This window comes from Limanda limanda, chromosome 18 (genome assembly GCF_963576545.1).
Source record: "Limanda limanda chromosome 18, fLimLim1.1, whole genome shotgun sequence".
NCBI classification, from domain to species: domain Eukaryota; kingdom Metazoa; phylum Chordata; class Actinopteri; order Pleuronectiformes; family Pleuronectidae; genus Limanda; species Limanda limanda.
In genome coordinates, this window is record NC_083653.1 from 14,618,941 (window position 1) to 14,752,850 (window position 133,910).

Genomic DNA, 133,910 nt, shown 5'->3' on the forward strand with positions numbered 1-133,910 from the left:
GGGGTCAAATGCGCAACAAAGCCCTTCAACGGCAGCGAAAAGTCACCGCGCCATGCAGTTATAAGAAGCTTGATGACGTCTCCTGTCACATCCTAATTAGAGCGATATTGCACGAGCCCTCTTCATCATCTTCCTCTTCTTTAATCCATGCATGCACGAGCCCCTGGAGCTAATATTATATCACATACCCTCAAAACGCAAAGAGGGGCGTTCACAGAAGTGTCCACATGTGCCGTACACACGACTGATGACAGGGAATGCAACAGATGAGTGGATCTGATCAGAAGGATTTTGTTGCACTGGATCCCAAAGAAAATCCATATCAAAAGAATAGTACTGATGATATGTTTTCATGATTAATTATATTCTCTTAAAAGGGTCACTCATTTATTTTTTTTCAGGCCTCTGTGCTGAGCGGATTCTTTTTGTGTGTGTAACGTGTCTTTCAGCTCCTGTTTGCCGCTGGACTCTGAACAGCCAGAGCTCATTTTCACATTTCTCTCTCCGTGTGTGAATTGGCCCGAGTGGTGGAGCCCGTCAATAAAAAATGTTGGATTATCTTCTTTATGAGACGGGATTAACATAGCTCTCCCCCTCCGACGTTCACATTCCCCCCCAGTCGTGGCAAGGAATCCACGGACCTGTGACGTGGCAGTGAAGTGGCGGTGGTGCAAGTCAAGTAATTGTTTTAATGGAAAGCACAAATGGCACTTTTAATGTGGGTCAAGATGGTTTGTGCTGCTTTGAAATCTAATATGAGGGTAACTCTTCCTTCTGTTATGGCTTTGTTGACATGTTTTTTGTGTGTGAAACAGAAACACAGAAGATGTGGATTGATTTTACGCACGAGTTGGATCAGGTTCAAGTGGTCTTTATTGTTGTTTAGTGTGTTTGTGGCCTCCTCACCGCTGCGGCCTTATTGACAAAATGTGTCCTCGTCATAATTTATCATCTTTGAAAGGGCGAACACGGCAGGAGACATGGGAAAAAAATGATCTAATTCACAGCTGGGTTCGTGGAGCGTGTTTTGACGCACAAAGCAAAATTGCATACAGGTACAAGGAATCACAATTTATTTAATAAAAAAAACTAACACAAGGGGGAAGTTAATAATTCATAAACACATTAGGGACATGTATGAGCACACGCACTGATTGTCTCTTATAACTAGTCTTAAACATATTTCTCATAAATTAAATAGTGCATCCAGGTTCATGTCAGAGCTGCCCTCACACACTCTCTCTACAACACACACACACACACACACACACACTCTCTCTCTCTCTCTCTCTCTCTTTCTCTCTACAACACACACACTCATGCACATCGCTTTGATCAAAGGGGCCCTTCAGCGTGCCAACGAAATAAAAAGACAAGAGAGGGGAGTCTTTAAGGAGCTTAGAAGAAAACCTGACCTAGTCCTCAAACTCAGCCAATTTAGGCTTGGATCTTTTTTTTTTTTGCTCTCTTGATCTTTTTTTTCTCTTTTGGTCAACACATTTGTTCCGTGTCCTTGATCAAAGTTGGGGAGAAGTCAGTCTGAATGTTCAATAAGTTAAACCCAACAAGTGAGACTGGCAGCCCTGCTCGAGGTAGAAGTTAGGGCCTTTGCTGCTTCCCAAACTTGGGGCTTTGTTACATGTGAATTCTGCAGTTTATGGAAAAAATGTCCCTTTACTTTCTTCCTCTCACAACACTTGAAACTTCCACGCTGCCTGGTCTTTGTAATCCAAACAGTCCGTGTTGAAATTGAGCTTCCACGATGAAGCTGTCTGGTCCTTATAGTCCAGGCAGTCCGCGGGGCCGCTGAAGCCGAGGCCCGCCGCTCCGTACGCCGACGAGGAGAGGGAGGAGGCCGGGCTCAGGTGGCTGGACGCGCCGTTGCTGCCCATGGGGCTCATGGCGGCGCCCGAGAGCTGGTGGTGCATCGGCGACAGGTAGGAGCCGCACTCCATGCCGGTGAAGTAGGACGAGGAGCCCGTGTAGCCCTGGTTGTAGCCCGACGCCTGCGAGTAGGCCATGGGGTAGGAGCGCTGCATGCAGGAGGAGGAGGTGGAGAGCGGGTCGGAGAGCGGGGAGATGGAGGCCGGGCTCCAGATGGACACCGGCGCCGCGCTGCTGCTCACAGCCGGGAGAGAGGTGCTGGAGGGCGGCGTGAACTGGCCGCTGGCTCCGCTCTCGGAGCTGGGCTCTCGGAGCGGGGAGCACTTCTTCTTCACCGGCCTGGTCACTGTTTTATTCTGCACTCCACTCTGGGTCTGCTGGGCCTGCTGGCGGTGCTTGGCCCGTCGGTTCTTGAACCACACCTAAAAACAAAAAGAATTAGAATTAGTTAAATCCAGTTTTAGAAACACATATTTATTTTGTTACTGTTTCCAGAATTTAAGGTTAACTCAACTGACCCTGTAATGTCACTGTAAATAGATAATCTAACAATTAAAGCGATCAGATACTCAAATCAAATATTACATTTTAGGCCTACATCTGAGACCAGTATGTTTTTTTTAGTTTTTACAAATTACTATTATTATTTATAGTCTTAAAAGTAAATTGCCGGTAGTCTTGCAGATTCAATTCAATTGCTTTATGGTTTATGATCTGTAAACTATATAGGGAGGGAAATTTGGCATTGGTGAATATGGGCTCTAACTGTTATATTGATTGATGAAAATACAAAAGTGGGTTTCTCATAAAGGGAGCTAATCAAATAACAGCTGATCAATCAATTACATTAAATGAACAAAAGTCTTGAAGAGGACACTGCAGTTGTGGGTTGTGTGTGTGTGTGTGTGTGTGTGTGTGTGTGTGTGTGTGTGTGTGTGTGTGTGTGTGTGTGTGTGTGTGTGTGTGTGTGTGTGTACGTGTGATCTGTGTGTGTGTTCTGTGTATACGTGTGTTCTGTGTGTATTTGATTCTCACCTGCACTCTGGACTCGGGCAGGTTGATCTTTAAGGCCACCTCCTCCCTCATGAAGATGTCCGGGTACCGGGTCTTGCCGAACAGGTTCTCCAGCACGTCGAGCTGGGCCCGGGTGAAGGTCGTCCTCTCCCGCCTCTGTTTTCTAGGGGCGCCTGGGAAAGAAAACGAAAAAGTGGAAATCAGTTATTTTAGAATTACGGGAAAAGAAATCACACATAAAGCGCAGCGAATTTCGAGTAGACAAACTATTGTAACTGAAGCAAAAACAATTGTCTCAAATATAAAATATCTGACCCAATTTGAATAATTAAGACTTTAAAAGTTCGAACGAGGTATTTTCTGATAAAAAACAATGGAAGTAGCATATCCATTTATGATTCCGTTAAAATAGTGGGTCGATCGTCAATTTAATAACCCACATACATGATGCAGAATACATTTCTTTCAGCCTCTTACCGTGGTATCCCACAGATGGATGCAGCAGGTCCACTCCTGAGGCGGATAAGCTCAGTCCGTTCACCGTGTACGGCGGCTGCTTCAGATAGGACATCATGCTGGCGGCCGGTCGGTGAGCAGGCTCCGGGGAGAAGAAATTTAGGAAAAACGTGTTTTAATCCTCGCGAGTCACCGGTTGTGATGTTTCGCGACCTGAAGTCGGGACACAAAACAAGATGAGGTTTTGAAAAAAAACTCGTTGAATCGTCTCTTGCTCGGAGGACGTTGGGATTTCTCTCTGGTGTCCGCCGCGGTTTTACGCACAGCCTTTTACGCACAGCGCTGGGTTCGCAAAGAAGTGGGCGTCCTCGGGCTCTGCGGGCTCTTAAAGCCGAGTGGAGACCCCCAGCTGTCCCCTGCTGGACTCACGATGCTGTCTGGCTGACAAGCGTTTACGCCATCACCCCCCACCCTCCCCCCAGCCCCCCCACCCCTCCAAACACACACTAACTGCTACTATAACCCCGCCCATCCCTGTTACCCCCCTCCTCAAACACACCCCTCTCTCTCTCTCCTCTGGTTGCTGCTGCCACCAAAACAAAACATTGTCGTTAAAAAATGCGCACACTCGCTGGGGCCCCAACCGGGCCCTCAATTAACATATACCCACAGGTTAGGCGAAGCTAAATAGACAGCTGATTGGGGGGCCATTTGCAGAAACAAAGCCCACTGTTGACGGATAAGTAATGCTGATAACAAAAGACTGCAGGGAGCAAACAAAGGAGGCAATACTGCAAACTGAGCGCTCATTCAAACACAGCCGAGAATCTTCATTTCTATATCTGCAGGCCCCATTGTTGGCTTCCACTAAAACCCATGTACATTCAAATGTAACCACATTAAAATAAGAAGGACAACTTTAGCAAATAATTAGAAACATGGAGATGTTCTCTCCCCCTCCCCAAAAAAAGTCAAGGCGATAGCACTGACGTATTATGACACTCCTCAGGGCGATTCCCCGTCCTTCACTAATGAATTGCTCCCGATAATTAGATTTGGAAGGTGAGACTATCGAAAAGTGTTGATTAGAGAGGAGCACTTAATCTTAATCTAAACAAACAGGGAGATGGCCCACTACATTTGTCTCCAGCACTTGGAAATGCAACAACAACGATTAAATAAAGTTTAACAGGGGAAAAGAAACGTTACGTTTCACTCTCATATTTTGCCAAAAATACCAATTTGATTTTATTGGTAAAGCCACTGTTTTATATAAAATAGCGGAATTCATGTCTTATTTAAAATAACAGAGGAACAATTCAAACTTTTACGGAGACAAAAACACCAGAGGAAACAAAAAACAATTACTTAGGAAAACATAGCTATATTCAATTCCTGTAGAAATATCACATGAGGATCTCATCAGTAAACTTAACCGTAAAAAAACACTTATTTTCTTAGATTTAAAAAAAGTGTTCTATAAATAAAGTTGTAATTATTTTAAATGATGGGGATTCATTTATGAGACAAAAGTGTGATTGTTTATATAACATAAATTTCTTCTAGTTTATATGTTAAAGGTATTGGTAAATCACACGCAGAATAGTTACTAAGTTAATTTAATTTAATTTTCTAAAAGTTAGGCACACACATGCATGACAAAGATAACTATTTAATATTATAGACAATAAGAAAATCTACATAGGCCCTAATATCTTTCAGATTATATTTTAATAATATATATATATATATTTTTATCAACAGCTAATTAGTCTCCATGTTTTTGTCTGTGGCCTCTGCCAACGTTTGGTGACGCCTACCTGTAGAATAAAGTTCCCAGGACCCCAGGGTGCTGCTTTTTAATGATGATGATTATTATAAGGAGCCAATAACGGACACTGCTCCACTCAATCTGTCACTCTTCTCCTCCTCGGGCCACCGCTTGCTCCACATCCGTTCAATAATAAATACCCTTCTGCCTCCTCGGTAATTATTATTATTGGCTACATGAGATTTTTTTTCTTTCCTTTTTTTTCCCTGTAAGAAATTAACGAGATAATCCGGACGGCACGCGCTGGCCTGATTACAGGACGCCAGCCTCGACTCCGCATTCAGGCCTCCTTAATTTTCTGCGTCAGGAAAATAAAACAAAGACTGGCATTGTATATATGAGACCAGCTGACTGCCAGACAACCGGGACCCCCACCCCACTATAAAACCCCCCCAGCCCCAACACAGCATAACCAGCACTTCAACTCACTTTCCCAAACTGACACAGTAAGGATGCGCTTATTATTATTATTATTTTTATTATTATTATTTTTATTATTATTATAAAATAATAATAATAATAATTATTATTATTATTATTATTGTGAACGTTTTATTTCATTACCTATTATTTTATTTTAACATCATTTTTTATACATATTTTTCAAATGTAGAAAACAATTTTGCAAATCACAGCACAGGCAAAATGGAATAAAAAATGATATATCTAAAAATATATATGGAAGAATTCTAAGGTCATTTCAAAGGCTTATTCTATTCCACTAATATACAATTTGGATATTTGACTTATTGACACTGAATGATTTAGTTCTTTAACTTGGCTTCCCCCCTCCCCACCTCTAACATGCTGTGCATCCAGAGTCAAACAGCCCAGCAGTTACAGTGTATATTCAGGCTATAGACCACCTATTATGTGAAGTTATCCACTGTCCTGCCATTACTCGCTTGACTGCACCCCCCCCAGCCCAGAGGTCCCCGGCCCACAGAGGCAAGGAGGCAGAAAAGTTGGCTTTTTAAACACGCCTCCCCAATTATCTCCCTGTAGGCTTCTGTCTGTCTGTCTGTCTGCCCCTCACCAGCAATTAGATGACAAACTGTTTCCCAAAATACACTTTGCAGAATGTGAACCGCGAAAGAGAAACAAGTCACTTACTTCAGTTGTTTGAAAAGGCCTTTATTTCCCCAACGCCTCTCTCCGGTGTAGCAGAGGGTTTTTTATGAAGCTGCTGAGATTATATTCTCCTCCGGGTGGGAGCTTGTTGGCTGTGGATAATACTAAGAGATGCTGGGTATTTATGTGGAGAGAGAGAGAGTGGAATTGAGGGAGGGAAGGAAGAAAGGAGGGAGGGAGGGAGATGATTTATAGCATGCAGTGTAAAGGAGAGAAGACGTGATGATGTGCAGATGTGTGAGAGGAGGCAGCAGCTGGAGGAGAGAGGCCTGGTGGTGCAGAATCGGCACCACAGCACCATTGATTATGGATTATAGCACACAATGTATCATTTAACCATGAAGTAAATGTGTAAGATATCATTCACAGCAGTAATAATGAATGCACACATTTCATATTATTTTATTCTCAGCAGCAGGTACAGATGTGTATGATAATCAAAGCATTTTTATATATTTTCCTTTCATTTCACATATTATTTCAGGATATTTTACTTTCCACAGTCGCCAATGTGTGAACTGTTCGGTTTCTCTATAATCTTTTAATTATAAAGTTACTTTGAGATAATGTATATTTGGCACCATACAAATAAAGTTGAATTTAATTAAATTGAATTTATTTATTTATTCAGTCATTCATTCATTTAATTTTTATGAAGTACACTAATAGGCCCTGGTTTATATTCTGATTTAAACATTACATAGAGACTCAGAGGATGTTAAGCTGCAGGATATACACAGTTGGTTTTCTTAGATTAAGCTGAGCAAGCAAAAATGGAAGTACTGTTTTGAAGCAGTAACTTCTCTGGGGTCTGTCACGCTTTGATTCTGTGTAACCCTGTAAAGCAGATTTAAGAAGAAAAAAACGACCCACCCCCCTCCATTGTGGACCCCCCGCCAGCACCAACACCACAATTATATGTGGAGTTGATCAAAATGTCTGAGTTACACCACTACACAAAAAAGAGTATTTACTTTCATGTAGATTTACCTCTGGCCCTGTTTCACACAACCTCAATCTGTGTCCACTTCCATTTTGGGATTAAATAAAATGTCTGTGCTGGATTAGCAATGGAGCTAATTCCGCTCGTGCTCTTTCCTCTGAACTGCAGAGCCGGAGTCTAATCCCAATTCAAAGTGGATTTCTCTCTTATTTCCAAATCGGTTTCATACCATTTAGTCAAATCTCCGTCCTCGGCAGTGATCGCTGAGAGGAGGAGGTTGATGCTGCAGAACAAGCAGCAGGTTAGAGAACTAATTAGGAGCCTACATGATGAACAGACTGTGAGGCTGCGTGGGTCGTTAGACAAGCCTGAAATCAATACTGACTATGGCAAATCATTTACTGTATTTATGTGGACACTTCATTGTGTATTATGACATGCTGTGTTTTGCCTTTATCAATCAGGTAAGGAGCTACTTTTTCCTTTGGGTTGTTAGTGGACTAAAAGAGTTTTGAAAGCAAGAATAAAAAATGAATAAAAATAAAAAAACTTCCTGTATTTTTACTGGACTATTCCCATTTTTCCCCTCGGTGATCGTACAAAAACAAACAGCCCAACAGAGCTTAAGTATCTGGTGGCCTTGTCGTCCCACAGCAATGTTCCTGGCTCACGCTGAGGCCTTTCATCTGCGTCTCTGATATATAATTCATCAGAAAATATCTAATAGCCCTGGGGAGCGTTTTCAGCTAAACGGGGCGGCGGTTGTAAAGAAGGTGAAGTCGCTTGTTAATGTCTGTGGCAATATGCCCTCCCCCTGTCTCCGGGCCAATTGACGAAGTCACGGTTTCTCCCGCTGTTTGAGCGAGAGGAACTGAAGACTGGGAATCGTGGGACTGTAAATGCGGCTCTCTCACAGTGTGGTGGATTATACTGGAGGAGCGTGTGATGTGCTGCCTCCTCTAGATCCTTCTGTTTACTTCTTACAGGACTGGCTCATGTGAAAATAAGACTGGTTCATGTGGTCACACACAACATGGAGGGTAAGAATAAGCTCGGTCTATTGGGTATTGTCCTAAAAATGTAACTGTCTACCTATCTATCTACCTATCTAACTAGTCATCCATCCACCAACTCACTCTATCGATCTATCGATCTATCTATCTATCGATCTATCTATCTATCTATCTATCTATCTATCTATCTATCTATCTATCTATCTATCTATCTATCTATCTATCTATCTATCTATCTATCTATCTATCTATCTATCTATCTATCTATCTATCTATCTATCTATCTATCTATCTATCTATCTATCTATCTATCTATCTATCTATCTATCTATCTATCTATCTATCTATCTATCTATCTATCTATCTATCTATCTATCTATCTATCTATCTATCTATCTATCTATCTATCTATCTATCTATCTATCTATCTATCTATCTATCTATCTATCTATCTATCTATCTATCTATCTATCTATCTATCTATCTATCTATCTATCTATCTATCTATCTATCTATCTATCTATCTATCTATCTAGCTATCTATCTATCTATCTATCTATCTATCTATCTATCTATCTATCTATCTATCTATCTATCTTTTTGATAGATGTGCGACCCTTTGTGCCATGTGTCGGAAACAAAGCAATTACTGTATATTTCTCTTTCTCTTTTATCATATCATTATTTCACCTAAAATTACATTTTCGACAATTTTATTGCAAGTATCGTACACTAGTGAAACTGGGATTTGTCCTTTGTTTGACCCAACCTCACAATTATGTATGTGGAAAAAATCTCAAATAGAAAATCAATAACAGCAACCAAAAAAAACTGGGAATCCTCATTAAATTGGTGTTTTCTAATTTCTGAAAGGCTTTGTATCAATTAAAAAAAATCAAACCATTATGTTTTTCTCAGTTTTCCCTGATCCTCAATTCTGTTAACTTCATCTGTTCACTTCAAGGTCAAATCAATGACTTGGCCCACTCAACCAACCCCATCTGTTACACACACACACACACGCAAGGAGCTGTATTGGACACATGATTGTGTTTATACCATCTGCACTGTAAAACCTCACATTGATAGATTTATTGATAGACACAGAGCAAGAAGCAATACATGTATTGATGATGCTATAAGACACCAGCGTGAGCGTCAGTGGATAATAAACTACTGGGTAATTACCAGAAGAGTCTGTGAGCAGGTGTTTCATGAGGAAAACAACGGACGCAAAGTTAGCAGGTTTTTTAAGACACCTTATTTCATTTAAGTGATACATTCTATTAAGGAGACCTATTGTATAAGTGGCTTTAAAAACATACATCACATAAACTGGTTGTAACAGCATAGTTCATAAGCTACAACAGCGTTTTGGACTGAAATCAGAAATTCTTATTGTTCCAGTCGAAAAACCCTCATTCAAGATCCCACTCACATCATCATCTTCAAACTGAATCCTAGTATATTCTGTTGCTTGCTTAATAATTTTAGACCAACATTATAAGTTGAGCAGCCTTTAACTCACCATCATAAAGAAAACCAAGTTACCATCATGTAAGTATCTGGAGTAACTAAATTTAAAAGGGAGCTGTAGTTATATTATTAATATTTGTCTCAAATCACAGAATTTTCTATTTCTTGTGGAAAGTGCTCTTCTTGATGCCGCTTTGTTATAGGAATGTGAAACGTTAATGCCCAGGCGTAGTCCTCATTTTTCCAGAAAGACCAAATAAAGAGATTCTACGGAGTGACAGCAGATGTGTCATACGACTCACGTTGGCTATTTCTCATCGGAGCCAAACCCTGTGTCAAACATCCCCATGTTAAAGCAAAAGTTTAAAGTGGATTTACTTTGCCCTCAGAAATAAATCCAACGATTGCACTGATTCCATTTAAATAACTGGATTAGGTTTTTTGAAATGTTGATTTGACATCTGTTCTGCTGAGCGACACGATTCGTTGGCACTCTCCTTGCGATATTGAGTTCATGTGGCTGAAGTGCACACAGGTGGATAAAGGTGGACAGGGATTGGGCCGACAGAAATCAGAAGAGGCTTATGTCTATTTTACCAGGGAGACGCCATTACCCTGCCTTGCCCAATGGCACAACAAACCACACACAATTTAAATCCTGTTTTTATTACTGTTACTGTTTTTATTCTGATCTTTTCCCTGAGCAAGCTTCTTTTCCTATGTTTCTCAGTTTCCACATGATTTTGAGTTAAGAGTTTGAGTTTTATGACAAATAGACACAACATTTTGTCTTTGATAGTGTCAGTGATATATGTTTTATGATGCACCTGCACTATCATTATAACCATTGGACCCCCTTAGCGCCCACCAGCGTGGCCTACATCATATCATATTCATGCCCTTCATTGAGATACACCCACCACTTGTGGTTGTGCCCGAGGCAGAGTTGAATGTCTTGTCCCTGCTGGTACCTCGTTAACCTCCCATGGCCTGCGGCTAGTGTTAGCCAAACTGAGAAGCCTCATACCTGGGTATTGGTCAGCAGGGACCGGCCCCAGGAGCCCAGGACCCCCTGCCAGGCAAGGGGAGGGAGGCAGGCGGGACAGAGGAGGGCCAAACAAAAACACAACCTGGCATCCCCACGGCAAACAGCCCACCTACTGTCAGCCAGCATCTGGGCCACAGCAACACAGCTCCCTCTATTCACATTCTGATGACGGCAAATAGCATGCAGCACACACACAAAGACACACACTGCTGCAAGTGGCCGGATTTATTCAGGATCCTTAAACACAGATTCACTCCCTGCAAACCTGCAAAGCCTTTTTAAAAACTGATCTGTTTATCAGCTTAAAACGTATCTTTAAAATCACTGAGTTTATATATAAGGTCTATTAGTGTAACATCTCCATGTTTTGAGACGAATTTGACAAAAGATATCTGCATTGATGTTACTTTTTTGAGGTTAATACTTTGAATAAACTGTTGACCATTATACTTTGAAGAGAATGAAGAATTACTTTCGGAAATTGCGAGAGAGAAAGAATGACGGAAAGAGGCCGGGGAGAGATTGACAGAGAGAGAAAGAGAGAGACACAGGGAGGAGGAGTGCAAAGTTAATCCAGACTGAATCGATGGGCCCGGCTACAGGAGTGACACTGAAAACAGTTTTTCTTTTCTTTCTTTTCTTTGCAAATTTGCTCTCCCCTCTCTCCCTCTCTCTTTGCTTCCTCCCGTGCCTCTCGCTATTTTCCTGCCTTCTTATCCTTTTTAATTAGAGGGGCTATTCTGCTGCACAGAGGACCTTAATCCCCAACTGACCAACAATGCAAAAAGCCAGCCTTTGAACAGCCGGCCCGCACCCTTTCTTGGCCCTCAAACCTCCCCTCCACCGCCACAGCCACCAATCATGGGGCCGCTTGAACCCTCCACAGCTCGCTCCTTTGGCTCTCCAGCTCGCTCACTCTTTCTATTTATTTCCAACATCTTGGACAAAGTGCTCGAGGAGCCGCCGAAAGAGCATTTCAATATCAGCCGTGCTTCTCAAAAAGCTTTGCTTAGGTACTAGGACAAAGTTGAGGTCAAAATGGCAGGTGACTCTAAGTGAATCCAAAATATTAAAATGACTCTAGAACATTGGAAGTATATTAAAAGGAGTCAGTTAAAGCCTTATTTGTCACTTCTATGATACACTCATATCATAAATTGGACCGAAATGCCTTGCTCAATGTGAAGGTCACATTTAAAAACAGTTGAAAGCACTATTGGATTATCAAGGATTTATTGGTAACAGAATCAAATTTGAGTTCATATAATTATACAGTAAGGCTTACAAAGCATACTTCATTTTCAATGAGTCACAACTGTCTTATTGGAGAGAATATATTTTGTTTAAGAAGCCATTCTAGGCACAAGGGTCTGTTTGAGTGCGAGCGCAGGGTTTTGAGTAAAAAAAATAGGACAAAATCTGAATGAGAAATCAAGAAGTCCTGTCCTCAAAGAGAAAGACCATATGCTTGAGTAAAGAAATTAAAAATAAGCACACACTCTCATCCTGAGATATTTTGTTCTTTTATGTCACGTTTGTGTCCGTCGCATGTTGGGAACATTATCAACACTTTATTTGGGGGACTGGTAGGACAACTAGATGTTTGCATTCTCAAATACAGCTCTTCTAGAAAAATGTCAGAGAAATGACTTCAGTGCATATCTGAGAGCAGGTTAGAAAGAGAAGAGGCTGCAAATTCCTCCGCTGGGCCTCATTTCCATATGTATACTTATCTCATGATGGAGTCTATTAGGGGGAAGCCTTGTTGTCTTGTTAAATGATTATGTGCAGCCATTATTTGTAGGTTAGCTGGAGATAGAGATAATGAGTCCGAGTCAGGGAGGTGAACATAATGAGGGTTTGGCTGAATAACTCATCACAGATAAAAACACAATACCTGAGTAATAGTTCATGACCAATCACATGCACCAGCCTGCAGAAGGGTTTTTATTCTTACGTATTAAATCAAGTTGACAGCTGGAGTCTATTTTCTAAGTAATATAAATAAATAACTGAAATAACTTGGCTCACAATAATGTCATTTCTACTAATAACAATATGCCATCTAAGCCTGAAAGTATCTGAACTAATTTTCCTGTAATTCTGCTCAAGCGAATTTTCCATCAACATTTTGCCGACGTAGCAGCCTGACAAACTGTCACCGCGGCACAATAACAGTTCTCACACTTTCAACCCCGCTTCGCCTGCGACGGGCTGAAAAAACTAAATTTCCTTTCACCGCCGCCGTGGACCCCGGTCTCCTATTTTTATGCCCGGCGTGCTGGCTTCGACGCTGCCTCGTACAGAAAGGGAGCGAAGAACTGCGGGCCAGCCAAGCCTCCTGCCTGGCTAATCACAGGCCCAATATTTCCATAGCAGGCAATTAGCATGTCGCTTTTATGTGCGAAAATGGGTGAGGCGAGCGAAAGGAGTGAGTCGGGGAGAGAGGCACAGTAGAAACGGAGAGAGAATAAAAGAGCAATTAAGATGTTGGGTGAGCGGAGGACAGAGACAGGCGGTCTGCTGCCGTGTGATTTGAGGCTTGCAGGCCCAGTAATTAGCCCTTCATTGTGAGATAATGGACTTGGCTGGTCTTCCTGGTTCCCTGAGCTGCCCAGCCCGACTCGACCCACGGAGGGTCAAAGGGCACAATGTGCAGTTTGGCTCCTATGTGCACGTGTGTGTGTGCATGTGTGTGTGAGAGTTAAAGAGAGAGAGAGAGAGAGAGAGAGTTGTAAATGTTGAGCAAACTTGCAGCATCTAGTATTAAAGTGCAATTCAGTAAAATTAAAAGATGCTCTCTGCATTCAGGTAAATTGATAATCTGTGTAAATCTGCAAAGTTTCTCCCCGTGCTTTAGCCTTTTGGAAGACGAGCGCACCAGTGAAAGCGCCGGCCGGCTTTGCGGCGTCGGAGTCATCTCTCTCCCGGCCTATCGCTCCTTTTCTCCCACCATCTTTAGAGGAGCAGTAATCTGTGAACCCTGAATCATAAGCTTGGGGTAAATCTATGTAATACGGGTAATTCGATGAAGCAGTATTTTCCTGGTGAGAGGCAAAATCCTGTTGACTATTCAAGGATTGAATCATCCAACAGTAATGCCATTAGACCAGTGCCACGGATTCCTTGGAAAATGTTGTTTAATTGCCAGTAACCAGCCATTGTCTGGTGACGGGTAAACACTAGCTGGAGAGGGAGGGGGTGGCAAGCGAGGAAGCGTGTGAAAAAGATGGCCCCTTCGGCCTTAGCCAATCGCCATTGAGAGACGGATTTGCTCGATGAAGCCCACGCTGCAAAGTGGCGGAGGCACTGGCTTAGCTAAAGTCTTCAGGAGAATAAATGCAGAGTAACTCTTTCCTTTTAATACAGGATTTGCTCAACAATGCGATTTAGGGGGGTGTCTATTCACGACAGACATTTTCTTTTTGAGTGGCGAGGTTTTGAAGGATCAAGCCTTGTTGCTCACGTTTATTAGCGCGGGGACTCCGCAGCTCAGGGATTGTTGGTTGTTGTAATCGTGGAGTTTATCCATGTTTGTGTTTTGGCTTTGTGTGTGCACCCTGACACTAAGTCCCATTCTGTTCCTTATGCATAGACATTTTTTTAAGAACAATGTCCCGACCTACACGCAGCCATTTGCCATAAGCCACACTTACGCCTGTTCTCCGACAATAAAAAAAATCATACTTACGATCCAAATCAAAATGAACTGATATAAAGCTTCGCGAAAAGTGTTCTCTACTTTTACTAGCTAATCCAATTCTGGCTGTATGAGGACTTTTTTCAATGAGAATTTGACCATCTTGAGGGGCATTGTGGTTCCTCCCGGCGGCCCCCTGCTCTCAGGCCCGTCCCGGACGATGCAGATTGGAAGTGAGAGGTGTGGCGGCCGAGGCTCGCCTCTATTGTGAGCCGGTGCCTGGGAGACGAGCAGCGCTGGCAGACCAGACACTGATTGGGTTTGACACTGCGTCCAGGAGGCGAGAAGAGAGCTTTTCTTTTGCTCTTTTTTTCCCTTCTTCTATAAGTAAAAGAGAGCCCTTTTTGTATGAAAGACCCCTCCTCTCCTCTCTCTTCTCACTCCCCCTGGTTCTGTTGTGCTGCTCGCCCTCATCCTCCGTTCTGTTTTTCACTTTTCTTTTCACGTGCCCATATTGACTCCCTCATTTTTTCTTATTCTCAGATTAAAACCGGTGGACTTCTCTTTCTTTTGTCTTCCTCAGTCATTGTCGCTCTCACTTAGAAATCGACCGGTAAATTTGCTCCTCCACATTACGCCATCAAAAGTTTACTTTTGTCCCCTATCGCTAAAAGCAACTCTGGTTGTTATAGTGATTGTAAGTGCAAACACAGAGTGCAACTAAATCCATCTCCCTCACTAAGCCTGACACTCTGCCACATACTGAGCCCAGTATTACGTGCTTAGGGGACACTTTGCCCCATACATACTTAATCACCATGCCTCAGGCAACGATCACATACTGCTCAACTGCAGCTTTTACACATGATTTAGTTTTCAATTAACTAAGCTTGTGATACTTCTTATTCACAGAGTGCCGGAGACATACAATGCAGCTGGTGTTTGTGCCTCACAACATCATTTCAAAGGGACATATAGTTAGCTTAGCATACAGACTCCAAATAATTGGCGAACTTTGTTGTGTTCAAAGGTAACAAATCATCCTAATGAAACCTGTAAGGCTCAATCACTTGAGAATTGTTAGAAAATGCTTTTTTTCAGTGTGGTTGAGAGTTAGATGAGAAGATGAAAACCTTTGTGAAGTCTGGATAGTAAATTTAAAGCTACAGACAACAGTCTGAGTCAGTTGCTCCAGAACTTTTCCTCCCAGCCCACGAGTAAAATATAAAATCTGTAGCACCCTAAAAACTGAACCCCCCCCCAAAATAATACAAATATAAAAGATGAGCCAAGTGAAAGATTGCTATGAAGATGTCAACTTGCGAAGACAAAGAGATTCAAAAGCTTTTGGTGATAAGGGCCGATGCCGGTGTAAACAAAAACAAGCGACCTCTGCAGTAGAATTTATACTGGTCCTGTCTCCTGCATGCTCTACTCAGATGGCATCTCTCACCTGAATGTTCTGGATATCTAGTTGTGAAAACGTCTGACTTGAACAATCTCCTGCTGCATGTTGCAGGTAATGCATGCTGCATTACCTGGGAAACAACCTCCTACCCGGTTCAATGTAGATGTCACTAAATTCCACCACCAACAAGCCTCTTGTTCATTTCATATCAGCACGAGCGAAGTGGCAAATAAAACATTTGCTTACTGCGGCAAAGAAAATCACAGCACAGCTTTATGTGAAGTTGTCCAGCCATATTCACTTCACATTCACATGTTTGTTCGGGACCTAAGCTCCTCAGTTGTTGTTGGGTAAAAGAAACATATTTGGTTGTAGGTCACACAACCTGTTTAAAACTAGAAAGTCGTAACGAATAAACTGACCAAATATAGCATGTTAATTCACAAGGAGCCATGCTTCCTTTCCTCATGCTAAGCTACGCTAACTTTTCCTGGCTAGTTATGCGAGTGTTGATTTCGTAATCTAACTCAAGAGAGCGAAGAAGCTTACTCCAAATCTATTCCCTTCATGAAAAACTACAAATAGAAACTGCGTCAATCAGCAGTTTCATCCCCAGAGGATTATGGGTAAGAGAGCTTAAACGTCGCCACGCAACTTTCTGTACGAGCAGTGAAATAGAGGAATGTGGGAAGGTGGAGTTTTTGTTGGAAATCTTTGGCGCCGATCACCAAAGGAGAGCGCCACCCTCTCGATCCGCTTAATAGAGGCGCTAATGACGATCCCCATTAGTGGAATGTATGCTTTTATCGCTGTGCCCTTAGATGACTGTAGCGTTTCATTAGACATGTCTGCCTCATATCTCACTTTGCACCCAGAGGAAACTGTGAAGGGATTAATTTTATGATGGACCCCCTGCCTCCTCCTGCCTCCTTCCTCCTCCTACTCCCTCCCTCCCTCCCTCCATCCGTGCTTCCCTCCCTCTACACTCCGCTACCAGCCAGAGGGACCCGGGAGGAATAGTGTCTTTGTCGTCCTGCCGTTTTTTTTTTTTTCGGAGTTGAGGAACAAGAGGAGTTTAATCCTCATTGTCCAGGAGACTGCAGAGGGTGGTGGGGCTGGGTGGGTGAGGGGGGGGTCCTTCGGCTGTAAAATGATCCAACTGGCCCCAGCTAATCCCCTCCTAACCCCCCCTCTACTCTCGGGCCTGACCCCCTCCCGGCCTTAATTCACGCCCGGGCCACTACCACAGTATCACACTTTATAAGACACAGATCTGTAAAGAGATAGGGCTGAATGTGCACTTTAAAAACACACAAACTGAAAAGGACGGTGTGGGATTGTCAAGAGTTTTTCCTCTGTCACACACACATGCAGGAGAAAACCGTCATTCATAGATATGCAGTGAGTGGTTTAAGTGGGGTGCGTTTAAGTGGGATTTAACTTAATCACCTACACACGAGCCTAATCAACGGAGGAACCCATCTTCTACTCTGCATAGGGATCCTCCACAACACAGGAGGTGTCTAATCAACTGAGATGAACACACACACGCACACCATTTTTTTAACGGGTGTATTGTGATTTATGCATGCGTGTGACTACATGTGTGTGTGTGTGTGTGTGTGTGTGTATGTTGAAGTGACAGAAAAACAAGAAACAGCCTCACAATCATTAGCGAGTAGCCTTCATGACGTGAGTGTGTGTCCATGCAAAACCGTGTGTGTGTGTGTGTGTTTGTGCGTGTGTGCAGGCCTATATATGTGTGTATGAAAGATGTGGGTTGACAAATATGAAAACAAATAAACAGCCTGGTGTTATTGTTGTTCTCATTAGCTGTAGGATTAGGAAGGACAGGGCCGGACATCTATTTGACGTTAAGTCTTTCTCTAACAAGACGGATGCTCGAGAAATCTTCTTTGAATTTTCCTACCTTGCTCGCACCCCTCCTCCCTTCCCTCCCTCCTTCTTGATCTCTCTCCCTCTCTCCCATTCTGTCTTTATTTCTGCTCTGTCTCTCTCTCTCCCCTCCTCTCTTTCTTTTTCTCCTGCACACCTCCCTGAGTGACAGCTCAATACCCGGCTCTCCCAGGCTTATCTAGCCTCAGCAGATGGTTGACTTGGATCACTGTTCATACGCCACGATCTGGGCCGGTGATAAAGACTGTTACAGAGGGAATATACGCTATCTCTCCGTTGCGCGCTCTTTCTTCCTTTTTTACTTCCCGTCCTCTCATCTTTCATTGATCTACCCTGTCGTTTTCTCCCCCTCCATTTGTGTCTTTTCAACTCTTTTCAGTCTGTCCATCTCTACCTGGACCTCGCCGCTCGTCTCCTTGTCACGTCCTCCACCTTTCTCAGCAGTGCTCTTTGTCCCATACCACCCACTCCCCCCCCTCAAACCTCCCGTCCGTTTCTCCTCATCTCCCTCCATCCCTCTATCCTCTGTGCATTGAATCTGGTGCTGCGTGATTGTCTCTGCATCCCTGCTGGGCTGGCGCCTGTCTAAAGGGCCCCAGGACCCTCGCGCACCAAGGGAGTTCCAGCCATGCCAGAGATGCCCCTCTCTCCTCTCCTCTTCTCTCCTGTCCTCTCCTGTCCTCTCCTGTCCTCTCCTCTCCTCTCCTCTCCTCTCCTCTCCTCTCCTCTCCTCTCCTCTCCTCTCCTCTCCTCTCCTCTCCTCTCCTCTCCTCTCCTCTCCCATCCCCTCATCTCATCTAATCTACCGCTCCTCTCACAATTTATCTGATCTCTCTTCATCTCCACAGGATAGAAGAAAAGGTCAAATCGGATCTTTTCTGCTCCTTTTCTGGTTTCCTGGAATCAAAGCTTCCCATTAGACAGTTACACATGTTGCCTGCATTTAATATTTTACATACAGCTATAAAAGACGTCACTTACATATGTTTTACAACTCTGATTAACAATAAGTTTTCCTTGATTCACACCTACTGTTTTCATGTGTTTCATTTACACGATCACTGCATTTAAACAACTGATGTACCCTTGACAGACTTGAAATGTCCATTTTATGTTCACTTCACTTGTGCAGAGTGGTCATTTGAAGTCGTCCGCCAAACAACAAAGCCGAGAGAGAGGGTATAGCTGCCCCTCGTAGATGAAGAAATGGGGGAACTGGGTGCTGCGGGAGCGATATGAATGAGAACGTACAACACAGCACCTTGTGAGGCAGCGTGGAAAAACACTGCACACACACACCAAACATTAGATTAGCTCTGTTTAATGTGCGCTATTGTTAGATGGGAGAGGATGGTGAATTTGACAAGTGGAAAATATGAGGGAAAAAAATCATATATAATCTGATTCTACAAAAGTATTTCTGTCTGTTTGTGGAATGTATATCTTGAAAACTTTTCATCTTATTAACTTCACACTTGGTATTTGTATTGTCGATGTTCCAGGGAAGTGCAGTGTTTGAGTTTGGTGCGATTTGGAAACGCTATATGTTCAATGTTAATAGGAATTGAATACACAGGCGACCAGCTCTCTGTTGCAGTCTGTGGGGACTGTGCAGTGTAACTTCGGTCTGCGGGTCTAGATGAACATGATTTTTTCTACGTCTTTGGACAAACTACAGAAGTGGTCAGCAGCTAGGTCAAATCAAGGGTCAAAAGCGCAGCCAGATTTTGATTAAAATAAATGTCATAATATCAGACTGACACAGAGATCCACTGGTACTGCTCTGCATCGTGGCAACCACATTCATAGAATCACTGTCTCCTCAACAATTTCTATACAAGGTAAAAAAACATGTCCGTTGAGTTGCTGCATATCAAGCTGAATTTTAGCTTTTATTTTGAAAAGTTGTGATCTTGCGTCTGAAGATTGTGTATACACACACCTCTAAAATAGCCTGAATGCAATGTATAAAAAGCATGACAGTAAAATAATCAAACTTCTCAATGAGCCCCACATTTGAACAATATTAAAGCCAATTCAGATTTTATGAAAAATATTGACTTTAAAATCTTCACTGTAGATAAACCACATAGGATAAACACATATTATTCTAACTTCAATCAACGGCACAACTACCAGCACACAAACAATAATAAGTGACAGCATATTGTAGAACTGGAGGACTCACTAATGACAAGAAAATAGTTCTGAAGTAGCTCTGGAGCATAAACACAGGACAAGAGAACAGCTCATTCCAAACCGGCCGGTTTAGAAACCGACTCAAGTAAGAACAATGATGCCAGCAAGGGTGTATAAGGAGCCTCCATGTGGTGGAAACCTCCTCCGCTGGGATTTAATGCTCTCTCTCTCTCTCTCTCTCTCTCTCTCTCTCTCTCTCTCTCTCTCTCTCTCTCTCTCTCTCTCTCTCTCTCTCTCTCTCTCTCTCTCTCTCTTTCTCCAGACAATTTGCAGCCGTCTTAATCTGAACGGTGGAATCTGGCAACCACTCCGGAGCACCTGCATCCGTCCAGCCTGACCCGCTTTTGTTCTGGTCCGACCCCCTAACTTTAGCCCCTAATTAACCCAACAGAAACTAATTAAATGCAGCTCTAGTGGACCAGACGCCAGACTAAAAAAAAAAAAGGAGAAGAAGGAGAAGAAGAGGGAGAAGAGGAGGGATACAGAGAAGTGAGCAGAGTGATGGGGAGCAATCTAATGTGACAGGCAGAAAGAAGGGGGTACAAAATAAAAAAAAAATAGCAATCAAAGCTAGGCCTGCAGCTCCTGAGACAGAGAGATTCACACGAGGAGGGTTTGTGGATCTCAGTGTCAGCCTACATCCATACTACGTTTATATTTAACACCACATCAGCTCTGCTACGGATACGCATGCCTTCCACACTACTCTTACTGAAGAAGTTTGGAAACACGGCTTGACCGTTGTAGATTTGAAAATCCAGGGCCACATTTATGTCTGGACAGAAACTAAGACATAGGGAAACTATGACTTTGACATTAGCCACGACTGCAAGTGTAGAACGCGGCATGAAGAAGCACTTACAACAGAAATTCTGGATTTTATAATGATACAACTGGACGGAGACACTCTTTAATTAGAGCAATTCCTGTTTACACTGGTCAGGGGTATGTGAGTGCTCACGTGATCTGCGTTTTCATGCTTGTTGGTGTAGACATGGATCAAAACTAATGCTGACCAAAAACTCTTGTAGACAGCGATTGTTTTTGTTAAAAAGTGTGGATACAGCCTCCGCCTGGGTTGTCCCCAGCTTTGCTTTCTCTCTCCATGCTGACCCTATGCTTCTCTGCCATTCTCTTTATCAAGGTATTTTTGGGGTTGCTCCTCAGAAACGAGTATGGCTGCCAACTGCTGTAATCACAAGCACACCAGGTCACATGACGCAACTGACACCCTGGAGATATTTGGAAAAGGGTTCATAGAGACAGGATGGGAAGAGCCATGGAGAAATGAGAGGCAGAGTCGAATGAAAGGAAAAGGAGGAGGGGAGAAATTAAAGGATGATGAGATGGCGGGCGGGTGGGGGGGGGGTATAGAGAAAAGGTACAGGACGGGATTGTGCGAGAGGAGATATGTGAATATGGGTTCAACCCAGCCAAGTGTCTCTGGCAAGACACTGCTGCTCCTCGTCCCAGGCAGGCACGGCTCGCTAAGTGATAGAGGAAAGTAATTAAGAGAAGGCTGCTCAAGTAGATAGGCCTGTAAAGGAGATTTGAGGAGGGGGAACTGATTGTGCATGTCTGATTCCCGCTCTTCAGAGAGTTCTCAGCCCCAAGGCTTAGCTTTCAAAGAGCGTTCTTTCTCCCCCGTCTATCTCTGCGTCTCCCGCGCTGTGACACGGCCTATATTTACAAACAACATATACATATATACATCTACAGGAAACTCACATGAGCCCATGCTAGCTGAAGGTAGGATAGAAAAGAGAAAACAAGAGGTGTCAGTTGCTTATACTATCTATCTATCTTTCCATCTATCCATCTTTCTATCTATCTGACCTTGTATACCATGTGAACCCTGAGTTCACCAAACAATGTTCCATCTCTGAGTGCATGGAGCTCCCTGAGGATGAAATAGATCAACACTGCCACCTAGGATGAAGTACACCACCCTGCAGATAAACTTTGAAATGAAGTGTAACTTAAGATTTAGACATCACGTCCCACTAATAAGTTTATTGTCTTTCTTTTTGCAAATATCAATTGTTTACAGTCATTATCACTGATGATATGATCATTTCTCAAGGGGCACAGGTTTCCCATGTCTCTTTTTTTCCTCTATTGTGAATTGGATTGGATTGAAAAATCCACACTTCTTTTTGGAGCATCAGCAAAGGAAACCCATCTGTAGTTGGAAACAGTACATGAAGAATAATGTAACTCTGGAAAGTAGTGCTAAGTCTGTGGTGTGGATATTCTTCAATGTAAACCTGCACTTACTTTACACGATAAAGCAGTGGACTGATAAGAAAAGGAAACTAATCTACTGGTGACATCTACTGGAGAAACTGAAGTAAAGAGGAAAAAAAGTCAACTTTCCATATAGATTCTAAAACTGGCGCCCTCTGTTGGTAAAGAAAACCTCACAGGTCTTGAGTTAGAGTAAAGTTCAAAAAGTATAGCAGCACAAACGCTAGATTCAAAATCAATATGCAGTTATAAATTGTTTAAAATTATATTTAAAATTAAGTCAAGTATGGTGGCATCTAAAGTCATCTTTCGACAGAGCTGTAATTCATCATGTGTCTATCTTTGCCAGAATTAAATGATTTTAGCCAGACGAAATCGTGAAACATTTTAAAACAAACAAACAAACACGTCACACTTCAATGTAAAAATCGTTGTTGCATGTATTTTTATTTAATTTCTTCATAATCTTGATTTATAAATCATGTAAACCTGTTACAAGGAAAATACATATAATAAAAAATCTAAAATAAACAAATAAATAGGAAAAACCATCATCTGTCATACGTTAGACCACTGTCGTAAAACGTCTCGCGCTGCTGTTGCAATGGCGTTTGCTGCGACAGCGTTTTGCGGCAGCAGGGAACCCGAGGAGAAAGCAGCGACTGCCGTCGCCAGCGGAAACGTTGTCTCCTCCAAGCCCACAGGATTTATGCAATATTCGGCGATCTAACTTGTGTGTGTTTGGTTGATCCCTTCGCCCTGTGGATGAGATCGTGTTCGACGTTTTCCAAGCGTGAATCCGCACCTTAATGCGGTGGGATGGCCACAGTGCCGACCGGGCCTAGCAACGCACTGCCTGCATCCCCGGCTGAAATTCCTCCTTTCCCCGGGGCTGGGAGCGCGGAGCCGGCGGGGGGAGACGGAGCACCGGTCTGCCACGGGGAGGGCTGCTTACCCGCCGGTACAGGGACGACGTCAGGGCCGGTAAGCGAAGGGAAAGGGTCTTTGAAGGCGAAGCAGAAAAACATGCTAGCTCGAGCTAGCCCGGCGCCGCTGCACCTTAAAATGCAAGCCCGAGAGCAGCAGCAGGTGAACGGCCTGGCGAGCCCCTCCGAGGAGGCGAACAGCCACCAGCACCCGGGGACCCGACCTGACAACCCGAGGCCGGCCATGGACACCTGTGACAGCAGCAGCAGCAGCGGCAGCAGTGAGGAGGCTCCGGCCGCCAGACACAATAGTGAGCACTGCCAACACGAAGGCCACAGCCCCTGCTCCAAAAACGGCAGCCTCTCTCCCCTGGTTAACAATAGCGTGAACGGGATACCGGGCTTCTCCAGAGCCGACGAGACCCACGGTCACCTCGGGGACGAAGGGAAGGAGGAGTTCGACCACACGGAGCCGCCGAGGCCGCCGGACGCTGCGAGGCCCGGCGGGCAGGAGGGCACCGCCGACCCGGAGCAGCAGCAGCAGCCGCCGGCCGCTGAGCTGGCCCGGCTCGACCTAAACCGGTCCCCCGGCCGAGTAAAAGAGGACGGCCACGGCATCCGATACGTCCGCTACGAGTCCGAGCTGCAGATGCCGTGGATCATGAGACTGATCACCAAGGACTTGTCTGAGCCTTATTCTATATACACGTACAGGTACTTCATCCACAACTGGCCGCAGCTCTGCTTTCTGGTGAGTGCCGCTGGAACCTGAAGATCATGTGTGTGTTCACTGTCTCTCCTCGTTCCCCGAGTCCCGAACCAGGGCGATGCCGTCCTGTCCCTCGACCTGCAGCGACATGGCTCTCCTGCAGCTGGGTGTGACCACATGCTCGTAGCTTCCCATCACCTGTCACCTCTCAGTGTGTAGCAAACCGACGCCTCCTATTCAAACACACGTGTACAAGTCCCACTGACAGCACATTGCTTTGTGTAGCCATAGTGTTTGTGTTGACAAGGTGCTAACACCACATTTCTGCCACAAATCCTTCATAAACTTGTGGTTTTCAGTCTGAGTGAATAGTATCAGTGTTCATCACCGATGTGAGGGTCTTCTGTCCAGTCGTCTGTGAACAGGAAAATAAGCACAGACAGTGTTTTATAATCCTTATGTTTCACTTTTGTTAGTTTTGCTGAAGGAGGCATTTCCTCTTGTGTCCACAGGGTCCACTCACTAAGGGATTTATTATTTTTTACAAACACCGTCAACACTTTCCTTGTTTATCCTCTGAGCCTCAAGGTCGTAAACTTCCCAGTTCCAGTTTGTCTAGTACACAGCATGTGACACAAGAGGAAGTGCTATGAAATTAAGGTCAGAGTTCAGCTCACAGAGCCGGCAAGTTGACGTGAACTGTAGAGGAATATGCGCTAGGCGTTCAGCAACCTCAACTGTAGACATTCTGGAGACTAGTGTTGTCATGATTCCAATCATTAACTGATAACAGGATCTCAATTCCAACGTCGGAAGATTCCTCAGTAAAATCCTTAAAGATCAGGGGACGTATTGGAAGACAAGACATGGAAAAGAGAGAACCTCATATTTAAATCTACTCTTTACTAAATAGAAAACTAGAAAGTCTATTTACTAGAGCACAGACATCTGTCAAGGAGTCACCTGTGTCCAGTCTACTTTAAATGTGCAGGCTAATAATCCTGGTTTGAGCTTTATCAACATAAAGTTCCAGTCTCTCTGTCAACTTCATTTTTAGCAATAAATTACCACATTAAAATCATACATTTTAGTTTTAAAAGTATGGTATGCAGTTGTCTAATCTATCCTCTATACTTGAGTCAATTTGATTTCTTTGACACCACTTTCTAAAAAGAATAATTGACTAAACTCACCTGCATTACTTAACAGTACCAGCACTATGAGGAAATGGATCAGTTACAAACTCCTGGCCGCCTGATCTTTAGCATCTGAAGATTAAATTAAATCACTCGCATGACTCACAGTGTATTTCAGGCCATGAGTATGATGTCATTCTGTTACCTCACATTCCCTGACCTGTCTCTGTGTCTGTAGACGAGATGTTTTTTCCAAGTTGGTTCCTTTGCTCTTTTACAGATGGACCTTGGTACTGTCCACGCACGTGCACTGTCTCTCAGCGCTGTAATCAAAATAATTCCACATTTTCCGTTTTAGGTATTAGCAGCCATGCCTCTCCTCTTAATGATAGCATAAAGCTAAGAATGGTTGGCACGCCCACCATGTCTGCAGTGAGAGGAAGCAGAGAGCTAAACACCCCCGTCGCACAGTGAAGCAATTCATAGGAAATACAGTTGTTATTCAAACAAGGCATTCTTAAAGTAATGGAATAGAGCTTTTTACCATGTTTAACCAGGATATTGCAATAGCGTTCTGGTGTGGGTATACTGAGTAACATCACAGAAGACCTGAGTGTGTGTGTGATTGTGTGTTTGTCTCGCAGGCCATGGTGGAACAGGAGTGTGTCGGAGCCATCGTATGTAAGCTCGACATGCACAAGAAGATGTTCCGCCGTGGCTACATCGCCATGCTGGCCGTGGATTCAAAACACAGAAGGAAAAGCATTGGTGAGTCTGTCAGTTCATAATACAGAGTATGACTGTGTCATATGATATACAGTACAATTTATGAAAGGCATAATATCAAATAGCTATTGTTTGTTTCATTATGTTGCAAACATAGTCTTTCTGGTTATTTCTTGCATTTGAATGATGCTTTCGTTCGTCCACACGGCACATGTGCAGCCAGAAAGATTGGATAAAGGCAACACAAGCAAACATTGGAGAAATTGAAAGCAACACATGGTAACTTGAACAGGAGAAGGACCCTCTTTTGGGGCACATACTCAAAATAAGGACTGTATTTGTAAATTATGTGTCATACCACTATCCACCATAGACTCAAACACCTCTACCCTCTTTTTTACCATCTATGCACGACTCAGGACAGACAGTAGAGACAGTTTGTAGTTGAGACAAACAAAAGTTCAGTTGAGGGTTCAACACAAACCTCAGACTCCGATGTTGCATGAGGCTTTTGCCTGCAGCACAACATACGGCAAATAATCACCAAGATGGAAGCAGATAACAGCTGCTGTTTCAACTTAAATCTGCACTGACATGGCCCCAAATTAACATAGTCGTGAGTTTTCATGAGTTGGTGCTAAGAGTCGAGCAAAGAGACACAATGTCTTGTTGAAAACACTTGAAGTTGAGTTGCAAAGAATATATATCAAGAGAGACGAGCCAAAGCAGAAGAAGACTTTGAATGTTGCGTCATTATGTGGACAAGAGGTTGCACAAGGATATGAGAATTTGGACATGTCACGTTCTTCTATTGCAGAACAAGTTGTGCGAAAGAATCGTTCTTTTTTTTTTGACAACCGAATCTCTTTATACAAATATGCCATTTAAATAATATATACACCGTGGGAGGATGTCTAACACTATACTTTAAACTTAAGTGCCATTTCTTTGCCCTTGATCTTAGACCATCAGTCGTCAGGTTAGAGAAAGTGCTATTCATGCTGAAGTCTGTGTTTTGTTGAATTGAATGATGACTCGGATTCCTCTGTTTCAGGCACTAATCTGGTGAAGAAGGCCATCTATGCCATGGTGGAGGGCGACTGTGACGAGGTAATCTACATACACTTATACTGACTGAAGGAAAGCCATTATAATTCATATGTCATACATTTATAACACATATTTTAATGGTAAATGGTCTGTATTTTTATATCTGATGGACCACTCAAGTCACATTCACACACACACTCTCATACAGTGCTATTAAATGCAGCACTTCCATACACTGCTGGCACAGCCGTTGGAGGCAATTTGGGGTTCGTTATCTTGCTCAAGGACACTTTGGAATGCGGACTGGAGCTGGGGAATCTAACCACATCTGCATCTGTGCAAAGAACCTCCCGCTGCGTTGTGCTTGTGTGAAAAGCAAACTGCGGGTAAACCCACGTAGCCAATTCTCTGGGTTTTACCTGCAGCTCATGTGGGAAAATGTTTCTACAAACCAAATACTTCTCAAATACTTAAATCCATGAACTAATACTTGTGCCATTTGGTGCTTTAAGGTTAAGGTAGCTTTATTTGTATCCGTAGGTAGATTTGTTTTGCAGCAATAAAAAAGAAAAGGAGTCCATCTTTGTTGTTATTTTAAGGTTTGTGTTTGCCCAACTCCAGTGATACAAAATATATTTTCCTCACAGTCAACCTCAAACTCAAATCATTGAGCCCCAGGTCATTGTTTATAGCATTGTTAGTTATCCATAGTACTTCAGGTTTTCTACTGAGTTTGATTTACCAACTGCTTTCAACTGATAATCAACCTTCCTTGAGTACAGCAACAAAGAAAGCCTGTTAAACTCTATCTTCTTGTTACTGCATTCCTAGGTAATAACATTTCTTAGACTGGAGTTCACTGTTCAGCTATCTCAAGCATTTTATCATGTTCTTTTATTGTACACATAGTCACAGGCGCTGTGTTTAGATTTAACTGTGGAATTTGTAGTTCCTCATAAATTTGACTTGAGGATTTACTGGTAACACTGGTATATGAATGCAATACTGCATAGCCTACATAAACAACAGCTGTGATTGTACTGAGATGAAATTGGTGTATATTGATCATATGACATATTTACAGTAATATTAACATTTTAAAGACTCAAACATGTTAACCAGGGTTCTGTGGAGACTGTAACAGTCTAAAATTAAAAAGCCTTAAATTGAAATATCATGTACATGGTATTTAATACGTTTAAGTAGGTCCAAATTATGTTCCTGTTAAATAAATGTGTCAATACAGACAAAACCAAAATGGAACTTATGACTGTTCTACAAACACTCTGGTCATAGGTCTTACATTTCAATAATTAGTCTGAAAAAGTCTTGAATTTAACTTGTTGAAACCTCGTGTTAAGGTGCGAAACCAACCTCTTCTGTGTGTCCCCAGGTGGTATTGGAGACGGAGATCACCAACAAATCAGCCCTGAAGCTGTACGAGAACTTGGGTTTTGTCAGAGACAAGCGGCTGTTCAGATACTACCTGAATGGAGTGGATGCGCTGCGGCTCAAACTGTGGCTTCGCTAAAGGAAAGATGAGGGGACGGGGATGGAGGGACAGGACAGCAGGTGCTGTTCACCCCCTAAATGGTCTGCCCTGGTCATTTCACTCTTTATATACACAGACACACACAGTTCATACGCAGACATACACACATACACCTGTGCACGACCCTGAGGCACATCCTCGTTTTGTCCTTGACTTCTGAACAACTGTCGTTTAGGCAGAAACGGACTGAAATCCCACCTGATGTTTTCATGAAGGGGCCCCTGATACTTTCTATGACGAGGAAGGGGCAAGTGAGGGCGGTCTCTGGGATGACCTTGAGTAGGGGGACTTCGTGACCTTTTGACCTTCAAGCTCGAACGCCACAGCGCTCAGAACAGGGAGGGGGGTGTGAGGCAGCTCAGGTGAGGACGCAAAGGGGGACGCAGCGCCGCACCAACCACTTCTTCGGAACACAGGACAAGACTTAAAAGGAAACATCACCACGTGAAACCAGGACGCAGGGCGCTACAACAGACTGGGAAGAAAATAATTGTTGAGTTTCTTTTTGTATTTCTTTTTTTTTAACCTTGTAAGTTTGACGGGGGATGGAAAAAGCTATAGTATGACTGCGTGTTTGTATTTTGTCATGTTTTTGGGCGCGTGGGTGGGGCAGGGGGATTGGGAGCAGGTTATTGGCTTTTTTGTCTGCGTGCGTGTTTGTGTGCATGTGTACGTGGCGTGGTTGGTTTTTCTCGCTGTGAGCAAAAGAACACGTTTGTGCGACCGTGTGAGCGCATGTTGGGTTGGAGTTGTGCATTACCATTGTGCGTTCTTGTTTCCCATCCCGTCTCCATCGCCCGCCTCCCGGACTGAACACCTGTAAAGATATGCATGCATTTATTTTAACGTGGGCGCGGGACTGAGTGTGGAGAGTGTGTGTTGATTAAACCCAGTCTGAGGCCCACCCCCCCCTCATACCCCTTCCTCTGTTTGGTGTAGGCATGTCGGTGCAGAGCAGTTGATCGAAAAACCAATCACTCCATTAGCACCTCAAACTTTCGCCTCTTTCGCTTCATCATCCTTCCCCAAAGTCTCTCCTCTTCAAACCGTGACGGAGTGTGTGGGTGACGAGGCCTATTTTTTAATCCTCCTATTTTTGCAGATCAGAACTTGTTTTCTCCAAATGCACTGCCAGCTGCTGCAAAATTCCCAAAAAGGAGAAAAGTTTGTCTTTTCAAGGACATTTCTTGCCAAAAATGGTGCAGTCAAACTCTCCCCAGCCGTCTCAGTTTACTCCTTTATAATAATCGTCCGTTTCTCCTCATTGCAAGTGCCACTCGATCCATCAGAACTCTCAGCCCCGGCTCCGGTGGTCCGCCGGCTAAGAGGCGACACGCACAGCGGCGTCGGCCCCCCCGCCTCTCGTCTGCCCTAAGCACCAGACGGGAGGCAAAGTGTTACATATGCTGGATTGCTGTTTGAGTATGCTGTGTGTGCGTGTGTGTTTATCTCTTGATTTAAAGAAAAAAAAAAGAAACTAGACAAGTATTCTTAGCAGATTCTATTTTATTCTTTTGTTTCGCTTTCAGTTTATTTAGATATACTTCTATACACCTGTATAACCTCACGCTGCTGTAAGCGGCTGAGACCACAGTGCACTTCCCAGGTGCCCTAACTCGATGCACAACCAACCTCGCTAACATTTGAAGATCTCCCGCCCGGAACCTGTCCTACATGCACCCGGACGTTTCAATCAACACCAATTATGACAAAGAAACGTTGCTTCTGCCGCTTGTCGTTATTTCTTATTTTATCTTTCCTTCAAATTAAAAATGAACAAAGGTCAGATGCACTTCTTTGGAAATTGCTGCAGCGTGTGTTTGTGTGTCTGTATGAATGTGTCCTGTTCTTTTAACAACGGCGTGGATCTGTTCTGATAGACTTTTATTTCTCGACTTTCAGAGGCACAGGAAAATCAGAGCCTTTACGGTGCTGTGTTTTGTTCCAAACCTAATGAGGACACTTGTTTGTAACAGGAAGGAACAAAAGCACTTGTTTTCTTCCTGTCCAGGATTTGCGTTTTCATACTAGGAAAGCAGGCGACAGCGTGGTTCATAGTTAAGGGGAGAATAAACCTCAAATCATCCTTGTTTTGCTTTGCCTTCTTTTTTCTTTTTTTTTTTTCAAATTTAAATTGCTAAACAACTTGCACCACAGGTTGGTATTGCAATTTCAATTTACAATCAGCATTTTAAAATTATGCAATTGGCCATCTGTGTGCTTTTATCCCTGCCTGCTTTATTCAGAGTAGAAAGCACTCGGAGACACTGCCATGTACCACAACAGAAAAAGTCAGGAATACTATCGGCTACAAATATTGAACAAACAAATCTCCAGCTTTAGATGTTTTAATGATTTAAAGACAGATTAGCTTGTCTCTATTAATGACACTACAAGACCATGTTCGTGTCTCGGGTTTATTTCCCCCCTTTTCAGATGAGAGAATTAATCCCAGGAGCCCAGGACTGAAAGGGAGAGTAGATGGTTACAGAGTTGCCACCCACGTAACAGCCTGTGTATCCAAGTTTGTGTGTGTGCATTTGGAACAATGGATCAGATGACCTATTTTCTTTTCTTTTTTTCCAGATTTGTATACGAGTGTTGTTCTATTCATCGTATTGAGAGCATGTTTTTTTTGTGTGTGTGAATCACCTGTTTGGGAAAAGGGGACAATTTGGTTCGATTTTTCAGAGTTTTATTTTTAATTTCTGTGCTACTTAGCCCATCCAGAGATGTAACTAGAACGATGAGCATACGAGAATGACACTTATCACCTTTGCTGCTCATCTTACTCCCATTTTAGTGATCTCCCTATTTAAACTCCTCCTGATTTAATTCTGGAGGTTTAAATATTATCGTCCCTGTCAACAGTTGTGTCCCCATTCTTCTCTGTTCTTTTACTGTTCGGGCCTTGTCTTCTATTACTCTGACTACTCATGGAGGAACAGGCTGGATAACACGTGCATCCATCCTGTTCTTACAGAACCAGCTGTCAGCATGAAGAGGTGTTTTAGATATTGAAGGAAAGGGTCTTGTTTTATCCTGTGAAACTCTGGCAGTTCCATTAGGTATATGGGCATTACAGCCTGCTACAATGAGCCAAAGGGCTCTGTTTCAGTCAACGCAGGGCTTCGTCATCAAGGTTTACCCAACTCTCTCTGACTGACTCGCCTGCATTTGGAATCGGTTTTGACTTGACATGCCAGTTAGTGTTCACAAATGTCAGAGGTCCTCCCTCCCCCTAAAGATTCCAGACTGCATCTGGAATCTAATGTTCTATCCAGGTTGCTTATTCAAACAATGCCAACCCCACCTCTGTCCGCACCCAAGGCAACATCTGCCGTTCTACATTTATTAGATTAAATTCCCCCAGAATCCAGGTTGGTAGTCAGATAGTAACAGTTGTATTGGAAGTAGTCCTGCACCACAGAATGCTATGGTCCCAGCAACCGACCAACCAACCGACCACAGGGGCTTCCTGCAGTGTTTTCAGGGCGGCCAGCACCGCCTACACCGCCATCCACCACCAAGTGTGCAAAGGGGGAGAGCAAAAGGTTTTTTTGCATGTCAGATTTCTGTTTCCCCCTGTTCCTCTTCCCTGTCCCTTCTCTTGATTTTGACCTGGAAATGTCCAATAGCTTTTATTTAATGTGGAAAAAGAACACAGAAATAAATTATTTGATTTTTTTAAATGCTGTAAACTGGGTTATCTCGTCTCATCTTTTTCTTCCCCCAGTTCAGATCCTGTGAGATTACAAGATGTATCATGAAACAGATTCTGAATCAGACATCTAAAACATTGGGTTTATTTGATCACATCATGTTTCATATCCACAGAGACCAAAATGTGTCACTGTTTTACATCACACTTAGCCTAAACAGTATTATTGCATATAAACAGGCAGTTAAACATTAAGCATAGCACATGGGTCATGAAGTTACAGAAAATATACTTTCATTGACCAGAAGATAAGAAGTTGTGTTGATGCCATTTTCTAGATCATTTCTAAAGTTAACCATTCCTCAGATTTTCTCCAGAAAGTAAGAAATCAAAACTTTCTCTGAAAAGATCCCATCTCAGCAACGTGACAGTAAATCAAATTGTCAGTTATCTGCTCTTTTCTTGATCAAATAAAAAAACAAACCCTTTACTAGTTTAACAAAAAAATGTCAACTTCGGCCTCAGTGTCTCCAATATTTGTGCTTCTCCAGACAACAGAAATGGATGTTGTGCACATAGAAGATAACGCACACACAAGAATGAGTTCTTATCTGTTTCATTAGTTATACGAATCTGTTCTTTCCTATATACTTTATCGAATGATGGTATTTTGTAGGCGTGACTCTCAATGTAACTTTTTTGAACCAATGACAATGAACAATTAAAACATTTCCACAAAGTTTACATTTAAATAATGCGCGAATGCAAATGAATTGGATGTGAAGATTTCTAAAATCCTAATCTAAGAAATAGATCTTCATTTTCAGATACACACTTATTTGTTTTCTTGCAAAGAGTTAAATTATAAGACTGTTACCACTGTCGTATGGAAATATGATGCTAATGGTGGAAGCCAGGAGGCATTTAGCCTATCTTAGCAAAAAATCTCTAAACAGCTAGCCTGCCTTTATCCTGTTGAAAACAGCAGTCAGGAGATGCTTAGCTTCGCTTGTTTTAGCTTAGCATCAAACCTGGAAACCATGAGAACAGTTGGCCTGGGTCGTTTTATTTTTTGCCAATAAAAAATAATTCTTCAAAAACCCTGTTTTTGTGGACATCATGTTTGTTTAGCATTGAGCAGTTGAGGTAACCACAGAAAACCTCAAAGTCACTGCTCCCAGCTACGAGATCGTTCGCACATAATCTCCATAAAGTGCCTAATTTTCATTTCTACACTTTATTTTTGGTTCACATTTAATGAATAAGACATATGTGTGTTGGTGAGCTGTGGGGGTGCTGTAGGCCCATTTGGACAGAGCCTGCCAACTGGCTTAATGCGAAATTAGCTAGCTGTGTCCGTCCACTAATCCAGCTATTTTTTCTTTTCCCAAAAATGCTAACGTGTATCTAAAAATGAACCTTTATTTACACCAACATGACAAATATTATTACATTGTGTAATGTCACCCTTCTACAGCCCTTTTACTACTTGACAGAAAAACCTGCTGGTTCTCCACTCCACGAAACCTCGGTTAAACAAGCAACACTTAAATCCCACAGATACCCTGCGAATACATTTTGTTTTCACATCTGTATTATTATTTCTTTTTTTTAAGTCAAAGTGCACCACACCAGCCCTGCCGAGCGACTAGAGTCAACGTCAACTGACAACTTTCAAAAAAGTGCTCACATTGGTACTTTTAGGACGGGTGGGGGGTTTACAAAGCCAACCATTGTGCAGCCCGTGCAAAATGTGCCCTGTACTCAGTCACACTCTGTGGATCAGATGAGTCATAGCCGAACGGCCCGGGGTGATTAGAGATGCAGTAGTCATAGCGATGGTGATGTTCGCCGAGCCTCTGTTACAGGAGAGTCGGGCAGTGGTCGCCGACAAAAAGGAGCCCCCCCAAATAAAGTCAGATCAGAATTCGTCTTCGGAGCTGTCGGCCAGCAGCATGGTCTGGTCCTGACGACTAGTGCCGGGCTCTGTGGGTTGCTGGGGAGGAAAAATAAACGTAATGCTAAATCAAAAGCATCTTAGGAACACAATAATTCACAAAGGAATTCTGTCAGTGGCGGGTGGAACATAAAAAGGTATATTTGTGTTAAATAAAAGTAGGGTATTGACCTCTGGCTGCCTGACCTTCCTCCTCTGGTGTTTGAAGCTGTTCCTCCTCTTGCGGTGAATCATCCTGATGCTGTAGAGGGCGCCGACGATTAGCAGGGCCCCTGTGATGCCGATGCCCACCGGGGCCAACATCCCGGACACATAACCCGCCTGCCGACATTGAGAACACAGGTCAAGCACAGGTCAAAAATGTAGTAGAGATGTAAACATAGGCTATCTTATCCAGATAAAGCAATTAAATTCTCTTTATACAGATTGGTGATCAATTTGCTGGAGGAAGAAAAACGACTTATGATGCCTTCATTGGTTAAGATTGACATAATTCAATATTTTTGTAATTGTCGACAAATCCCAGGAAAATAATGAGTTACTTTGCCTCTCAATAACTAACAACCTAACTATTTGTACCCAAAAAAGACTAAATGGTTATTTTGATATGGACCATGTTCAGCCGCAGATTGACACATTTTATTTCCTAGTGAGTATTGCAGCGGGATGGCTTATGTTGGATTGACTCAAAAATAAAGACAGAATATGTCACTCATTTTAACAGTGCGTCTTAATACAACAGAGGAATATTGTATATCAGTTAAATGTTGCTTTCAAACCCATCATGTGATAAATGGACAGGAAGTGAAATAGAGAATATTGCCATATTTATTCTTAATGTCTTAATAAGGGAAATTCTAATTTTTAATCGGCAGGTCCTTTTTAAGGACAGGAGGGGGCAGTCTTACCTTTTCTCTGATCAGCTCTACCCAACTTCGCACTTGGAGAAAAGAAAAGCCACAGATTTAGCAGGACAACATAGGCAAATAATATTTTCTCCTAATTTGCAGATAATTGCAGGAGATATTTCTGGCTATGTGTAGTCTGGTAGTTTAGTACCAAGCAACTCTATGAGATAAGGTTTATAAATCATGTTGTCCTACTCAGCCCCTGGTTGCGTTGAACCCAGACAGGAGGCGGAGGGATGAGGCTGTAGGGAGGCTGCGTTGGAAATATTTTTGGCTTATCTGTCAGGTCCTCCTCGCTCTCCACCGATTCCTCAGAGTTGTCGTCCTCCTCGTCATCATCTGTCTCCTCTGTGGGGGAACAAATTCATCTACTCAGCAGCCAAGAACAAAGGGTCACATTTGGGGGCAGGAAAAAAAAAATACATTTTAAAAAATGGGAATTTTTGTATTAAATGGTTTCTCACCCTCAGACTCCTCCATCTCCTCTAACCCTGATCTAGATTTGTGCACAGGCTGATGGGCTGCCATGGTAACCGTTGTCATAGCGTGCGGGAAGGATGAAAGGGAGGGGCCAGTGGTGGGCAAATACCCTTCAAGGTTTGACGTCCTCACAGCAACTGCATGTCCCACATCACACAGAGAGACGGCAATAATAGTGGATGCTTGTAGACATTTTAACATTTTGCACTGTGTAAAGGGTTGAATCTAAGCGCAGGGTGCCTAATTAGACTTTTGACAAATGTAGAAATTGATTTGTTATATTTCAGCGATTCAGACATGCCTTTACAAGTGTGCATCTACATCCTACACAGTGTATATTTAATTTAAACAAACAATGCTTAAGATATCTTTTGCGGATGAAAGCATGTGTAAAAATAAACGTCAATGTAATAGATTAAAATGATAAACTGTACACAAAGATTGAAGACATGAAAGCTCCTAAACGTGAAGCCAAAGCATCGCAATTGTGGATGGCTAAAGAAAAAAGTCATAAAATCCTGCCTCCTCCATGTTAGTGGAAGTAGTATTTGCAAAGCTAAAAAGTCAAAACATCAAAATAACCCTATGCAAATGAACAAATTATAAAATGTGTGAAGAGAATGTGGAAGTCTGCCTTATTGAGGTTTTCTATTAAACCGTTGACTATCAAAAGAAACTGAAACAAAATGTTCACTGCAATAAGTTTTTGCGTATCTACACATTCAGTTTTGTGCCCAAAGAAGGAATAATGATATCAGAATAAATCATGATCTGCTTTGGCAGCATTACACCTCTTTGAATACTGAATTTTAAATTTGTATTTTAGTATAGATTACTTCATTAAGCTCTGACCTATACTACATTTAGCTCTGGAGTAATGTTCGAGTATTCTAGATCTATATGAAACAGACTAAATCATGTTTTTATATAGCATCATGTTGTGATCCGACCTTATTTCTTCATTCCTATCAACCATATCCCCTCCTCACCTCTCTCAGATCCATCCTCCGGCTCACTTGCAGCTCGCTGCTGTGAAACAGACGGAACCGAGGGGCCGATCGGTTCCTGGAGCTCGGCGCCGGATGTCTGCCACGCTGACGTCCAGTCTGGCATCAGCAGGGGTGGGGCATGCGAGGGGCCGTCCATGTCTGCCTCCACTGTGACCAGCTGGTCCAGGTCCACCTCTGACAAAGGCATTCCTCCGGTCGCCATGGCAGTGGGAGGCTGAGCGCTGCCAGGCACTGGTGTGACCACTGCTGCTGCCGCTGCCCCCTCTGGTGTAACATCTTCAAACGGCTCAAAGATGAGAGGGAGAGCCTCTGATGACATGGTGCCCTCCGTGGCTTCATCCTGAGTCAGTGGCACCTCAGTGTCCGCTGCAATTAGAGGCAGAATGAAGGTCATGCTATACAGCAGGATGATTTAATTTCGAAAGGGCAGGTTTGTTCAGACCTTCTGGTAAACATCAGTGAAATGGATTCAGATGGAACTCAGCGAGCAAACTAGGGCATATGAATAATGACAGGTTGTGGGTCTTGCAGTTTTCTGTACACCGTGCTGTGCTGACAGCTGGAATGAAAAATGTATCGCAGAGCAGCTACTATATTCAGCCCCATTAGTAATTATGACAGAATGCTGCTTTTTGAAACCGCTACCTATTTAGACGTGCCGTTTCCTCATTAAAGGCACTTGTACCCTCTGAGAGCTGAGTTCACAGTGCAGCTAAGACACAATGAATGGTGGATTTGAAAATGGTTCTCTTTCGATAAGAGGCTACACCACACAGGGGGCTGTCACACGAGAAAGTGGCACGGCATATCTTTCAGGCATTTCCTCCAAACCGAGACATTTCTTAAGTCGGCTGAAAATTGCTTTTAAAGACTGAAATCCTTTTACATAATGCTGTTTGGGAATTTAGTTTTTTTTTTGCGCAGCTTCTTTTCCGAAGGAAGATTCATCAAACGCACAATCCCCATACGGACGGCAGGAACACATATTGGCTCAGACAGACTCCTTTAATCCATTTCCCTCTCCTGCCTCACTGAATAAAAACACTCTGGCTCCTTTACAATAGGCTGCTAGGAGAATGAAGGGTGGGAAGGAAAGAGAGAAGGTTTGAAGGGGTGATATGTACATATGCATATATAGGTAGATAGAGAGAGGTTGAATCCTCTGAGGACTTGCATAACACTGCCACCAACGTTTGATGCCACTTGTGTGTGTCCTTTTCTTCCTGTTTTTCAGACTAGAGTCAGGAATAGAAAGTAATTAGACTGCCACAGGTCCAAGCTGGGGTTCAAAGTGGAGCGTGGAAAAAGCGTGCGCCTTTCCTCGCCAGTCATCAAAAGAAATCTCCGCCACTAGACATGTCGTTTTCATTCCCACTGCACTTTTTTTAATGAAGCTTCCTGAAACCCTGCAAAACCCCACAGGCCCGGAAAAAACAACTTGTTGTGGAGGGGAAGTCTTACAGGGTGACACTGCCTGCTGAGCATTCATCTTAGCGACGCAACTTTAAAGGCCCTCTGTGGCAGCTCATGTGGAATTAATGACCAATATGGGATTAGAGAAAGTTGTATCCCGATGCATATGTCCATGTCCTACTTTTATCAAATATGCAGTTAACTTGAACGGTCTGTGAGATTTAGGTGAAAGGGATCTTTGGCAGAAATAAAATATAAAATAAATAATCCTAGTGATGTTTTCATCAGTGTGTTTCATCTAAATTGTACAAATTATTGTTGTTTTTTTACCCCAGATATGGCACTTTATATTTATATACTTTATATTTACACTCTACGGACCCGCCATGTTTCCAACCTGGAGAAACGAAACATCTTCTGAGTTTTTACAACTGAAGGCTACCACAGTTTTTTTTTTTTAATGATTTGAAGGAGAGGGTAAGTTGAGGGATGTTCAGCTGCAACATGCAAGTTCACCACTAAATTCTACAACCTGAACCTTACCTCCAACAGGTCTTGCTGCCTCGGTCCACAGGCTTTCCGGTCCGTCCTCTCTGGGCATCAGGTTTGGTACGATCTCAGGTAACAAGGGTTCTGGGAGTGAGGATGTTGTGGCTCCATCATGGCCCCAACCCGTCAAAGATGTGGAGATCAGGACCAAAGGAGGGATGGCACTGTGGGAGTTCAGCTTCTGGACCTGTGTTGACGGGTATGGAGGTTCTGTAAAGGAGGGCGAGCTCGTCTCTGGGTCTTTTTCCTGGCGAGAGTCATCTCCATCAGGGAGTCTTGTTCTGTCCTCCCCATCTTGGTTGTTTTGTTGGTTGTATGAAGACTCCAGCTGAGGTGGCGCTGTAGAGGAAGCCAGAATTCCACCTGAACTTAATCTTGAAGAACTCATGTCTTCTAATAGCTGCTTTTTCCCACTTGTAGAAGGTGATTTCTTGTCATCAATGACAGACAGGTTGTCGTCGGTGCTCTCTGACTCCCCTGGCAGAACTGACGCTACCTGTCTCTCACCGTCCTCCATTTCAGATGAGCTCACATCCTTTTTTACCCTGCTCTTTTGGCTCCATGCCTCTCCACCAGCCTTCCTCGGCCCAGATCTTCCATCGAGGCTGTCCCCGTTTTCTGTCTGCGTCACCGGCGCTATCCCCTCAGGTCGTCCATTCGGGTCAGCCCCTCCTCCTGCACCTACATTCAGTACCAGGCCAGTCACGTACTCTCTGTCCAAGGGTTTGGACTTTACAACCACACCCAGCACGGGTGTTGACCTGACAGTTCTTACTGACTGACACTCCCCATCACAGTGGTTGTCCTGCGTGGGAGTGAAACTGGGGAGGTGGACAGGTGTTCCACAGACACAAAGGCAGATCCCAGCCAGGAGGAGGCGACGGAGCATCCCAGACATCAGCATCTCTGTCTCGTCTCAGCACCTGCAGAGAGCGGACCCAAAAAATAAAGACAAATTCTAACAAGTGGAACTGAGGTGTGATCAGTCCCCTGCCTGCAACTTCTACGCTTTGTCAGCCACGTGGACAGAGAGAGAGGGAGACAAAGAAGAGGTGGAGGTGCCCGGAGAGGAAGATATAGGTGACATGGCACATTACAGATGTGTGCAGCTAGAGATTAAAGGACTGGCATTAGAACTTCATATAGAGAGCAGGATTGGCATTGCTTTGGTGCTGCGGCTGCATCTTTTTTAAATAATTTGGATGAAATTCCTTTTAATCTCAGACTCTTGTGTTCATTTGGCATAAGGAGAAAATACATGCACATACACACATCGAGAGGTAGAGTGACAAAAGAGTGTGAATCTGACACAGCAATCCTCTGCACATTATCACCCATGAATAGCACCAGGCTGCCTATCCTCCGCGATGCTGCACAGATGGAACCATGATGTTACACGTGTTTACATTGCACACATCTGCATCTCCCTCACAACCGAGAACCGACCGATTTGCATTCATGATGATATATACATGTCCACAAATAGCACATTTAATCAGATTAGGGGGGAATCTGATTCTGCGGGGGGCATTTGTTTCTCCACGTGATCTAACACCGATAACCACCTGATAATCGATCGCTGCTGTGTGAGGATGAGGAGGACCGACGCGTGTGGTGTTGACAGGGTGACACCCTGAGTCAGACAAGCGTCTGAGAAGTCATGTTGCAGACGCGTGATGATGCTCAGTCCAACAATGTCATACACTTTACTCCATGCGCAAACCCCCGAAACCGCCATGCAACCATCACAGCTCGCACACCCAATCAATCACATGCAATATAATACCAAATTACATAATCGCAATCGCTAACAGCATATGGATTGTAAACACATTCATATTGCGGTGTTGATCCGATCTGACTGCATGCACCTGAACCAATCACAGCCGTATGGCACCCACCTAAATCCCATCGTGCCCATGTAGGCACTGAGAGAGATATTTACTTGGGAACAATGGGAGTCGTATATGGATAAAAATAAATGCCTTTACCTTCCAGAGTTGGTGTCGGATCGCTGAGCCTGCAGGGCGCACATGAGCCTCACATGCACCGATAGCGGAGAGGAGAGGAGAGGAGAGGAGAGGAGAGGAGAGGAGAGGAGAGGAGAGGAGAGGAGAGGAGAGGAGAGGAGAGGAGAGGAGAGGAGAGGAGAGGAGAGGAGAGGAGAGGAGAGGAGAGGAGAGGAGAGGAGAGGAGAGGAGAGGAGAGGAGGCTGGAGGAGGACGAGGAGAGCAGGCTGGAGGAGGATGAGGAGAGGAGAGGAGGCTGGAGGAGGATGAGGAGGATGAGGCTGGTTGTTGTGCAGCTCAGCGTCACTGACTGGAAGTCTCCGGCTTCTTCTCTGCGTTATTGTGTCCGCCTGCTTCTTCTCCAGCGCTGCCTTTAAATGCCTCAAATCTGCAGGATTTACTCAAACCGATGACTTCACCTTCTGGTCTATCAGCAATGCCCTTCACCGCATCACTTTCTAATCAGCAGTTCATTTTTCATCTGCTTTAGTCTTTTCTTCATTGTTGTTTTGCTGTCATTCCCAAAAGGTCACTTCAGGCTCCTCATATTGAATAAGAGTATAGGGAGACCATGCAGTTTACGAGTATATATAAATCACCAAGAAAATATTCTTGACTGAGACTTAAGCTGATATTATATTTAATATTTGTTTTTAAATTAACAAATTACCTAATGTGATTTTCCCACTACAGTTGTAATATTCACATTAGACTTATTACATTTATAAAAAAAATAAGACTTTGCTTTGGCTTTTCTGCATGAATTGTTGGCAATTTTTGACTATGTAAAAGTGGTCAATTTTCTACATAATATTCAAGGTGCATAATGGTTCACTATTTATTTAAATTAACAAGCAAGTGTTGTTTTTGACGAAATAGATTTTTGATTCATGCACGTGCAATTGAAGTGTATCTCTCTGTCTTTCTGTCAATAGAGAATCCAAACTGCAATGGAGTGAACTTTAATAAGTGGAGTCAAGAGAGATGTATTCAAGTTCAGCAGGATGTAAAAGAGCTCTGTGTTAGAAAACATGTTCTTACCATTATTAATTGTGAACTATAGAGCTTTTACGGTCCTTTTTTTTGTTAATAGGTTATATCATGGTTCAAACAAACAGTTTTGTGGATTTGTTCTCAAGTGATTATTTGATCTGTAAAGTTATTATTTTATTTCAAAGTAGCCCGGTATAAAAGCAAGTGCACAAGGCAGTGAATAATCAATCAGTAACAATCACAACTATTTCTATGTATTTATTTGAAGTTTTAAATGTGCAACTACATGATCTGAAGTGTATGCCATCCCCAGACTGTTCCAAAAAATGTTTTGAAGTTGATGATGAGGTCATGGTCTGATGTAATATGATTGTCCAGACAATGATATGATGATGTGGCTTGTATTTGCTTCAGAGAAACCGAACTCTTGACTGGTTTAATACATTCAACAAGGACCTTCCACAGACAGCATGGCTAAACATCAGTATAGTTTGATTTTAGTTGACTGAAAAAGTTCCAGTGACCCCATGTGGAAGGACAATGAGGTTACACCAGGTTAGACCATCAGCACTCATGGGTTATACCACTGTGTCAGATGGAAGGTCATTCTTCCAAATGTGTCCCCAGTAATTATGACAGACAACAATTGAAACATCCTTAAAAAAAAAACTCCTGTATCAGACTTACTGTAAGAACAAATTTCTCATTATTTGTAAGTGTCACAGAATAGTTAATTTACCTGATAAAATGAATGGGTAACCCAGTTGGCATTTTATTTTAATAAAATTATATAATTGACTGTCAGATAGATTGTATAGTAATTGGGTGGATTATTTCTATTTATTTTTATTAAATCAGTTTTATATTTTCGCTGTTGGGATTTGTTTTTTGATCAGGCGCTCATACGTGACGTCATTGCATTTCTGAAGACCCAACCCAACCCATCAGGAAGACAACAGTTTTTTGTTGGGATGCAGGTTTGAGGCTGTCGGTGTTGATTTGCAACTCAAGTCCTTTTTGCCCGGAGGCGAACCTAATAATAAAATGCCATTATTTGATGGTCTGGGCAGCGGAGGAGAGAAGACTGCGATCGTCATCGATTTAGGAGCAGCGTACACAAAGTGAGTGACAGTCGTTAGCACGCCTTGTTAGCGCTTTGCACAAATTGCTAACCCAGCTCTGTGTTTCATCTCTCAACCACCCGTAGTTTCTTATACACAAGATAAAGCTCATTAACACATGATGCTAAATGGTTTATACCTGTGTTAAATACTTCAGCGGTGTTAGCTAGTGAGCCACATAGCTAGTGCTAACTGGGACATTGAGCTAGTGTTAGCTGCTGTCAAGTTAGAGCTGAGAGGAAATCTAGAAAATACAAACAACTGTACTCAACGTCAGAAGCATCACGAGCAGCTGCAGCTTCTGAACATCCTGCATGTTCGTATTCCACCAGTTTTCTGGGAATAATGTTTTTTATAGCTGATCTTTTTCAGGTCACATGCATTGATACTATAGGTTTTTTATATTGTTGGTTAAAATCAAATACACAAGATGGAGCTGGACCAGTGGAACGTCAACTCTTGGGTTTAGCTTTGCGGCCACATTCCTGCTGTTAGTCCGCTGTGAGATGAAACTCTTCCCCCCACCATGACTTCTGGTGAAGTGACCTAAAGTAGATGGAGCTAATGTTAGCACATGTTAATCTGATCATTGCCTGAGACTATAAGTCACTTTACTCGTCCTCGTACCTCACAGATCTCCCCTCTTTTGGGGGATTTACATTGAGCACATGACATTTACCAAAACTGCTATAATGATAATCTCATTTTCCTTTCTCCCCACAGTTAAAATGGTTTCAGTGACGTGTTTAAATGCTGTTTTAACACAAGTTTAGTCAAAGAGGGTTAAAAGTTAGAAAGGTTGAGAAAGTGGCCGGAGGCAAATCACATGAAGATCAAGAGGAAAGTTCTCTATAAAGAATAAAGTCTTTGTTTGCAGTTGCTTTCCCAGAACATTTGACACAGAGCTGCTCTCTTCTTTTATTTATAATAGAGAGACGACTGTACTGACAGATTTTTTATTTTCTCATTAAATTATCAAGTGGCACCTTTAGCCTCTATTACTCCAATAAAAATCATTCCATTCTTCACAAAAACAAGATGCAATGTTGGTGTGCATCATGTTTAGAATTGTTTGGTTTGCAAGACATTCAGTAGCAATGTTAATCTTGTAGTATGTGTTGGAGCGTTAATCTAACTAGTATATGTTAGTGAACGTTCACAAATGTTATCCTATCAAATAACAGCTGTATTTCTTTGCAGATGTGGCTTCGCAGGGGAAACGGGGCCAAGGTTCATAATTCCGAGCGAGATCCGGAAACCAGGACAGCAGCAGGTGAGACACAGCTGTGAGTTACTGAGTGTGAGCGTTTGGAGGGAAACGGGAAAACATGTTAATATGTTGTGTGTTTTTCTCTCTCTCAGGCTGTCAAGGTGGTTCAGTACAACATCAACACAGAAGAGCTTTATGTCATACTCAAAGAGTTTATCCACATACTGTACTTCAGGTGAGACTCCTGCATTAGTCCATCATCATGAGCAATTTACTAAGATATGTGTACAGCAACTAAGCAAATAAACATGCTTAGTAGTCAAATACTGTTCTCAATACAGTAATGCATTTGTACAATATTGTAGTTTCTGGCCCTATAAAGGTTGAACTTTTGTGACATTCCTCATACACAACATGCAACTTTCCTTAAAATCAGTGTTTGCCATCTTGTCCGTCTCAACCAGACACCTGCTGGTGAACCCTCGCGACAGAAGAGTGGTCATCATCGAGTCCATCCTCTGCCCTTCTCACTTCAGAGAGACTCTCACCAAGGTTTTCTTCAAACAGTTTGAGGTACAGCATCAAACACATCAGTCTTTCATGAAATAGACAGATCTTGTTTGGACAAGGTGTTAATGTGCCATATATTCTGTATTATTTTTGTGACAAACTTATTTTCATCCAGGGAATTTTCTTTTAATAACTTTCAATAAACTCTTATTTTAAACTGAAAACCACTTGTTGGCAGTTTATAAAACTGTTTTAAAATTATGACCATTACATTTCATTAGGTGATATAAAATATAATTTAGATGTAAAGTCATATTCAAATGTGCCTTATACATTTCAACACATAAATCACATATCGGTATTTATTTAATTTGTCTATACAGAGTTTAAAAGTTGTAAAGAACAGAAACAGACAAATCAAGCAAAAGTTGTTCCAACACTCTTTCAACTCGAAGGTTTATTAGTGTGTTAGATTTAAAGGCACCTAGTGGTGAAGTCGTATATTGCAACCATCGGAATACCCCTCACCTTGCCCTTAAAAGTGTGTAGAAGAACCCAAAGTGACCTTGAGGTAACAGTTCTCTATAGAGTCAGTGTTTGGTTTGTCTTTTCTGGGCTTCTGTAGAAAAAGGATGCAACATGGCAGACTCTGTAAAAGAGAACCTGCCACTACTCAGAGGGAATGAAAACAATGATTCCTAGTTTCGGGTGATTATACACTAATGAAAAGTATTATTCTCAATTCCTGTCGATAGATCCTCCTAAATCCTACACACTTAGCCTTTGTTATCCTTATCCTGTTCCTAATGACAAGAGGAAACTTGAGTATGTAGTGAATATGGTTTTACTGTGTTTCAGGTGCCCTCTGTGCTGTTTGCCCCAAGTCACCTTATGGCCATCATGACTTTGGGCATCAACTCTGGCCTGGTGATGGACTGTGGCCACACAGAGACACTGGTGCTGCCTGTATCCTTTTAATCTGTGACTTACTGACTTAAAGAAATACCCCAAACAGAAATAACCACAACAGTTACCAGGAGGTACATGATACATGTAGATTTATATTATTATCATCATGTCTGATAAGGTCTGATGAATCTCGAGAGATCTTTTTGCATTTCTCTCAGCTGTTTGTGCAGCTATCTTCTTATATTCAACTTTTTTATATATACTATTTCTGAATTTGTAGACTCAAAACAACATGTAATATACTGTTTTGGAATATTTACTTTGGGGTTGACGTCTTACCTTAACTGTGAAATCAGGTGTATGAGTGCACTCCCATTCTGCCAGCCTGGGAGGCTCTGCCTTTGGGAGGGAAAGCCATTCATAAGTAAGTAGCTGGAAGTGATTGAAGAGGAGAGACTGACTTTGCATGTTGCTGTTTTACTTTTTACACACTTGTAGAAACAATCACTCTCGGGTGTGATGAATGAAGATGTTATGTAGCTCTTTGTGCTTCTTTCCTGTCTTAACCCCAACTGTCTGTCTTGTAGAGAATTAGACGGCCTTCTCGTGGAACAGTGCACGGTAGACACAGACACCGCCACTGGGCAGAGTGTACCAGCCATCATCGGTAATTAGAGAGAAACACCACACACCATCTGTCTCTGTCTTTTCAACGGACAAACATGTAGCTCTGATGTGGACAGCTCATTAGTTGGACTAGTTACAATTAAAACACAATATAATGACTTTGACCCATTATGCATCATTGACTAATCATAAGAGGAACTTGTTTCTGTGTGACATCAAGAGAAAATTATTTTCTCCATTTGTGAATTATATATATACCTCAAGCCTCTTTAGAGTCGTCCGGCCACATTTTGTATTGATACTGAATCATAGTGTTGAGCTGTGAGATCCACAGCTGGAGCACAGTGAGAGAAGCTACTCATACATGCATCAGTAATTAACCTGCAGCAGGTTGACTTTTGAAATTAAGTTCAGTTGGACTGAGATCTCTGTTATTAACTTAAATCTGGAAATATGTTTCATAAAATCCAACCGTGCAGGATTTTGAAGTTGTCCAAGACAACAAAAACAAAAATAACTCAAGATAAAACTTATTTTGCAAGGAGTATCATAGCTTCTATGACCTGGATTTGTTTTACACAAAGCAATCCGACTCGATTCTACTTTATTGCTGCAGTGTGAACTCATTCTTTCTCTAAACGCTGATTCAGCCTCATGATATAAATCTAACTCTGAAGTGAAATGGGGGGGAAACGGGAAATTACTTATTTGAAAACAAGTTGACAGAAGAACCTTGTCTCTTTTCTTTTCTTTTCCCCAGGGACCATCCCGGAGGAGACTGTGGAGGATATCAAAGGTTGGTTTTGTTTTTGTCTTTATGAGCGACCCCTCTCATTTTACTGCTGTGAGGGATCACAATGTTTTTTTATTCCCAACAATGTCCGCATTTTTAAAAAAACAACCAAAATATGTCTGACTGTTCTGCTCTTTCTTCAACATTCCACCGCTGGATTATTATAAGGAGGGTCAACAAATAAACTGACCACATCGATCACTCATGGTCGTTCTCTTTAATAACAGCAGACAGGCTTTACTCTGTTCTCAGGAAACTGGGGCAGGCTCCAGCTCGTTATGGTTTCACAAGAATAGTTAAATGTTTAGTCTCATTCAGTGTCTATCGGCAAGAAGATTCCCTGCACGTAACTGTGGTTGAATTGTTTAAATACTTTTAGCTGTTTATTGAAGAATGACCAGTGGATTGGGAGAAGGAGCAAATTTTTTGTTTTTATTTCGATTTAATTTATTAATTTCTTTCATTTAGGACTTGTGTCCAGTTTGTATCTTTACAACCTTTTAATATATGTTCAGTCATTAACATGGCCTATAGTCATTGGTATTAAATCATAATTAACTTGTTATCGTTACTCACTGCTTCTGTTTCCTTATCCTATAGTGAGAACATGTTTTGTCAGTGACCTGCAGAGAGGACTCAATATCCAAGAAGCCAAATTTAACTTGGATGGAACAACAGAGGTGAATGACATGTTTTTACCAGGATCCCTCAGTGGGCTGGTCTTTATTTGTATTCGGGAACTCATTGGTGTAATTTTCTGAAAAACTCTTCTTTCTGTTGAATGTAGCGTCCAGCTCCTCCTCCAGATGTTGAATATCCACTGGATGGGGAGAAAATCCTGCACATTAAAGGGTCAATCAGGTAGTTTGTCAGAATATGTGCTTTAAATCTGCTGTTCTTGTAAAAATGTTTACATCTTATTTCTATATTTTAGTCTGGGATATGTATGAATTTCTTTTAATTTCTCATTAGGTTTATGTCCCTTCAGTGTATGCGTGTATGCGATATTTTTTTTGTCTATGCTGAACATCTCCGTCAGAGGTTCTCATGAACTCTTCTCTTCTTTTTTTAGGGACTCTGTGATGGAGATCTTGTTTGAACAGGACAACGAGGAGAAGAGTGTGGCCTCGTTGATACTTGACGCTCTGGTCAAGGTAGAGAAAATGATTCATTCTGTATGTTATTGATATGCGTAACAGTAGGATGTTATATTTGTCCTTATCCTCTCAACTACTTCAACTTTTAAAACAATTTGCTAGTGCCCTGTGTGTGTACAAATTCATGTTCGCTAGTTTAACAGAGAAGAGGAGATAACATTGCTTTGCCAAGCACATGATTCAGTACTGTTGCACTTAGTCTCTAAATTAATCAAGGGTTTGTTTCTGGCATCATGTGCAATACACCAATCATAGTGCCATGTCCCATTCCCTTTAGTATCTGCAGCTTTAAAATAACAAGTGAATACTGCACCATTGACTTTGATCGACCACCACCACTCTGTAAGACCAGCAGGACCTGGGACCACTGCCCTGGTATGCAACTATGACCTTCTCCCCCCCTCTATCAGAGCTGTACCCTGAAAGTTGAAGATTTTTATCATCCATGGCAGACCCCTCAGTTTAAAGGAGAATTCGTATTGAACAGCCAAATCTGACAAAATGTTGGTCTAATACAGCCTTCCTCTTTATAATATGCACCCATAGAGTTTTGCCCGCAGTTTGACTTAGTGCAGTTGCTATGGCGACACTCGGCTGTGGCCATTCCCTGAATCTGGGAGCTTCTTTTTTTGTCTCTCTCTCCGTGTGGGGATGAAGTCAGCCCAGGACAGCAGCCTAATTAATCTCTAACCGTTCAGCAGCAGCCGACATCTCACAGTCTGGAACAGCAGTATGTGCACGACTCTGCTCAGGATGTACAGAAACACGGCTCAGCAGCTCCCCCGAGGCTTCGGGCGAGCTCAACACACAGAGGGCAGCACTGCAGTAACGCTATCCACTGCAACTCTCATCCATCACATGAGGTTTTAGTCTGCACCTGTCCTGATACCCACAGAGTGTAGTTCTCCCGCCCCATCTTTTGTCCTACACCACCGATATGGCAGAGTGAAGTGGTTTGTGATTGTCTTAACGCTTTTCTTTACTCATATGTAATAATGGTGTCAAATTAATGAATACAATAAATAATCCATCTTCTCTTTTCACCGACACACAAGGGATCTAGAAGAAAAGACACATTCTTCATTGCAATTCCCACCTTAAAATAAAAAGGGATTCTTGCAAGTGATTTTATTTGGGTTTGTTTTTTCTTTAGTGCCCCATCGACACCCGTAAAGTGCTCTCTGAGAACCTGGTGGTGATCGGAGGCACGGCCATGCTGCCGGGCTTCCTGCACCGTCTGCTGGCAGAAATACGCCTCCTGGTGGAGAAGCCCAAGTACAGCAACGTGCTGGCCAGCAAGAGTTTCCGAATACACGCTCCGCCCGCTAAGCCCAACTGCACCGCCTGGCTCGGAGGTCAGAAATGAGACTTTATTGTTACCTCTGCTAAATTATTTCTTGGATCTTGGGGACTGATATTTGCCATTGTGTGTGTAATAATGTCATAAGTTTTTGCTTGTGACTTCTCTTTAATCATTTATAAATTCTCTGCTCAACAGGTGCGATCTTCGGGGCCCTTCAGGACGTCCTGGGGAGCAGGTCGGTGTCACGTGACTACTACAACCAAACAGGTCGCATCCCAGATTGGTGCTGCCTGAGCTCCCCTCCACCCGAGTCTCTGTATGAAGCTGGAAAGACTCCTCCTCCACTAATGAAGAGAGCCTTCTCCACAGAGAAGTAGAACATTCTGAAAAATAACCAATAATGTACTCTCTTTCTGCCTATTAGATCTTTAAATGTAACATCTCAACAAATATCTTGTGAGTTTGTTAAATACACAATCGACTCCAAATGTTTGTCATGTCCAGTAGTCACACCTACGTTTCTGTGTGCAGTGATTGTGGACTGTTTGATGGGCAGACGAGCAGAACCCAATGGGGTTTAGGTGATTACAAGAAGTATTAGAGTTTTAAAGTTTCAAACTGTCCTTGTGCTGCATGCAGCCATGTCTAATGTTGAAGTCTCATTGAGCAAGGAGGTGAAGATGTATGTATTTACTCATAATCACACTCAAGTTTGTTCTGGTTTTTGTTGAATCATATTCAACAGAAATGTTTTAAAACCCTACAACCAGGGCAGGTTTGAGTTTTCCATCTGTTTGAAGTTGTCACTAAACACGAGAGAAACATTCCAGTGTCATGTCATCAAATGTGAAGATCTCACTCTGAAGATAATACCCCTTGATTTATTTATTTTCACTTGGCAATGTAAAGTCATTTAATCACGTTAAAGGCCCTGCACACACATAGACAGCAGCTACTCATGGTTATCAGCAACTTAGGGGAGGTTTAAAGTGTAGATTGTCCTGCTCCAGCATCAGAACAAACCAGAGGCTCAGTCCAGAGAAACAGGTCTATTCCACCAAAATAATCAGAAGCACTTGTGTGTGTGTGTTGATCATTGTTGTGTACAAACCCTTAAACACCTTTCAAACAATGTCATGTTGCTCTGTAACCCTCAAATTCAACGAATAAATATTCAGAATTTAATCAGATGTGCATTTCACTGATTTTTATCCAGAAATATTTCTTAGAGAAACAGCCAGAACAGCATCAGCGGTTTATGTTGAGAGGCTCCCAGCATTGTCTTGAATGTAAATACAGTTACAACAAATGAGTGCACATACAGTGTCTCACTTTCCAGACTGTGTAGTCAGATGCTCTGGTGTAAACTTGCATTATGACCACTTTCAGTAAAATTAGCTATTCCCTCTACACAGCTGCAGGTTAGGTTAACAGTGACCAAACTAAATAAAACATTTGCTTCCATCACAATGAAGACTGTTGTTCTTTTTTCAGCCCACTCCCTGTGTGCTCTGTGTATGTGTGCGGCTGTGTGCGGCCATCCCAGAATGGACTTGCATCTGTTTGGCCCTTTGGGTCACATCCATCTCTGAGCCCGGCTACTGTGGGCTTGGGAACCAGTAGCAATACCCACAATGCATCTGCAGCACAATACTGACAAAAAACTGTCTGGGAAAATAGCCATAAACATTGAATGGAGGAGAAACAAAGTCCTAATAGTAAAAGGGTTGTGTATGTGCTTGTCTTATCCGTTCAGTCAGATGGTCTTAATATCTTTAAACATTCAGATTTTGTGATGAACTGTGCTCAGTTGATGGTTCAAGGACAAAGGTTAATATGGTAGAAAAATAACCTTGTTTCCCTTTCTTTTTTTTCATCTATGGAGTCTCTTTCAACTCCAGAGTTTAGAACTGAAAATTCACTTTCTGCGTCATGAACGCTAAGATTAACTTTACAGAGTGCGGACCTCCTTAACTTTGGATACAGGGACACTTTGTTTGAGTTATCACAGATTTATTCAGACTGTTGCTCTATCATATAATTAAAGACAGCCATGGCCTCGCCTCTATCTTAGGAAGTAGAGCTGCACAGCCCCACCTGCTTCCTCCGCTCCTGCTGAGGGAGACCCCCATCCTCCCCCGATGGGGACTGGGACTGAGGCGACGGTGTGGTTCCCAGACCAAGAGAGCTGCAGCTGTCCGTCTGACCTCTGATTGTCAGACTGGGACTCGGAGCAGGAAGGGGACTCCCCTGGAATCGGGTGAGTCCCCGTCTGTGAGGAGCGTTCAACAACTGGAAAGAAAAAGCTTGCACATCCAAATCTGTCGGAGATCATACACAAGATTGTATAAACCAACTATCTTGCATTAGATCAAATTAAAACTTGTAGATCAAAGTTTGCAAGGTTCACAGTTATGTTCAACACATCTCCTTGTTTGTATTTGTTGTGTTTTGGACTGTACTTGTAACATCAGGAATATTGCCGGATGCTGATAATCAACCTGAATACAGCGAGAGGTTACTCTGTTAAGAGGGAAGGCATCACCCATCTTGGTTTTCTCCTCCGTGGCGGTGGATCACCAGAACCCAATTATCCCGTAAATAACACTGGCTGTGAAAATACATTTGAGCCCTCCTAATAAATGGAAGGGAACCCATGGTTTGTGTGGCATCAGAAGAGGAGAACTGTGGCGTGGATGCACCTATAGGTCATTCTAGAAAGAGCACAATCAAGAATCAGCGTTAAATCAAAAGTATCTGCACACCCAACAAGCCAGCCATTGTGTACCAGCTACATCTATCAATACACGTGTTTGCAGCCCTCACACCAGACACACAGTCAGCAGTGAGCTTGTGATTGTGGTTGTGCACAAACACCACAAAACTCTGCAGAGACTTTCCTCTTCTTCTAGCAGCCTCTTTAATAATAACCTCAGGTCTGCTGCTGCTACTGTTCCAGATCTAAACACGCAGAGCTCAGAGGACCAGAGCTGTGAATAAACACGGGAGAAAAGCCAAACTGCTTCAACTAGCCACCACATCCAGAGAGAAAGCAGAGCAGCTGTGTGATGGGAGCTAGTGCAGAGATCCAGGGAGGCTGGGCAGCACCAGTCAGTGTTTCTGTGTCATCATCAGGACTAAAGATCACAAACACTTAGCAGATCTTACCAGCATGTTTGTAAGTTTTTGTTCCATAACAGCACAATGTGTTTTTTCTTGACCATTTGCAGGCTGTAAAATTTAAGATTATTTTGGGAAGTATTTTTCCAGCTATTCCTGGAATATATTGATAGTACAGAATGTCATATTATATGGTTGTTGTTGGTCGACTATTGATGATTATTCCTATATATTAGTATGTCTGACTATCCAGAAATAATTTTGTATATGACAGACAAACAGAATTAGACAACTTCATGTCCATTTTGAATAAAATTGTATTTACTGACTCAAAACTGTTCAATCCACCACAGCAGGCATCAACTCATCTTTTTCTTCCAAGGGCTATAATAGAATGTGCTTTTACTGGTGGAAACAATTGAACTTAATTAAAAAATCAGGTTTAAACTGTTGGCCAGATACTAACAGACTGCTGGTAAACTGATTATGATTATGATGCAATATGTCATCACTTAGTTTAGACATGAAACTACAGTAAGGCTAAACTGTGTGTGCGAGCTGTTTCATCCCAGCACGGCTCTTGCGCACAGCATATCCAATCTCTCTCTCTCTCTCTCTCTCTGTCTCTCTCTCTCACTCTCTCTCTCTCTCTCTCCCTCTCTCCCTCTCTCCCTCTCTCTCTCTCGCTCTCTCTCTCTCTGTCTCTCTCTCTGTCTCTCTCTCCTCTTTTTCCCACTCTTTCACTTCTTTCCGACTGACCAGAGCTTACAGGAGGTGACTTCTCCATCCAGCCAGGATGATGCAGTTTATTTCCCCCGGAGTCCCACATCTTGTTCTGGTTCTCCTGGTTCAGCTGACGGTACATGCACAGGTAATTCAACAAACACCAGCACATAGCCTGCCCCTTACTTGTATTTGAGTGTTTGAGGAAACACATTTTTCCATTTAACGTTTAAATATTTACATCTATTTTGAAATTGTATTTATTTGTTAATATGTTTGTCTGTTTTCAAAATTAATAGATGTCTCTTCTTTTCTACAAATGTGACTCCTATTAGTTTGTTCACGTGAAGCAGAGAGTCACGTCAGTGCTTGTCTCTGTCTCTGATTGGCTGCGCTCCACCCTATGCATTCCATCTGAATTCAGTTGTTTGACAATCTGCATGTTTACAGTGATGCATGTGATTGATCCAGATACAGAAATGTACAAGCGAACTGTATGTTCAGCCTTCTAACCTCAAACATCATGTAGGTCACTTCAACTATTATAAAGCAACAAAGCATGTGAGGCAGTTACAGTCTATAAGTAAATAACAGAGACCTAGGGCACAGACTTCATGTTGACCAGCTCGGCGTGAGTTTTGTATTTCACAAAGTGATCATTTCAGATGATTGATTTCCTCCCTCACACGAGACAGCGGTGTTGGTTTGGAGACTGTGTGGCTCCAGGTTTTGTTTCCTTAGATGTGAGGAGGGGGTAAAAGTCCACATCTGGTTCTCTGGTTCGTGCACAGGTGCTTCCTCTGACTGTATAACTGGATCCGACCCTGGGCGAGACAGAGGCAGTCAGGTCGTATCACTCAGCGGGAAGCCGTCTGCTCAGTGACCACGCATTGTGGTGTGTGGAGGCACACACTGTAAAGGTGGTTCTAATATGCATGAGTGTGGAAGAACGTTAGATGTTTCTCATGCACGGTGCATTCCAGAAGGCCTCTTATAGATCCAAACTGTTTTTATATGGAGATATGAGTCACAGCAACAGATCATGGATTGAAATCTGTACTTGTTCTTTACAGCAAAGCACAAAGACTGGGAATATATAAGCATGACAGCTCAAATGTCACCACGCTCTGAACTCGGATCCTGGTTTGAGTCCAGCTTGCCGTGCCCCCTGCAGTCACTCTTTAATAAAAGTTATACATTTCACAAAAAATTAAAATCCAAGATGATCAGATACACATATGTGATATGATGTATCCAACATTTGGAAGAGAATGACAAAGGAAACTTAAGGTAGGAAAAATATCTATCTCATGTCTTTCATTCCCTTTGGAAGCTTCCTGTAAGCTACAACAACGGAGGAACAAAAGAAAAATGAGAGAAGAGACATCAGTTTTCCACAATCATTTTTATCAAACCAATAATCAGTCATAGACACAGATATGTTATTGTTATGGAGCTGATCATATCCAGCATCACAGCATATCAACATCCCATTGTATTGTTTATACATGCTCCTATTGTTGGATGATGCATCACATTGAAAGACTCTGGGCTTGTGTTGTATTTGGCTGAACTACAGTAGAGCTACATGGAAATAAACATGACTATCCCACATTTAAACCTGTGATCCAACCTATGACTGAAGCATTGAATCAGAAAACTAAGTCTCAGATTTTCATGTAAGTTACAACATAGGAGGAACAAGAGAATAATAATAGAAGAGACAACAATTCTCAGGATTTGTTCACTTGAGCAGACCAATGATCAGTTTGAACACAATGTTATGGAGCTTGTAATGTCCAACATGAAGGCCTTTCCTCATCACACCACTGTCGATGTGTGTCTGCCTGTTTTATGCTCATGAAGTATGGTTGAACTCACAAAAATAAAGAATCCCAGAATAAAGACATTTTGTCCAACCTAGGAATTAGAAAGTTTCCACCACAGTTTCTAGGCTGAGAGGAAGACTTGAGAGAGTTGAGGAGTCAAAAAGAGATAGAAGAAAAAGAGCGAGAGAGAGAGAGAGAGAGAGAGGGGGTTTAAAAAAAGGCGTTTAAAAAAACGGGAACGTTGCGAGTTTGGAGGCTTGGTTGTGAGAATCTAACAAAGTTCATTCTGTGTCACGACTTACTTCAGAGCTGCCTTTGTGTTAAACTTTGTTTATTGTGTGTAAAACTCCCACGAGACGAGGCAGCAGCTATTGTTTGCTGTTATTCTTTGCATTCTTTGAGGGTTTTTATTTTCTTCTTGTAATACTGACACTTCCAGTGTTGAGAAACCAATGTGCTTTCTGTGGTTGGCTGTCTCATTTTACTGCATTTCTCTTTTTTGTGCTGATTTGCAAACAGCAGCTCAGAGCTAACATCCCTCACACCATGCTGCACCACTGCTTTCACTGGATCATGTGATGGGTGTGCAGTATCTTTTCTCTACCACAAGATGGCACTCTGCAACTGTTGTTGTAACCACTCACTGTGTCAGTATCTGGCAGGTTCTTTATCACTGCAGCCTCATCTGGCGTTGATTGTATTGCTTTGACTAAATTAAAAAAATATCAATGTAATTTAGCAGATTTAAAAAAAAAAAAAGGTATTATTTTTTCCATGTATTTTTGCAATTTACATGGAATTAATACCGGTTGTTTAATCTTAATTTTCTACATATTTTTGCGGATGTCAATTTAGATTGTATCTATTTATCTGTGTATTTTCCAAATTTGAGGGAAAACTCTTTTTGCGTAATTTTGCGGATTTAAATCTATTTTAATATATATTTTATGCAGATTTAAGATAATTTTGGAGTCATTTTCTATACATCTTTTGGACATTTCAAATCGTTTTATTTTTCCATGTATTTTTGCAGATTCCACCTTTGCCAGACGATAAGGCCCCCAAAGGTAAATGTTCTGAACAGACTTTTCCTACCTGTTGCAAATGATGGAAAGGCTTAACACTCATCTGGCCCTCCAGGGATGATGTTCGAGGAGGTGATGGCGAAGAGCATGTGTCACCCCATGGAGCAGCTGGTGGATGTGGAGCAGGAGTTCCCTGGAGTCGTTGGCTACATCTACATGCCTGCTTGTGTGTCACTATGGCGATGCTCTGGTTGCTGTCGGGACGAATACCTGGAGTGTCATCCCACCCTCGAACGCAACATCACTGTGCAGGTGGAGAAAGATCTCGAAACACATAAAGGGAGATCTTCCTGTTTGCATTAAATATGTGGTCCTTAGTTGAGTTTTTCCTTTCCTATGGTTCTCAGATGATAAGAATTGCTCCTTTGATATCCCGCAACCGTGTGGAGCTGACATTTGTGGAGCATCAGAAATGTGACTGCAGGTAAGTTAGCAATCGCAGAAGAGTGGGGATGCAACACTTTTTGCATTTATCTTAGTTAATGAACAACCAACATTTTCTATATTCAACAAACATCTGCCAACTGGAAACTGAACCCAACCTTTTGAACAGCTGCAACACACATCTGGGTTATTAAACTTTTTAGAAAACTAATTAGAAATACACTATTTGACTTTTGTTATTGGTCTCAATAAGCACCGTAAACTAAAGAAATACATTTTTGGTTATGGCTGCAATGATAGTATTGTATTATTTGTTAACTCATTAATACTGAGTTTATGTGTAGCATAGGCCTACCTTGAGTCAAGTGCAGAATATGAGTGTACCCAGTATAAGTGACATCACTCTATCTTGTTTGTCCCCTGTTGTAACTGTCCCCAGTCTCCCAATTATTTTACAAAACATCACATGCAAATTGAGATCTATATGACTCAGTTGTTTCTGTTTTTTCTTCTTGTTTTTAGAGCCCGTCAGACACTTCTAAACTATACAAGGTCAGTGGATGAACATTTTATTTGTCAGACGTGAACACATGATTATCCTCATTGCAATTGGCTCTTCCACCACAGCAGCAGCCAGGAGTCCTTCAGGAGCAAACCTCGGCGGCGGAAACCCAAGAAGACAGAGACCGGCTGTGGCAAGTAAGAGATGGATTGCTCCCCTGTGGCGCTCACACACAGTTTCATAATGTTTGGACATTTATGGTAACATTTATCACTGCCCTCACCCCCCCTCACTCTGTCAGGCGACCAATGACAGATGAGATTAAACAATATAACAATATGTTGTCTGCTGTGCTTCTGTCTGAGGCCACAGAGCGTTTGTTGCACAGTAATCCAAGGCTGCTGAGAGTTCACACCAAGGACTGAATGTGTTACAATTCAGTCTTAGAATAAATATATCCACATAATCAGAAAAAAAGACTAAAACGAGGAAGAGCTTTAAAGACAAGTGATTCAAATAAATCTCATGAATCGGCTTATGTGTGTTTATGTCAAACTCTTGACTGTATCAGGCAGACAAGCCAAGAACAGTCTTGCATACACTGTATATATTATCAAATTTAAATTAAATCTATTCACTGGAGTGACTTTAACAACAGCAGTGCTCTGCTTTGGACTCAAAATTCAATCTGACCAAACTACAACTGCAGCTACATCTACAGCAAAAACTTTCTTTACTTTTTTCGCTCAAACTGTTCTGTCTTCATTCTGCAGACAGAACCAAGACTTATATGTGCAGTGAGTTTGGTATTTGGAAAAGGTCAAAAGCGGCATTTGTCAGAGGTAATCTCTCTGTGGTAATATCTTTCCTTTCTTTTTACCACTCAAATTGTTGTGTAACCAATATTGAATTATTGTGTGGTGAAGATAATCTTGAAAAAGACGTGACGCCCAAAATAAATACTGATAAGGCCACACATGAATCTCAGTTTACTTGTCAGTGAGTAAGTAAGTACCACTTAGTCTGTGAAAACAGTTTTTGAATGTCTCCTGGGGTTTTAAGGGGAAGCTGTGTAAACTCTGAAAATAACCCTGTTGATATGACTACAACAGAAAAATCTGTGCTACAAACTTGAGGTGTGGGAGTTGAAGGGTTTTGATATAACTGCTCCGTTAAATCTTAGACTGTGTAAAAAGATGAAGGACATGTCTCCACTTCCTTACACAAACAAAACCAGAAAATCCTGGACAAGAAAGCTGCCGTCTTGCGCACATATGAACAAACTTCACTGTGATAAATACAACATAAAATAGCAGAAACCATTTTTGAGAGAATTATATTTCACTTGTACTTGTCAATGTCTCATCTGCTAACATAGAGGAGGGTTTATGACCCATACTGCAGCCAGCCATTAGGTGGAAACTGGAACGCCTCAGCCTCACCTTTAGGGAGCAGTCATGTCAATCATCTTTATATACAGTCTCTGAGGTAAACATCATAAACAATGCTCTCCAATTGCATTATGCGATTTGCAGGTCATAAAACCTCATTCACTGCAGTCTGTTGAATCATTTCTTATCATTCTGCATTGAAGCTGTGTCATCCGAAATCCAAAGGTTGACTTTTCTCAACTCGATCTTACATCATCACTCATATTCCCATACGGATGTTGAAATGGTTTTTGGTCAATGTCATCATCCCTCCTGTTAGTAGGGCAGATAACAGCAATTTTTCACTGAAATTGTGCAAAATGTGATACAAGCACCAAATTTGGCATGGTGGTTCCCTAGGGTCTACTTAACAAATCTGCCTGACGTGCCATTCAAAAATCCAAGATGGCGGCCATTTTTCAAGATGAACGCCAAATGCGTCTGCTGAAAATGGTTTTGCTCATAGAAATGCATGTACTTGATGGATTTCAATGATCTTGGTGTCGATTTTTATGTTTTCTTGCATGCTGATTCAAATTTTTCTACTTTCAAAAAACACAAGTGAATAACTTCACACTTTTTGGCTATTTAGATCAGTCTTTTTCTACATTTTCACTTGCCTGAGGAGCTTCCACAATTCCAGTTCTGGGATCTGGTTTTGGACATGGAACTGGTCGTGCTCCTGTTGATACGCTCCTTCAGGGAAGGAAACTTCGACCTGTACCGTGAAGCACTCTCAGAACTGATCCCCTACTTCTTCGCGAATAACAATGTAAATTATGCTCGGTGGCTTCCAGTTCATTTCAGAGACATGATGTCTCTTGAGAAGCAGCATCAAGACGTAGCCAGAGAGTTTCACAAAGGAAAATTTGTTGTCCACAAGTCCAGAAGAGACTTCTCTGCCATGGCCATTGACCAAGCCCATGAACAGAACAACGCCGCCATCAAGGGTGATGGAGGAGCCATTGGACTAACAGAGGACCCAGGGGCACTTCGGAGATGGATGGTGGCTGGACCTGAAGTGAGTCATCTAGTATGTGCATATGAGGCTATTTCTGGTGTGAAAGACGCAACCATCAGCACCAAACACCATGAACAGACCTTAAGTGCCCAGACATCTTTCATTGAGAAGGTGAAGGCACTGTTCAGATTGATAAAAGAGATGGGCAACCCTTTCCAAGAAGAGTCTGCTGATTTGCTGGTGCTGGACACAAAGAACATTGCAGATCCAGCACTAGCTGAACTAGTTGGTAGTCATCACGAGAGAGGCAAGGAGAAGTTCCAGTCATTTATGGAGGCCTTGGAGAATGAAGAAGAATGCACATTCTATCAGCCAATCAAGAAGAACAAGGCTTCTTTCTTCAAGCACGAGCAGGCAGCCAGCAGCTCCAAGGAGAAAGGGTTTAAAGATGACTGTCACTTGTTCTCCCGGCTCTTCATCTCCTGCCAAAACAGACAGTATGACTTGCAAGAATTCTTCAAGTATGAGAACCAGTCAGCACCTGCATCTCTCAGTGACAATGGCAGGCTTCGTATGTGCCAGAAGTCACAGCTAACTGAAATTCTTCAGGCACTGGTGACGTTGCCTGACAGCAAACCAGAGGGAGACACCATCATCATTGATGGATCAGCGCTCATCAATTCCCTGCCTCCACGCAGCCCAAAGACTTTCGATGACTATGCAAAAGAAGACATCCTTCCAAGAGTGGAATCCTTTGGCACCAAATTCAAGCGAGTCGATGTAATCTTTGATGTTTACAAGAAGTCTAGTCTGAAATCTGAAACCAGGTCAAAAATAGGTCAGGGGATCAGAAGAAGAGTGACTGGTACCAGCAGGACCCCAACAAACAGGAGATACTTTCTGCGGGATGACAACAACAAAACTGAGCTCTTCCACTTTCTCGCAGAGAAAATATGTCAGGCTGGAACCACAAGTATGGTCATCGTGACAAAAGGAGAAGATGTCATCAGCAACAAAAACAGATCCCTCGATGCTTTGGCCCCATGCTGTCATGAAGAAGCTGATACCCGTATATTTGTACATGGAAGAGATGCAACTGCAGAGGGTAGCAAGTCACTTGTCATCAAAGCCAATGACACTGACGTGCTCATCATAGCAGTGTCTAAGCTTCCATCCCTGCAGAGGCATTGGTCTTCAAAAAATGTGGATTGCCTTTGGGCAGGTAGCCAATGCTCGATGGATACCAGTCCATGAGGTAGTTTCTGCAATAGGACCTGAGAAAGCCAGTGGGATCCTGTATTTTCATGCATTCACGGGCTGTGACACGGTCTCGTCTTTCCATGGGAAGGGAAAGAAATCGGCATGGCTGACATGGGAAGTCTGTGATGAGGTTTCTGAAACCTTTACAAAACTCAGCAACTGTCCAACAGAGGTTTCTGAAGATGACCTGCAGAAGCTGGAGAACTTTGTTGTCGTCATGTATGACAGATCAAGTTCAGCCACCGGTGTTGACGAGGCAAGGCTGAATCTCTTTGCCCGTAAGCAGAGGTCCTATGATGCGATCCCACCAACCAGTGCAGCCCTCATGGAACACGCAAAACGAGCTGCTTACCAGGCTGGTATCATATGGGGTCAAGCAACAGTTACCAATCCAGAAGTCGTCAGTCCTGCCGACTGGGGATGGAATCGGAAGGGAGACATATGGCAGATCTGTTGGACAACGCTTCCACCTATTGCAGCCAGCTGTCAGGAACTGACTCAGTGTTCCTGGAAGAAAGGCTGCAACCGGAGATGCAAATGCTTTCGTTCAGGGCTCACCTGCACTGCACTCTGCAGCTGTGTATGTCAGCTGTAGTGATACATATACAGCAGTGAAAGTTGGTGCCAGTGTGTGGACCACTGTAATAGTTTGCTTTGGAAGGACGATTTTTACAGTATTAAGGGTTTTTATTATTATTTTCGATCTTGTTTCCGTCCAGAATAACATGATTCCAAATACTAAATATCTTAATGAAAAATGTGTATATTTAATGTTTATATTGTGTAAATAAAGTATTAGGAGTATTATTTGATGTGTTATGTTGTTATTTTATATAAAGTGTTCATTTTCTACCATTTACAGTATAAGAATGATAGTGAAAGTAAAACAATTAGATTCAGCATGCAAGAAAACATAGAAATTGACACCAAGATCATTCAAATCCAACAAGTAGATGCATATCTTTGAGCAAAACCATTTTCGGCAGACGCATTCGGCGTCCATCTTGAAAAATGGCCGCCATCTTGGATTTTTGAATGGCACGTCAGGTAGATTTGTTAAGTAGACCCTTGGGAACCACCATGCCAAATTTGGTGCTTGTATCACATTTTGCACAAATTTTCTATTATCTGCCCCACTATGTCCACAATGGCCGCAAAAAGACCTTTCTTCATTTCCCCTGTGTGGCAACACAAAGCTGACATTTTAAAGATTAACACATTTTTGGAAAAACTCAATTTTACGGTGAGAAAAACTGTTTTTATCTGGACAAAGGACAGACAGAATAAAATATGTTTGCAAATATAATCGGCTTAGTGTGGACAGACGCTGATGCAATTCCAGTCTAAGTGATAAGGGACGTGTTGGACAAAAAAATACATTTCAATGCCTCAGCTTGAAAAATCTATTTAATAATAACTGTATCTGTAAAGCACTTTTCGATACAAGTAACAAAATGATCTACAACAATAAAATATTATAAAACACATATAGAATTCACAAACAAGCAGAGTAAAGAAATAATAATAATAAAGATGCAAATAATAAAAGTCATGGCCATCATGCGATAAAAGCTTTTTTTTGATAGTATAATAATATGAAAAGGTAGCCCTATTCTTAAGAAATCTCTCCTTTGTGTTGTGATCCCTTCACCACAACTCAGCACAGAAACACCGTCTCTGGGTTACACAATGCATCTTTGCACAGACGATGCATTTTGTTTCCCATAACTTTGTAACCACACCATGAAAATACCTATTTGCAGGCACTGTGTAATTAAATAGTCTTTAAATGTGAGCATGTAAGTATTGCTTTGAGACAGATGTGAAAAATAAGGTCCTATTCTTTAACCATTCATTAAGGAACCCTATTATCAACTCAGTCATTGAAGCACATAATCTTTTCCGCCTTGGGGAACAAGGAACAATGGGTTATTTGAAGGAGATGTGATCTATCTGACGACAACTAGGTCAACTGTTTGGAGTGGCCGGTGACGATCCGGTTTCCCCGTGTCCTGTTGCGGAGTCATTCTGGGTAAAGGTTGTTTTAGGTTAACGTCTGTTAAAAGTGTGTTGTCATTGAAGAGCCTGTTTGGCCATGTAGTTCTGGAAGCTGTCTGGTTAAACAGCCGCACCGTGCCTCGCCTCGACTCCTGCTCCTAACACATAGTTTGTGCTACACCCTTATTATCTCATTACCCCTCCACCGTGTGTTTAGCAGTCAACGGACCACACAGTTTTTAATTTCTAGTCAAAATTCAATGAGAGGAGTACTCAACAAAAGCTTAAGTGGAGTTTATCTTCCTACATGTAACCTGAGGCTGATACAGGCTCTTTAGAAGTTGTTGTGATGGCGGCCTTGTGGTGTTGGTGTCTACATTTCACCGTTGATAGGGAGTAGTCAGACAGTATACACAGAACTGTGGATGGTGCGGCGATGCACCATTGCACTGTGACCATTTAACTACAACAGACTTCCTCTTGTGATGACTTGAGATCGAATATGTAAGCTTTTATTTGGGGTTATCAAGAGGCCATTTAGCTTTTTCACTGAGAAATACTACTTCACACACATGCTCTTTCCTTGAGTGACCCCTGACCCCCACAGGCCCCTGAGCCTGTGGCCTGTTGACCTTTACTGTAATGCATTCGTAGGGGTCAAAACGCTCACTTGGTACTGCTGAGACCGCTTTTTTTGTAGCACATGGGTCTCTTCAATGCCAAATGCATGTTGGAACTGTGTGTAATATTACATGTAGAGAACTATTGTATCCAGAATGGGGGGAAATGAGTGAAGTGTTTTTTTATCAATGGCCACAACCCTTGAATGGGCCACAATGATCAAGCTACAGGAAACTGTAGCTCAAGGAAAAACATTGTTATAAAATTAAAATTATTCAAATGCTCTGCTGCTGAATGACTGCTTGTTTATTCTTGACTTTCCAGGTGCCAGTTTCCTCAGAACACCTGATTCACACCTCTGTCAAAAGTTTCATTGGGAGGGCGAACTTTGACGTGGCGATCTGAAGCACTTCTGTGAATTGAATCTTAACACCTGTCTTTACAACATGACTTTGTTTTCTACTTTTTGATTAAAAACAGTATATCTACACTCATTTGACTCTGACTGCTGTTTTTACACGGACCAAAATCAATATTTGATGTTTAGAATGTGGCTGCTTTTGTTTGAGCTTTTAAAAAGAGAGATAAGGGGACAGACAGATAATCTGTGCAGAGATAATGGGTGGAATGCTTCAAGCTTATCAATCACTTGGCCGAACGATGACGGTCTCCAGCCACCTTGAGTTTTCACTGATTAACCGTCACATCAATGTGTCAGACCCTCCTCATGACTTCTGCAGTGACTCATGTAGTTATATTCGACGTAAAATCTATTCTTTTCTGATGCTAATCTCAAGGCATATGTGTATATGTGGCGGCCTATTTTTGTAGAAGTGTGTTTTGATCAATGAATCCACTCTTAACAGGGATCGTGATAAGACTGAGAAAATGGAACACACTTCAAACACATAAGCAGTTTCTGTGTTATCTTCATTTGCATTTTCGGACCATTAGGGTCTGTAACATGTGGGGCCACATTGAGTATGAGGTCGCTCTTTCTGGCAGGGCTGTGTAGTCAACACATTGTCAACAGAGCACAAGGAGTAACTGCTACCCATTGATCGGTATTGCACCCACAGCCTTGTGAGGTGATAGAGATGAGTTGAGACTCCAGAGAAAACCCTGGAAATATGGTATTTTGAAATGATCAGGCTTCAAGGGATAATTCACCTCAAAATGAAAATCCACTCATTGTCTATTCACCACTAGGACGGTGGAGAGGTGGGTGAAGTGTTTGATTTCTCAAAACACTTTTTTCAGGGGTAAACAGCATTGCAGCCAAATCAATACAATTGGAGTAACTGGTGCCCACTTCTTGAAATGTAAAAAAAACAACGGAAAAAGCATATAATGCCTCCTTACTGCTCCTGTGCTACGTTTTAAGAAGTGGTCGCCAGTTTTCAATTGTATTGGATCCTTTTCACCTCACAACTTTATTATTGACGTTAAAGGTTCAGTGTGTGGAATTTAGTGACAGCTAGTGGTGAAGTTGCATGTTGCAGCCGAATATCCCTCACCCCCCTTCCCAAAATGAAAGAGAACCTGTGGTAGCCTTCATTTGTGGGAGAGGCGGTGGACTAGTGGCAGAAAAGCTCTCTGGTTAGTCTCTGGTTCGACTCCACGGAGAAACAACAAAAGGACGAACCTCGATTGATCTGTCCAAAAATCCAAGAGGATTCTCCCTACCCTGTCTAGTGCCCCTGAGCAAGGCACCTTACTCCCCCAACATCTGCTCCCCAGGCGCCGTACATGGCTGCTCACTGCTCTGTGTGTCCTGCACCAGATGGGTTAAAAGCAGAGGTTAAATTTCCCTCCTTGCATGAGTGTGCTTGTGCATGCCTGTGCATGTGTTTGGGACAAAATAAATGTATCTTAATCTTAATTTGTCAAAAAAACTCAAAATGTCCCACTTGAACTACTGTCAATCAATAAGTAAACATAAAGGGCCCATTTTAGGGTAAGGAAAACAACAACTACGACAATTTAGATGAGACACGCTTGGGAAAACATCACTGGGATTATTTCATATTCAAATCCTTTCACCTCAATTTTACACACTGGACCTTTATAATCCTGAACCGTCAGCAGTCACGGTGCATTTAACGACCGCATGTGATCGCGTTCTCTCCCCTCTCTGGGCTTGTGTTCACTTCCCGCCTCCTCCTCACCTCAACCTACACGTGAGCACGCTGTGTCCTGAGGTTGGCCGCGGGGCCGAGCGGGCTGTTATGTAACCCGGATCATCGCGTTCGAACCCTGTCGTCACAGGGATCCCCGGCGGTGTGTGTCCGTGGTGTGTGTCCGTGGTGCGTGTTGTGTGTTGTGTACTCGCTGCTGCGTGTACACGATGTCCTCGAGCTGCCGCACATTCCGGCGGCGGTCACGTTTTTCAGCTGCTCCTCCCGCCGGCCAATCACAGGCCCGGAAATCCGGTGGGCGGAGCGGCCCAGCTGCGTGACGTGCGCTCCTACTCCAGACTAAGCCACGCCCCTGACTTCCAAATACGGCGGCCGGCTGTGAGGAGCACGCTGCCCGAGAACATCGCTTCCACCTCGGCACAGGAGCTGCAGGTGAAGTCGGCGGAGGACCCGGAGGACCCGGAGGACCCGGAGGGGCTCGGAAGCTTCTGGAACGTGTCGACGCCATCGAGAGGACGACCACACCGCGACCACCGGCGACTGAAGCCGCCAGACAGGGGAGGGGCGGCGGCGTGACTCGTGTATAGGACCGGGGAACACAGAGTTCCAGCTCCACAGGAACACGCGTAGGGAAGCTAACTCCCCCCCCCCCCTTCGGTTATTGAGCACGGCGTCGTTGGAACAGCGCTCACTTCAATGTAGGTGTTTTCCTTTCAATGTTTACGATGTGTCTACTGCTGGTTCTGTTCCCTCTTTGTGACGTTACTTTGCATTCGAACGCTGCTAACCAAAGTGCTAATGCTAACTACACGTCCATATCGTTTGCATTGTTTTTTTTAGTTTGAATTAGCTATGTCACAATGTAGCCTTCCCAGAATATTACCCAAAGTGTAGCAGAGCAAAAAGTACATGATACATTTTTTGCTCACTTCCTAACACAATGCAAAGCGTCAATATCCGGGTTTGCTACAGCCTTTGTTGTCAGTGTCATAAATACTAATATCGTACAAAAGTAGTGCAGCTTCTAATATATTTCGTTTGTTTAAAAATGATGCAAAATATTCAGCTGGTTGATATTAGCAGGATTAGCTTGTCCACTAAGTTAAACCGGAACTTGTGCTGTAAAGTCAGATATGAAGCCCACAGGCGCACCAGGAGGGGCGTGTGTCTTCTGTAGGTAAATAAGGTTGGAAGGTATTCACAGATTCGAACTTCCCGGTTCAATAAGTCATAAGTGAAACGTTTTTTAAAAACACAAACAACGCAGTGAAGTAGACAACGGGCTTCAAGCCGATTTCCATCAAGACGAGCCGAGCTGGAGACACAACATTGGTCTCTATGTTCAGCTGTGAGGCGAGTCTGGAGGCACCATGTACAAAGTGCAACCCCCAAAAAGGCCCAAAACTCTTATACTGTGTAGTTTCACCAAAATCACATCACACATCAATGTTCTCCTGCTGGTTACGCTAGAGCGGGCTAGGTAAAGGTGTGGATTGCATTTAACTGAGCTTGACAAGACATAGAAAGAGAGACTATATGACACCTGTGTTGCACTCCCACCACTGGCTTCCTGTTTGTTACAGGATCAATTTAAAATGTATTTTTAAATCTCTTAATGGACTGGATCCAGATTACGTGGCCACTGAGCTGCTCCTGGATTTGCCTAAAACTAGGCTCATAACCAAAGTAGATCGAGCCTTTGTAGTAGCTGCCCTAAATTTGTGTAACAGTTTACCACTCCAGATTAGATCTGCCCCATTGACATTGATACATTAAGATAGACATGTGCTTCCCAGACCTGACTTAATAAGTCAGTCAACGGCTTTCAGTGTTTATTTATCAGTAAAGAGCCCATATTTTGTAACCGAGATGAAACATCTGTCTCATTAATCTTCCTTTATTCCCAAATTTAGCCTTTGATTGGCTGGTGTGGTTTCTGTGAGACCTTTCCGAGCCAAGGAGGTAGTCGGAACAACAACAACAACAACAACAACAAAGGAGATGAGCACCAAGAGGAAGGCAGAGAGTCACTCTAGGGCAGCGAGACCACGGGTCATGAAGTCAGGAGGCTCCGGTGCTGATTCGGAGAGGGACTCTGGATTCTCAGGTGTGAACTTTCTCTTGCCACATTGTTATGTGCTGACATTTCAAGGTGTAACTCAAATAAACCCCAGTTAATTAACTTCCCTGTCTATAGATGCGAGCTCAGAGCATATGAGCACTATGGACACCACCGACTCTGAGGATTCGCCCCGCCCTGTTGTGCTGCAGGGACCACAGGCGCCTGGCTCTCGGGTGGCTGTGGTAGGAGGCTCCTACTCCAACCTCTCTCGCATGATCATCATGAACAATGTCCTCCTGAAACCGGTACAAAACAAAACATCAATCTTAAAAGATAAATCCTGAGTTTAATGTTGTGTGTGGAGGAGTTAGCTTTGTTGCTGCTCAGAGTTTTCAATCTTTCACCATCTGGCTGTTTACAGCAGCAAAGTTTTGGTTATGGTGCCTTTGACGTGGCGACACAATCCACCCACAGCTGCCAGGAATGTGTTACTGAAAAATACAAGATTCAAGACAACTAGATGAACAACACAGATATAAAAGGACATAGGGCTCAATTAGATCCAGATTTTATTACAATAATGAAATCAGAAAGGCAAAATGACACTAGTTTGCAAAAGTGAATTGTCTAGACAGCTAGATGAAAGCAAAACTTTATTTGGTTATTAAGTAATGCAGTTTAGTGTTAATTTGTCGTATATGTTGGATTCAATTGTGGTTCTGGAGCTGTTACTTAGATTATCAACAGGAAATGGTTGGAATTCTTGTTAATGGATAAAGTAAAAGTTTATAATTGCTGGTTTTGGAAAGTGATTGGTGTTTTGAAAGCTCTAAATTTAGATTGTGTTGCCTTTACAGCCTGAGAGCAACCCTCCTGCTCTGAAGTCTTGGGGCTTTAGTCCCGCTGTGGAGGTGGTTCAGCCCGTGGTCCAGCAACCTCAAGTCGTGTTCCTCCAGCCTGTGGTTTCTCGTCAAGCTTCCCCTGCCTCCAAAGAAACCACCTCCAGACACAAACGCCCTAAGAAGTATCTTCCAATCCTGAAATCCTACCCCAAGATTGCTCCACATCCCGGAGACAAATCCTCTTCCTCAGGGAGAGGAACTGCGTCCTTGTCTTCACCTTCCTCCTCTTCTTCTTATTCCTCTTCCTCCTCAACGGATTCAAAGAGAGGTAACAGTCTGACCTCCAACCACTGTGAACACAGTCAAATAGAAAAACATCCAAGAAGTGTTTGTGGTAGTGTTAGCAGCTCTGGCTCGATCATTGCCAGTCTTCCTGGTGCCCGCAGCACCGCGTCTTCCCGTCTCCAGAACCGACTTTATTTCCCTACATCAGAATCCAGCGCCAGCAGTAGTCCTGCCAGGGAGAGGCCTTCCTCAGCCATCAGCCAATCAGAGTGTACCACCTCCCTTTCGATCACTCAGACCACAGATTCCAAAAAACAGACACTACCTTTTCCACAGATGGGCGCCCAGGAGAACATTATACTGGAAGAAAGTGACCTAAGTGACAATGATGCTGATACAAAGAGGAAGCGCTTCTGCAACACCTACAACATTCTGAGCAAATCTGGCCTGCTCGACATTGCTCTACGAACCAAGGAGCTCCTCAGGCAGAGCCGACACACCCAGAACGACCTAGACCGGCTGAAAGAACACACAGACCTCTTCTTCCAGGCCCTGCGGAGCGGTGACACTAGCATCTGTATTAAGCTGCAGGCCAGCCTTCAGGAGGAGGACCGAGAGCCAGAGGGGGAGAGAGCTGCTCAGACCAGCTTAAAGGCAGATTAAACCTGGGTTAGTGCAAGACAGTGAACCTTTAGTCTGGGATGGGGAATGGAAGGCCATGGTTGGGGGGGTGTCACAGCGTTGTAGAGACAGATGGACTGAAAGTAATGTGCTCCACAATATATACCCACCCCAGATTCTCTCACACAGACAGTGTGCTGTGGCCTACATTTTGGCTGCTGCCTGCCCAAGGGCTCTGACACACCGAGCTGACCTCACACAATTGATGCAGATGAAGACTCTTTGTGGCCACGTAGCTTCTGATAAAAGTACCACTCAAATTCATTGCAAGAGTATCTATACGAATGATAATGTGTAGCTTTTAAAAGTTGCCTGCATATTTGGCTTTGCTGTGCCTGATGGTGTCAGTCTAATGTGTTAGGCTTGTAGAAAGAGAAAAGATGTAAACAAATGTTTGCATAAGAATTGTGTGGTCAGTCTCTATCAACCCACCCACTGGGGCTTATTCGATAGCATAAAACTGTGGGTGATGATCAGCCGCTCCCATAAAGCTTGGTCACCAAGTGTCGACTGGATGTGTCAGGGATCGAAGGAAAGAACCACAGCACACAACTCTTCCACTGAAACCGCTGCACAGAACTATTTGTCTCATTGGCAATCAAGACCCAAAACGAGAGGATTGGATCTAACGTATGAAGGGAAGAACAAAGAGAAAACCTTTGCTATATGTCAAAAGCACAACAGAGGCTCAAAATCAGACAGTTTGATTGATTAAAACACCGGGACATAGAGTGCACAAGTCAAGAACAAATTCAGATTTTTGCATCATTCATGCTTTCCTTTATACAAAAGATAACTTGGTGTAGCAGTTAACAATTATGCACAAACTCTGATTACGATAGGCCTAAGGGATGATTGTGTTCAGGCCTTTTTCCAGCCAGCATCTTCTAACATGTGCCTAACGGGTCTTTCAGTTGTGGTTGTGTTTTAAAAACTTGATGTGAAAGATTTATTACGTTCGGCCGACAGTTTCAAATTCAGCATTCCCATCATGTTTGCTGTGATACGAGGCAAAGTGGCTGCCAGTAAAGCTCCTAACAGCCTTTTAAATTCTTCCCCGGCGACATCCTGTTATCTTCCTGTAGCGCAACCATTGACTTGTGTAATATTTGTTTTATATATGTATATACGCATGGTTGTAATTTAATGTGAAATCATCGTGAGTCCACTCAGACAATCATCAAGTGTCTTGATGAAGAGCAGTTGCCGTGCATTAAACTTCGGGCCTCTTGCATCCACTGTTTTGATTTTCTATTCAACAAAAAGTCCAACAGTTAGACTGTCTAAATCAGGAACAGTTTTGTGTTTATTGTTGCATATTTGTACGTTTCTAGTTATGGCCTTAATATCCAAATCCTGTGTCTTTCACAGACCTTTGAATTTGCACTAAAATGATGGAGGACCATTCTCCTGGTTAGAATTAAATGGCAGCTATGGGAAATAATTATTTGCAAACAAGATTGCAGACATTTTATTTTTCAAGTGCATTGTGAGTCATCATAAGCACATTACCAGTAAATACATACTGCTCCTACAGTAAAGTCGTACATTAGATTTTACTATGAGATTTTACCATTACTAGCAGATTTCTCAATATTAAACATTGTTTAGAAAATGTCTGTCAATTAAAATATGAAATATTTGTGACGATAATGTGCTTGTTGTGCTTATGTTGACTTGAAATGACTCACAGGGGAATTGTTCGATGAAACTTCTGCCATTTTAAACCATGTCCATCTGAACATCAGTATAGTTGTGAGGGTTGTGTATTCTGTGACAAACCAAATCTCAGAAACATGGCCTCTTGTTAATTTAATGTGTTTTTTTGTTTGTTTTGTTTTTGTAGTTATTAAAGCGCACAAGAAATTACAGCCTTTATTTTGTTACCCGACTGACACAACAAGAGTTAATGTTTTATTCAGTCGTTCTTGCTGATTAAATCGTTGACCAGACACAGAGGCAGATAATGTGTTGTCTTTTTTCCACAGCCAACACTAAATTAATCAGCATGTTTTGGTTTTCAGATGCTCCCAGACCAGATTTAGTTTTCGTGTTTTCCGGGGTCACTGTCCTGCTGGAAACTCGCTCTGTGTGAAACACCCTGGCGTCTCTCTGATAGTTTGAGGTTTCACTGAAGGCGTTTGAGGTCGTCTTACATACTCCACCCATTAGTCTCCTCAGTGCACCAGCTCCACTGTCGACAACACAGCCCCAGATGCATTGTGTTTCTTCTTTTTAGGTTGAACGACACCGTATCTTCTCACGTCACTGCAGCCACATAATTAACCACTCTAAGGTTTTTCTGGGATCATTTAATCTCTAGGAAACCAAAGTAGAGCTTTTAGTTGGAGTTTCATCCAGAGTTTTTTTCTTATCCTTTTCATAGTCTGTCCTCAGTTCACAGTGCTGTAAAACAATATTGCTTATCGGTTATAGCCATGTTTTTCTTTTGTGAATCTAGGATTACATCTGACTGAACCAACTAAAATAGCAGTTTTTGTTTTCGCCTGACCTTGTAGCCACTGCTCCAAATATTATGTACTGGAGTAAGGTACAGAGTAGTCTGAGTTATTAGGATCTTTAGGCTCCGAACATTTATTAATGTTATCCAATTCTCTTTTCTGAAATGAACAACTCTGAGTGAAGCACTACTGGGTGGCTGACTGGCTGTTTGCGCAGACATAGCTGTGTTTCCTGTTGCTGGGTAATAAAAAACAAGATGTTGAGGCCGGTCATAAGGACGTTGTTAACGTTTCTACTCTACTAATTAAAAATAACAATGAAAGTAATGAACAGTTTCAATCAAGGGTAGATTCATAAGACCTACAGGATATTCATGAAGGCACCCCAATATGTTTAATCACCAGAAAAACAGGTGTGAGAAATAATTGATTGCTGGCACTATGTTATTTATTTTGCCTTGGTTAAAATCAAATGTTTGAGCTTTTCTTGAGAACTTACCAGTGCAAATATTTTCTTTATTTCTTGGACCAATAACAAAACACACATTTACCTACAATTAATTTTACCTCATGCTGCTTAGCTCCTCGTCAATCAGGTGCATTATTCTTAGGGCTGATATTGTACCTTTGTGAAACGCTTCGCTGTAGAGTCTAAATCTTGGAAACGGTGTGTCGGCCTTCTGCTGAAATTAAATCTTGCCGTTGTGACCCTGGTTCGCTGCCAATGGAAAAAATTATGGTACTAAATCATTCAAAAGGTCGATTGGATTTTGGCTGAAGAAAGCGTAACAATGCTGATCATGCTCATCTTTTTGAAGAACTTCTCTTGTCTGCTGCAGCCATCAGCGTTCATCACAATGTATTTATTTATTAGAAGTAGATGTAATCATTTCTCTGTAATCTGTAAAGTTAGAGTTTGTTTACATGGATGACCCCATTATACACTCTACATGCTGTGTCATAGACTGGTGTCTCTGTTTTGATAATCATGTTATTTTCTGTCTCGATGTCCAGAACGATTATTAGAAGAGGAGTAAAGACTAGTTTTGCTTTTGTAGTTTGACTCTTGTTATCTTGTAACTCTTGATTTTTCTGAGTTTTGTTCATCATTATATAGGCCATTTTGTTTCCTCTGTGCTTTTCAGTCTGCCTTCTTTTCATTTTATAGATGCTAAAAATGTTTGTGAAAATGATTCTGCTTTTTTAAAATGTTTCAGTAGAGCAGCAGCAGCCGCCGTGGAAAATCTTAGCTCAACTTATTTCTATGTTGTTCACCAAAGGAACGGTGTTGGGAAACGGTGATGGATTCTTCTAATGGAATTAAACATTGCAGACTGAATGTGGTGCGGCTGGCTGGGAAACTTTTTTTTGTCTATTCTAAAAGTGTAAATGCGGAACGTTGTTCAAGTCCTCACAGGATTTGGAAAACATCTGTTTCATGTCTCTTTTTACTTCTTTTTTTCATGTCATTTACTTAAAACCTCTGAAGACACAAGACTTGTAATAATGACCCTTCTGCAATAACGGTCAAAGACGAATAAACTCACATTGAGAAAAGATTTGTTGTGATGTGCTCAAGGGCACTTTAATTTTACCGACTCATTGCTTGTGTAATAAATGTCTTTACAAAGAAACTTCTTAATTGTCTGTATTAATGGTTCCATTTCCCGATTGTCCCACTTCAGTTCAGATACTTCTAGTTTACATAATAAAGAAGAGCCGGAATTTTTTTTTGGGACACAGATTAAAAAGAGGAAGACTGACACAATTATTTTTGGGGTTTTCCACACACTTCTCTCATCACAGGTTCTAAATGAGAAAGAACAGCACAAATGGACGACGTGAACACTGAACAATGTTTGGACTTTTCAGACAAGTTATATTTCAGGGTGAATAAAGAATGCATAATTTAATCTGCAAAATTTACAATGCCTCAATTTGCCCTGCAAAGCTGATGAGGGAACAGCAATTAAGTTGTTGAATCCTGAATGATGAATATAAAATTAAGGGGTATTAATAAACGTATTTTGAAATACCATTTTAAATCAATTATTTAATAAGATGTGTATATAATTCATCCAGAAAAACCAAAACCTTCTGAATTGTCGTGTGAATTTCTCTTTATCGTTAAGTGTTTTTTACAGATTTGTCCACTGGGTGGCGCCGATGCTTCGACCTCCTTTTGCCCAAAAAGCGGAAATGTTTTAAAATTGTTCCACCGGTGTCTCCGTAGAACCAAGCTACCACTCTGTTTTGAGACAATTAGCTAGCTTCTCCGACACAGTAGCTCGGCCACGCCTCTTTTATAAGGTAATTATATATGCCTAATGTCACTGGAGGTGTAATAGAGTTATAATAACGTATGGTGCACAGTCGTGGGTCAGGCTTTGCCTCCGGACAGCTAATATCTGCCCTGTTAGCCCCGGTAGCTAGTTGTGGCAACTGCTAACTGTGCTAGCTAAGTTGACAAGAACAGTCTGACGTTTTACCCAGAGACGGACGCGGAGCTGTGGGGCTTTAGCAACAACTAGCTGCACGGTCTGACCAGCTAGTTAGTGGTGGTTAACTCACAGTGACTAGCAGTGGACTTGTTAGTGTGACGTCTCCTCCTGGTGTTTGTGTCCCAGCTCTTGTGATGGTGTTGACTGGGAGATGACCTGCAGCCGGAGCGTCTGAGCCACTGAAGCATCTTCCACCCAGCAGGTCAAATCGTGAGGTAAGCTGCGTTTTGATTCATTTTCAATCTGAGCATATTCGGTGGCATTTAACGTGTGTGGTGGGTTTATCCTCTGGTGTCCCAGGTTGCACACAGGGTGACCAATGCTTTCTGATGAGCTGGACTCCAAACCAGAGGTAAGCTCTTTCTCCAGGAGGACTTTGTGGTGACAGGTAACGTTGAACTAGCAGCTGCTGATCCTCCTGTGTGTCTCCTCCCAGCTGCTGGTGCAGTTTGTCCAGAACGCGTCCATCCCCCTGGTGCAGGACCTGGAGGACACCGAGTCCAAACACTGTCTGCCTCTGCTGACCTCGGCCGAGGGCTCTCTGTGCAGCCCGCTGGAGCTCACAGGTCAGCAGCTGATCACATGCTCCCCAGATCTGTCAAAATCCAACTGGAATACTTAACTTAGTAAATTTTACTCCCTTTACTGTGCAAAATACAATGCACGGTGGGTATTTACTTAACCTGCTGTATTTTTTAGCTTGTTAGTGCTCTCTTTGCTGTCAGAGAACCAGAGTAAACATTTGATGTCTTCAGTGTCAGGACAGCCAAACAAGGGTGTGGATTTGAGTCAGTCATAGTATTTTGAGCGGCACTTTGTAGTCAAAGACTGTCACCTCTGCTGCGTTTCTCTGTAACTGCAGGGGGAAACATGAGCTCAATAAAGCAAATACAAAAAACAGAAATGTATTCATATAAAACAAAGATAAAGAAGCAAAAGGCTGATCCCTCAGTCAGCGGAATTGAAATGTCAATACCGAGCAAAGGCTGCGCATCATGTACTGTAGGGAAAAAGTATTTTCAAGCTCTAAACAATGTTACACAGAATGTTCAAAAATATAGGCATAATACAAAAGTAGTACATTTTTAAAGAAAGATCACAATCAAGAGCCAGTTTTTTTTAGTTTCTGTTTACTTAAAGGTAAAAGGCCAAATAGTAATGGAAGTTATAAATCTAGGGACACAGTTACTGGCCCTGGTTTTAAGGAGGTGCACCTGCTCATTTTTCACAATCCAGTTCTGTGAATCTCCACCATTGCATTTTTTTTAAATCCTACATTATTAAAGAAAGCTTTCATTAGCTTCATCTCACTCTGCTTTGCCTAAGATGCTTCAGCATCCGTTACCTTTCAATTTGACCCTGTGGTTTGATAGATTATTTTTTTTCTTCTTTTCTATGTTGCAGCCTGTTTTGTTCTTTGTTCTCAAGTCTTCTCTGTTCAAATACTAACATGAGCTGCTTTCCTGAGGTTTGATCCATGAGCCTGAGAGTTCTCCCTCCCTGTCCGAGTACGGAGGTGTGTCAGAGCGAAGCTCCCTAGTGATCCAGACACACCCTCACCCACGGGTCTCACCCAGCCCCCCGCCCATCCTCCATGACTTGCAACAGTCAGAAAGCACTTCCTACGTCCTGCTCAACCTTGCAAAAGGTAATAAATATAATGCATATACCCATGTACAGGCCACAGTCTCACAGTGTAGCCTAGGAATCAACAAAGTGCAGAATTTGCTCAATAATTATAACATTTTTTTGCTTAGATTTTCACCGCAGCACTTAACAAAGTGGAACGATCTTGCTGTATGATCAATTGTATTAAAATCGTCATCATAGATTTAAGGACAGAGGATGTTCCCCTTTGTTCAAACGGAGATTTATGCACATTGGCCACTCAAACTAAATTTGGTTTGAATTAACACATTTACGCAATCTCACTTGTAATTGACAGCGACATTCTGCTGCATATTAATTGTGGCCCTCACCTTCATCAAAACAAGTGCTCCTACTCTATCCCAAATAATCTTAAGCATCCCATAATGCTGTATTATCTTGGATTTATCCCTCAATAAGCAACTAAGCAGTGTTTCCCCATGTGATGCGTCTAGCAGACACCTGGCAGAAATACAGCAAGTGAGAGGCGGCTGCAAATGAGTGAGAGAAAAGCTGAGAAAAGTTTGTGTTAAGGACAAATAAATTAAAAAAACAGGTCAAAATGAATGAATAAGAAAACCCTGCTGATAACAGGAAAGAATCATGATCTCTTGTGCTTATCTGCGTTATGAAAAGATAAAGAAAGGAACCTTTCCTCTTGTCGGACTAATTATAGTGGAATTGAGGTAATGGGCAGTTTTTCTTTTATCACATTTTCTAGGTCATATGCACAACAAAAATAGCTGCAGTCTAAAGAGAAACCTGACATTATCCCAATTTGATGAGTCGGTTTGTGATGAATAATACAAGTAAAATAGAGAATATTTTACTATAAAACAAATCCGATCTTGTGCCTGTACTTTGTGTCTGGCTTTGCTCCTGATTCTATACAGAGCACTAAAAAGAAATGCAGTGACACATTTTCATGAAAAAAGCCCGGTGAATTATTTTGGCTGGAAGAAATGATCCTTGGCAGACACATTGTCTTGGTTTATGAGGCCTTGGCACGAGAGAGAACAAAATAATTTTGGTCTATTCTGTCTTGACATAGACCTGATGTGTTCTGTCTGTGACTCAGTGCAAGATATGAAGGATAGAAAAGACTTTTAGCCGACAGAATCATTTTCTATTTTTACATTGAATCCAAATTCTGAATATAGGGGTCTTGTTTGTGTGGATATTTGTGGGTCTGCTGGCCACCATCCTACCAGCCTTCCAGAATAAGATCCATAACATTGAATCAAGAATAGCTGAGCATCAACATAGGACAGTAATGAATTCAGAAATGTGACCTCGAGCGGCTCACGTCATCAGTGATATTGCAGAATATTGCATTGGCCTTGAACGTCTTGTTTCACGGGGTTCCTCCCTCTGCCTTGTCTTCCCTCTGAGGCATCACAGCCTCCTCCGAATCCCTGATCTTCGCCGCAGATGGCACCGGGGACGATGATGACGAAGGGGTCTCATCAGGGGACTACGGGATAGATGGCAGCGCTCCATGGTATCTGAGGGTACAAGAGCTGGCACACGACAGCCTGATTGCCGCCACGCGGGCGCAGCTTGCGAGAGATGCCAAGGCCAGCCACGACGCCAGAGCTGCAGGTGTCAGCAACGGTAAAGTCACTTTGTCTTATCAACACAGGCAGAAAAGTTCACATGAGTCTATCACACTGTAAATGAAACCAAATGGGTTCTAAATAAGATGATATAACGATACGTTGATGGATGTGTGCAGTGATCGTGGCTTCAGATGAAAATGAAAGGGGGAGAAAAACAATGAGAATGAATCCTGTGTATGTGAGGCAGTGCATTTTCTGTGCTAAGAGAACTTCCCATGGCAGGGATGAGAGATAGAGAAGAGAAATAAGGTCAGCGACGAGATGAAAAAGTAGTGTAATCAGAACTGACTGGAACTGTGTTCAACGCTTCTCATCTTAAGTCTCTGAATCCAAATGAATTTGTGGCTTTGTCAAGATAGATTTACGAGTCTGGCTGCAAAATATTCAAAGGAGTTGTAAATGCCACATCATCTTGAATCATCGATCACGTCTCAATCCATATTGGTGCGCCGCGTCTCTGATGATATAATGCACCTTTAGTGATGTGGCTAATGCAGACCTGAGGCTACGTGGCTGCAGTTGTCAGGAAGACAGACTCAGGTTAGATGAGAGCAGAGAGGAGCAGCAGCAGCTTAGCGGGGACCAATGACAAGGTCAGAAGGACGTTCAGGTATGAAGTGTTCTGAATAGGTTGACATTTTGAAAACATGCTAATTCACTTTGTTGCCAAGAGTGAAATGAGAACACCCATATCACTCCTGCTAAATATGAAGCTATAGCTTGCAGCCATTCAGCTTAACACAAAGGCAGCTAACATCATCCTTGACACTGACTAATTTACAGAAAATTAGCTGTTAAATATATTCATGAAGGATATTGGATAAAATCTTTGATACATGATTTATCGCAAATTCTTGTGTGGGCCTATAGTTCTCGCATCTAAGCTAAAAATTTGATCGACTGGTGTTTGTAGGTCACTCGAAGCTGCTGTTTCACAGAATCTCATGTTCTCCTCAGAACGTCCCATTAGCCAAAGTTGTGAAGTCGCTGCTTGTGCGTTCAAGGGCTTTGAAGACACAATGTGGAAAAATCATTAGAGCTGAAAATGAGATGTGTTGTATTTTTTTTGTGAGAGCAGTAAACAACACCATGACACCCTCTTTCAAATATTTGCATTTTAACGAAGAGCAAAGAAAAAGGATCAGGTCTGAAAAAACGGTTAAGTTATTGAAAACGTACGCATGTAAATCATAAAAATGTCTGCATTGTCTAAAAATGGTGTTAGCTGCTTTAGAGAGTTGGACATGTAGTTTGCAAGTGACAAAATAAGAAGCTTCTATTTATAGCTAATTGTTAAATTATTAAGTTAATTGGTTTATAAGTGAATATATCAGTAACTCAGAAACTCGTGAACCAAAAGTTGTTCCGACTTGAGATGCCAGTCGCTTTAATTTTCCCAGCTAAGAACAAATCTTTCATTCTATTCTTTTATAAATGCGACACGACACAAATGCACAATCTAAAACCAATTTCAGGGAATCAAAACCACATGTATCAAAATGTGTCTTTGTGCAATCACTGTGTTCTCATGTTTTTGTTTAAAAAACAACTAGAACTACAAATGTCTGCAGTGTTTGAAATTTCTATTCAGGTCACAGAATCTGATGGATGACAGAATACTGTGAAACATCGGCTTCTGGCTGTAGTGTCACACTTAACAGACAAAAAGATGTTGATCTCCACCTTTAGAGTTATGCAGATGATACATGAGCTTCTGCTGTGCAACCTGCATGGGATGTTAAACACAGTACAAAGTCACGTTTATGATTCCTTCCAAATTCTGCCTTGTTTGTGTAGGATGTTCAATGTCTCTTATTAAAACAAAGTTTCAATCGGCTGTTGATGGCTCCCCACACCTTCACTTTTCCCCACTGTGAGGCCTCTGATCTGATATCAGACTGAGATGTCTCTGCTGCAGCTCACAGTCACGTACAGATCTGTTGACCCACACCAGGAGTCGGCACCACTTCACAGCCCATTTTAACCTCCCTCCACAGGAAGCCTGATACATACAGAATTCAGCCGTGACTTTCAAAGCTCTCTGACTCTTGGCTACATCTCTGATCTTTGAGCCCCTTCTGAGTCGAATTGCAGCTGGAGGTCCTGGTTAAAAAAGTGAGATGTTAGCGAAATCTCTCCACCTTATTTGGCCCCAGTTTATTTACTTTGATCTCGACCTGGTTTCTGCTTTCCAAGCTCGGTTTTCCAACATAATTTTAGTTGTCAATGCACTGTATTATAATATTATAATATTTTTTTTATCTGTATTTAAAAATTTGCTTTTTGAATCGAGATAGAAACTTTAATGAGAATAGCAAATCTTGCCCGTTCAGGACAATGAAGGACATGATCGAACTGATGTCAGGAACAGTGTGGAGACAACATATAACAGTTATGGTGCATATTTAGAGCTCAGAGGTACAAAAAACATTGGCATGTTCTACAGACAGGTGGAACAAAGTGATCTGTTTCAAATTATATTTGTCATATGTAAGTTAACAGAGGGTAAAATACAGTGCAAATATACTATAATACCAACTCCATTAGAGGATGCAAGTGTGAAACCAAAGAGACAAGTGTAAACTGTATGAGAATATGTGTATATATAGTTTTGCACATTTTCTAGAGGTGGATACGAGACACAGTGCAAACAGGCAAGTGAAGAAGCCTGATGTGTTCCGATGAGTCAGCCTTCAACACATTTTTGACAAGTGAGCATGAGCGGTGTTCACCAAGCGAACGGTACACCGGCCTGAATACTAGGGATCTGTACTTCCCAGTGGGAGGTTTTGCTGGTATGGTTTGTGTCCACTAGTAGTGTCCACTTGTGACAAGTCACTGCAAATCGATAGAAACCTGTTTTGATTGATCACATTTATCCTTTACATGATTTTTATCCTGAGAGGAGTCTTGTCTCTTCCAGGATTCCACAGGCCGCAAGGGCTCACTGAACAGTTGAGTGTGAACATGGTGTGATTCGCTCTGCCCCATTCAGACCCGTGAAAAAAACTATGCCCTCCAACGAAAATATCAAAAGACCAAACAAGTAAATATCTTTAGTGGAGAAAGGTTTTCATCCCCCTGGAAGAGGTGAGACGTATTGATTCAGTGTCAGGACATGCTGAGGCTCATCTGGCATCTCATTGTGGCCAAACATCTGACTGAGATTAGTTTTACCTTTGATTTGTCCTCCATCTATACATAGTAATGCAATATTCAGAAGTGGGTGCTTCAGAGCAATCTTGTGTAATCAAGGTTGCAATCAAAAGCCAGACAGATTTATTGGCTGCTAATAAAAATATTGGCATTGGCCGCTAAACATCCACATCCGTCTGGCTCTAATTTCAAGGTGAGCTGGACTATAATACAAGACATGTGTTCTCTTTCTACCTCCATTTGATTTCACCATATTTCTCCTTGACCTCATTATACTTCCATTAAAGTGAAGTTGGAGGAGTTAGCAGAGGGAAAAAAGGACACTTTTTTTTTTTCAGAGCCCTGAACGTCTTTGACATGAGCTCTCAGCTTATTCTGAGCTGCTGGACCAGTTAACAGGAGGCTTAAAACGCTTTGTATATCGTTGAATAAAGTGTCTGCAGCAGAGTGAAACTCCTCTCTGAGTCACTGTAATGGCTTCCCTCCCACTAACTTGCATTAGATTAAGCATGTTTCCCTCAGCAGTGGGGTGTCTGTGATAGGAGCATTACCGCTGCCATAATCCCAGCACAATTAGACCTGTTAGAGACATTCAAAGAGAGTCAAAGCGGTAAAAAAAGAAAGTGATTGCATTCAGCTTCAGGGTTGTTTTCTTTTGGCCGCGCTCGTTCGGCAGGTCTCAGTCAGAACCCGGTGATTGGCTTTTGTACAGCCGGGGCTCCAGAGGCCGGCCACCTGGCTCTTCTCGATTGTTTTTCTGCACGGCCCCGCTCACTCTCCTCTCCCGGTTGCCTAGGTGACCACACACATGGTCTAACAGCAGACGGGGACAAGCGGGAGCTCCCGCCTCGGACCGGCCGCCCCCTCTCGAAGCAAATCCTCCGCTGCTCGTTCGAGGGTTGCTGCAGGACGTTCACCTGGCCGGCTCATCTCAAATATCACCTCAAAACACACAGGTAACACAGTCTCTCACAACCACACACAAACACACACACACATACACACACACACACACACACACACACACAGCGGTGGGAGATAATGGAGTCAGGCAGCCATCCAAACCAGATGCTGCAGCCAAAGCACTGATATTCAATTAATTCCCTGTGCAAATGCTGGCTATTGTGGATCCACTTTCCAAATTGAATAATGATAATAATTTCAGCTGGCTGGTTAATAGTTTTCAACTTATCATACAAATGATGACACACTGCTGCCACGTGCAATCCAGTCTGAGCTGCTGACTGCAGTCGTTTTTAACCACACAACGTCCAACATTATGACAAATACATGTACAGCAATGAGAAGACAATGAAGTGAGTCATTTTCATCTAATTAACATCTGTCTGAATGTGGAATGCAAATCTCTTGAACTGTTCATCTTATCGGCTTCACACTTCACAATTGTTTTATATTACAGATCTTTTAGCTGACGCTTTTATCCAAACCCACTTAGAATAACTGTAAATTAGATTAGTAATTTAGTTAATATATATGATCACAGCTCAGGTAGTCTTTCAAACTGGTTGTGTGTGTGTTGGAGGCAGAAACGCAGCTGAGATGTAGAGAGTAGTGTGTTCATGTCCTGCAGGAGCGCTGTTAGCATCAGTGTAGGAAATCTATTTGCAGGTTGCCCTGTCTGACTTTGTGGTGGGCCGCTGCAAATGAAAAAACGTGTGCATAGGAAAACACCGAGTTTGTTTGTTTGGTTTATCCGGGCTCCCAGGAACGACCGCATGTTCAGGTGCAGCGCGGAGGGCTGCGGGAAGAGCTTCTACGTACTGCAGAGGCTGCAGGTTCACATGAGGACGCACAACGGCGAGAAGCCCTTCATCTGCAAGGAGAAGAACTGTGGCAAGAGGTTCACCACGGCTGGAAATTTGAAGAACCACAGACGCATACATACAGGTGTGGGGGGGTGAAGGGGGTGGGACTATGCTCCTGGTATAAAAGCCCGAACACGGTGAAGGCAATAACTCAGGCCATTTGACTCTGCTCATTTAATGCTTTGGTGCAGTCAAGGCTGGAGATATGATGAGTCAGCAGCACTGGCGCCTCCATTTCACTGCTGGAAAGTAACAGTACTCTGTCATATTTTATTTAGGGTGACATTAAGATTTTTGATGGCCCGTTCCACTGTCGTCTTCTTCTGTCTGGGGACCAGTTAGCGAGCAGACCAGCTACACTGACCTGTGTTTATATTTTGCCCATAAGTTCTGGAAGAAAAGCCTTTTATGACATATAATATCCACTATTATTACATGTTTTACTTTCTTGGGCGAAAGAATAGTTCAGCTGTCACTAAACGTTCTATAAACACTAAGAAATGCTGCATTAAACATTTCCTGAGTGTGTCTTTGACCTTTAAACACATTCACATCTAATACGTCTGTGTTATTCTGCCATAAAAAGTTTACTACCTTAGGTATTTGTGTCTTAGAGCTAAACAATATGTCTGTGTGTGTGTGTTGGGGGGTCGGTGGCTGTTTCCAGGAGAGAAGCCTTTTCTTTGTGAAGCAGATGGTTGTGGGCGATCCTTTGCAGAGTATTCCAGTCTACGAAAACACATGCTCGTACATTCAGGTGAGTGAGACCCAGTTCTGAGAACCAGTGTAACAGATGTAGATTAGCGTCATGTGCCTTGTGGAGACGTGTCCGTCAGTCAGTTCAGAAGGGCTCACATTACAGTACATATCTGTGTGTGTGTCCCAGGTGAGAAGCCTCATCACTGTGGGATCTGTGGCAAGACGTTCTCTCAGTCCGGCAGCAGAAACGTCCACATGAGGAAGAGACACGGAGAGGAGGAGCTCAGCAGCGAGAGCAGAGAAACAGGTCAACTTCAACAACTACATGTCTAAACCCAACCCTTAAAATATCTTTAAAGATAAACCTAATTCTAGCCTGAACCCTTAAACCAAATCTTGACCCTTATGCTACATGCATACGACTATGCTTTCATTTGAAAATGCACCAACTCTGCTACATATGCGCCTGGCGTCCACACTTCTCCAGAGTTTTAGAGACGCTTAAACAGAGAAATCTGGAAATGCTGCTAGTTCCGTTTGATTGTAAAAACTCTGGGGCTGCGTTATAGCAGAAACAGAGATGAGTGGAAACAGTGACACTCACAACCGCTTGCTGATTAAGTATTTTTGGTCACGACATAGCCTTCTATGATTTGTCAAGCTCCTATCATATGACCTTCTTCCGTAAGAAGATAAGTGTTTAACGCAAAATGGATAATCGAAAACCTTTGTGTCTTTGCTAACAGCTTGCTGTCCAGTTAGATTCAGAATTTTACAATGATACCTATCACGTGTAGGAGATGAGATATTAACTGAGCAATCTATTTACACTGGCATTCGCATGCCTTGAAAACACAAACGTATTAATAAAACAATCATTAAAGGTTTGTCAGGAAGCCAACATGTCTTCCCTTTACCAAAATAGCCCCACCTAATATGGTGTAATAGTTAAACTGGTCCTCACACAGACGGATATACAAGTAACACACATCTGGGGTGGTGTGTACATGCGATTCCTTGGATTATGTAGTTTTAAGCAGCCCATCCATTTAAAATGTGCATAGAGATGGTGTTGGTCTAAGTTACATTCAGGAAGGTTTTTTAAATTATTAATGACTCTGCACTTAAATGAAAAATGTGAATTAAACATTTTTCTCAGGGCCGTTAGCTGAATTGTCTCAGACTGCTGATGTCTTTGAAAAATATAGAGCCTCCCCCCTGCTGCAGAAACAGTCCTGTAAGGCTTCTTCTGACTGGGTCAAATATGGCTTTAAAGTATATAATTTACCATTTGAAACATTATTAAAACATCTATTAAATCTCTGAGATAAACTGCTAGATGCTCGAGTGAAAATCCACCGCAGATGTAGGAAATTTATCCCCGACTGCACTCACTGCCTGTTCTCAGCTCCAGTTTCAGTGCCGCTTCAGATGAAAACCGCCTCTGAATGAGCTCTTTGCATCCCTTCATTCGTCTAATTGTACAAAGTCAGCTTAAATAACTTTTCCATATGGCGTGAAATACCGAGTGAAACAACAAGAGCAGACGGTGCTTTTGCCTTCTTGTCACATTTCTGCAGCAGTGGGGGAAGCACCGCTGCTGAAAGAGGAAACGCTGCCAAAGCTCTAATTATAAACAGCAGATTTATTCGGGTCAGCTTCCCCAAGGACGCTGGTGTTTTGTAAAAGAAGAGCAAAGGAAGATATAGCTTCACAACAGAGTGGTAGTTTCTGAGTTATTTATACATAACAGAGACACAGTTTTATTTTTAAGTAGACGGTTGGAATAACTAAAGCCCTTTAACTTGGGAATCCGCGCGCAGGTCAAAAGGTAACATGGAAAGTTGGTAATAATGAGCAGATTTCAGGTTTGACTCCTGGGACTCTGGTGTCGGCTCCGGTAATCAAGCACATCGTGTGTCACTCTCTGCTTCATTCTTCTATCGTGTTGAGGTGTGTGAAGTTTTGTTTGTTTGCCGGTGACAGGAGAGGCGCTGACACAAAGCAGCCTGCTGGAGGCGGACGGCGAGGATACAGACAGTATGGTCACCATGACAACTGCCGTGGAACCCATGAATCTTCATCATGCTATGCTGAGATCCCCAGGTAGGCGTGTGCACGTATGACAGAGGTAATGTGTCCAAAGTGTACAAAAAATAAGAGAACACAATCCAACATCATTTACAGTCGTCACTACTTTACAAAGCTCCCAGTGTTAATGTCAGAGGTGAGTCAACTCGTGGTGTTGCTCTCGTCCTGTGAAGAGTTTTAATCACCGTTGGTGACGCTCACTTCAGTCTTCAGCATTTGTTTTTCTTCACTTTTAGACCTTTTCGTTCCCAGCGTTAGAACAATGACTTTTTCTTGTATTAATGTCTGAAATTATGTGATTTAAACTCTATAAAATAGTTGAAGCCTGTATTTGTGGTGATTCAGTATTAAAACCTGCTTGTCTATTGTTTTAAACTCTTCCTTAGAAGCAGAGAAAGACAAACACTTTATGAGCAGCGAAACATTTTACAAATCTGAAGTTGATGAATTAACTCCATGTCCCTCCCTCAGGCTCTGCAGACTCGGTGGTAGTTCTTTCTCAGCCCCACGAGCTGGTGACCATGACGACGGAAGGCCATGCATATGGAGAAGACGTGGTGACGCTGCTGTAGTTCTGCTGTGACAAATGTCACACACGCAGTGGACTTAACATCAATGTGTAAATAGATGAATCACTGACTTTAACCCATGTAGATACTTGTAATTAGCAACCAACGATGGTTTTATTTTGAAAAGCGTGAAAAGGGCAGAGTTTGTACAAAACAACCTTTTTCCTCATGTTTTTGAAAACAAGTGCTCCCAAAGAAACACTGAGACGGGTTTTAAAAGTTTATGATGATACAATGACCGTGAATTGTGCTGTGCAGATTGCGTAATACGATAAACAGAAGGCAGAGGTTGGAATGCAGCGATGCTCTCAACTGCACAGTGAGTGCCACTTATTGAAATGTACCAGACACATAACCCATTATCCCTATTAGTAAAAAATAAAACCCTTGGCATTAAAACTGCTAAAGCACAGTATTTCATATCGCTGCATGTAAACACTGGTCTCACACAACACAAGCAGCCAAGTCGCCCTGATAACTCAAACAAACTGTGTCGTCCAAAGCTCCACTAACAGATTGTGTTATTGAAGCCGTCTTTCACTCAAACGTCTCCTGACTTTCATTACAGCTCAATATATATATATTAATACTAGAGAATAAATGCTTTTAAAAAGAAATGAGGCTCATATGAAACACACAGCAAACATCTGGGCCTGTTGAATAAGCCAGTCCCCGTTACTTATTGTTGTTGTTGTTGTTATTGGGCCTCCAACTAAGTCAGCAGTCAGTCAGTGGATCTTCAGGTTGTGGAAGTGGTCCAGCATGGCGCCCAGAGCCCAGCTCGCCTCCACGTTGTTCACTTTCTTGGTCAACTGGGAGGAGACAAGAACCCAACACCAAATCACTCAAATGCCTTTTGTATTTATTGAAATAAAAAAGTAACAGTAAAAGTAAGACATTTTTGTATTGAATTTCTTTTTCTCTCCATTCACCGACAAGCACATTTTGAAATATCAAAAACATAGTTACTTGTATTTGCATTTAGTGATTGACTATGTATCCCTGGAAAGAAAATATTCCCACCTTATTCTGAATAAGACATTTTTTATTATGATGCTGAAATTAGTTGCTAATAGAATATTCCATTGATATGGTACTACTTGTTTACACTCGAGCTCCTGGGATATGTCGTCAATCAGTTTCTAACTGCTGCTAAAACGAATCGGGTTAAACATGCATGTAACTTCAGCCACTGGGGGAATCTCCATCAAAACAATAACAACATGCCGTAAAGTAAAGTGGGATCATGGGATTTACAATTGCTGATGAAAACCTACCTGATAGGAGGCTGGTACAAATCATGTTCACGGATGAAATTTGTATTATCACTTTACGCAGCAAATAGCAATGAATAATCGTGATCCATTACAAATGACCGATACAATTAGTCACGGGTAAAACAGAGGATAATGCAATAAAAATTTTGGGATTCGGTAAGTACACAAGTCGTTTTAAATCTTAAATAACGTTTGAATATTCGCGATCATGTAAATGTGCAAACTGTCTCCTAATCTATACCCAGTTAAAATGGTGAAAACATACATAACCAATTCAAAATCTGCCAAGCTTTTAATGTGATTTCATGAAAAAATATCAGATTTAAACCAGAATAGTTTTAAAATATCTTTGAAATTGTTTCTTCTGTTGCATCCTTAGAAGGCCACAAACCCTGTAGACTGTGTTGTGCACTGATGCCTCACCTGCAGCACGGTGCTCTCCTTGAAGCCAAATCCATCCTTGAGCAGACAAGTGATGTAGGTCATGTCCATGCACAGGAAAGGGCTGATGGAAGGGTACGTGGTCATCTTGTTGCACACTGAGCAGAGAAAAAGGGACAAATTCTGTTGTTTTAGTTTGGATAATCGGGCATCGGTATTCTGCTGAGAGCATGACAAAGGTTGGCGATAGCAGCAAGGACACGAGTGCACACGATGGAGATGCTCGCCGTGTCTCCAGAACGGCGAGCTGCACATCTGTCACAGTAGCCGCGCGGCGCCTTGACCACCTCACCCTCTTTAGCTCTCTTCTTGAAGTCTCTGACCTGCAGCATCCCTCCGTGGACCCCATCTGTAACAGAGGGCGCAGGGTGAGCGGGTCGGCTCACATTTGAAATGCTATACCATTCATTTAAAGATCAGATTCCCATGCACATTAACATAACACTGAATACTGTTGACTGGCAGAGAACAGCGATTTGTCTAATAACTACACACTGAAGTGCAGATGACTCACAGTCTCCCCTCTCTCTCTCGCACTGGAGTGGGTATTAACATCTTGCTGGGCCTGTAGAATTATGTAAGGCGTGTGCAGAGAGGGAGTGTGTGTACTAACCGATAAGGCCTGCGTCCACCGCTCTGTCAAAGTAATAGGAGAATGCATAGAAGACGTTGCTGCCTTCCAGCTCGTATGGCTGATGAATGACGCCCTTCACCACCTTAAGCACTTCTTCATAACAGAGCTTGAATCCTGTGTAACCTGGAGAAGAAAGCAGTGTAAATGATGCGTCCTCCTATTTAGGAGCCACATTACGAAACGATGCGGAAAAGTTCATTTTAATGTTTTTTTTTAACATTACTGCTGCAGCCGTAACGTTTTCTCACGTGTATTTTTTGCTCAAACCTGTCACGTTATCAGATTTATGTTGGACGTCCCAAGTGTAAAATGAAAATTTGAGGAAACTGCAGCTTTGGATTTGTTCCTCTCATGACTGATGATACTTGAACCACATCTTACCCTCTGGGTCTCCGCTGACATGATAGGTGATCCCTCCAAAGCTCCATTCATCCCGGAATTTCTTCGGCAGGCAGGAACTTTTAAAAACCCGCCACTCCATCCCTGCGAGAGCACGGACAAGACTTGGTTGACACGGTTCAATCTGCTCACTGGCTCAACGGCCTCAGACCTGGTCACCCACAGCCTGAGACTGACTCAAGAACTCTGAATGTCACTGAGACAATTTCCACTGAAGCGCTTCAAGGATTCATCTCAAGGTCTCACTTCACTGGTTTATCAGAGTGGAAGACTTTACGTCCCACAAACACATCTTTCTCTTGTGCAACCTCTCAGCATTTGGAGAAATAGGCAGGAAGGACGGAAAACAACAAAGAAGAGGGGGGGTGGGGGGGGGACTGACTCATTGTTGTGTCCCAGTTTCTTTCAGACACAAACACACACATCATAAAAAAACACTGACCAACAACCAATGGCAACAAAGCACCGTTTCTCCAAATACAGCACCTTCTGCACCCAGAGCTCCCAGCGTGGCGAGTCGTCCGGCCATCAGCCCGTTTCCTAGGTAACTGGATGAAGTCAAGGGATGGTTGTGTTAGATTGTAGGAAAACCAATACACTAATAAAGTGTGTGCATATCAAATAAATCATTCTGAAAACATTATTCACATCCTAAAGACCATACAGAAAATACAAGTGTTCATGCAACATGGAGGTTATGTTTTCACTTTCTTTAGCACTGTGTTATTTAAACATTTTTACCATTTTCACCAGTTTCCCCTGGAATTAATTACTGGATCTTGATGAAATAAAATCATATTTAACAGACTGATTGGTGCCGCTTGATTGAATTGAAAGTGATTGCTGGGCCTTGGTGGAGCAATGACCTCTATTGAGTGCCATTAAATAATAATAATAATTTGATAATTATATGAGGAATATTTTAAAACGGACCCAGGTGAAGTTACAACAAAATCAGTGACATTTAAAACAACCAGTCAAAGTAGAGGCCAATTGTGTGTGTAAATATATTAATATACTGTATATAAATATATGTAGATGACCATTTAAATATATTAAATAATTGGTTTTCTTCTATCACTTACAATTAATATGTAGACTTAATGTTTTTTATGAAGCATGCATTAATCCAAATGTTACCTGTAAGTGTATAATTCATAGGTTGAGTTGAAGATGTCAAATCTGGCAACGAAGTCAGTGACAGGAACACTTTCCATGGTTTCCTACAGAGGGATATGAAGGACAGAGTGGATAAGTCATTCCTTTTTATTTAATTTGAAGAGAAATATCTTGCAAAAAAAAAAAAACAACAGACCCTCAGCTTCGGCAGGAAGGTGATCTGCGTAGATCCTCCTCCCAAATCCAAAATTCCCACCGTCTTCTTGGTTTGTGCGTTGAGGTGACCTGAAAATATTTCCTATTTTAATCCCACAGCCACAACAGACAAGAATCAGCAGGAATCAGTTGTACCTTAGATTATATCTTAAAAAACCCTCAAGTATAAAGTCCTAACACTGGCCTGATAAAGATCAGAGCAGTCCGCTTTAGGCAAAGAGCTGTGATTTGTCAGTGAACAAGGATCTATTTTAAGACAGCGACGAATGGACAGTAGCTGAGCTCAGAGAACAAAATAATCAAGGGAAATATTCAGTGTTGTGTCACAATCGGTTCTTACCTGTCAGAAAATTCAAAGAAATCCAAGCCAAGATTCCTGCATTTTGCAAAATAAGCAAACAAGCAAACCAAGGAAACAGAAAAAAAAGTTGTTATTTCAGGAGGAGCGCCCAACTTCAATTTAGGAAAGCTGATGACAAATTCTCGCAGAAATGACAATGGTTACAACACAAACAAACACGTGCTGACGTGTGAGTACGAGCTGCAACACTACAAACAAAGTTGAAATGCTGACAAATCAATTACACTGTGGCCCAACAGACAGTAACATTTGCCACCACATAATTACAGCCTTTGCGACGTTGCTGCAACTCCCTTGTGGTCAAAAGGCAATTTTCTAAAGTGTCATCACACAAGACAAGCAGTAATCTAGAGCAATTTAGTCGCATGTCTGCAGTAAACAAAGATTCCTTAAAGAAACGGCCGAGCAGAGGAGAAGTCAGGCAGGAGACTCGGCGATGCCACCTACGATGTAACACGGGAAGCACATGAGCGGCTGAGATAACTGACAAATGTGTTGCTTGCCAAGATGGAGGGTGGGCAGACGGTACCTTCATTTGTGCCATTCATTATGGTGACGCTGTTGTCTGGGACCAGAAAGGGAGATTCATCAAACACATGTTGAACCTGAGGAGGAAGAAGAGACGGGGGGGGAAGAGAGAATAAGAATGCCCTGAATGTTATCTACTGCATTGGCAGCTCATCTGGAGGTGCCCTCCGCTTGAAGGGATTAATTAATTCCCTCATGGGGATTAATAAAATATAATTTATCTTCCCAGGTGCCCCGGGGCCATCCATTACTATCTCATCTCCTCCTCAAGAGCCCTCCTCACTAAGCTCATAGCACCCTGATAACAATACCTCTCCTCTCGTCTCCGTACCACCTCGCGTAGCAGAGAAGTTTTCTCTGTCTTTATCCGCTTTCCCTTATAAGTGTCTGACAATGTAGCTCCTAACAACTCACTCATGATAAAGAACTGTACGCTACTTTGCAAAATTCTGCTATTGTGTGAACAATAAGAGCTCATCTGAAGATCTGGATGGTATCTCGTGTTACCTGCTCCAACAGAGCCTGAGCTTTCGGTGCGGTCAGCAGCCGGAGTCCAGCCGTGGCTCGGAGGACCAGGGGGGTCCTCTTCCACTCCACCCGGGGCACAGTCCTCTTGGCCACCTTCAACAGCATCCGCACTGTGTGTCCCGCCTGGAAAAACCACACACACACACACACACACACACACACACACACACACACACACACACACACACACACACACACACACACACACACACACACACACACACACACACACACACACACACACACACACACACACACACACACACACACACACACACACACACACACAATCCTCACTAGAAGAAAAACAGAACAGTCTTGACAGCAGGGTGACAGGTAAACGTTGAGAAAACACTCGCATGAATCTTCACCTGTCATTTTGTTTTTCTCTCACCTCCTCCCTCCATTCATCACCAGTGTGAGTCCCTGGGGAGGAGGGGGGGGCTATTGGCAGTGTTTCCGAACACAGTGTGGAGCCAGCAGACCTTTTTGTCTCCGGCTCAATATAATTGATTAGGTTTGACAATGAACTCACCGTTTCAGGGGAGTCAGCATATGCCGACAAGCCGGGCTTTATGGAATGGAACATCTCGTTGTCCAAGGTGGGCAGCTCCTCTACGAGACACAAGATCCGCCATCATCAAACATGCAGCGGCAGCAGCACTTATTAAAACGCATTAAGAGGCCTCAATCTGCTTAGCATACATATGCAGAATAGATCCCTTTATTCAAGATGAGGAGGGTTGACTTGAATCTGGCAAAATAGGATTAGTACTTAAGAATTAAGCCCGCTAAAGAACTGAGAGGCCCTGGAGGTGGTGGCAAAACTGAGGCACGGCTTGCTACGCTGCTATTATTTGCATCCTCTAATGCAGGGGTCTTCAACGTTTTTCAGGCCAAGGACCCCCATACTGGTGGAGAGATGGAGCAGGGACCCCCTACTGTATATATTGTATAAAATTGTGTTTTATATTACACTGGGCCTAGTGCCATGTATAAACATAGCTACCCTGTTATTGTGCATTCAATACTTAGCTATTCAAATATTACACAGGTTCATATATTCATGTTTTTAATTTAAACATGTGCAAGGTACAGGGTGGCCATGCCACTGCCATTTATAAACATACATCTTGCATACAACACTGAGCTATTAAAGTAATTCACAGATTCATGTTTTTATTTTAAACATACATGTAGAAGAGACAGTGAATCCTCAAGTCATCTGTGGATGGCACACATACTCCCAAATTAGTGAGATGTCGGACCTTGATGGGTAGCACACAACTTATCTAACCTTGGACGGATGGAGGTTGTCAGGCAGAGGGTCAAATCAGCCTCACAATATGTTGGATGCATGTTAATGTGTATTTAAAGACATTTAAATTTGTGGAAAAAAAATTGGTTCGATAATAAATAAAACATTTTTAAAAATTTAACAAATTGTCTAGAATTAGATTTGTTTTTACATGAAGCTCTATAATTGTAAATAGTCTTCTTTCTTTTTCTCGATTTCTTTTGCTCTCTTACAATGGACAAATAAAATTAAATAAATGATACGACCTCAATGCTACAGTACATCAGTAATTAGATGGGATCCTATATGATGAAATGAGTAAAGCAGCAGAGGGAAGCATGTGACAGTAAACTGACCTGGTGCCCAGCTCTGCTCAGCAGTACCTGAGTCGCTGTGGATGAAGGTGTAAACGTGGATGCGTGTGCCCGTGCTCCCTGCATCAAACATCACGGCATAGAAGATGCGGCTGTGGTTGGCCGGGCGGCTGAGGCTCGGCAGGATGCTGTTGGTGAAATCCAGAAGCGGGCTCCTGACCTGGGCTTGGCTCAGTCCCACAGCGGCGAGCAGCACCAGGAGAAGAAGCGGCACGGCGGGCTTCATCTTCACTCTAGAGAACCAGCAAAAAAAAAAAGGAATAAAGAAACGTCTTCAAGATAAAGCCTGTTTCCAGAATTATTAGAACTACACTGCTCAATAGCACAGCTCTAACTGTTGCTGACTAGTTCTGGCAGATGTTCAATTACCTCACAACAAGTGAGGAGTGAGAAGCAATCAGCTTATTTACAACAGGTCATTTGGCCACACCCCACTAGCTACCTAACCAACCGCAGGGACACATCCCAAAAACATCCCCCTGTCTACCTGCTGAGTCACCTCCTGCCGAGGAGTTAGGAACCACCACAGTTGGGATTTAATTAATGGACTAATTCCTTGATCCCGATGTTGGATCGATACACAGCAACTGGAGCATGTCTAACACTGACACACTCAGACATCCAATGAGGGGAACTGTGAGGTCGTACAAAGCCTCAGTCAAGTTCGGCCCTGTGGGAAACCTCTGTGTCAACCTGAAGGAAATCAGGGGACTGAAAAAAACAAATTCTGCCTTTGAATACTGATTTCAGTTTTGTTTTAACTGGAGCAACTTAGAAAGATATAGAAAAAGTTACAACTAGACGTATGATTTTACAGTCTAAGGATGCCTGGGCTGGCCCCCCCGCTCTTTCCCTTTATTCAGTTATTATTAAACACTGAAACATTTAAATAAATGGCATCTATAACGAAGAGTGGTGATCATTACTGAATTCCTCATTTGGCCACTGTAAATGAGGCGTGCACCTCTGTGACTTTAAAATGAAGCATTTTTATATAGTCTCAATGTTGTTTTTCTACTTTCAGCACAAAACAGTCAATATTGTTGAGTTGTTGAGGATTGTTGTGCTTGTGTTGTAATATATGCATGTGCATTTTATCTGTGCTCGGCTGCAAGCCCAATAAAGTACTGACCTGAACTGAGGCTTATCATCAAAGTACACCAGCCTGAATACATAGATCTGTGTATGTACAACACTGCAAAAGTCTTTAGATATTGAACTTCTGCATGACTATCTACTTTCAATAGATTGCTTGATCCCAACACCTGAAATAAATATATTGGACACATGCAACTGATTCTCATACAAACATTGTGCAATCAGTTGCTGAGTGAAAACTGTTTATTCCACAATGCTGCATGTTAAATAAAAGTTTTTAATATGAGAACCACTGCAATCAGACCTTTCAAGCTGTGTAGTTTCTACCAGATCTTATAAAGAATATAGGACGATATCAGATCGTTTTCTCCACCTGTCTGGACAATGCATGGAAATGTTATTACTACGATAAACGCACTCAGTGTAGCATTAAGGGAAATGCACCAGCCAATGTTGGAATAAAACTCTACTGTGTACACTGCGGTCAAATCAGCCGACACAGAAATTCTACTGCGCGCATATAGTGACATTTATGGTAAACGCATCCAAAACGTTTTTTCAAAAAAAACTGTTGACATGGAGCATATACAAAATGCATAATTGAAAATGAAATATTTGGATTATATTCACAAGAAGTATATAACGTCTAGAATTTTGACTGTGTCAATTTAAAGATTTAACAAAATAAAAGTCACACATTTTTAGCTTCAAGTAGCTAATTTCTGGATATTTCAAAGTACTATTAAAACACTTTGCTCAATAATTCCAGAGAGAGACTGATATGCCTGTGTTCAGGACCTCTCTGACTACCTACATACCGAATATCAAACATATTTACTGTATAGATTTGGAGATAATTCAAAGTAAAGTCCAACATGTGTACAATCAAATCAGTTAATTTCTGAATAATTCAAAGTACTTTAAAAACATTTTGCTCAATAAGTTCAGAGAGAGACTGATATGCCTGTGTTCAGGACCTCTCTGACTACCTACATACTGAATATCAAAAATTTTACTGTATAGATTTGGAGATATTTCAAAGTAAACTCCAACATATTTACTGTTTAGATTAAGATATTTTCAAAGTGAAATCCAACATTTCCACTGTGGAATGGATCATTTCTGGATATTTGAAGTGCTTTTACCCTGAAATGATCACTTCCACAGTGCAAATGTTGTAAATATGTTTGATATTCAATATGTAGGTAGTAAAAGAGGTCCTGAACACAGGCATATTAGTCTCTCTCTGAACTTATTGAGCAAAGTGTTTATATAGTACTTTGAAGTATCCAGAAATTAGCTACTTGAAGCCAAAAATGTGTGACTTATTTTGTAAAATCTCATTATTGATACTGTCAAAATGCTATTCATAAAAATGACACAGGTAAAACGGTCTATACTTCTTGTGGATTTATTCCAAGAAATTATTTTTCAAGTATGCATTTTGTATAGGCTCTATGTCAACAGTTTATTTTGAAAACCGGACGTCTGCCCACATGTGTTCTTCCTCTAACTTCGAGTACTCCGTTGCCGTCCCCTTTCTGGGCGGTTTGGATGAGTTTACCATAAGTGTCAGTATATGAGCGCAGTAGGATTTCTGTGTCGGCTGGCTTGATCGCATTTGCTGTACTGTGATGCGTTTGCAATGTGTTGGTTTTCTCACTATCCTCCGGCTGTGTGTGGATTTATAATAGCTTGTTCTCATATTACAGTGGATTTGTAGGTGGTTCAGTCCAGAGCAGGACTGACACACACACAGTTCTTCAGTAGCTCTACAAAACAAACTCCTGCTCAGGGAGTGTCAGTAAATGAAAGCGAGTTTTGAACTTTTTTAATGAATGAGAATTTGTTCATTAAAAAAGTAGTCCAGGCTATAAACTGAATGTTTTTATATATATTTATCTCGCGTTGTCGTTTCTTTTTATTTATGTCCACCACTTTTTTTTTATTAACAACAACCTCCCACAGACCGGTTAAAGCTACACGTGCTGTGTTTACCGACCAAAAGAGCTGTCAACCATATTTGGTCATTTGACTTTGTGAAGTTGAAGCTAGTTAGCTAACGTTAGCTGCAGTGCTACAGCGAGTTACTACATTTGGAGGTAAAACCCTGAAGTGAGGCTGGCTTCAAAACTACACTGGAAGAAATGAAACACACACACCCACAAACACACACACGGGGGCTCACCATGATGTCCGGGCTAGCACACAGCTGACTCCTCGTGACGCCACGGTGTAACGCTGTTTTTTTAAGGGGGGGGGCTCGGTAGAGGTGACAACAATAAAAGATGCTGACAACATGGCAGATCCACAGATAACAACATGCAGCTGTGTACTCAGTCAGTCGGTGGATGGAGGAAACGCATCCGGTGGTTTAATGCTGCCGCCAGCAGGAGCGTTTAGTTGCCATGTTTACATGTCACAGCACCGGAGGCTTTCAGCGACGTCACGTTCAGAGACTCACACCTAGTCTTCCTCTATCAAGATCGTTAGACAAGTGTATTGTTGCTCCAGCTTACCTGCATGTTATAGTGGTTTAGGGCTTATTTAAGGAACGGCAAAAAAAATCTAGAAATTAGTACATAAAGCATTAAGTATTAAAAAGGCACTTCTGGCAAGAATGAGTGTTAAAATATGGGAAATATATTTAAGTGTGTATTTACAGACGTCAGTATTCATGAAAATTTAAAATCAACAATTACTATATATTATATCACCTCAATATTAAAAGCTATGTACCACTTCAGATTGTCCAAACATTTCCTTGTTTTTTCATTCTCATATTCATACAGTCGACATTGGTCTTCAAATATATAACAGGCTATCTACATTTAATTGTTAAATACAATATATCTATCTAGGTTCTTCTAAACCTAGATAGATATAGACACAGAGATAGGTGTATATATATAGAGGTATGGAGTTATCTTATCCTGTGTTAAAGCTCTGGAGCTACTTCATTATTATTCCTTGTCAATAACGAGTCCTCCTCAAACAGTTCTAAAATATACTGTCTCTTTTTATTGTTTGTTCATCGGAGGATAGAAAACACATTCCACTTAATCCACAGATTGAAGGCCCACTGTGCTGACCCCACTGACTTGTACAGAGCGCTGGTCATGTGTCATTTTTCACTTGAATAAATGTATGGCTTGTTTAAATTACACCAAATTTAACACTGCACTTACCCAGACCATTAAAAAAAACACATGCCAAGTGTGAGGCCAATAAGAGGAGCGATTTATGCTTTTGAAATACAGACAGATGTGTGTGTGGTGAGTAGAAGGATAAAGGCAGATCCAGGCAGCAAGTTTAAACACAAGAGAATTCACTACAATCAATTGTTTTTTATTCAGTCATCTACAGAGACTCAAATAATCTTCAGCTACATGACCTAAGAGAGGAGTCAAGTGGACAATGTTTGAAGTATCTTGGATGGAAAAATCTCGGACATACTGTAAGGGCACGGTCACACATACGTGAATATCACGGGTCAAAGCTCAACAAACTTGAACTCCCTTCAATGAAACCCTACGATTTTGCCCCGCCTCCTTGCTTCCGCGGATTGGATTGGAACGGGTGCGGAAGGTTTGCCACTGCTTCATTCACGTATGAGCCACTGCTTCATCCCTGGAACCTTGTGTTAATGGAGATCATCATGACATGTAGAAAACACTGCAATTTAACTTCTATACAATTCACCACTAAAACAAATATTGCTCTAACTGTTCAGTTCAAAACTCTGAACTTCTATTTGACAAAGAAGACGCACACTGATCCCACCCCTGGACAGAAAAAACAACATACATCTTCAAATCATGAATATCAACTATTATTTCAGATTAAATGGAGTAACAGAATTGGAGTGTTCTTGTTCTGATTAAGAATTTGTTCCATGAATATCTACCTAAAGTTCTGATACACACAACAAGCTAAATAACCACAGTGGGTGGATACAGGAGCAAGACATTTGCGGTTACTGCTCAGCAGCAGATTTTCAAATCCTTCTGACTTCTTCTTCAGGTCTTCAGAAGTGTAACATCGGAGCACAGAGAAGATCACTAAAGTGATAGACCATGATTTAGTTACTGCCGACCGGGACACTACAGGTACAAAATATACAACAAACCTCATACAGAGACTCCCAGCTCCATTCATCCCATCCGTCCAATTCAGCTCCCCCGTCTCCAATAGAAGTTTCATTTGAATCAATGTGTTTTTGTGCAACTACAGTGTCCAGGAAGTTCAAGCAATCACCGACCAATAATCCCCCCATGTGAACATTTCAACAGTAAAAAGGACAGTAACCTTTTCCTATCCCTCCTTGGCTTTAAGGCATATGAGAAGTCAGTGAAGGTTATCATTCTGGCTTAGCGTCCCATGGTTGGCATAGTAACAGCTGGGGTCGTCACCGTGGCATCCTCAGCCTTCCACTGTGATGTCACCGTCTTGATCTGAGTGTAAAACTGGATGCCCTGAAGATGGAGAGATAACTGCTGCGTCAGGAGACAAGTTTCATTGCGTTGATCTAGTGACTCACTGCTTTTCTTCTTTTTTTTTTACCTGTTTGCCGTAGAAGTTGGTGTCTCCTCTGAATGAACCTCTGGAGCCGGTGAAGGAGAACATGGGGAGGGGGACGGGGATGGGCACGTTTATGCCGATCTGTAGAAACGCAGACACACGTTAGTAAGAAATCATACAGAAGTACAGGAGGGGGATAAATACTTCATAGATTTATATTACTGCGAGTTGCTTGGAAAATGTAGGAAAAATATGTTAAAAAGCTAAAAAGCCAAAACATGCACTTAGCAATGCTCTGAATTCCCTCAGAGAAGAAAATGTAAGGAAGATGTGTATAAATAATTCCTATTGGATAAAGATCACTCCACATCTATTTGCAATAGACGTGCTTTTCGACTCCACTGGGAAAGGACTCAATTATGATATAACTTCTGGACCAGATTTATGTTTGGGCTACAATCAGCGGTTGATCAACAGTAAATTTAATATCTGTGAGTTAGGGGCTATTGGTTAGAGAAAAACAAACATCAAAAGACATCACCTTGGACTTGGATTACTTGGATTTCCCACAAATTTTCTGATGTTTATAAATCTAAAAGATTAATTATTTAATCAAGTATTTTGAAAAGCAAGCCAGTATGTGAATACATATTTCTTGCTTGTGACCATTCCAAATAAGCTCTTGCTGGATTAATGAATACTTGGGATTGCAATAATGTAATTACTTCCAGTTTAAATGGATGTATAGCTAATTCACACCGAGGTTGTAACTTTAATTAACACTTCAGTATCATTGCGTCACTTTGGTGAATATTCTCACTTCCCATTAACTCAGGATATGTTACCCTCATCCAAACGAGAACACCTCCCACACGTTTACATGCAACCAGTTTTATCCAAGTTAAAAAAACAACATGCATACATAAATGCCCGTTTCTGAGCCATCTCTAGAGGCCTCTACTTCAGTCTCACCTGTCCAACGTCAACTTCATGCGTGTATTTGCGTGCTGTGGCTCCATTGGTGGTGAAGATGGCAGTCCCGTTGCCGTACTGGTTATTGTTGATTAAAGTGATAGCTTCGTCCAGATTGTCAGCCTCCAGAACCACGAGCACCGGTCCGAAGATCTCCTCTTTGTAACACGTCATGTCCGGCTGGAAAGAACCGCAGAGTGATCACATTAGAGTTTCCAGCAGCATTTCACTTCATCCAGAGAGAATCCTCGAGGACGCTTCATTACCAGCACATTGTACATAGTTTATGATGTTATATAAATACCTAGAAGAAACAGGGGTAATGTGCCTACAGCTACTCTGTATTTTTAGATGTTACGAAGGCTCACAATCAACCCTTAATGGTGAGCAAAATGTCACTAACAAAGCTTCATGTTTATCTGAGATGGTTTTATAAGGCAAGTGTCTTAATGTGAAAACACTAGTACCAGTGTTTTCTTTTTAGCACGAGCGTCTTTTCCATTGTTTCCAATGTTATTCATAAGGGGAACAAATCAACTGGGGTGGAACTCATGGTCAACGATAAGACCAACCAAAGAAGTTGTGGGAATTGAGACTTCATTTTAATTAACCAGCTTTCTTTAGCATATTAAACTGAATCAGTTTTTGAGAGCGATAGTTTGCATTAACCATTTGAACTATACATACAATTTCACGGAAAATAAGCTTATATTTAAGTGTTATTAAATCCCAGTTCTCAGCTCACCGTAACATTGCTCAGGATGGTTGGTCCAACAAAGTTTCCATTTTCATATCCCTTGACCTTGACATTCCTCCCATCCAGCAGCAGCTTGGCCCCTTCATCAACACCACTCTGGATCAAAGACTCCACCCGGTTCCTGGCGTCAGGGGAGATCAGGGGGCCCACATCGGCACCGGGCTGATCACCTTCAAGACAAGGAAAATGTATTTATGGTTCAGGAAAACACACAAAAGCTGATACTAAAAAAAGCAAGAAAAAACATTTTTATTCACACTGACAAGGGCTCTACTGCAATCACCTGCATTGACACGGAGGGATTTGGAGCGCTGCACCAGCTCTGGGAGCCATTCGCGAGACTCCCCGACGAAGATGGCAGTGGAGAGAGCCATACAGCGCTGGCCGGCTGCTCCGAAGGCGGCGCCCACCAGCTGGTTGAGGGTGTTCTCTTTGTTGGCATCAGGCATCACCACACCATGGTTCTTGGCACCCTGAAACCGCAAAATGTAGGACACCGCTCAGTTGGGTTTCTCCCCAGTAGACAGTAGGACATCAAACAGAGGCAGCACAGCGCTAATCCTATATGTAACAAAGGATTGACAGCTAAGTGCTCCGCTGTTGTCATGGCAACGGCATTCAAACTAATTCTGCTCCATATGTATCTGTCCAGAATATGTGTATATGGGTTAGTTGGTTAATTAAAATGAGAACAGAGATTGCTGTACCATGTTGGACTGCACCCTCTTGCCGTTTTTGGAGCCCTTCTCGTAGATGTACTCTCCAGCCTGGTTGGACCCCACAAAGCTAATGGCTTTGATGGCTGGATGCTCACAGATGAAGTTCACCGCTACGGAACAATGCAAACAGATGAAAAAACACTTCATCATCATCAGTGCTGCCTCCTTAAATGAGCACTGAGGCCATGGATACACAGATTCAAATCCTCCAGCCTAAACACTTGTAAATTAACTAACTCAGATATAGGCTGCATATATTATGGAAATGTGTCATCTGCATATTGCCAGGGGGATATATGATAAGTGTTTGAATTATCGTCGAACCTCTCCCCACTGTTTATTACACACCAACTGTGTATCTGAATGAACAGGAGGACACACAACCTCGCACACTCACCTGCGTGCTGGCCGTGGATGATGTTGAGTGTACCATCTGGTGCCCCGGCATCCTGAATCATTTTAGCCAGGAGCATGGTGCATCCTGGGACCCTTTCAGAGGGCTTCATCAGGTACGTGTTGCCGCACACCATGCCCATAGGGAACATCCACAGCGGAATCATGGCGGGGAAGTTAAATGGGGCAATGCCGGCGCACACTCCGATGGGCAGGCGGTAGGTGTAAGTGTCCATGTCCTTAGTGATGGAGGGTAAGGTTTCCCCCAGCATGAGGGACGTAATGCTGCAGGCGTGCTCCACCACCTCTGAGGGTGAAAAAAAAGAAAGAGAGGATGAAGATAGAGTGCAAAAGAAAACAGATTCAGAACAATACTGGAGTTATCAATAGATAATGATCAATAGAAGAAAAATTTTAATACAGACAAAAAAATAGTACAGCTTGTACTTTGGCCTCTCAACTAGTCAAATCTGTTAATTTACCCCCCTCCCCTCCCTCCCACTGTGAGAAAAAAAATTCCATCACAATTACTCCCTGCACTGTCAAAAATCTCTATTTCTGGCAGCACACCTGCAGATGTAGCATGTCTGTCAGCTAATAAGTTGAAAGATAGCGTGCCAGAATTATTTGGGCATCCCAAAACTGGGAGTCGTACCAAGTACAAAAAAGGTCTTGTAACCAAAATATATCTTTCTTTGTTTGCTTGTGCATTTGGCTCTTTTAATTTCTGATGATAATTCTAGTTGATGCGCAACTGCCAAAGTGAGAAAGTGCACCAGGGCGAGTGGAACTGCATAATTATCTTTATATAGCATGCGACTGAAAGTCCACACAGCAAAGTTGACTCAGAGCAGGAGGAGGGGGTTCATTACTTAATATTGCTGCATGTACATTAATTCATTAATATTAACAACCAAAAGGTTTTTTTCTATCCTCTTACACAGTGCTTTACAGAGAAGGCAGAAAACTAAACAAGCTGGCCACACTTTAATGCCAAAACTGAGAAATGTAAGGCTGCAGGAACAATTAATAATTAAGTTAATCCTTGTTTAGATACGACTAATGAAGTTATGACTTTAAACTATAATGAAAACCAGACTAATCCTCTGTAATCCAATATGGTCAAACCTCGGTCCCGATATTAATTAAAAGGAAATCTCTTTACACAGTGCCAGACGATAACCCACACCTTGGCTCCCAGATTTGTCAAAGGACTTTTAATCAGGAGATAAGACACATCCCTCTGATCAAATCTGGATATCATAACCCAAAAGGAAGTAGAGTTGATGCATTACTTACGCAGTCCTCTGTATACATCTCCCTCTGCATCAGCCAGAGTTTTGCCCTGCTCCAGGGTGATCACTTTAGCCAGTTCTTTCTGGAAATATAAGGAAAAACTATTTCAGACATCAGCAAATTGATTTTAAGCCCTCCCCAAAAATCACATATTTTCTTGCTCTCCAAATTTTCAACACATGGACCACGTTCAGACCGAGTATTAACATCAGATCACAGGTGGTCAGCGGAAAGTTCATTAGTGAACACATCCACATCGACCTGGGATCTGATCAAACCCCATTCTGAGGTGGCCTGAGACGCTTGTGGCCACTTTCCTTTCATTGTGTGAATATAAATACGACCCATGCCACATATGAAGGAATGTCCTCTGACCCACTACCGGTACACAATTAATTTTAATTATTTGAATTCTTCTCAGTGAGCATTCATCGATTTCCCTTTTTCTTTCCAAATGGGTAAAATCTTTATTTTCACAGCCGTGCTACAATTCTTCAATTCACTTAGTCCCTCCTGACTCCTCTTTCTCTCATGCCGAACAGAACACATCTGTATAGTTGGGCTTCATCCACATTATTACGTTTTCATTTGAACACGCATTCACCTGAATACACCAAGCACCACATTACTCAAGAGTTTTAGATATGCAAAAATTGAGAAATTTGGCAACGCTGCTCGCCTTGTTTTAGTTTGAAAACTTCAGGTCCCCTGCTTAGACTAGACGAGCAGAAACATCTGGAAACAATGACGTAGACCCTAACAACCATTTGCTGATTGGGTCATCTAGGTTACGGCCTAGCATTTGCTGATAAGTCAGGCTCGTATTACATGACCGCTTTCAGGATGAAAAGGACCAGTGTCAGCCTCGGCTAACAGTGTAGAACACAACCTGGATAATTAATTACAAGCATTGCTGGCCCTTTGCAGACGGATGTTGTGCAGGTTAATTCTGCATTTTACAATGATACAACTGTAAACATGAGGAGACGAGCCATTACTTGTTTGTAGCCAAGCTCCTTCTGCAACTAACAACCAACTGCTTCCTGTAAACATTGGCACACAAAGCCCACTGTACACGAGTGGTCACATGATATGTGTTTTCAGGCGTGTTGGTAAGGACGGGTATTAAAACTGATATAGAGACACTTATCACTCGAAAGGACAGAGGTCACAAACACAGTAGTATGGATGTAGCCTCAGATTGAAAGAAAACAACCTCATTGAGTCCTTTGGAACAGAAATGACATGTTGATCCCTCAGGACAGATCTTAATACCAGGTCTAAACGGGGGGCCATGGAAACACAACAAGAAGTCAGTTACTCTGACAGATGCGTCTTACGATGTTGTCCTTGATGATCTGCTGGTAGCGCAGGAAGATCTGCTGCCTGCTGAGGACGGACGTCTCCGACCAGGAGTGGTACGCTCTGGAGCACGAGTCCGCAGCTGCCAGCATCTCCTCCTGGGTCGCTTTGGGAACACGGGTCACCACCTCGTTCGTGGCCTGAGGAGCGGGAGACAGTCCACACAGACAAGTTGATACAGAGAAGGGTGCGGGCGGGGCATTACATATATTGCTGCATGTACATTAATTAATTAATAACCAAATTATAGTTTTCTATCCTTTACAGGTTTGATTGAAACAGACGTGTAGTCACCCATCACTTCCTTACCACAGGCTTATCCTTTCATGGCTGTGCATCAACAGGGCCAGACTTTGAGGATTTGAAACATTGCTAAACTTGCTCACTTTATATATTAAGTTATTAAAAAATTGATGAATCAAGATTTATTTCCTCTCCAATGTATACACAGTCTTAATACAAAGCTGCACTGGTGGTTTGCAGCCAGCCTTTAGTAGAGATATTGTAGCTGCAGCTTCTGTGCAGGTTGGATATCGTGCATCTATGAATACTCACAGGGTTGTGAACGTCGAGCCATTCCGACGTGTTGGAATCCACAAATTTGCCATCAATGAACAGCTTGGTGGTGGGCTAAAAGGATCACAGAAGCATATGATTAACTCGCTCCCCTGCTTGGTTACATCATTAATTTAGTTCACCGAGGGCGGCTAAATCTATCACTTCTACATCTACACCCCTCATTTTAGATCTGTCCGCCGGTTTATTTTTTATATTCTAGTTTCCCTGAGAAGACATTTCTGGGATAAATCTTGCTGATTCAAAGAGTTTTCTATGTTACATTAGCGGTGTCCCAGTTCCACACCACACTCTACTTCTAGGCAGGGTTTACGTAAATGGAGCATATGCTTTGGGTGATCAAACACAGTGCTCTAAAAACAAAAAAAGTGTTTCTTCATTAGATCCTTCCAAGACCCAGAAAATTTCACTTCAATAAGTTTCCCATGTGACCAAATAAGCATGAAAATAGAAAACCCTGCTAATGTCCCCTATAGGTAATCTAAACAGTCAAATTAAAGCGCTCCAGAGAAATATTAATTATCTAGTAAATCTCTTCATGGGGTTTTGGCTGTGGCTTTCTTAATTTGAAGTTTGATTTCTGATATTATAGCACGGGCAGATGCGTCAGCTCATGTCAATATAAAACCAGTTGATCCTCTTTGCAAACATTACACCGTGCATTGACCTGGAAAAATGACTCTGCATTGCAGTGAGTGCACAGTGGGAAATGAGACACTTATGTATATAGATTTATTGATTTGGAACCTCTAACATGTTACAAAAGGAGTGCATTAGTATGCAATGCTACTGGGAACTTGTGCTTCAATCGAAATGACCTTTTTTGAACAGATGAGAAGGCACCAAAGACTCACTGACATCACATTACTCAGACCCCACTCGGAGGTGGTGTGAGCTGCAGATCATGTGCCATAAAAATCTAAATCTGGAGATATGTCAAGTGGAGACTGACCGACAAACGCCACCAATAGAATCTGTCAAATTGGCACAGATACATCAATACGATCGCCAAAGAAACTAAAACATGTGCTCAGAAATAACAGGTCACTATGCTTTAAGGACCAAATTTGAACCCTTATCGTAGATGTTCGTGTTATCAGCCATTAAACTTGTGATGATAAACCATCAGATATTGATATTGGCAGAGCTGTAATCCTGAAGATTATCCAACACAATAGGACGTTTTCAGAGCCTCACAGAGTCTGACATAATATTCACTCGTGTTGGGTTACGAAAGCTGCTGAGTCTCTTACCACTGAGGAGGAGGAGTAACACAGGCGACCCAGCTGGATGTGGGCCTGCGAGGGACAAAACACCAGAGCGTTAGTCCAGCACACTTCATGTTGAAGTCTTTGTCAAAGGTCGAATGCACAAACAGCTAAATCTGAGATGTGCACTGACTTATCTGTCCTGTTAAAGTGATGCAAACCACACACACACAGAAAGAAACGTGAAACACTTGTGCAGCGGACCAGTGTGTGAGCCAGGGACATGTTAGCTTTAGCAGCGCAGCTTGTTAGCTCCTTGCACAAACGTCGGGAACAAACTCTTTTCAGCATTATGTGAAAGTGAGTCTGCTTTACCGTTTTGCTACGTAGCGACCGGAGAAGAATGGCTGCCATTGTGTTGAGTTCCTGTTTCTGGTTCCCCGCTGCAAAGCCCTTCAACCGACCCAGACACTCAGAGAACTTCGGCTAGCAGAGGACACGGCGACGGGAGTTACACACTGCGCGTTTACTCGATCTACAAAACATCACGGCTGCGGATGGGGAGGCTTGGCAGAGGCACGCATGATTTGTTTCTCTGCTAAAGCTGCGCGAAGTGCGATTGGCTGTTTCTGCTGGAGGAAGGCGGGACCAAGCGGGATCAAAGCCAATCGCTTCTCCAGATTCGCCAGCCGCCCTATATTACACGAAGCTGATTGGCTGCTCTTCCCGAACCGGGACTCGACCATAGGACTCGACTCCTCTCTGATTCTTGAGCTTTGATCTTTAAAAAACTACTTGATGACGTGACGTTTTATCAAATAAGTCCAATTATTACAGTTGCTTATGAATGGACTAAAGGTAGTACTGGTTTGTGAAGGACATATTTGCTCACACACAGTAGCAGGTAACAGTTGCCATGGCAACAAGTTTACAGGCAACATGGACTGCCATGGAGTGGAGTTGTGATGAAGTTGCCAGGTGGATTGAGTCTATAGGATTTCCACAGTACAAAGTAGGTTAACACACACCTGGTTATGGATACATTATTAGGGTCCAAGCACCGAAAAGAGTGAGACAGGCTGAGGCCCTATTGAAATTGTAAGGATTATCTTTTTTTCCAGGCAAACAAATAGGCTTTTTTAGGGCTTTCACATGCTCAAATTCAAACCAAAATCTGCAGAAAACTAGAAAGTGGTGAAAATTTACGTATTCTGGAGGAATTTTCAATATGCTCGGCAAAATGGCTCAACCTAGCCTCCCGAGACCCCTGGAACGCGTTCACATTGACCGACCTTCACAAAAATCTATACGCAGCTGTATCATGACCAGACAAACAAAAAAGTCTATAAGTGCAATTTGAATAACGCAACAGGAAGCCGGCTATTTTGCATTTAGTGGCCATTTTGGCCATATTCCACATTTTTACTTTGAGATACTTGTACAAGGACTTACATCAGATCAACTTCAAATTGAGATGAGTGTCATCACAACAAGATGGAGATATAAACCAACTCAAAGATCGATTTTTTGTCACACGGTGTGACCGTGGCGTGGCGTCGAAGTTTGATTACACGCCATTAAAACACATGTTTTATCGCGGACATACACGGACCATGAATCATTTGATGCTGAGCCGTAGACGAACAACTCCACTTTTGCAGTGACAGTGTCAGTGGTCATAGATCAAAGGGATCTTTGTGTCTTGCAAAGGTGATGTCTTTCTCTCTCTCTCAGAATTGGGACATTTCCTCAAACCGTGAAAACATTGAGGTACGGCGAAGGTTCATCCTTCGCCAAAGGAGACGATGTTGTCATAACTCCATTGTGCATTGTCCTATCACCACCCAACTTCTGTCTCAAGATCAGAGTCCAAGCCTGAACAGCTCTATGTGTCAATATTTCCTCAGTTATTATTATTTTTTTTTCAGGCAAAAGGCAAACGCTTCCGAATGCATGTGCTCGGGCCCGCTCAGTGCTGCTTTGCAAACCTAGAAATTTTAGTATTATTATTAAAATTACTATGTTACTATTATCAATATTTCACCTTACTGACTCTATCGTTTCTGTTTCAGGCATGTTTCACAGACAACTTCATCAATGGCAGGAAGCTCATCTATGTAAACTGTACCTACCTGCCAAGACTCGGAATCACAGATTTTAAAGATATGCAGGTATTAACAAGAAACTGGATTTTTTTTTAATTCTAATCTTTACAGGAAAAGAAAGATGTTATAAAGGACCCTTGTTTACATATCAAAGCTGCAGGTTCACAGAATGATCAAGGAAGCTTCATCAGGCTGAGCCAAAGATGATGATATTTAGATTTACTTACTCTTCACCATCTGGAGCTTAAACAAATGATGGTGTTGTTATGTTAATTTAGTCACATTTTTCAATTGAGTATTTTGAAAATAACAAGCTTTCGTGGCATCTTGTAGCACAGACATCTTTACAGAATTGTTACCAATCATGGGGTGAAAAGTGAAAAAAAAACTAAAACAATGAAAAGACTAACCTATATAGCAGAAATAATTCTGTTACAGCCATGGACTGGCTCCAAAAGTGAAGCAAAAGCATCTAGATCAACCCCTAGTGGCTGTTTGCAGTATAGGTCATAAATCCCACCTCCTCCATGTTAGGAGATGGGACATGGACCAAACTGAAACGTTTTCAAATAGTACACTTCAAATAAAATGTTCTCAGAGAGGATTTCTGTCATCTTAGATAACTAATATCCCACAAATGTATGTCTCTGATTAAGTTTGGTTTTAATTAGTTATTTAAGGACACAAACACATGCTGAGACCTCATGATTGACAGCTGAGACTGATTTGTCGAGCATGTGTATCGAAAGGACCTCGAGACCGCAGCTTCATTCTTGATCGCGACTGCACAGACCCATCCCATGTAATGTATTTCCAAATCACCCTCCACCGAGCTTTGAGTTATCTTTAAACACTAGAAAACTGGCATAGCTTGCACATCCCATTTGACACTTTCCTTTGAAAAGTGTGACTTCCAATTAAAGTTGTATATTGTAACTGAGCGTTACTGCCAGCGAACACCTCAAATCAGCTGTATCACATTTGTGCTTTTTACAGCAAATGTGTTTTTCTCATCTCTCCCTGAGGTCAGTAGTAGAATTAGCAAAAAACACCTTTATGCTTTCAACTCTGCTGGAATACAAAAGCATCAAAGTGAACCAAACAAATAGGATTTATATTGATTTAGGCTGCAAGTCCTTTGAGAGGTTTGTTTTTGGTGGTGTAACCCTTTAACCTTTCTACCCATGATGCCACAGTCTCGGTGAGATCTCCTTTACAGACTAGACACCATAACTCTCGATGGGACTACGTCATTAAATAAAGGTTATATACTGTTAATATACACTTTATCAAAGGACTCACCGATGCTGTCCGCCCCCGCAGGTCATCACTGCCTCTGTGCGTGAGCTGCTGGGAATCACAGAGACCAGGTGGAGCCGCAGCATAGCCGACCCCCTTCGGGACAACATGGCCCTGTTCCTGGAGCAGAAGAGCCGCACAGGTAAACAAGCAGAGGCCCTCACCTACCAGCAGTCCTCAGATGGCACACGTCGGCAAGAGAAGGAGCCCGACGTGAATCACAACAGCAAAGGAGGGCAGTAAAAACCAAGACATGTCAGTGTCATTTCCTATCACCAACTGTCAGCTCCCGATGACTCGGATGATACACTCACTGTGGGTCACATGCAGGCCTTGACATTAACACTTCCCTCCCACCAGCAGAATGCGTGTATGCTGATGGTTACTGTGGTGCCAGATATCTTTTCTTTTTTTCAGTTTTCAGTCTCAAAATCACGTCTGTAATGAATGTCTGGAAATATACCGACTGCCGGTGGGACCTCACGAAGCGAGCAGAACAACAAAGACGTTGTCACACATCTATCAGGGACACACAGCACACACCCATGCAGTATGATAAAGAGACTTCTTGTTCTGCATACCTATGAATGCTCAAACCATTAGGCTATTCCTATTGATCTTCAGTGGATGTGTTGCAACTGGATGGAGCTATTGATCTGCAGTGTACGAATCCTCTGGGTAATTCCCTGGATGACAACCAACACCTATTTTCAATGTGCCAGGAGGCAACAAGAGCAGTCAGTACAGGTCATTTTTCTTGGGAATATAATTTTTGGAGAAACAACACAGACTCTGCAAGGCCAATAAGAATGCTGCAACACTACTGTAATAGAGATATGCACGTACAGACATCTTTGCCAACTTTTCACAAAAAGGCCATAGCATCATTGCATCAGATAGCGACAGATTGAGTGCCAAGCAGACCCATAGGGAGCCAGGGCTTATGGTTTCAGCCAAGTCAACACTTTCTTGCCAATAATCTATGTAATACGTGAAGGGATATCCAGCTATAGGCTTCTGTGTTTGGCTCCCCAGACTACATGTACAAGATCCTATCTCAAAGAGTGGGTAAAAATGTTGATTATAACAACCTGATCATGAATAGTGCAAACTGTTAAAGAGTCACAGAGTAAAAGTACCTTAGACTGTGAATTCATAAGGAAACTACTTTTAAATATCACGTTTCTTGTGAACACCTTCAGTGAATAAATCGGCTTCTTGTGAAGAAACAAAACATTTTCCCTCCTTTCGTTTGCTATGAATTACATTTTAATTACAGTACTTCCTCCTTTAACTTTGACTCTTTGCAAATTGCACTGTTTCTCATTTGTGTTTTCTGGGTTTCTTTGAATGTTTTGTTTATTGTCTGCCTACTAATTCCACAAAATGTTTCTGTCTGTCTGTATGTTGAACGCATATCTTGCTACGATTCATCTTATCGGCTTCACACTTGGCATGTGTATTGTCAATTGCCCGAAGAAAGGCAGTGTAGAATTTGGTGTGACACTTGATGCATTCAATAAAAATTTGCCCTCAGTCTGTGGACCGAGTTGAAAATATCTTCTTCTATGTCCTCAGTTAAACTACAGCCGTGGTCGACAATTGGGTCAAACAACAGGTCACAATCGCTGCCAGAACATTTACATAATCAGATTATTTTTATTTCAGCATATCAGAATGACACATACATTCACGGGTGTTGCAGGCGCTGATCTCCTTCAAGCAATTTATTTTCAAAGTAAAAGCACACAATTCATTTTGTTGCTGCAATGCTTTATATTGAGCTGAATTACAGAGCTTTTTTTGAAAAGTTATGAAATTGGGAGTGGGAATTGTGTCTTTACAGACATGTAATGAAATTTGACCAGTTAAGTAAATCATTCAAACTTGTAAATGAACCACACATTTGAACAGTGATAAAGCAAATTCAGGTCGATTTTATGAAACCATTGACTATAAAATCTTCATTACTGATAAACCAGGTAGGATGAACACAAAGTTATCTGTACCTTCACTTTGCACCATAGACTGTTTAGAATGAGCATGGCACTAGCTTCACAAATTTGACTCTTTCTTATTTGTGTTTTGTTTGCATCTTAGAATCTTAGAATATCACTATATCCCCGAGTTAAAATAAAGGTTGAATTTAAACAAATAGTCTTATTCAGGTCCATATAAGTTAGTGCCTGGCTCCTGCATGTCTAAATCTAATGAGCATGAACATGAGCATCTTATTTTAATATTTCGTACTTGGAGAACATTATAGGCCCATTGCGTTTTCGTGCAGGAGGGTTGAAGCTTACATGAATAAATTATGATGCCTGCCTGTGAGATAGGCGGAGAGGCACTGCTGCATCTGTCTGCGCACACAAATGGTCTCTGTGCAGCTCGGAGCGCCCCGATTACCATTCCGGGCACAGCAGCCCCCTGGTCAGGAATGGAGCCGGGTATAGGTGCTTGACAGCCAGTCAGTCCGGGGTGCAGGAGCAGCAGCAGCGGGAGAAGGAGGAGGAGGGGGGGGGGTGAGATACGGGCTGTATTGTGGCAGCAACCTTTCCGTCAATCTGGATTATCTCGCTCTGAGCCCCCCGTGCGTCGCCGGCGAAAGCGACAGGAACATCTGGCCGCATCCAGCTGCATGAACGCGGGCGGCCGCTGTAGATATTAGAGCAGCCGCCGTCGCCACATAAGGCGTTTTCTCTCTCTCTGGAGGTGCGGATGCGCAGTGGAGGCGATCCCCAGCACAGCTGCAGGCAGACTCCGAGCCGCACCGGGACCCTGCACGCTGCGTTTTCCCATCTTTCCTCTTCCCAGCGAAGGAGGAAAAAATCTGAGCTGCACTCCTCCGATTTTTTTTTTTGAGGGCAGCAACACAGAGGAGAGGGCTCGTCCTTCTACGTGGAGGCTCATGGATTTCTTGAAGGGCATCGCTGGTTACGCAGGCCCCCATCACATGTTGTAGGAGCCCAGACGCGTGTTTTCGGGACACCTGAATTATCTCCCAAGAAAAGAAGAAGAGACCCCATCTTTTCTTTTTTTTTTCTTTCTAAGGCAAGACAGTATCAGTATGCTCTCAGCTCCTCTGGGAGGAAAGCAGCTCAAACCCAACACCCTCCTCCACCTCCTCCACCACCTCCTCCTCTGACTTGACTTGATGTTCCATCTGCAAGGTAAGTTCAATATTTCAGGATGCCATTGGTGTGAATCGCAGCAACTCTTTTGGGGAGGGGGGCATTCACTTTAAGTAGTTCTCCCAGGACCCCCCCCCCCCCTCCCCCAATCTGAAGGGGTTCACATGTCCCCCCCCTCTTGTGACATGGGGGCTGTTAAACCCACCAGCAGGACCCCTGCACTGCAAGGTCAGAATTTTTTTTTGCCGAGGAACCACTGTCAGATAACAATTTTTATTTTTAGTCCCTGCTCGGGTGCATCCTGTGCTGTTTTTTCTCTCTCCTACAGGTGAACGTGAGAATCGGATGTGGCCATTATTCAGCCCTCTGTTGGATGTACGAGCTGCATGCAGGATAAGATCCAGATCTCAGATGTGCCGATGTGTTCTATCGTGTCGTTCTTTCCTGATCATCAGAGGATAGGCAATAGTCTGTGCTGTGGCTTAGCCCCCTTACTGATACGCAAATGATACATCAGCCATTAGGCAGAGATCAAGTCTAAATGAGCCTAAGTAAAACATGATAATATGATTAGTATGTGGGATGACTGATGAAGACAGGCGAGAATGTGGTCCTGGAGATGTTTTCTCCTTCTCTTTTACAAAGGGTGACTTCCACTGATCTCGCCTTTCTAGTGTTAGTTATCACACATCTTATTATTCATGAGTGCTCGAGGCAGCTTTCCAACTGCTACAACCAGTGAAACCAGGCTCACGCCTCATTTTGCTGCCTCGATTTGCTCCGACTGCTGCGTTAATGCACTCACTGATGTAGCTGCTACCTTTCAGCTGATGGCACACAGACACACACACACACACACACACGCACAAGCACACAAAGGTGATGTGCGCTTCCTCGGCACCTCTGCAGACCCGCTCCACACTCACTGACCCAAATTTATTCCGATCGCCACATATTAAGCTTTTTTTGTGTTCCGGCCGAAGTAGGGTTTCTCACGAAGATCAGAGATTGTTTGTCACACACACACATGCATGGTCCATATTTGGTGCCTTTACTGTAAGAGGGTCGCTTTTTTGATTACACAACAGAATGAGGGGAGAGGACTATACATTATTTAGTTATTTTGTTGCTGTGTTCGGTGGAAAATATGAGGGTCTATGAAAAAGGGGAAATGAGCCAGTAGGTACTCTGGACATGGATTTAGTTCTGTCTGTCCTTGTTTCCCCTACTTCAGACTGTGATATGAAGAAAAATCCCCTGTAATACGGACATGGTGTTATCACAAAGACAGGCAGGGATTTCAGATTTTTCTTAAACGTACTGTACCTGAAATTACACCTGGGAATTGGCAGATGTGGGTAATCCATAGACCTGAGGGCCCCTAGTGTGGACAATATTCAATTGAATGGGATGTATTGATATTCAAAGAGCATCCCAGGGACATAAGCCCCTCATCCTCGCACGCCACAACGTTCCAAGTATTAAGATCCAACATCAGTGATCAGGGTTAATTTCTTCTGCTCCAGTATAGACAGCAGCTCCTATAATATTGAAGGGACTCCAGTAATAATATATGAAGCAAAACACTTAGAATTACAATGTTGATGAACAGCTCTTCTATTGATGCTATCCTTCTGGCTGCACACACACACACAAAGACACACACACACTCTCACACACGCATATTTGTGTCTCCATGACTTCAGAGGGCGTTACAATGACTTTCATAGATTTCCTGGAGACTAACTCTAGCGTTAACCATAGTTACTACTTACCTAATCTAATCGAACCTAACCTAAATCTAAACCTAAACCTAAACCTAAACTTAACCTAAATATATCCCTAACCTAAATCTAACCTTAACCTATTCTTAAAACATGTTGTCATCATAAAAATCTAATAATTTACATTATGGAGATGTGCTTTTTGTCCCCAAAACAAGTCCCCATAATGTGATTGTCTAAACAGATTAAGGTCCCCACAACATGAGTAATACCTGGACACACACACACACACACCATCAATGGAGATCTCCATTTAGGTTTTTATTACATTCAGTCTGTCCAAACACTGAATCCAATATTGAATTAGTTGAGTGTACTATCTCCTTTCCTCCCATTGCCACAGTGTCATAAACGGTACAATGGCTCTCATCTGGCCTTTAACCAACCCTTTTTACCTCCAGATAGAACTCTTTGTTCTAAATATTATTATTAGGTAATCTGAAAATGAGCCACTGATTACATCTCACCATAAAAACTGACGTTTTCTGTGTTGCCATGGCATCAAGGCTGTCACCCAAGAGCTATCGTATTCTAACATTGGCAGACTCTGTAGGAAAAGAGTGTCACAGTACATGCCCACAAGCACAAACACAGATGTGTGAGTTAGACGGCCCATAACAGCATCAATATTTGGTCAGGGTGTTTGGACTCGGGCTACATGAGCATTTACCTGGTAAAATAGAATTTCTACCACCCCAGTCAAAATATGATCCACTTCGGCCGATGCTGCAGCTCCATTTAGTCTCATAAAGCAGGCAGGCCGAGGACCCGTTTCACTGCTCTGTCGATACCATTTTACCATCGCGTTGCAGCATCAGTTTACCTCCCTGACACAACAGAGCTTATTTTTGGCAGTAGCGCACGTCCAGCTGCCTTTCCCCCGAGTAACCCAGGTGAGACGCTGCATGCCGAGATGCTGCCATGTGCCAACACGTCGACCTGCGCGGAGGCATACCAAGCAGAGTCCATCTCATTAACTTCCCCCTTGCAGGCTCGGCTTTCCCTGATTCCCCACCCAGACCTGGATTGCAGAGGCTCTCTCACATGATCTCCAGCATAAGTTAGACCATCTGAAAACATATTCCCTGTGACCTCACCGGCCGATTGGCATGCACGGTGCTGCGTAAGGCTTTTCTTAGCGAATGCTACCCCAGGGAGACCATAGATATCCTTTGCTACAGTATACTGGTTCTGCTGTGCATGAATGCCTGTCTCCATCGCTGGGGCTTGTTGTGTAGTGAGCTAACTCTATTAGGGACAAATCCACCCACTTGTGTGTGTGTGTGTGTGTGGGTGTGTGCTGTCAGTCTGTTCTGTTCTCTGAGGGAGAAAAGACCTGCTCAGAGGTAGTAAACGAACATCTGATTGACTAAGAAAGGGATTATGCTTAATGAATCAGTAGATTATCTGTTTGCTTGTTTATGTGTGGCCCTCCCAAGTCGTCTCATCATAATGAACAACCCAAACTGAAGGATAATGATTTTCCGGGGGTGTGACATTTAAAGATGAAGTACGTGATTGATGAATGCATAGATTGATTATCTGCTTATTTGTTCATTTACCTGATGAGTGCAACCTGTTATGCAAATCGCCATGAATCCCCCATAATTAAATGCAAATTAGGGAGGCGGCGACAGATATTTCCTGCCCCGTGTCAGCGACGAGGGGCTGTCCTTTTGTCCTCGCAGAACAAATTTTGTAGGGATTACCATTGCAACCATTCTCTTCACGTTCGGCTGAGTTTTCACAGACGAAAAAAGCCCCATCTCCACAGAGTGAATCAATATCACGTCTTCGGCGCCATTCGAGCCTGGAAGTAGCAGGTCCTCTCTGCCTCATTGCACTTCCAGAGGCTTTGCCATTCAGAGTCAGAGCAGAAGGCGTTTGGCACACCGACATAAACCCACTCGTGAACACCTCGGCTTTTCTAGACTATCCTCTGTTACGCATGCACACGCACATAGAAGCAGGTCTGGATATTTAACTTTCCCAGCAGGTACTTGGAAGCCCGTACACATGGCTTTGCAGCAAACTGAAGTCATCTGCCACTTTAACAGAGAGGCAAGGCAAGGTTTAATAATGACCAACACCTCAGATCTCTGCACCACTGCAACTCAGACTGCATTCCACCTAATGGGAATGCTGTGTGTCTTGGTAAAGTTGTCCACTTTTAAAAATGAGGCTGTAAGAGACATTGATTCATTGCTGCATGATCAACAGCATTCATGAAAATGTCACACCCTGCAAGCTCGCTCCTATGATATCTTTCCGCCCAGTGCTATTATGGGCCATTTCAAGGCAACCTATCCCTTGCCTTACTGAAAGACATTTTACCCACCCGTCAAAATGAACTGTTGTCAGCGGCTGCCATCAGGCCTCCTTCAAAAAATGCCCCCAGATGGCAGCATGTCACTTCTGTCCCGTCTTATGTTTGCTTTTACTCTTATGGTATTTTCCTCATATTCCGGCTGTCAGGGTTATTACACCATGACTTGTGACTTGTGTGTCCCAGCCCCCAGTGCAACAAAAGCTTTTGAAGCATGAAGGTGCTCAGCTGGCAGGCTCTTTGCTGAGGCAAAGGTTTTCATGCACCCTCTCCCAGACCCAACGCCAACAATGGATGCATAACCAGCAGACCACATAAAAGCTATACTCATAAACGAGCCATTCTCTTTGGTATTTAAAGATGAGTTTTTGGAGTTTTACTACTGCCCTGGATTAAAGTCCCTTGCTCTTCTTGTACTGTATGTTTTAAATGGTGCTTTTCGTGTGCTGGAACAGTGGACATCCAGAGGGCTAAATATTGCATGCTCAACCAAAGCGACACTAAATTTCAGCTTGGTAAATATAATCACAACTAATGTTGCTCTCGCTCGGGGAACATTTCGCTGTGCACCTGCAGAGCTGAGTTCTGATCTCCACATTCTTAGTTTTATGACACGCTATATCCCTGACAAGGTCTCAGGATTCATCAAATGGATCCCTCCTTATCCCCCCATCTCAGTCGTGTGATAAGTAAGAGTAGCAGCAAGAGAGAGAGAGCAGAGAGAAAATCAATAGCGAGGCATAGCACATCCTCGCTGAGGCGCTGGGTTCAATCAGCCCTTTCCTATCGGGGATATGATCCTGGGAGATATCAGTCTAATTCTGATGAGGCCCTGGACTGTCAGTCTAGACTTTCATCCCTCTGTACACAAACATAAAAGGGCTGGTATTATCTTATCAAAAAAGTATGAGCAGGGGAGCAGAGGCTAAAAAGGAGAACTGTCACAAACAGCACACATGATTACTGAGGATGCTTCACTCTCAAGACTGCAGGTGACTAATTAGTTTCATGTCTAATTGCGCAGCATTTATTGTTCCGCCTCTGAGTCGCTTAGCTTCCTGCTCAGAATTTGGACCCTGTGAATCTTGCTGTGAGCTGGCAGCGATATGTGTTTCAAATCTAGCGGAAAAGCTTTGACTTTACACAGCAGAATCTCCCAGTTCCCCTTTTAAGGAGGGATTTTTCAGTGCTTGTGTGATTACCCAGCTACCGAAATTACAGCCCGATAAAGAGGATACACATCACAGTTTTATAAATAGATTGTCCTTCTCTTTTTCTCCCTCTTTGCATTGATCTTTTCTAGGTGTATTAACCTGACTGACAAGCCAAATGGAGTCTCTCCTGGTTTACCTGATAGTTCTCGGGGTGGCTGTCAAAGCCCACAAAGTCCAAGTCTGCCCCAAACGCTGTGTCTGCCAGATGCTCAACCCCAACCTGGCGACTTTGTGCGACAAGAAGGGGTTGCTGTTTGTTCCCCCGAACATCGATAGGCACACGGTGGAGATGCGTCTCGGGGATAACTTTGTAACCAGCATCAAACGCAAGGACTTTGCTAACATGACCCGGCTGGTAGACCTGACCCTCTCTCGGAACACTATTGGCTCCATCGCACCTCATGCCTTCAAAGACCTAGAGAACCTACGAGCTCTTCACCTCGACAGCAACCGGCTAGCCCGCATCACCAACGACACCTTCAGTGGCATGTCCAAGCTGCACCACCTCATCCTAAACAACAACCAACTCACACACATCCATATCGGGGCCTTCAATGACCTCACGGCACTGGAGGAGCTGGACCTATCCTACAACAACTTGGAAAGCGCACCATGGGTGGCAATCCAGAGGATGCCCAGTCTTCACACCCTCAATTTAGACCACAACATGCTCAGCTACATCCCAGAAGGAACCTTCTCTGGGCTGCAGAAGCTCAAACGGCTGGACGTGACCTCCAACAAGCTCCAGAAGCTTCCTCCTGATCCTGTTTTCCAAAGAGCAGGGGTCCTGGCCAACTCTGGGATAATGGGGCCTTTGTCTTTCGCCTTGAGCTTCGGAGGGAATCCTCTGAGATGTAACTGTGAGCTGCTCTGGCTTCGGAGATTGCGGAGGGAGGATGATCTGGAGACGTGCGCTTCACCGCAACACCTTGCTGGACGCTACTTCTGGACCGTCTCAGAGGAAGAGTTCCTGTGTGAGCCCCCTCTCATCACCAGGCACTCTCAGGTATAACCTCTGTGTTTAACTGATAAGACATAACACTTATTACTGTTAAACTGTCTGAGCGAGACATTGAATTCCTCCCCTGTCAATCCAAGGTGGCACTTTGTGTGCTTTCTGACTGACACACCAAATATTAGCTTTGAGACCCAGAGGTGTCTTACACGACTTGTGGGTTGGACACTGATCTGAATATTGTAAAATACATACTACATACAAAATCTAATCAAACTTTGTTCCTCGGGGGAGTTTTCAGAGACATTCTTTAGCAGGATCTTCAGTTATCATTTTACTAAAGCTATTTGCAGGTTTATGATGGATCCACACAGAGGCTCTTATTACACAGCAAAAGCTTACAGTGATTTAGCCCTTGATTCAAGCATCCAAACAAAATTATGATCAAACCGTTGCCAAATAACTGCAGCTATAGCGTCTCATTTGCATTCAGCAGACCTCCTTTGCATAATTGCATGGGAAATTATCCTGGACTCATACACACGGCAGTAGGCTGTCATATTGATAATAGTGCCTTCATAATCATGCATATCCAATATCATGACAATTATCAATTGTTTGATTATATTTAGATGGAATAAAGCACTAAAACACAACATCTCCAATAAAGGCATTAATTGCAATATGTCATACAGACAGAGGATGTTGTCAGTCCAATTTGTTTTTCAGTTTTAGGACGCAGTGCATTATCACCGTGTGTTTAGCATATGCTGCAGTCCTCCTGCTAACTACGTTGCCTCCCTCTGCCTCAGGTGCTGCGAGCGTTGGAGGGTCAGAGCGTGACTCTGCGCTGCAAGGCCAGGGGCGACCCCGATCCCATCATCCACTGGATCGCCCCTGATGGCCGCCTTATGTCCAACTCCTCCAGGGCCACGGTCCACACAGACGGCACGTTGGATATCCTCATCAGCACCGTGAAGGACTCTGGTCTGTTTACACCCCCGGTGGCTGTGCTTGTGTTGTTGACTCGACAAAATTAGTATTTTTGTTTGCGTATGCAGAAGCCTATAGGGCCGAGTCTATTTGTCTGCCCCAGGTGGTAATGTTGAAGTGTGGAAGAATGATTCAAGTTATAGATAGACTGAAGAGAGACTTTTTCAACTGGATGACAGACCGTTATGATTTAGTGGTTAGTTGAAATGAAAAGCTCCAGAAGCTTTTAAGAGATGCTCTTTTCTTTCTTTTCAAGACTTTGCCTGTTGTTAAAACAATAAGCCGGTTCCAGTTGTTGAAAAGCTTAGCTTAGTTACCTCAGCTTTGCTCTTTAATGGGAGATGCAACACACTTTGGTTTGGCAGCAGGTTATGTGCCAGACAAAGGATAATTACTTTTTGGAGCCTCCACTGATTGACAGGAAATCTTACAGTGATGGCAATCATCCCGGGATTCACTGCTCTGTGCCAAGAAAAAGTAAATCACATAAATTCTTGTAAAAGCAGACCTAATCAATTTTACACTAGTTTTTGTATGAACTAAAAAATAAATAGATACAACTGGAGGAAAATCAGGCTTTACAGGTGTTGCTAGGCAGAACTTGTTGGACACGCCAACTGTTACCCCCTCGTTCTAATCATTACGCTACGCTAAGCCAAGCATAGCGTTGCCCAGTGTGAGCCCAGGCAGAACAAAGACATTGTGAGTTGCACACAAAGTCAATGAAAAGACACAGACACACAATTCTTCCCAGGATAGTGTAAATACATGTGGAGACACGTCTGTGGGAGTTGAAACGTTTTTTAAGCTTGAGTAAAAATTTGCACCTATCCCGGGGCTGTGTGATTCTGATTCTGAGACGTACAGAGATTAGAGAGAAAAGGAGGGAGAGAGACACTGGAGGGAAAGAACAGAGGGAAGTTTCTGGTGAGTTCAATCAAAGACTAAGTTGAATACAAAATCACACATGACAGCTAGCATCTTAGGTTAGCTAGCCTACACCTGATGGGTATGTAATATCCATATATATGTTTAGAAGCGTGAAATGTGTTCAGTACTAATATTAAATATTTCAAAAAATCTGTATTGGAGCCAAATGGCTACAAAATGAGCAAAAGATATGGGCCAGGCAGCTGGATGTAGCCCAAGTGTAGGATCCGCAGAACAGGCTTGGACTGGTGTCTGTTGGCACAACGGGCCAATTCTGGCACAGATATGATTTATTTTATCTGGGCCAGGTGTGGGCCAGCTCTGGTCTTGAGTTGGCCAGAGCTGGTCCACATAAACATCCAGTGTGGAGCTGTATAGTATCTGTCTTTGTAATCTTTGTATTTGTGTGTAATGTTCAACCAATTTCACAAAAATTATTGAAAATGATTAGATGTTCTTAATACTGATTTAATGCTAATGCTTATTATTATAGTAAATATGAGGGGGGAATGCTAATCTGATTAGTTTGTTCCCCAGGCTCCTTCACCTGCGTGGCCTCCAACCCAGCCGGTGAGGCCCAGCAGACCGTGGACCTGGTCATCGCTAAACTCCCTCACATCACCAACAATACAATCGCAGAGCAGGAGCCCGACCCGGGATCATCAGATATCGCCACGGTGACCAAGACAGGCGCAGGAGACGCTGGAGGAGGGGTGCCCCTGGGGAACACGAAGACGAGCCCAGAGAAGAAAGTGGTAATTGCAGAGGCCACGTCCACCTCGGCCCTGGTCAAGTTTAACTTCCAGAGGAGTATCCCTGGAATCCGCATGTTCCAGATCCAATATAACGGGACATACGACGATTCGCTGGTGTACAGGTGAGGAGATTTTACTCTGGAGCTGCTGTATTAATAAACTCCATAAAATGTCAGGTTGAGGAACATGCTCTTTTTTAATCTAACACTCACAATGGCAACTTCAGAAATACAGAGAGAACCCTAAGCAGTACAAAATAAAACAAATACATGTATAAACACATATATCCACATATACACACCAACTAAAAATACATCAGAATAAACCTGCGAGAAATTAAATAAATAGATTAATACACTGAAACTCTTTTTTAAAAAAAAATACTGGTAAAACAAAGATATTTAATCCCATAAACAAACATCCAAGCATGCAAATACGATTAGAATCATATCCCAGTGCCATGACCCTTGTTTTACCTTATTAGCCTACTTTAAAATGCTTAAATCCCTTTGGATATTTAGTCATTAAGAACTGGACCTGACTGTCAGCGTGATTATTTGTGGCTTCTATAAATCCCATCAGAAAGACAGACTAATGCACTGTAACTGACTCCTGATTCTTCCACTCGTAATCCTCCCTTGCCGGAGTGTACCATTTGCTATGTGCAAAACCTTGATAATGCTTAATCAACAAAATCAAAACCGAATGTCAGCACTAAGCTGCGGCCCGATAAGAAGATGAAAGAGGAGTCAACCGGTGTTTTACAAAGGACAATCAGACGCTTTGCACACGTCCATTTGAGGAAGCGTCCAACACAGACGTCTTTCATCTCTCGGTTCTCTCGCTCCATATTTAGTGTTAATCAATGTGATATGAAGGGATTGTTGTTGAGACGATTTTTTTTCCATATGAACCTTGACCAAATTTATGACTTTCTAATTTAGAAGTTATGAGGGAGACGGGTGAGTCTCGTGCTGAACAAACGGAGGCCTTCTTCACCCGCAGCTACTGAAAGCAACTTTTTATCCGTAATGTAGCAGTGAGAATAACACAAATGTCTCAAAAGATTTATGCCTAGACAGATCTTAAAAAGCCCCCTGAGAGATAAAGGACTGTCATGCAATGTTATCGTCACGAAACAATAAAACAGATTATCTGATTTGCTTCTGTCTCATTTAATTTAACCCTCTCTAATCTGTGTCGGAACTAACAAAGCTGTTTTTTTATTTATTTTTTTATTCCAGAATGATTCCTCCGACCAGTAAAGACATCATGGTGAACAACCTGGCGGCTGGAACCCAATACGACCTGTGCGTGCTGGCCATCTATGACGACCAGGTGACCTCACTGACTGCCACCCGGGTGATCGGCTGCATTCACTTCACCACAGAGCCGCAGTACCTGAGATGCCATTTCATGCAGTCCCAGTTTCTCGGCGGCACCATCGTGGTTATTATCGGAGGGATTATTGTGGCCTCAGTTCTGGCTTTTATTATCTTCCTCATTGTGCGCTACCGGGTGTGTAACCAAGGAGATGCAGATAAGGTGGGTTTGGCATGACTCCCTCTGTTTTGTTCCTTTTCTCTTCATTATCTTTGCTGATATTGAAAAAGAGGTGTCTAAAAAAAGCGCCCTCACCCCGTTTTTTGTTCCCCTGCTTGTCTCCTGTCATGTCAGGCTCTGGAGATGGGGGATATTCGGTCACTGAGCAGTGATGGACAGCTCCAGGGCTGTGGGATCCCCAAGTCCCTCTCCAAGCAAGTTCTACGTCCGGAAAAGAATGACAAGGAGTGCCTCAGAGTTTCCCTGCCTCCGCCGGAGCCAGACAAGCAACTACCGCCGGCTGTAGCCTCTACCAAACCTTCTGTCCCCGACTGCACTGTCTCTACCTCCGCTGCCCGCCACAGCTGGCACCCGGCCTCCCCAGGCGCCCCGAGGCCCAAACGGTCCATTGCCCCACCAAAACCCTCAGAGGCTCACCGGTCTGAAGCCCAGGCAGATGTTGAGCTTGAGAACATGAACCGCAATAACTCGTCGGAGGTTAAAATGGCAACCAGCGTCGCTCTGGCTATTCCCGGCCAGCCCACCAACTGGGCCGCCGTCCCCAGGGTTCCGCGGCCGCACCAGCCCCCCCGACAGCATTACATGACTGTACCTGCAGGGGCGGTGAGGGGGAACCGCAGGCATTCCCTCAACACAGACTCGTTCCGGGAGCAGTGCTATGTAGCCTACCCCAAAACCGGGGCCAGCCTGCGCTCCAAACGCAGCCTGTCGATGAGCGTGGAGCTGCCGCAGCTCGAGAGCACAACAAACATTCACAGGGCCAGGGACAGGCTCTCCAGGTCTGAGTGGCTTCTGGAGAGCACTTTATGATTTGGAGTTTATAACCTGTGACTTCTTGTTTTTTTTTGATCGGATTTGTGGCCCGTCGAGGAACCGACAGGGATTTATGCCTTGTTTTGAGCTCTGCGCTCTCTACTGAGGGACCTGTAAGCTTCTCTCATATATCTGAGGGCAAGGCAGGCACACAGGGTCGTGGGAAACATTTCACATTTGTTTTCTACCTTATAACCTATCAAAGTCTTCTTTATAACGATACACTTGATCGAACTCTGACGAAAGGCACAACAATGTATAAAACGACGTCATGTACAAAAATGTTTAGTTGTGTGAGATACTGTATATCTCACCACAACCATAAGTGTTCATATGGTATTGAATGCAGTAATCTCGACACTGTATTATAACAAAGCAGGAAACATGCAGAGGGTGGGGTTATTATACTCACAGTCTCATTGCCTGTTACTTCAAATGATACAATCTCTGAACATGATTCTTGTCTCCAGCTCTACAGAAACATGGTGACATGTCTTAATTAACTTGCCGGTGGTTTGGAAAGATTACGAATGTGCTTTACATCCCAGAGGTGTTGGAACAGAATGTAGTAGACAGTCAGACAGACAGACAGACACACAGCGCTCCATCTCCTCCTCATCAACACTCCCAGACACAGCACAATGCAGCATATTTGTGGCACAAGTCGACTCAGCCTAATACTGCCCTCCGGTTTGAATCGATACATTTTTATCACATAATTACATAAAGACTCGACTGCGATAGGATTCCTGTCACGACCGATTTGAGCAACAATTGAACCAACATGGACGACGTGACAGGTGCAGCGAGGTGATCTTAAACGACGAGAGATCTCCATCCAGGGGCGTGGTTCATTTCCATATTTTTTACTTACTGACGATGACAACCATTGTAAATGATCTTGTTGATGTAAGAGAAACGATAATCATACGTATGGAAGGACGCCAGCTCTTGATTTTGCTGTTGTTTCTGTTTGATGTTTACCAGTATAAATAAACCAGTGATAAAAAGGACGCACTCAATTTGATCTTATTTTCGCCTTGTGAATGCCCCCCCCCCCCCCCCAAACTTTTCCCCACACGTTAGGAAATGGAGACGTCTCACACAAGGGCATTAACAGAACACATGACCGTAAAAGCCTCAGCACATGTGCAACAGGCACAAAGTGTCCAAAAGCCACAACACAAATGCAAAAGCCACAACATGAATGCTGAAGCCACTACACAACTGCAAAGGCCACAACATGAATGCTGAAGCCACAACACAAATGGAGAAGCTACAACACAAATGCAAAAGCTACAACATGAATGCAAAAGCCACAACACAACTGCAAAGGCCACAACATCAATGCTGAAGCCACAACACAAATGGAGAAGCCACAAAGCAACTGCAAAATCCACAACACAACTTCAGAAGCCACACAATGGGAACAAAACCATATCAGAAATTGGTAACAACTAATGTTGACCTTGAAATGAGCAGGACTGACTCATACAGATGTCACACAGACGTCGGTTCACTTGACTCATACATCCAGTAACTCTGCTCGTTTGATTGTCAACATCCATTATCGCTCACCTCCATTGTGGTTGTGTTTCCTTTTGTGTGGCTCTTGCAGTTCGTGTTTTCCTTTAATATATTTGTTTGAGACGTCTAGTACAAACCCCTACGGTAACACCAGGGGACAGTTCTTGCCTGCGAATCTAGACTGACAATGTTGTGCCTCTGACCTCGGATGTCAGCCATTACTGCAGGAACCTGCCGCACAGGAAGTTACACACAAGCTCCACAGTGGGAGCCCATGCACAACTAATTCTACAGTTACAGTAACGTCGGCCTGATAGCAGCACTGACATGGTGTTCATTATCTGAGGGAATACAAGCTCTGAGCCACTCGGTAGTTCGGTGCTTGGATGCTGCCTGATTGATTTTTGTATACATGCACTGGTATTCTTCTCACCGCATGAAACCTTGGGGGAAACAGCGGATTGGTTAGAAATACAATGTTATGCAGGGTAAACCTGTTAAGATGAGTTGCACATATACAGTACGCAAGACATAAATTAATTGCTGTCAACTAAATAGGCTAGATTCAAGGACTTTTATTCATTATCTCCTGCTCATTATGGGTGATTAAAATGCTTGGCCTGATCGGTTCAGTCTTTGGGCGAGAGCCAGAAGTTTATGTTAATAATAGATGCATTTCTGGAGAGATAGAGAGAAAGAGAGAGAGGGGGAGAGAGAGAGAGAGAGAGAGAGAGAGAGAGAGAGAGAGAGAGAGAGAGAGAGAGAGAGAGAACGAGGGGGGTTAGCAGAGAGGAGTAGACAGAGGGTTTTTTTTTTCGTGAAACAAATACGTCAAGAAGGGCGGGAGGCAGGGGTGAGGATGAAGAAATAAAGAGGGAGCGAGAGGTGCAGAGAAGAAAGCGAGACGGCTCACAGAGAGACGAGAGGAAGATGGCACGGGGTGCGGAGAATGAGAGAGAATGCAGAGTGAAACAGAGAGAGGAGTGCAGGAGACAGAGAAAAGAACATCCTTTGTAAAGCCAGCCGTGCAGCCTCTGGCTCCTCGGTATTCAGTTCACCTTCACACGGGGCGTGATGGGGCGGGTGGTGGGTTGAACGTGGGGTGATAGGCTCTGCAGGAGGTGCTGGAGGTGCAGGCGGCAAGCGGCATGACGCACAGCCCTGCGACCAAAGCCAGAACCAGATGCTCCCCTTCACAACATTGCAGTGGCCTGACCCGCTTTCCAAACCCCGGTCATGTCTCCTCCGTCTGACTCTCCTCCCTCCTCTCTACTGTCTCTTGCATCAACTGTAATAGTCTCACCATGCTCCTGACCAGCTCCTCTGACCCCCCCCCCCCCCCCCCACCATCAACAACCTCCCACCTGCTGGCCCACTTGAGAGCTGGACCTGCCAATCCTGACTTGCCTTTCACAAACAGACATGCAGCCCATAGACTGGATATAAAGATGGATGCTGCGTCGCCACTTCCTCCCACTATTACAAAATGACGCCAAAATATTTTGGATACGAACGCTGTCATCTTGCGCTTTTGGAAAGTTGTGGGCTGTGTCTCAATTCAGGGGCGGCATACTTTGGTGGATGTGGTCTACACGGCCCACAAAGGACGTGGTCTTCGTGGGCTGGGTAGACGGTGAAGGCCAAACCAAAATGAGACACCAGCTCTTCCCGTCCTTACCTCTGTCACCTAGCAAAAGACCTGCAATGTGACTGGACAAGAAAGTTTGTATGCCCCTTGTTTCTTGTAACATTGGCTGTTTCTTGCCATTACAATACCTCTTTGAAAAATGGTTTGTCATCGAAGCAGAATGATTCCTGGGATATGTTGTACCCGAGAAGGAGTTGCAGCCTACGTATCTCTGGGATGTAAGGAAACATTTCTCAGCCGCATTTGGAGGAGCCTTCGAAATGTCTCGACAATACATACGCTTGACCTATTGCTGGTCAGAGTCAGCTTTCAATCATGACGTTTCAACCCATTTTTATAGCATGAAATAAGCAAATAAAACCAAACTAACCATAAAAATGAACACTGAACAAACATCAGTGTGACAACAATGTCTACTTTCAGTTTGGTCCATGTCCCATTCACTAACATAGAGGAGGCAGGATTTATCTCCTGTTCTGCGGCCAGCCACCAGGTGGTGATTCAGAGTCTGTGGCTTCACTTTTGGGGAGCAGCCATGTTGTCCATCATCAAACACAATCTGTGGGCCGGCCCCTGTCAGTCTGGGCTGATTTGATGTGCTGCTCGAATGCACCAGGGTCGGATCCGTTTCCCTTCTCTCTTTCAACAGGAGCATCAATGTTCCACTGATTTAATTCATTTTGGGCCGTCACCGCTAATGGGCTTTTCATTCCTTTGTGTGAGTTTCCTTCAGTTCTGACAGGAAGTCCCTCGACAGCGTCGCACTTAAGCCAACATGGCCTTCGATACCACAATTGCCTGCTTTTAATGACAATCACGATGATGGGGGGGAAATCACATCAGGAGCATCGATGTGTCCAATTTGCGGTCAATTGTCTTATTTAAAGAGATCGTTGAGCCTATTTGAACAAACTGAAGAGCCCATTAGAATCACAGTTGGACCCGACAGTAATAGGAATGTTTAATTGAAGAAGACTGAGGTCCCTCAACAAGTGTGTTCGCACCTTTCACTCAGCGTGCTGCAGCTCGATGTTTCATTATCTCCACACAGCAGGCCCTCTTAGTCAGAGAGTCACACATGAGACACTGTATCCCTGGCAAGTATTATCCCTGGGAGTACACACAGAGAGAGAGAGGGCCTGGGGCCAGATAGCAAATGCGACCAAAACACCAGTGATATTCCTCTCAGGGGGAGGGGGAGGGGGGGGGGGCACAATGTAAAATATGCACAGGCAATTCCGAAGAGTATGCATTATTGAGAGGAGTAAATGGGTCCAGGATGAACATCATGGCTCATTAATAGTGAATGTGATCACTGTTTCTGGGAAAACAGCAGTCTGGGCAGGGGCGAGATAATTGAAATGGTCAAATCTAAAGACTTCCTTGTTTACTCGGCACCAACTGTTACTGTCTCGTCTAACTCACGACTGAAGCTGTTAACCAAGTTGTTCTGCCACAAACTGAATTGTAGCGGCATTCTGTTCGGAGACAGTCATTTTTTTATGACCTCGGCTTTTTGAGTCAACTACGTCTCGATTACCAACAGGGTTTCGATAAAGCCCCAGACAGATACGCGCAGAAAATGATGCAGCATTTTTTGAGATCCCATTAGAGAGTGGGCAGCAGGAAAGGCCGCACACCAGGCATGCTGACTGAGTGGCTTCCAATAAGTGACACGGCATCATCCCGGCAGCACCAGACACCAGATATGGTTTTGACATGAACCCAGATTATCGCGCCGCACCCCCCGAGGGGTTCCCACGCTGAACGAACAGATGCTCCCTCCTCTTCCTCCCTGTTCCTTCTCTCAGTTACATATGCTCCAGGGGTGATGGACGGCAAAGAGGCTGGTTGCAGCTTACACCAGACATACCAGGCACCATTAGGAACCATTTTCTGCCCATTTGCCTGATAGCTCCTATCGCCTATACTGTAGAAGTGATTTCCTCCCTGTCTGTGGTTTTCTCTCCGCCTGTGCACTGAGAGGTCCCCCAATGATGGATCTCACATTGATTTGCTTGTGTTAGAGATCACAGAGAGAACAGTGCGGCAGCCAGACAGATGTGCCAGCCAGCTCCCAACTATGTATCAGCTGCCGGTGAAGGGGGGGACAGTTTAAGCCTCTTTAAGGATCCCTTTCACAGTGACTTACTAAAAGTGCTTATGCTAATCTTGTTATCGCTTCAGGCTTCTGCTAGGCCTAATGGAGGATAGGAAGCTGTTGAGAGGTCATGGGCCACATTGTTTCGCTCCGAAATCGCACAGAAACAAAGCGGTACCAAACTGTTACATGTTACTGCACGCATGCCTGCTTTTCCTCCCGGCCACAGCTGAATAACTTCCCCGTCCTCACACTGAAATCGGCATTGTTCCGCGGCTTTCATAACCGGCTCACACTGGGATTATGAATTGACTCCGTATCTGAGTGCTAATTCTATTTATTGCTGAGAGTGATTTCATCTGAGTGCCCCTGTTGAGTTGAGATATCAAACCACGGTGTCACATTTAACATGAATTACACGCTAATTGGCCATATATGGCAAACATGCGAGCACACGTGGGGATATGGACAGAAAGTAACATTGAAGTGGCCCCGTATAGCTGCTGTTTGATCAGTTGTCTTCCGACGCAGCCAGCGGGACAGAGGCACGCTGGGTAAAATTGAGAATGTCAGGTGGCTCTTCATAAACAAGCCTTTAAAGGTCGTTTGATCTAACCAGCTCTACATCATTTGTGAAGTGTAGGGCAATCAAAGCCCTGTACAGTCGCTGATTTGCAATGTAGATGCAATGGCCAAGGTCTTTTCTTCCAACTTCAGCTTTAGTGGCCGTGTGGAGAGAAGAGTGGAGACGTGACAAGGATCCTGAAATTAAGCATTGATCAAAATAAAGGTTTGTGATTGACGTCTGGCATGAAGAAGAAGGGAGAGAAACAGTCGTGCCAGCAAAGTACAGAAATATACAGAGACCAAGACAATAGAAATTAAATACAAATAAAAAATATATAAAATATTGAATAAAAGAAAATTGAGCGTTGGGAAAAAAATATCTGTTCATTATAATACAATATAATAAAACAGTTTATGAAAAGACTTGAATAAAATAATTATGTCAAATAAATATGTGTTTATTTATATTGTACTTCTCACAAAGATGCTTCTCAAAACACACACACCCAAACAAGGAAAACACTCATGAAAGACTAACACAAAATTGTTTATTAAACCACCCAATGCAGTATGCGGCATGATAAAAGTAGGTTTTAGGCTTTGGTTCAAAGAGAAGTTACTGGCTGCCATATTTCCATATGGACCGTACAACTTGAAGAAAAAAAACACATCAATCTTTGGACATATGCAACAAAAACACAAGGCAAAACTCAAAGCTAAACTAAAAAACACTGAATACAAAGTGAACAAAGCCTGGACACAAAGCTGGCATCACAGAGGAAACAGAATCTCAACTCTGTTTGCTGCACTGCAGCTCGTAAGAAGACAGAGGAACTGAGATCTTCAACAAAACAAAACTCTTCAGAGCAGCCTCATTATTTTATATTATATTGTAGAAGGGCTCCAACTAACTATATTTTCTTTATTGATTAAATTGATTCATTTGTGGGGGAGGCACTGGGATGCTTTACATAAGTTAAAGGAGCAATTAAACAACGTTCACACAAGAGAGTGAGAGTCCTGCATTCAGGATTATACTAAAGTCAAACTGAACTGCGGCAAATTGTACTCAGAGTAGAAAAGGGAAACCCACTGTTAGGTCGATATGATAAGTAACCTCCAGTTAGACGCTGCTCTTTGTAAACGTGTGGATCCACGGCTTCAGTCTGCTCCTTTATATCTTATGAAATAGTGCATAAGGAGAAAAAAACTCAAGTAAATAAGATGTACCTCAAATTTGTTGTAATGAATTAATAGTAAAATCACCTAGTTTTCCATCACTCAAAACAGTGTGTGGTGTTTCCATTGGTGTTTGTTGGTTAGCGTTACACATGAGACTGGGTGGAAGGATGATGTGTCTCTCAGGGAAGAACCCAATAAAACTGATGCTGAACCAGGCTTTTTTTTTTATCAGTTTCAGTAACATTGCGAGATAGGGAGTTTATTGACAGTTTCACCAACATCCCAGTGAATAATTCATGGATCTAGATGAATCAGACCTATTAACGGGACTGACAACTTTGAGTGTGTGCAATTTGATGCGGCTTGGTTGAATTGAAGTGGACTGCTGGGCCTTGGCTGAGGTTTGTGCTCTAGTGAGAGCTATTAGATGTCAGGGAATCGAGAAGAATGCACATCAACGTTTCTCGATTTATTTCGATTCATCACTTACCAACCAATGAAATTCCAAGGACATACAATTTATAATGATTTACAATGGAGAATTGCAGCAAATTCTCACATTTGAAAATGAAAAAATACTTTTCACATGATAAATGAGTAGAAATGAAGATTATTGAGATAGATGATTGATGATTGTATATTGTATGTATTTAAGACAGTAATGTGCACATCTATTTCTGTCTTGTCTTTTTTCTTTCATTTTGAAGGTTACATTTGTATTCAAGCAAACCTTCTACAAGCTGTTTTGACAGCAGTGTATTTAATTAAGGCCATGTCAATCAAGCAAATCTGAGTTTGACAGACACAGAGAGAGGATGAGAGGAGACAGGTGTACAGACGGAGAGAGAGGATGAAGATGCATCGAGGTGAACAGATGAATGCAGTCTGTAGGCAGGCGGAAGGCACTGAAGGTGGAGACAAAGTTGCGGAGAAACCGAGCTCATGAGGGGACCAGAGGTGAGATGAAGATAGCACAGAAAAGTAATAGATGAATTACAGCCCACACTGTTCTGCGCCTTGTCACATTGGCGAACAAAGGCAGGTATAAAATTGTCTTGACATTTAAAGCGTTCGCAGCCGGGGCCTCGGATCTGTAACAAGCGTCAAACATGGGTGGAAATTCTGCCGGAGCGGTGCTGACATGCAGGGTGGAGCATTGTGCTTTACGTCTGCAGTTCCAGTCCTGGTATTCAGGGGGTATCACAGCCTCTCTCTCTCTCTCTCACACACACACTCACACACTCTCACTCTCTCCTCTGTTACCTTGGCAACATATTTTCTGCATGGAAATAGCATCGCTGTCTGTGCCCACTGCAAAAAAAGGGGGCACTTCAGGAGATTTGAACACGTCTAGAGCTGATTTAAAATCAGAGATCTGACCAGCAGATTGAATAAAATAAATGATTATATCCTGAGTGTCTTACAATTAATTTGACTGTGTGATAGAGCAATGAACGGGTTAAACACATCAGAACTAACTGACAGGGTTTATAACAAAGGATTTACACAAATTAAAGCCCATTTGTACAATTCCGTATTTGCAGAATACAGTTTTGTAGGATGAAACATTTAATTTATGTAGATATTAACAAATAAAACACTAAATTAATGTTGGACGTAGCATATATAATAGTGTGTTTACTCTGGTGATTATTTGCCTGAGGATTTATTTACATCTCACGCTACAGGACTACATAACGCAGCTCTTGACAAGCAGATCGCAAGCAAGGGAAAGATCCTTGCGGCAGGAGTGTTATTAGGAAATGTAAAATAAATAATGAAGAGTGGAGGGGCTGAGGGATTGATCTGAGCGGATTTCCTGATTTAGTCTCCACTCACAGATGAAGGGCTTTAGCGCAGCAAACTGTGGGTATCTTCCTGCTGAGGCGGCCCCGTATGCCTCGGTGTGATAAACCTTTGTTTGATTCCTGCCACAGAGAGAGAGAGAGAGAGAGAGAGAGAGAGAGAGAGAGAGAGAGAGAGAGAGAGAGAGAGACAGAGAGAGAGAGAGAGAGAGAGAGAGAGAGAGAGAGAGAGAGAGAGAGAGAGAGAGAGAGAGAGAGAGAGAGAGACGTCCAGGCGTCAAGATCGTAGGTGAGATCACACTCGGCTGCAAATAAGCTGAGACTTGGCCAAAGCGGAGACTGAGAGAGATAAAGGGGAATAACATCCAGGTAAACACGCAGAGCGGGATTTAAAAATTTGAAAAAAAAGAGAGAAAAAAGCGATACAAGTGCCTTGACTCCTGGGAGAGAGAAGCCATAATGAAATAAGCATCTGAAAGAGAGCAGGTGTTGGAGGCTTGACAGACTTCCGCTGCATAACAAGTAGCACATATACTCTCCTCTGCCTTTGTCAATCAAACAACCAATCTGAGGAATAAATGCTCCCTCTCAAAGAAAACAAAGCAATTGGAATCTTGCTTTACATGCACGCACATACACCGAGGATCGCATGGCATCGCACCAGTCAGAGTTGGTCTCAGGTAAAGGAAAAACATGCGCCTGCTCCTGAATTTCAAGCAGTGGGACCGAGCTGTTTAGAGTATAAAAAAGCCAATCAGACATCAAGAATGTACTTGAGCCGAATCAATTTTATTTCCTCAGCAGAAATTTAAAGTAACACATCTCCCTTTTGTTTTTCTTTCGCCTCGTTGGATCGTTCCCTGTGACGGACCCTGGCGACAGGGGATGTCACAAAAGATCTGAAAAGTCTTCAAACAGCTCTTTACCAAACAAACACACACAGACACAGTCAGAGACCTGCAGCGGTTGTTGTCTCTGGGTTTCAGCACCATGGACAGCACTGTCTCCGGGCCGGTCCAGGTCGTTACATATTGTCGTCTGTAGGGGGCAGCAGGAACGGGTGCAGGATGGCCAGGATCAGAAGTAAAGAGCAGGATCTTAGCAGGATGCTGAGGTCGGCACTTTTTGCTAATCCTGCTTGGCTGAGCAGAAAAAGAGGAAGGGACTTATTGTGTAAGTGTGGACCCCAGAAGGAAGTAGAGAAATCCCACTGAGCTGAGGCAGCTTTCATTAAAAGTTTTTTTTCGGAGTTAAATACAAACGAAGACTGAAACTTGATGTTGAGGAGAGTTACGTTTTTTTTAATTACACACATGCTTAGGAAGACTCAATGGAGGAATCTTCTGTATGTTTAATTCAATTCAGTACAAATACCCTAGGAGTTAATTCCAAGATGTCTAATTATGCTCATATTTCTCAGTATCTTTTCTGTATCATTTGATAGTGAACAGGTGAGCTGTTGTTAACCCTGTCATCTTAGAGAAAAAATGCTTCTGGTTCGTATCCAGGGCCTTTCCATGGCCCCTGGCCCTCGTTACCTGGGCCCAGTGGATGGATGTTCTAAACGGATCATGTTTTTTAAATGTGATTTTTTTTTCAAATCTGTAATCTAACTACTAACATAAGCTTTCCTATAAATTTCCTTCGGTAATATAAACAAAAACAGTACATGTAAGTAAACATTTCTAAAACGGTTCATGTGTGTTTATAAATATATATCTGTAAATGT

General features: G+C 42.8%; 10 protein-coding genes and 1 long non-coding RNA gene across 13 annotated transcripts; 8 read left to right on the forward strand and 3 right to left on the reverse strand.

Annotated features, from left to right (window-relative positions):
* Positions 1–1,688: 1,688 nt before the first annotated feature.
* On the reverse strand, positions 1,689–3,472 carry LOC133024591 (homeobox protein OTX2-like). Of its 2 annotated transcripts, none has more exons than XM_061091740.1 (3): positions 3,376–3,472; positions 2,920–3,071; positions 1,689–2,306 (listed from the first exon to the last, which is right to left on the reverse strand). In XM_061091740.1, exons 1-3 carry the CDS (start codon positions 3,470–3,472, stop codon positions 1,689–1,691), a joined length of 867 nt encoding a protein of 288 aa, XP_060947723.1. The 2 variants fall into 2 exon arrangements, with proteins under 2 accessions (XP_060947723.1, XP_060947722.1); XM_061091739.1 differs by having other exon boundaries at positions 3,343–3,472.
* A 19,378-nt stretch (positions 3,473–22,850) lies between these two features.
* Positions 22,851–32,010, forward strand: naa30 (N-alpha-acetyltransferase 30, NatC catalytic subunit). The gene is made up of 4 exons (XM_061091668.1): positions 22,851–23,884; positions 25,623–25,746; positions 26,759–26,814; positions 28,148–32,010. The coding sequence occupies exons 1-4, from the start codon at positions 23,027–23,029 to the stop codon at positions 28,283–28,285; spliced, it is 1,176 nt and encodes a 391-aa protein (XP_060947651.1). The 5' UTR covers positions 22,851–23,026; the 3' UTR covers positions 28,286–32,010.
* A 10,214-nt stretch (positions 32,011–42,224) lies between these two features.
* On the forward strand, positions 42,225–50,101 carry actr10 (actin related protein 10). Its single transcript, XM_061091150.1, has 13 exons — positions 42,225–42,407; positions 43,608–43,680; positions 43,770–43,852; positions 44,082–44,190; positions 44,986–45,093; positions 45,393–45,460; positions 45,624–45,703; positions 46,424–46,459; positions 47,057–47,136; positions 47,244–47,317; positions 47,529–47,610; positions 48,767–48,968; positions 49,112–50,101. The coding sequence occupies exons 1-13, from the start codon at positions 42,331–42,333 to the stop codon at positions 49,291–49,293; spliced, it is 1,254 nt and encodes a 417-aa protein (XP_060947133.1). The 5' UTR covers positions 42,225–42,330; the 3' UTR covers positions 49,294–50,101.
* Positions 50,102–52,832: 2,731 nt separating this feature from the next.
* pgfa (placental growth factor a) lies at positions 52,833–56,760 on the forward strand. The gene is made up of 6 exons (XM_061092061.1): positions 52,833–52,907; positions 55,622–55,655; positions 55,729–55,925; positions 56,021–56,097; positions 56,580–56,609; positions 56,688–56,760. Exons 1-6 carry the CDS (start codon positions 52,833–52,835, stop codon positions 56,758–56,760), a joined length of 486 nt encoding a protein of 161 aa, XP_060948044.1.
* Positions 56,761–61,355: 4,595 nt separating this feature from the next.
* Positions 61,356–63,323, forward strand: LOC133024639 (uncharacterized). Its single transcript, XR_009683124.1, has 2 exons — positions 61,356–61,453; positions 63,154–63,323. It is a non-coding gene; the product is annotated as an uncharacterized LOC133024639 (long non-coding RNA).
* Positions 63,324–65,608: 2,285 nt separating this feature from the next.
* cipcb (CLOCK-interacting pacemaker b) lies at positions 65,609–70,796 on the forward strand. Its single transcript, XM_061091595.1, has 4 exons — positions 65,609–65,665; positions 66,881–67,074; positions 67,165–67,334; positions 67,887–70,796. The coding sequence occupies exons 2-4, from the start codon at positions 66,969–66,971 to the stop codon at positions 68,817–68,819; spliced, it is 1,209 nt and encodes a 402-aa protein (XP_060947578.1). The 5' UTR covers positions 65,609–65,665; positions 66,881–66,968; the 3' UTR covers positions 68,820–70,796.
* A 2,737-nt stretch (positions 70,797–73,533) lies between these two features.
* Positions 73,534–86,301, forward strand: znf410 (zinc finger protein 410). 2 transcript variants are annotated; one of them, XM_061091650.1, is made up of 12 exons: positions 73,534–73,609; positions 73,927–74,015; positions 74,101–74,152; positions 74,237–74,366; positions 75,269–75,448; positions 76,840–77,061; positions 81,019–81,178; positions 81,949–82,130; positions 82,716–82,805; positions 82,935–83,054; positions 84,734–84,853; positions 85,310–86,301. In XM_061091650.1, the coding sequence occupies exons 3-12, from the start codon at positions 74,120–74,122 to the stop codon at positions 85,408–85,410; spliced, it is 1,338 nt and encodes a 445-aa protein (XP_060947633.1). In that variant the 5' UTR covers positions 73,534–73,609; positions 73,927–74,015; positions 74,101–74,119; the 3' UTR covers positions 85,411–86,301. The 2 variants fall into 2 exon arrangements, with proteins under 2 accessions (XP_060947633.1, XP_060947634.1); XM_061091651.1 differs by having other exon boundaries at positions 76,849–77,061.
* On the reverse strand, positions 85,465–95,923 carry entpd5b (ectonucleoside triphosphate diphosphohydrolase 5b). The gene is made up of 14 exons (XM_061091653.1): positions 95,868–95,923; positions 92,591–92,814; positions 91,446–91,525; positions 90,890–91,033; positions 90,384–90,459; positions 89,834–89,869; positions 89,474–89,562; positions 89,299–89,381; positions 88,645–88,706; positions 88,141–88,242; positions 87,739–87,882; positions 87,418–87,474; positions 87,108–87,223; positions 85,465–86,219 (listed from the first exon to the last, which is right to left on the reverse strand). The coding sequence occupies exons 2-14, from the start codon at positions 92,805–92,807 to the stop codon at positions 86,136–86,138; spliced, it is 1,290 nt and encodes a 429-aa protein (XP_060947636.1). The 5' UTR covers positions 92,808–92,814; positions 95,868–95,923; the 3' UTR covers positions 85,465–86,135.
* A 1,088-nt stretch (positions 95,924–97,011) lies between these two features.
* On the reverse strand, positions 97,012–106,004 carry LOC133024083 (methylmalonate-semialdehyde/malonate-semialdehyde dehydrogenase [acylating], mitochondrial-like). Its single transcript, XM_061091046.1, has 12 exons — positions 105,859–106,004; positions 105,529–105,573; positions 104,255–104,329; positions 103,678–103,839; positions 102,341–102,419; positions 101,046–101,348; positions 100,637–100,758; positions 100,213–100,402; positions 99,918–100,099; positions 99,173–99,352; positions 98,243–98,341; positions 97,012–98,154 (listed from the first exon to the last, which is right to left on the reverse strand). Exons 1-12 carry the CDS (start codon positions 105,895–105,897, stop codon positions 98,050–98,052), a joined length of 1,581 nt encoding a protein of 526 aa, XP_060947029.1. The 5' UTR covers positions 105,898–106,004; the 3' UTR covers positions 97,012–98,049.
* A 395-nt stretch (positions 106,005–106,399) lies between these two features.
* On the forward strand, positions 106,400–109,509 carry LOC133024899 (sterile alpha motif domain-containing protein 15-like). Its single transcript, XM_061092062.1, has 3 exons — positions 106,400–106,495; positions 107,556–107,654; positions 108,912–109,509. Exons 1-3 carry the CDS (start codon positions 106,400–106,402, stop codon positions 109,128–109,130), a joined length of 414 nt encoding a protein of 137 aa, XP_060948045.1. The 3' UTR covers positions 109,131–109,509.
* Positions 109,510–117,457: 7,948 nt separating this feature from the next.
* lrfn5b (leucine rich repeat and fibronectin type III domain containing 5b) lies at positions 117,458–123,348 on the forward strand. The gene is made up of 5 exons (XM_061091769.1): positions 117,458–118,348; positions 119,110–119,284; positions 120,758–121,097; positions 122,220–122,520; positions 122,653–123,348. Exons 1-5 carry the CDS (start codon positions 117,458–117,460, stop codon positions 123,346–123,348), a joined length of 2,403 nt encoding a protein of 800 aa, XP_060947752.1.
* The last annotated feature ends 10,562 nt before the right edge of the window (positions 123,349–133,910 follow it).

Coding starts and splice junctions, on each gene's coding strand:
- cipcb (XM_061091595.1), top strand. CDS start 66,969: ATGAGCACCAAGAGGAAGGCAGAGAGTCACTCTAGGGCAGCGAGACCA. Junction 67,075..67,164: donor GAGGGACTCTGGATTCTCAG/GTGTGAACTTTC, acceptor CCCTGTCTATAG/ATGCGAGCTCAGAGCATATG. Junction 67,335..67,886: donor ACAATGTCCTCCTGAAACCG/GTACAAAACAAA, acceptor TTGCCTTTACAG/CCTGAGAGCAACCCTCCTGC.
- LOC133024899 (XM_061092062.1), top strand. CDS start 106,400: ATGGCAACAAGTTTACAGGCAACATGGACTGCCATGGAGTGGAGTTGT. Junction 106,496..107,555: donor TAGGATTTCCACAGTACAAA/GTAGGTTAACAC, acceptor TTTCTGTTTCAG/GCATGTTTCACAGACAACTT. Junction 107,655..108,911: donor CAGATTTTAAAGATATGCAG/GTATTAACAAGA, acceptor CCGCCCCCGCAG/GTCATCACTGCCTCTGTGCG.
- actr10 (XM_061091150.1), top strand. CDS start 42,331: ATGCCATTATTTGATGGTCTGGGCAGCGGAGGAGAGAAGACTGCGATC. Junction 47,137..47,243: donor ACTTGGATGGAACAACAGAG/GTGAATGACATG, acceptor TGTTGAATGTAG/CGTCCAGCTCCTCCTCCAGA. Junction 48,969..49,111: donor CTGCACCGCCTGGCTCGGAG/GTCAGAAATGAG, acceptor TCTGCTCAACAG/GTGCGATCTTCGGGGCCCTT.
- LOC133024591 (XM_061091739.1), bottom strand. CDS start 3,472: ATGATGTCCTATCTGAAGCAGCCGCCGTACACGGTGAACGGACTGAGC. Junction 3,072..3,342: donor AGAAATGTATTCTGCATCAT/GTATGTGGGTTA, acceptor TTTCTTTCCCAG/GCGCCCCTAGAAAACAGAGG. Junction 2,307..2,919: donor TGCCCGAGTCCAGAGTGCAG/GTGAGAATCAAA, acceptor TTTTGTTTTTAG/GTGTGGTTCAAGAACCGACG.
- znf410 (XM_061091650.1), top strand. CDS start 74,120: ATGCTTTCTGATGAGCTGGACTCCAAACCAGAG. Junction 74,153..74,236: donor AGCTGGACTCCAAACCAGAG/GTAAGCTCTTTC, acceptor GTCTCCTCCCAG/CTGCTGGTGCAGTTTGTCCA. Junction 75,449..76,839: donor CCTGCTCAACCTTGCAAAAG/GTAATAAATATA, acceptor CTTCCCTCTGAG/GCATCACAGCCTCCTCCGAA.
- LOC133024083 (XM_061091046.1), bottom strand. CDS start 105,897: ATGGCAGCCATTCTTCTCCGGTCGCTACGTAGCAAAACG. Junction 102,420..103,677: donor AGATCATCAAGGACAACATC/GTAAGACGCATC, acceptor TTATATTTCCAG/AAAGAACTGGCTAAAGTGAT. Junction 98,342..99,172: donor ATGAAGTTGACGTTGGACAG/GTGAGACTGAAG, acceptor GCGTTTCTACAG/ATCGGCATAAACGTGCCCAT.
- entpd5b (XM_061091653.1), bottom strand. CDS start 92,807: ATGAAGCCCGCCGTGCCGCTTCTTCTCCTGGTGCTGCTCGCCGCTGTG. Junction 91,034..91,445: donor ATGCTGACTCCCCTGAAACG/GTGAGTTCATTG, acceptor TGGTTTTTCCAG/GCGGGACACACAGTGCGGAT. Junction 87,883..88,140: donor TGTCAGCGGAGACCCAGAGG/GTAAGATGTGGT, acceptor TTTCTTCTCCAG/GTTACACAGGATTCAAGCTC.
- naa30 (XM_061091668.1), top strand. CDS start 23,027: ATGGCCACAGTGCCGACCGGGCCTAGCAACGCACTGCCTGCATCCCCG. Junction 25,747..26,758: donor ACACAGAAGGAAAAGCATTG/GTGAGTCTGTCA, acceptor CCTCTGTTTCAG/GCACTAATCTGGTGAAGAAG. Junction 26,815..28,147: donor TGGAGGGCGACTGTGACGAG/GTAATCTACATA, acceptor GTGTGTCCCCAG/GTGGTATTGGAGACGGAGAT.
- pgfa (XM_061092061.1), top strand. CDS start 52,833: ATGATGCAGTTTATTTCCCCCGGAGTCCCACATCTTGTTCTGGTTCTC. Junction 55,926..56,020: donor AACGCAACATCACTGTGCAG/GTGGAGAAAGAT, acceptor TATGGTTCTCAG/ATGATAAGAATTGCTCCTTT. Junction 56,098..56,579: donor CATCAGAAATGTGACTGCAG/GTAAGTTAGCAA, acceptor TCTTGTTTTTAG/AGCCCGTCAGACACTTCTAA.
- lrfn5b (XM_061091769.1), top strand. CDS start 117,458: ATGGAGTCTCTCCTGGTTTACCTGATAGTTCTCGGGGTGGCTGTCAAA. Junction 121,098..122,219: donor GACGATTCGCTGGTGTACAG/GTGAGGAGATTT, acceptor TTTTTATTCCAG/AATGATTCCTCCGACCAGTA. Junction 122,521..122,652: donor ACCAAGGAGATGCAGATAAG/GTGGGTTTGGCA, acceptor CTGTCATGTCAG/GCTCTGGAGATGGGGGATAT.